This window comes from Equus przewalskii, chromosome 5, assembly GCF_037783145.1.
Source record: "Equus przewalskii isolate Varuska chromosome 5, EquPr2, whole genome shotgun sequence".
NCBI classification, from domain to species: Eukaryota; Metazoa; Chordata; class Mammalia; order Perissodactyla; family Equidae; genus Equus; species Equus przewalskii.
The window spans coordinates 70,311,177-70,447,401 of NC_091835.1; the positions used below are offsets into that span (position 1 = coordinate 70,311,177).

At 54.5% G+C, this 136,225-nt stretch overlaps 8 protein-coding genes, 3 long non-coding RNA genes and 1 pseudogene across 16 annotated transcripts in view; 7 read left to right on the plus strand and 5 right to left on the minus strand.

The window, feature by feature from the left end:
- The first annotated feature begins 4,469 nt into the window (after positions 1 to 4,469).
- LOC139083594 (uncharacterized) lies at positions 4,470 to 7,427 on the plus strand. The gene is made up of 3 exons (XR_011540449.1): positions 4,470 to 4,981; positions 5,087 to 5,191; positions 6,732 to 7,427. It is a non-coding gene; the product is annotated as an uncharacterized lncRNA (long non-coding RNA).
- Positions 7,428 to 22,815: 15,388 nt separating this feature from the next.
- Positions 22,816 to 23,400, minus strand: LOC103558888 (thiol S-methyltransferase TMT1A pseudogene; annotated as a pseudogene).
- Positions 23,401 to 27,879: 4,479 nt separating this feature from the next.
- Positions 27,880 to 43,937, plus strand: KRT7 (keratin 7). Of its 2 annotated transcripts, none has more exons than XM_070621386.1 (10): positions 27,880 to 28,759; positions 29,744 to 30,488; positions 31,770 to 31,981; positions 34,022 to 34,082; positions 35,247 to 35,342; positions 36,803 to 36,967; positions 38,091 to 38,216; positions 40,474 to 40,694; positions 43,247 to 43,281; positions 43,642 to 43,937. In XM_070621386.1, the coding sequence occupies exons 2-10, from the start codon at positions 30,165 to 30,167 to the stop codon at positions 43,797 to 43,799; spliced, it is 1,398 nt and encodes a 465-aa protein (XP_070477487.1). In that variant the 5' UTR covers positions 27,880 to 28,759; positions 29,744 to 30,164; the 3' UTR covers positions 43,800 to 43,937. The 2 variants fall into 2 exon arrangements, with proteins under 2 accessions (XP_070477487.1, XP_070477488.1); XM_070621387.1 differs by lacking the exon at positions 27,880 to 28,759 and adding an exon at positions 29,565 to 29,658.
- A 1,302-nt stretch (positions 43,938 to 45,239) lies between these two features.
- Positions 45,240 to 53,006, minus strand: LOC103558890 (keratin, type II microfibrillar, component 7C-like). Its single transcript, XM_070619707.1, is given in 9 exon segments — positions 45,240 to 45,900; positions 46,642 to 46,863; positions 47,389 to 47,522; positions 47,688 to 47,852; positions 48,358 to 48,453; positions 49,330 to 49,411; positions 50,017 to 50,174; positions 51,777 to 52,395; positions 52,978 to 53,006. Coding segments are annotated over 9 exon segments (1,695 nt in total). The 3' UTR covers positions 45,240 to 45,710.
- Positions 53,007 to 56,292: 3,286 nt separating this feature from the next.
- Positions 56,293 to 62,195, plus strand: LOC103558873 (keratin, type II cuticular Hb6-like). Its single transcript, XM_008532105.2, has 9 exons — positions 56,293 to 56,828; positions 57,583 to 57,791; positions 58,473 to 58,533; positions 58,936 to 59,031; positions 59,246 to 59,410; positions 59,676 to 59,801; positions 60,050 to 60,270; positions 61,111 to 61,142; positions 61,696 to 62,195. Exons 1-9 carry the CDS (start codon positions 56,400 to 56,402, stop codon positions 61,806 to 61,808), a joined length of 1,452 nt encoding a protein of 483 aa, XP_008530327.2. The 5' UTR covers positions 56,293 to 56,399; the 3' UTR covers positions 61,809 to 62,195.
- Positions 61,264 to 68,471, minus strand: LOC103558872 (uncharacterized). The gene is made up of 4 exons (XR_546856.2): positions 68,381 to 68,471; positions 61,893 to 62,017; positions 61,751 to 61,792; positions 61,264 to 61,431 (listed from the first exon to the last, which is right to left on the minus strand). It is a non-coding gene; the product is annotated as an uncharacterized lncRNA (long non-coding RNA).
- A 36-nt stretch (positions 68,472 to 68,507) lies between these two features.
- On the plus strand, positions 68,508 to 73,733 carry LOC103558871 (keratin, type II cuticular Hb6-like). Of its 5 annotated transcripts, none has more exons than XM_070621389.1 (5): positions 68,508 to 68,619; positions 69,833 to 69,958; positions 71,454 to 71,674; positions 72,598 to 72,629; positions 73,193 to 73,733. In XM_070621389.1, the coding sequence occupies exons 1-5, from the start codon at positions 68,617 to 68,619 to the stop codon at positions 73,405 to 73,407; spliced, it is 597 nt and encodes a 198-aa protein (XP_070477490.1). In that variant the 5' UTR covers positions 68,508 to 68,616; the 3' UTR covers positions 73,408 to 73,733. The 5 variants fall into 5 exon arrangements, with proteins under 5 accessions (XP_070477490.1, XP_070477491.1, XP_070477492.1 ...); XM_070621390.1 differs by having other exon boundaries at positions 73,208 to 73,733; XM_070621391.1 differs by having other exon boundaries at positions 68,509 to 68,619; positions 71,496 to 71,674.
- Positions 73,734 to 77,368: 3,635 nt separating this feature from the next.
- On the plus strand, positions 77,369 to 81,051 carry LOC139083596 (uncharacterized). The gene is made up of 3 exons (XR_011540451.1): positions 77,369 to 77,505; positions 77,733 to 77,786; positions 80,935 to 81,051. It is a non-coding gene; the product is annotated as an uncharacterized lncRNA (long non-coding RNA).
- LOC103546069 (keratin, type II cuticular Hb1) lies at positions 78,556 to 85,721 on the minus strand. The gene is made up of 9 exons (XM_070621383.1): positions 83,613 to 85,721; positions 82,695 to 82,903; positions 81,841 to 81,901; positions 80,974 to 81,069; positions 80,587 to 80,751; positions 80,267 to 80,392; positions 79,797 to 80,017; positions 79,478 to 79,509; positions 78,556 to 79,173 (listed from the first exon to the last, which is right to left on the minus strand). Exons 1-9 carry the CDS (start codon positions 83,979 to 83,981, stop codon positions 78,929 to 78,931), a joined length of 1,524 nt encoding a protein of 507 aa, XP_070477484.1. The 5' UTR covers positions 83,982 to 85,721; the 3' UTR covers positions 78,556 to 78,928.
- Positions 85,722 to 92,527: 6,806 nt separating this feature from the next.
- Positions 92,528 to 99,708, plus strand: LOC103558870 (keratin, type II cuticular Hb6-like). Its single transcript, XM_070621385.1, is given in 10 exon segments — positions 92,528 to 92,746; positions 92,749 to 92,985; positions 93,712 to 93,920; positions 94,703 to 94,763; positions 95,538 to 95,633; positions 95,856 to 96,020; positions 96,298 to 96,423; positions 96,673 to 96,893; positions 98,784 to 98,815; positions 98,955 to 99,708. Coding segments are annotated over 10 exon segments (1,461 nt in total). The 5' UTR covers positions 92,528 to 92,614; the 3' UTR covers positions 99,137 to 99,708.
- Positions 99,709 to 106,059: 6,351 nt separating this feature from the next.
- LOC103558869 (keratin, type II microfibrillar, component 7C) lies at positions 106,060 to 112,750 on the minus strand. The gene is made up of 9 exons (XM_008532102.2): positions 112,197 to 112,750; positions 110,240 to 110,448; positions 109,180 to 109,240; positions 108,950 to 109,045; positions 108,184 to 108,348; positions 107,866 to 107,991; positions 107,396 to 107,616; positions 107,049 to 107,080; positions 106,060 to 106,565 (listed from the first exon to the last, which is right to left on the minus strand). The coding sequence occupies exons 1-9, from the start codon at positions 112,578 to 112,580 to the stop codon at positions 106,384 to 106,386; spliced, it is 1,476 nt and encodes a 491-aa protein (XP_008530324.2). The 5' UTR covers positions 112,581 to 112,750; the 3' UTR covers positions 106,060 to 106,383.
- Positions 112,751 to 128,838: 16,088 nt separating this feature from the next.
- Positions 128,839 to 136,225, plus strand: part of LOC103558868 (keratin, type II cuticular Hb5-like) — a 14,648-nt gene continuing 7,261 nt past the window's right edge. Inside the window, exons 1-5 of the mRNA XM_008532101.2 lie at positions 128,839 to 129,458; positions 132,195 to 132,403; positions 133,790 to 133,850; positions 134,898 to 134,993; positions 135,957 to 136,121. Coding sequence (XP_008530323.2) covers positions 129,036 to 129,458; positions 132,195 to 132,403; positions 133,790 to 133,850; positions 134,898 to 134,993; positions 135,957 to 136,121 — 954 coding nt within the window. The 5' untranslated portion in view covers positions 128,839 to 129,035. The remainder of the gene's footprint in view (positions 129,459 to 132,194; positions 132,404 to 133,789; positions 133,851 to 134,897; positions 134,994 to 135,956; positions 136,122 to 136,225) is intronic.

The window sequence follows — 136,225 nt, forward strand, 5'->3', positions numbered from 1 at the left end:
CCAGTGACATCACAAGGGTCCTTTAAACGTGGCAGAGGAAGCAGAAGAGTGACGCTGTGAGAAAGACTGGACTAGTTGAAGATGGGAGGGGAGCCACGGAAGACGGGTGGTCTCTAGAAGCTGGAAAAGGTGAGGATGTGGATCTTTGTCTAGCACCCTCAGAAAGAGTGCAGCCCTGGTGGCATCTGGAGTCTAGCTCCTTGAGACCCATTTTGGACTTCTGACCTCCAAACTGTAAGAGAATGAAATTGTGTTATTCGAAGGCCCTAAGTTCATGGTAATTTGTTACAGCAGTGTCAGGGAAGGGACACAGCCAGCTAGCAGCAGAGCTGGGATCTGAACCCAGGTCTCAGCCCCACTCTGCCCCCTTCCACCTTACTGTCTGAGGACTGAGCTCTGCCCTCGCTCCAGCTCCAGGCTGCCCGTCTGTCTGCCCTCACTCACACTGACTGAGCTGAGAGTTGGCCCCACAGTGGGGGCAGGAAAGCCCCTTGGAGTGGAGGGTGGGAGGGAAGAGGCTGGATCTCAGGCGCTCTCCTCCTCCTCCAACCCCAGCTTCCCTTCCTGTCTCTCCCCTACTGGGGGCTCATGAGTTCTTAGACACAGGCCTACAGTAGCCCATTTCTTGGGGGTTCAAGTAAGGCAGGGCAGGCACTAGCCCTTAGGGCTGGGGGTGAGGAGGGGTCTCTAGTGTGAAGGCCCATGTGGTCCCTGCCCTTAGGGCTCGCACGGCCGCCTGCTTCTGCACTTTGCGGGTGTCTCCATCCTGGTCTGTCCTTCGAAGCAGAGAGTGAAGGGGCTGGAAGGGGGTGTCTGGGAGTCTCTCCTCTGGGACCCCAGCGGTCTGTATGTCCATCTCGGGTGAAGGGAGAGATCTGTGTGTCCTGGTCCCTGGATGTGGGAGGATCTGGGGGCCCTGCCCCTCTGGGATGTGTGTGGGGCATCTCAGATCCTGTGAGCTCTCTGGGCAGATTGTCTGTAGCTCCTGGGTGTGTGTGTGAATATGTGAGGGTGCAGGTGTGAGAATTTGTGTCTACTCACATCCCTGTGTGTGTGCCTACTCATGCCCCTTGTGTGTGTGCATGTCTACTCACACCTCATGTGTATCAGTGAATGTGTTGCTGTGTAAGTGTGTGAACGTGTGTGTGCCGACACCCACCTGTGTGAACATGTGAGTGTGCAAGTGTGTAAGTGTGTCTACCCATGTTCCTATATATGAGTGTGAACATGTCTACTCGTGCCCCCGTGTGTGAACAAGTAAGTGTGTAAATATGCAATCATGCCCACTCATGTCCCCATATGTGAATGTGCAAGTGTGCCTACCCAACCCCTGCGTGTGAATGTGTGAGTGTGCAAGTGTGTCTATTTATGTCTCAGTATGAGTGTGTGACTATGCAAGTGTGTGGATGTGTCTACTCACACCCCTGGATGTGAGTGTGCGAGTGTATCTACTCACAGTTCTGTTTGTGAGTGCGTGAGTGTGTGCTTCCCCCAGCGCTCCGCCGGCATTGCCTCACCCCTGTGACACAGCCACTAATGACTGTTTGCCATTGTCTGTGCGGTGGTGGCATCACCTGTGCTAATGACAGTCTCCCGGCCTAATGACCTAGCTGCTGCCCCATCATTTAGGAGCCACAGGAGCACTCGGCCATGGGCCAGAGAGATGTTGACGAGCTCGACACATTTCCCACTGTGGTGTCAGTGGGGGTGGGGAGAGGCAAAAATCCCACCCTCCCCCGCAGCTGTGGGGTGCCGTGTGGGCTGGGCATTTCAGCTGGCTGATGGCATTCCTGGGTGGCGAGCCCCAGGTCTGGGCCCTGCCCTCTGCGTCTGGCAGGACTGGGTGGCTGCTGCCTTGCTCCCTGCTGCCCCTTCCCACAAGGTGCCCTGGACCCCCAGCAGCTAGCCCACATCAGCTCCCACAGATGGGGGTCTGCCTTCCCCACACCAAACCCCCCAGGCCCTCCTCACCTCTGCAGATGAAACAGACCCCTGAGTGGGCCTATCTGTGCCCCAGAGGTTCTGGTCTGGGGCGGCCCCTGGGGTTTGTGGGGGTCTGGGGCAGCCCGGGAGTTTACAGGGTCTCAGGCAAGCCGCCCTGCATGGAGTCCCACTGCTGAAGCCTCGTTTGCTGACCCCACCAACATGTTTTTTACGATTGAAACTGAGTTAACACAGCCTTCTGGACACAAAGCAGGAGCTGGGGAGGGGCTGCAGCTGCCCACCCCACCTCCCCCCCGTCATGAGCCCACAGCACTGTGTTCATGCTTTGCTTCAGCTTTGAACCCACTCCGCCCTGCGGATGTCTCCCACTGCCGGGTCGGCCTCCTCCTACGTAAGTCTACCTAGATAAGCAGGTAAGCTTAGCACTCTTCCTGGCTCAGCAGGGACTCACTGAAAGCTTTCTGGGTTAGTGAGTGCACCCCTGGAACCAGCTGTGTGACCTTGAAGTGACTTGCAGTGTCCTCTGAAGAAGGGGGATGCAACAGCGCCCGCTGCAGGCTGGTTTACTTATACCCGCTCCAGTCTCTGCCACCCACTTCAGGTGTTCTTATTGTGCCCCTTTTACAGATGGGGGATCAAGGTGCAGAGCACTTCCATCAGTCCACACGATCAGCAGGTGCTGGAGCTGAGATCCCCCCCAGGGTCAGTCTCCCCGTACATCCTGCTGGAGCGTTGAGGGAAAGGCCTGGGTGTGTGGTTGGCGACACAGCATTAGCACTCAGTCTGGTGCCAGAGGCCGGGAAGAGGGGACCTGCTCTCGGAAGGGTTTGCTGTGCTCCAGAGGGAGAAGCGTCGCTTGAGGAGAAGCTGACCTCTTCCAGGTTCTCCCCAGAGATTCCTGGCCTGATACCACCCTATTGGGGCCTCCCTCACAATCAAGGCAAGGACTGGAACACGGGGAGAAGCTGCTCAGTGTTTCATTAGTGAGTTTGCTTGGTTATCAAGAGGAAGAAATTGCAGGAAGAGAGATGACTTAGATTCCAGAGTCTTCCGTGGCACTCGTTAAGGGCAGGGACTGATTCTTAGCAAAATGGGCTTAATGAACACAGGGACTCGCAGCTAGAGATGGTCAAGGAATATGTCACTTTATGAGGACATTTGTAAGGGACACATATACAGGGCCCCTGAAGACAGGGAGAACTCTGGGTTTGAGTGCCAAGGGGACGCGGTCTAAGCAGTGGTCAGAGGTGGGTGGGGTTGGCCCGGGGAGGTTTCCTGGAGCAGGGGGTGTGGACTGGGTTGGGGAGGGACAAGGCTTTCCTTGGGGTGGGGGCAGTGGGGAGAGCAGCAGGCACCTTGTGTCCCAGTGGCATCGTCATTCTGGAAGCAGCCACTGGCTCAGTGACCTGGTACCCTGGGAATTTGCCCTGCCTCCTGGGTGGGGATGGTCTAGCCACATGCCTGCCCAGCCCACTTGGAAATGGCATGGAAATGTGGTGTGGCCTTGAGCCAGGTCCTCTTCTCCAGGGAATTTGGCCCCATTTTGGCCTGAGGTCCCTGGGGTGTCTTTTCTCGGCTGTCTGGGGAAAGATGAGGGAGGAGTGTGGGGCCTGTGGGGATTCTGAGAAGTGAAGGGGGTGCTGCTGTGGCCTGCTGCCACCCCCTCAGGGGTCAGGGTGCCAGTGGGGAAGAGGACAGGCCCGCAGTCACCCCGTCCCCACGCTTGGCTGCTTTGGGGTTGGCCTGGGGTAGTGGAGAGCAACTTCAGATTCACAGGGCTCCTGAGTGGGACAGGCCCTTAGTCTACCCCCTTCCTTTGCAGAGAGGGGCCTGCAGGGCCAGGAGTTGGGAGGGAAGGAGAGACTGTGGGGGTCAGGGTAGGGTAGACCCAGGATTCAAGGAAGAGGCATTGCTGTGGTTTTCCAGGCGTTCCCCGGAGGGTGGCCAGTGCATCCCAAGCCTGGGCCAAGGTCCGAGGTGGGGACAGCAGACACACCTTGGGCACTGGGGCTAGGGTGGTGGTTGAAGAGGGAGAGGGGAGGACCCCGGGTGGCTTCCTGTAGGAGGGGTGGGCCATGAAGCAGGGTGGAGCAGCTGGAATGGGTGGGGGCTCCCTGGTGAGGAGGGGGAGGCGTGTGTAGGGAGCCTGGCTGAGACGACAGTGAGGTGGGGTGCAGGAAGAATGCCCTGAGGCACAGAGCTCTGGGCGCCAGCTGAATCAAGAGGTGAAGGGAGCCCCTGACAGTCCAACAGGGCTTCTGGCGCAGGTGACTTCACTCCTGGGACCACGAGGGCCGAGGCCCGGGGTTACCACTGGGTCTCACCGTGCTGTGTTCCAGGAGCTGCAGTCTGTCCACCCCGGGCTGGGTGGAGGGTCTCTTGAGCCCAGCAGTGGATTTTGCGGTGGGTGGAGGGGAGCTCCTGGGAGGCGCGTCCTGGGGTGGGCTGGGGAAGGAGGGGTTGGGGATCAAGCTACGGGAGAACTTCGGCACTGGGGTTGCCTCCTGCTCTGTCCTCACCTCTAGAGATGCCCTGAGATGAGGGCGGAGGCGTCGACTTGGGGATTCAGAGTCACTGTATAACTGGCAGTTAGAGCGTGCCTGCAGCGGTCTCAGGAACGACTGTGTTTGGCCATCGTCTCCAGCCCAGGAAACTCTCCACGCTTCCAACAGCAGCATCCTGTTTAGGGCCAGCAGTTTGGAGCAGAGAGAAGCCAAAAGAGATGCGAAAGGAGAGACTGACCCTTGGGGAAGAAGAGAGAGTCCCCCCTCCCCTCATCCACTGTCCTCTGGGGACCGGGGGGCAGCATGACGGGGCCTGGGAGGGGGAGCTGAGACAGGGGTGCTGGGTCACTAACCAAAACCCTCACATGGAGGCCGGGGGGACTTCGTGTCTGAGCCTTGTGGGGATGGCTCTGCTGTTGGCCCTCACAGTTTTCCCGCCTTCTGGTCCTTGGGCTCTGTGCCCAGGCCCTGCTGTCATCACCTGCTCCCTGAGCCAGCGCCTGGCAAAAGCAGCCATGAGGTCATGGGGCGGGGTAAGTTGGCATGCCCCCCATCTCTGCTGGAGCCTCGGCAGGTGCATGGCGGAGCTCTGGGCCTGGCGCCTCGGTAATCTCCCTCCTGGCCCCGTCCCCTTCCAGGGAGGTGGCTCCTTCAACCAGCCAGTTTGAAGCCTCATCCACCTTGGTCCCCAGACTCCAACAAAAGGTGCAACACTGGCTCGTGCCATGGCATGAAGGCTTGAGGTTAGGCTTCAAGAAGGACTTCCTGCTCGGAGGCTGGAATGGTGGGATGAGGGAAGGGCGAGTTAAGATGAAGGACCATGTCAATAATAAGTGTGGCGCTCCTCCTTGCGGGTTTGTTCTGTGTCCTGCTCCGAGAGAGGTTCCTAGTTCTCATGTCATCTTCACCACAACCTTGCAGAACATGGAAATGCAGGCCAAGTTTTCTCAGCCAGTAAGCGGGGGAGCTCCAGCTCTGGGATCCATCTTGAGGGTCCAGGGAGGCAGGGCCCCCGAGGACCATGTGGGCCCCCAGTGCTCACTTATTCCTTCATTTAGCGTCAGTGGTGAATAAGGAGAGGGGCAGGAGTTGGAGGTCAAACAGGCAGGAAAGAGAAGAGGTGAGTTCCCCTACCAGAGGGTGGAGGTCAGCTATGCAGGGGTGGGGGCACTGATTCTGTCTGGCGCCTCTTGAGTCAGAAAGGAAGGCGCGCGCGTCAGCACAGCAGCAAGAAGGAGTGAGGTGAGACCGCAGGACCTTCTGACTTCGGGGCTGCACGTCATCGGCATGTGAAGGGCGTGTTCTCTGGCGAGGGAGAGAGTTGTGAAGGGCTCAGTATGGAGGTGGGGAGATGGATGGCCTGATTTGGGGGTCTTTCTGCAGGCATTTGTGTGTGTGCGTGTGTGCACGTGAGTGTGCATGCGTGTGCACACATACAGGTGTCCACAGTCTCTAGTGATACAATTTCTGCCCCTCCAGTGGCATCTGTATTGGTGTATCACAGGCGCTTAAGAGAGAATGTCCTCTTTGCTAATGGTCCGGAATGTACTCTATATTTGGGTGCAGTCCTGTCTTGACTGCGGCCCATTCTTGTTCCCCAAATGTCCTCCAATTTGGTACACCTCTCATTCTAATCCCAACACCCTACACTTACTCCCAGGAAGCTTTCTCTGCCCCTTCTCTAAGGACCCCCGTTCCCTTCCCCTGCCCGAGGATCAGCTGGGGTCTCAGCTTTGACCTGTGGTGGGCATAGCCTATTGCTCCCCCGTGAGCCCACTGTTCCGTCTTGACCACTCACCGCTGCATTCCAGCTCCCACAGCACTGGACCCACCGTAGCGAGCCCACACATGCTCACAGCACGGGTGAATGGAGACAGGGATGTGGGGCAACTCCTGGCATGTAACTGGGGCCAGCCCTCGGGTGTGCCCTGCCAGGGGACGTGTTGCCAGTTGGCACGTCTGCTCTTGGTGTCCAAGCCTGTGCCCTAGGTCAGTGGATCTGGGGTCAGATCCTGTGTTTTAGGTCCTAGTGGCCACATACACAGTCAGAATCCTAGGATGTCAGGATGGGTGGGACCCCAGGGACTGTCAAGGCATGAATCATCTATCCTTCATGTACAGAAAAGACATGTCCCAGAGAGGGAAGGGCCCTGCTCAAGATCACACAGTAATTTGGGGGACATTGCAGGTCTCCTGCCCCCCAGCCCAAGCCCTTTCCACCGTATCACGCTGCCTCCCTAATTTTTCCCTCTCTTTTTTCTCTTGTTTCTGTACTTTTCTTAGGCTTCCCCTCTCCAGGTCGCCCATCCAGACCCCACCATCCCTGGAGGCCAGGCTGGCCCTCCTCCACTCTGGGCCCCGCCCACCTCTCTCCGCGGCGGTCTGCATCATTAGCAGCCAGTCCTGCTCATTCCCATTCTCTAATTGTCTGGAACACAAATTAGTGCTTTATTGCTTGATGCTCTAATGACCTGGGTTCTAACCGGGCTCGATTGCTTCCCGGCTGCATGACCTTGGGCTAGTTACTTAACGTTCCTAATCCTCTGTTTTCTCATCTGTAAAATGGGGCAGGCGTGTGAGCCCCAGGGAAGAGCAGAAGCGAAGCTCAGAGGGCTCCCCTTGGAAAATGTGAGACTGAAATCTGCGGTGCTATGGGTGTGGGCGGGGTGGCCGTGGAAAGGTAGGCAGGCATATCCTGGGGAGCTTCTGCTCCTGGCAGTGGGGAGCCCTTGAGGCTTTTTTGGAAGGGAAGTAGCAACCCCCCACCCAGAGTTTGGGGTGGTCGTGAAACGGGTTGGAAGGGGTGCGGCCTTTGGAATCGGTGGCTCTGGATTTGCATGTCAGCTCCACCACTGGCTAGCTGTGTGATGCTGCACAAATTGCTAGGTCTCTCTGAGCTTCCTTTTTCAATCTGTAAAATAAGGATTCTATCTACCCCATAGATTTATGGGGAGGATTAAACAGGAAAACATCTACCAATTGCTTGGCTTGGAGTCTGGTCCTTAGTAAGTGCTTAACGAGGAGTAGCCATGATTACTGTGTTGCTGTCATCATCCGACAGCACGTGTCAGCCCGCACCCTGGCCTGGCTTGTCCCTGTGTCTGTCTGGGCTGCGGTGACAGGCTCGTTCCTCGCTTTCCAGTCAGAAGCTTCCTAAGGGCAGGGCCCTTATGCATCAACTCCTTGCTCCAGCTGCTCCAGGAAGTGAAGGAGCTGGGAAAGCTGTTGGGAAGAGGGTGATGTCATCTTTGTGGCCTCTGGGTGGCTCCGCAGAGGCAGGCGGTGGGAGGGGGTCTCAGGCCCTCTTGGAGCCTGAGGGGATTAAGGGAGCTTAGTGGGACAAGGTGTGCCTCCAACTTCCTTGCTGGGCTGCAAAGCCCACTCTCCTGGGGACAGTCCTCGGGGGCCTAGGCCGTGCAGGGGCCTGCCACCGCTGGTGAAGCCTGCGAAGAGGGGCCGGTGCAGCTCCCAGAGAGGGAGCATGGGGGTGGGGCGGAGGGGAAACCGACTGCCAGCTGCCCTGCTCCGCCTGAGCGCCTCTGTGGCCTGCACTGTGCAGAGGAGAGGGGAGCAGACGCCCCATCCCTGAAATGGTTAGAGTCCCATCATTATTGACAATACTTATAAAACACCTACTAGGTGCTGAGGATGGTCACTGGGCCGAGAGTCACCGGGTCCTGCACACACAGAGGGGGATTCAGATGGGCCTTCAAGGGGGGAGCCCTGGGGGCTCTGGGAGCTCTGAGGGCTGCGCGTGCCCCTCCCGATGGGGGTGGGAGGCTGTGCCGGGCAGGCGAGCCACGGCCTGGAAGCACTCGTGTGGTTGGTTGTGGTTGGAGGTCCCTGGGTGTGTTACAGGCAGGGACGGTGGGTAGAGATGAGTCCAGAAAAGTCGGCAGTGTGGTAGATGTGACGTTAGGAGTATGCACTGAATCTCCAGGGGAGTGGGGAGCCACTGAAGGGTTTTTAGGCAGGGGAGAGGGGTGGTCTGATGCAGGGGCCATGCTGTGGGAGCGAGGAGGGATGGGGTGGTCTGACTTCAGGTTTCAGGGAGGAGGGAGTGATGAGGGGGCCGTGTGCTCCTGGGGAGGGGCGGGGATGGGCTGCATGTGTGGGAGGGGCAAGGCATTTGGAGCCCAGGCGGGTGTGTGAGTGGGATAGAGGGCAGACACTGTCAGGGCTCTGCTGGCGGGGGAAGGCTGAGGCAGAGGACCGGAGCTGGAGGAAGAGCTGGCCAGGGGCCTGACCATGGCCTTGGCTGTGCCACATCCTCCCTTTAGGCCTCTAAGGCTGGTCTGCTCCACAGGCCCTCAGACACGAGCTGCCACCTCTTGGAAGCTCCGCGCTCTTATCTGAACAGTGGAGGGCACAACGCCTTTCCCTCTGCCCCTTGGACTATCTGATTGATGAACAGTCACTTCCTCCATCTGGGCCTGAGTTCCAGGGCGCAGAAACCTGGAGAAGCTCAACAGGACCTGCTGGCTACCACATGGCCCGAGGTGGGCTCTGGGAGTGATGACAAAGCTCTTAGAGTGCGTTGGAAGGGGCTGGACGGATGGAGGTTCTGGAAGTGTGTTGGGGTGAAGAGCTGCTGGGTGAGGTCTTCCCAACGCCTCCTTTGCTCCCCTGAAATCTGAGCTGCTCTCTCAGAACCTTCCAGCTGGCCACCCAGTCCTGTGAGAGTGGGACCAGGTGCCCCAGGTCTGGGAGGACGGGGAAGGTGGGGTGACAGCTTAGGCACAAAGGGGTGAGAACCCTGGACTCGCCCAGCTCTGGACGTCTCCGAGTCTTTGCTTTTTACGGCTCGTCTCCTGACTCCGCAGAGCCCTGAACAGGAAGAAGTAGGCCGACCAACCCCGGGCATGAGGGATTCGGGCCCCTTCCAGCTCTGTCTCAGGGTTCCCAGCTTTTGCCACACCCCGGGGGAGCAGAGGAGTGAGTGGGGTCCAGACACGCTCACACGCCAGTGTCGCCAGCCGCCCTCCCGGGGCACCTGCCGCCGGGGTCTTGTTGGAAGTTGTCCTCATGTGGGTGTTGGGCAGGTGGCAGGTTGGGGCCAGCCAAGGTGTTGAGGCAGAGTACGTCCCCAGGGGATTGCTCCCAGCAGGGCCAGGGTAGTGGGTGGTGCAGTCAGCCCAGGAGCAGGGGAAGTGAGCCCCCCACCTCATGGTTCCTGGTCCTGGAAAAGACGCCCGTGGCCCTGTCTCCGTGCATCCTCTTTTCCTTTCTCTTCTTCCTTCTTCTCTCTCTCCCTCTCCCCCTGCCTTAACTCCTGCCTCCAGCTTCCCTTCCGTCTCTGGCACTATCCTTTCCGACTCCTTCCATTTCTTTCTTCCCCAGCCCTTCCCATCTCCTCTTCCCCCTCACTACCTCCTCAGCTTCCCTCTCCCGTCTCCTCCTTGTTCCCTCTGCTTCTCTTCCACTCACTCGCCCCCACTCAGACTCTCCCCTCCCTGAGTTCAAGCTGCCCGTGCTCCCCTCCTGGGGTCCCCTCGGCAGGAGGTCATCCAATGCACCACGGGCTGTCTTGTCCCCATGATGTCCCCCTCCTCCTGAAGGCTGGCCAGGCCCAGCCCACTGTCTGCCTCAGGCCGGCGGGAAGACCGTGCCTGAGGCCAGCTCTCGCCCTTTGGAGCCCAGGGCTGGGGCTGTAGACGGAGAGCAGCGGCTCCTGGAGGTGAGGCTGGGACTCCCGGCTGCCTGCCAGCTTCAGCTCTCTCCCGCTCGTATTCTCACCCCGGCATCCTGAAGGTCCCACCTTTTGTCTGGGGGTGTGCGTGAGTGTGTGAACAGGGTGTGGACAATTGGGCATTCATGCATGCATGCGTGTGTCTGGTGCAGGCGTGTGATTTGAGTGTGTACATCCTGCTGGGTGTCTGTGTCTGTGCAAGTGTAGAGTGCACACACGAGCGTGTGAATGGAATGTGGGCCCTGGGGCGTTTTGCCCATTAGCCCTTTGTGTACCTGAGTGTGCGTACCCCAGAGAGCACGTAGGGTAGGGGAAGGGCACACGTTTTCCGGGTATGTGGAGGAGCTTGAGGGCCCCCAAGTAGGGGCTCCTCTGTGCCCGGGGGCACCCATGAGTGTGGGGATGGCATGAAGACACGTGAGGTGTGTGTGAGGGAGAGAGGGGGCTGCGAGTGTGTGCACGGGGCTCTCACAGCGTGCCCCTGTGTCCGAGAGGGCCTGACTGCCTGTGTGTGTAGACACACGTTTTCACCGCAGTGTGGGGGACAGGAGACCCTCAGGAGGGTGCCCCTTTGGGTCTGTGGTGCCAAAGACACATGTGAGCAGCGCGGAGGGCCTGGGGGCAGCTGCCTTCGCGTACAGGTGGGGACTAGTCCTCCTGGGCCAGGGCGGGGCCAGGCTGAAAGGGGAAGTAGTTAGTGGTTTATAAGCTTTTAAAGGGATGCCTCAGCCCCCCATCAGGCCCAGACTCAGTGAGTCCCACGCGTCCTCAGGCCTGACGTCAGCCAGGTACCTGAAACCACAGGCACGAGAGGAGGCTGCCTCCCCCGCCTGCACCCACCTCGGGCTGAGGCTAGGGGAGAGCAAGCTCGCCTCCTGCCCTGGACCACCTGCTGGTGCAGGGACGCAGTGCCCAATGGATGCTGGGTCCCAGCCAGAGACCCCTCCCCCGAGGCAGCCTGCCAGCAGGAAGTGGGGAACCTGTCTCTACCTTGGTGGACCTAGGGTCCAGGTGTCTCCTTTCCCAGCCAAGCCTGGCTCCTCCAGGAGAGCTGGGTGGGCTTCCCGCAGGCTGCCCTCCGGGACTGCGCAGCCAAGAAACAGAGGGCAGGAGGCCTGTGATAAATGCTGGCTGGAGGAATGAATGAGCTGATGGTGGTCCCTGGGACAGTGCTGGCTGGCCCCAGGGAGTCTCCTGAGGGTAAGTGGGTGCCTCTGCTTATTGCTGGGAGGTTGGTCTTTGAATTCACTTCTGCATGATCTTCCCTGAACCTCACTTTCCTTCTTTCTAGAAAAGGGCAGAAATCCCCCACAGAGTGACTATACCAATGACATGTGGCGATGTGCCTGTGCCTGGCACATGGTAAGTGCTCCAGAAAAGACAGGTGTTTCCTCCCTGAGAACTGACAGCTGCCCCGAGCCCCTTTCACAGCTACCCCTGGACCAGCTATGAGTCACCCACCGCTGGGCAGCAAGAATCCTCCAGTTTCCATTCTGGAAGCATGAGTCAGGCCCAGGTCTAGGAGGAGGCGGTCACACTGGGGTCAGATGCTGGACCCAGGCAGGACCAGACACGTGCCTGGCTGCCACCTTATTACCTTGCCAGTGGCTGGATCTCAGGAGCTGGGAAGGCGAGGCCCTGGGGCTGGACTGAGCACCCCCAGGTCTGTGGCTGAATGTGGTGTTGACACAGGCTCTGTGATATGCAGATGCTTTCATCAGGGCTGCAGAATGCATCTTGCCACGCCCAGGGCCCTGTCTTGGTTCCCAAGAGCCTCTCTTCTTTTCTAGGTCCCAGCAGTCTCCAATCAGGACCTGGATGAGATTTCCTCAGGTTTTGGTGAACATTTAAGAAGTAGAAATTCCTACGTTTTTTTGGTGAGGAAGATTGGCTCTGAGCTAACATTGGTGCCCATCTTCCTCTATTTTATATATGGGATGCTGCCACAGTGTGGCTTGATAAGCAGTGCGTAGGTCCATGCCTGGGATCTGAACCTGCTAACCCTGGGCCACAGAAGCAGAGTGCGCAAACTTAACCGCTACACCACTGGACTGGACCTAGAAATTCCTGCTTTGAACTCTCTCTGCACACCCCTGACTCTGGGGAGCGGGTCTGTCCTGCTCCATCGCTTCAGTGGACAGCGCCCGTGCATTGGGTGGGCCGAGGCAGAGATGAGGGTCTCTGAGCTTTGCAATAGTCAATGTTTTAGCCACACTGCGCATATCCTCAACGCCCAGCTTCTTATCTCTAGGAGCCACTGCTTCTCTGGAGACAGGAACGTACCGGTTTCTTAGAGCAGATACCTATGGCTTCTATGAAGATGCCTCCATCTCTCAGGAACTAAACACACCTTCTAGACAGTTACATAGACCATACGACTTAGGATGAGATGCTTCAGAGAGCCTCCAGAGGTGCAAAGATGGAGGGAAGTGGTGTGGTGTTGGGGCTTATCTGTGCCACCTAGACATGCAGAAAAAGTCAATTAAAACACACACGTGTGCACATACACGCACAGAAACACATCGGCCATGAGCACCTGTTGTGGACCAGCCCTTATAGGGACTGGGAGGGAGTGGATAAAAAGGGCAATGGAAGGGGCTGGCCTCGTGGCATAGCAGTTAAGTTCAGCATGCTCCGCTTTGGTGGCCCAGGGTTTGTGGGTTTAGATCCTGGGTGTAGACCTACACCACTTGTCAGCCATGCTGTGGCAGCATCCCACGTACAAAATAGAGGAAGATTGGCATGGATGTTAGCTCAGGGCGAATCTTCCTCAGCAAAAAAAAAAAAAAAAAAAGAAAAAAGAAAGAAAGAAAGAAAAAAAAAGTGACGTGAGGTTGACCTTGCACAGCTCTTGCCCAATGGTGGCCCATGGTTGCACAGAGGAGATGTACACCAACAAACATTTCTTTCCTCTCCATCCTTGACATTTCAAGAACCTCAGGGAAAACATCAAATCTGTTAAAATATGCAAAAAGTGAAGCAGCATCTTTGCTGTGTGGATCAAACAAGCCTCATAAACCCACAGTGACCGGCTGCAGGAGCATTTGCATCCAGGGCAGCCCTCTCCTGGTTCCCTGGCTCCTGCACCAGCAGGGCCCCTGCCCGTGTCTGCTGCGGGCACAATGCTGGGGCAGTGGCGCAGAGGTCCAAGGACAACAGAGTTTGGGGACTTTCTATGGATTAAATAGATATTTATGAATCAACAATGACAATACCAGACCTCGAAGGCTGTGCTCTCTTCCCTCTCCCCCCCCCTTCTCTTCTCTGGGCTCCTCCTTCTCTGAGCCTTCAGGGCCTAACAGGACCGGCTTGGTCCTGGGGGGTTGTAGAGAGACTCCTGGTTTGCTTCTCCTCTGACCCCAACCCGCAGAGGCCATAAGCTTCCGACCCCCAAGTGCTCAGTGCTGGGGTTCCACGTGTAAGGCCGGAAGCCGCCCTCCGCCCCTCCCACCTGCTCCCCTGGACAGAGAGCTGTTTGCCAGCCCACGCCTGGCAGTCTGTCCCCGACTGTCAGGACAAACAGGTTTGGCCAAACCAACTGGCTGCAGCCTTTGTTTTTAGTGAGATAAAGAAAGAGTCAGAGCTTTGAGCCGCAGCTGAAATAAACTTTTGGACTTTGTTTTCTTTCGAATCATTTCTAACTTATGGAAAAATGGCAAGAATAGTACAAAGAATTCTTTCTGAACTATTTGAGAGTAAGTTGCTGCCCTGATGTCCCCTTATCCCCAAATACTTTATGGGTATTTCCTCAAACAAGGACATTCTTCCTCACCTAACCACAGGACAGCTGTCAAAATCAGGAGCTTGATGCTGATACATCACAGCCCTCGAGTTCTCGGGCTCCATTCAAGTTTTACCAGTTGTCTCAATAATGTCCTTTGTAGCAAAGGATCCAGTTCGGAGTCACGTGTCACCGCATTCGGTTGTCACGTCATCTTAGTCTCCTTTCATCTGGAACAGTTCCCCAGTCTTGATTTTCATGACCTTGATGCTTTCGAGGAGGATGAGCCAGTTATCTTGTAGAATGTCCCTCAAGTTGGGTTTCTCTGATGTTTCCTCATGATTAGATTCAGGCAATGCATTATTGGCAGAAATGCCACAGAGGTGATGCTCCGTTCTTCCTGCTGGATGCCGTCAGGCCGTGCACCATTTCAATATGTCCCATCACTGGTGATGTTAACTTTGGTGACTTGATGAGATGGTGTCTTCTGGGTTTCTCCACCGTAAATTACTTTTTTCCTCTTTGTAACTAAAATGCAGTTTGTGGAGAGATCCCTTGAGACCACGTAAACATCCTGATCCTCATCAAACTTCCTCCCACTAGTTCTAGCATCACTGACATTTCTTGGCTTAATTATTACTATGGTGGCTGCCAAATCCATTATTCCCTCTACACTTATTAGTTGGCATCTTCTGTATGAAAAAAAAAACCACCTTTCTCTTCTCCACATTTATTTATTTATTTATGTTATATAGACTTAAGGATTCCTGTTTTATTCTTTATTTGTTTTTTTCTTTTGAGGAAGATTAGCCCTGAGCTAACATCTGCTGCCAATCCTCCCCTTTTTGCTGAGGAAGACTGGCCCTGAGCTAACATCCGTGCCCATCTTCCTCTACTTTATACGTGGGATGGCTGCCACAGTATGGTGTGCCAAGTGGTGCCATGTCCTCACCCGGGATCCGAACTGGCAAACTCGGGGTCACCGAAGTGGAATGTATGGGCTTAACTGCCGCGCCACTGGGCTGGCCACTTCCTAACTTTCTGGAATAAGATAGTCCTGACCCATCTTGTGACGTCTCTGTCCCAGCCCTGGAATTAGCCATTTCTCAAAGGAGCCTTAGTTTCTTTAGTGGAGAAGGGTATTTAGAAACTAAGATCTGGCCACTAAGGATGCTCACAGCTTTTGAAATCTTGTCAGCGATTTTTGGACTTTTAAGCCAGGAACAGAATGTGGCCTTCAAGCTTTAACATTCTAGACTAGTGATTCTAAAACTTGCTCAGGTGGTGGACAACATGGAAATGAAGAGACTTGTAATTGAAATAAATGATCTAGTGAGTAAACATAATGTTTCACAGAATCTAAGGCATCATCAATGGAGAGAGTTAGGGAATATATGTATATATGTATACACACATACGCGATTTCAATCTATGTGTTTTTATCTATCTGTCTGTCTATCTTGAAGGCCGTGAGTCCACACTGGTAACTTCAGTACCAACCCCAGCACCACATGGTTCATTCCAGTGCCCCTCCCGTCATCCCTGTGTGTGTAACCTATCTCTGCTCATGGCCACTGCCCCCGGCACAGAGCCCTCTTCTGTGTTGGGACAAGCAACCCCCCCCCCCACCCCGGCATGGCTGTCTGCTTTCCTTGGCCCCATCAATGGTTTTGGGAATGAATTACACTGAAAGGCAGACAGGTAGGCAACATTTTGGACTTTTCACTGACTAAAGAATCAGTCCTTTTCCTGATCTTTGGGAGGTTTTGTTCAAAACTTGTCCTTAAAAATAATATATATTTTGCCATTTTTAAAGTACCATATTTGGAAAACAGAGGAAGGGAAAAGTCATCCAGAATTTTACCACTCGAATACAACCATCACTTAGTATTTTAGCCTATTTCCTTTCAATCCTCCCTCCCTGGGCATCTATTATATATATAATTATATATAAATATGATTACGGCTATGATGTTGTCACACCTTTCCATCCTGCATGTTTACTTGAGGCGATGATAAAAACATTCACTACTTATGAAATTCTTGGTATGGGCCAGCCTCTGTATAGGCTGTTTTCTCTTTCTTACTTAATCTTTAATGTAATCTTGCAAAATAGGTATTTTCCTGATATTAGAGGTAAAGAAATCAAGGCTCAGGGAGACTGTCCAAAGTTATGCTTCTTGTGAGGTGGAGCTCGGACTGGAACTCAGGTAGCTCTGATTCCAAAGTCTGGTTTGCTGTCCACCTACAAGTATTTTTTCCACAGTACAACACTATTTCCATGACTCTGATTTTAAATGCAGGCATGTTATCCTAGCGAGGGGCTGTCTCATAAGTACTCCTCTATTGGAGGACATGCAGGCCGCTCTCTCTCTCACGCTGTGTAAACAATGCCATGATGAACAGCTTTATGAATATAGTTTTTCACTAATTGTTTTCTTTTTCTTTTTGTAAAGATTGGCACCTGAGCTAGCGTCTACTACCAATCTTCTTCTTTTTTTTTCTTCTTCTCCCCATAGTCCCCCCCAGCACATGGTTGTATGTTCTAGTTGTGGATCCTTCTAGTTCTGCTATGTGGGACGCCGCCTCAACACGGCTTAATGAGCAGTGCTAGGTCGGCGCCCAGGATCTGAACTGGCTAAACCCTGGGCTGCAGAAGCAGAGCGCATGAACTTAGCCACTGGGCCACGGAGCCGGCCCCCTAATTGTTTTCTAAAGAGTTGATCTAATTTGAATGCCACATTCTACCAACATCGGCATTGGCATATTATTGTTTTAAAAAATAGCTGACACTGCAGTAGGCAAAAACATATCTTGATTCAATCAGCATATATTTGAAGACGTTTGGTTTTATTCAAGAAACATTTACGGGGTACCTGCTGTACACGAGGAGTGATGGCAGGGATGGAAGATACAAAGATATTTTTATTGTATGACTCAGGCAGAAATCCAACGCCAAGGCATCTCGATTAATTCAGCCCGGGACGTGCGGGTTGTTTCAGGGGCTGCTGAGGCCCTCACTCAGCCGCCGAGGGGTGATATGGGGGCAAGTGCCAAAACAACGGCTTGCTTTAGCCAGCTCAGGAAAAAGGTGATGTGGGGCAGCTGGAGTCCCAGCTGATGGGTGTGACAGTTAAGCCACAGTGTCCTAGCTCCAAACCCTCACAAGCTTGGCTTGGTGGTGGGGAGTTGCCAGCTGGGTCCTTTAGGATCTGCCCATAGGGGGCGCCAGAGGGAGCCCGAGAGGTGTCTCCTTCCGGGGTGGGGTGGTGGGGGGGCGGTTCCCGGCCGCTGGCTGTTCAGGAGCTTCGCCCCGGTGAGGTCTTCACCCTGCAGCATCAGCGCCTGCCTGGAGTGGAAGCTGAATCCAGGGGGCAGGTTTCCCAACACTTGGAGAATCCGCTTCATGCTGCCCTCCCACTGCAGACACCAGTGTCCGCTGGGCAGCGCCCCTCCTCTGAGTTTCTCCGTTTTAACGGCGCTAACCTCTCCCCCTTGTTCCCTCAGCCCTGGTGATGACGCCCCTTCCACCAGTGCCAGTTCCGTGACATCTCGGAGTTCTCTTTTTACCCTTTCAATTCCCCAGCTAACAACTCTGTATCTGGGTGATAATTCTTGACGTTGACTTCTCTCTGTTCACATAACTGGCATGGCTGGTGTCTCCTTCCTGGAACCCAGCTAAGGGCCGGCCTTGAGCCCCCGGATGCAGGGTCCCTTGCAGGGCCCACGAGCTTTCTTTTCAGTCCAGTGTCCACAGAGATATGAGGAGGAGATAGCTCCCCAGCCAGCAATGTTGGCCCAGAGAAAGCAGCCTCTTCCGGAGCATTCTGGCTCTCTCTTGTCAGGTCTCAGGTAGGAAGTGTCTAACCGGCTGAGGAATTGCTGACTAGAGAAATTCCAGCTAGAACGTTTGGGAGCTGTAGGTTCCACCAAGTCAGGGGCACCTCCCAGAGATGGGAATCTATTTAAAATAGTCATGTTATAAATTAACACAAATATTTTGTCCGTTTGATGCATTCACTAGATTTTCATTTCACCTCTATTTAACAAACATTAGTGAGGACCTAATGAGGGTCAGAGGCTGAGCTAGACAGTGGGGAAATGGACAGAGTCACCAGTCCTTGCCCCGGGAGGTCCCACTGTCTATGTGGGGAGACTCCCAGGGAAAGAAAGAAATGATGGCTTCCAGTTAAATATGGCGGATTGAACACACATATTTAACTGCTCCCGTCTGAAGCCCACTAAAGCTGCACCGAAGTTTGTTTATTTACTTAGATACAAATACAGTTAGTTGGTTGGTTTGAAAATGAGAATTGGTTTCAACATGATTGACATATTATGGGACAAGGTGAGCATAATGTGAATTTCACCTTTGCTTATGCACAATTGTGTCTGTGAGGAACATGGGTGAACACAGAAAACTGTCCCCAGCCTAACCGAGCTGTGTAAGGATACCCAAAACACACACAACTCCGACATCCCCCAGCTGCCTCGGGTTCCTCCCCACACCCATCCACACAGGTGTGACAGCTCTCCATCAGATTCCAGGTAACCCTCCTCCCGCCAGGAACTCACAGCAGCTTCAGCGTCACTCACAAGCTGCACCCCTGCCAGTCTTCATGTCCGCAAGCAAACTTCAAGTCTTTTTCCAGGTAAAACATCTTATTTATTGTAGTCATTAAGTATTTCTTAACCATTTAGTACGTGTAAACAACATGGATGGATCTCAAAAAAAATCTATGTTGAGCAAAAGAAGCCAGACACTAACGAGTACTTACTGTATAATTCTATTTCTATGAAATTGTAGAAAAGACGAGTCTTTTCTATAGTGACAGAAAATAGAGGAGTGTTTGCTGGGGGCCGAGGGTTGTGGGGATTGACTGTAGGGGCACAAGGGAGTCCTCTGGGGTAACGGGTATGTTCTGTATCTTTATTTTGGGGGTGGCTGCCTAAGCATATAAGTTTATCAAAACAGATCCAACTGCACACATAAAATGGATGCTTTTGATTGTATGCCAATTGTATCTCAATAAAGTTGATATTAAAAAATCCGGAAGATTGGTCGAAGTCTATTTAATAAGCCATTGGACCTTGGAATCCCCCCCCCGCACTCAGAACAGCCAGGCAGTGTCCCTCCCCACCTCAGCAGAGGACCCCAGGTTTGCTCTCTGGAGATGGTTAAGTTGGTCTTCGTAACAAGGCACAGTAGGGCATAGACGCCTTGCTGAAAAGATGGGGAGGAAGAGAAGGTTTGCGACTGAATGCTGAGACCCCCCCCCCCGCGCCCCGCCCCAGCCCTCTTCTCTCATTCGGTTTCTGGAATGCTAGATGCTGGGCTTATAGATTCCAGGCAGAAACTTGGAAGAGTCTTTCGAGCAGCTGCAAATGAAAGACCCAAAATACAGACATTGGGATCTCTCCATGTGAACAGCTCAGCTAGTTCACCCTATGGTGAGTCCAGTGTTGACATCCTCATCCATGCTCATGGGGCTCCCAACCGGCTGTTAGCACTACCCCTGGAAATGTGAGCAGTCTGCCATGGACCAACAGTCATCTGAGAAGAGCCTCCAACTCAACAACTGGGGCTCAGGCAACAATGGGAAAGAAATCTGGAAGAAGCAGAGACTAAGCAGGGAGATGGAAATGTTAAAAGAGGGGGCTGGCCTGGTGGCTGAGAGGTTAAGTTTGTGCGCTCTGCTTCAGTGGCCCAGACTTTTGCCAGTTCGGATCCTGGGTGTGGACATGGCACTACTCATCAGGCCATGCTGACGTGGTGTCCCACATGCCACAACTACAAGGACTCACAACTAAAATATGCAACTATGTCCTGGGGGGGATTTGGGGAGAAAAAGCAGAAAAAAATAAAGATTGGCAACAGTTGTTAGCTCAGGTGCCAATCTTAAAAAAAAAAAAATTAAAAGAAAAAACCCTCCCTTTTATTAGTCTTTTCAAAGAGAAAGAGAAGATATTTCATCCTTGAAACAAGAATAGAATGTAATAAAAAAGGCATAGTCAGAAAACAAAATCAGCCCTGGGAAATTAAATTATGACAGCAGAAATGAAAAATTTAGTAAAAGGCTTTGAAGAGAATATGAAGGAAGACTAGAAAATGTAGAAAAAGGACAAACATATGGGAAATAGGAGAGCAAAGATAAGAAAATTTGAGAACCAGTTTAGAAGGCTCAGCATTTAAATAAGAAGAGGCCCAGAAGGAGAGAACAGAGTGAAATATAAGAAAAAAAAATCAAAGAAATAATCCAAGAAAAATTTCCAGAACTGAAAGACATGAGTTTGCAGATTAAAATGGACCACTAAACCCCCAACAGATATCATCAAGTCATTTCACTGGGGGCAGACAAGATTCTACAAACTTATAGAGAGGAGTAAAAAGGTTTCTTATAAAGAATCCAGAAGCAGGATGGCTTCAGAATTCTCAAAAGTAACATGGCAGTTACTAGACAATGGATACCTTCAAAATTTTGAGGGGAAACATTTTCCAACTCAGAATTCTATGCATGTCCAAACTATGAACTGGTTTTGAGAATAAAAAGTATTCAGACATGCACTCTCTCAACACTTTTACCTCACCTTTCTCAGAAAGCTACTGGAGGATGTGCTCTACCCAAACGAGGGAGTAAACTAAGAAAGAGGAAGAGAGAGAATGTGGGAAACAGGGGGTCCAGTGCAAGAGAGCATGTAGATCCACTCCCTCAGGACAAGGGAAAGACTAGCCCTGGCCACTTTGCAAAAGACCTGAAGAGAAGCCCCCTAAACCTATTGAGGATGGCTGCCCTAGAGGGGACCCACTCTGTTTGCCTGAGCTGGGAGAAAATTGCCCTTATCTATTCACACCTGGAACAGCCAAAGAACCTAGAGGTTCTCCCCATTCTTCAGACAAGAGAGTCCTGCCTACCGGCCCATTCGCTGTCAACCAGAAGGGAGGACACTGATTTGAACCATCAGAACAAGTGCCTCCTACTGAGGAAAATTTAATGGAACAAATAAGATAGAACTTAAAAACAATGCAGAACAATGAAAATACTTGTATGGGGCTTCAACAAAAAGGAATGATCAGGGAATAGAAAAAGGTTTTGGCAATTAAAAAAAATGCTGAATTTAAAATTCAATAGAGAAAATGAAAAGTAGAAGGAATACTGCTGAATGATAGAGGAAGTCATCTAGAAGATCAAATGGAGGAACTATGTTATAACATAGAACAAAAACATAAAGAAATGGAAATTATGAGAGAAAAGATAAGAGCAAGGATGCCACAGCTATGAGATCTTATATCTGAATAACAGTTGTTCCAGAAGAAGAAAAAAGAACAAATGGAGGAGAACCAATATAGAAAGAAGCCATAGAGGAAAACTTCTCTGAGCTAAAGGAAGACTTGTGTATATAAGAACATAAAAAGGGTTCTTTGAACGCCTAGCAAGATGGATGAAAACAAGATACACACCTAGTCATATCCTGGTGAAATTTCAGAACTTAAAAAAAAAAGTGAAAATCCTAAAAACTTCCAGACATAAAAACTATCAACAACAAAAACAAGTTACCTGAAGAGGAATGAGAATCAGACTGGCACTGAAGGCATCATCTGTAACTTGGAAAGGTCCAGGACCGTGGACCAATGCTCACAACTTCTGAGGGCAAGGACTCATCCAAGAATCTTGGCCAAAATATTATTAAGGGGGAGTGGAGAAGATGTGCCAGGTATCTCCATGTACCATTTCTCAGGAAACTATTCAAGAAGGGAGTTGAGACAAATGAAAATTAAATCTGAAAACCAAGAACAAAAACACCTCAAGACAGGGAAACAAAGAGCATAGGAAACAGTGGAGAACAGTAAATCTAGTAAAATCTTTAGTAAATAAAAAGGATGATGATTAACTGATTTTAAGCTTTGTTATAAGTTAGAAAAGATCTTCGAAATAGAAAACAAGAGAGAAAATCCTTAGTAACAGGTGGAAACTAAAATTACAGATGATTTTAACCAAAGCCAGGATATGGGATGGAGAAACTGATGGGGTTGAGAGGAAAGAGGGGCTGAGGATGGAGAAATAAAAAGTGTTATAGGTCTCTTCTAAGCTGCAGGGGGGGCATATAAACACATAATTTTGGTATGTTGATGTTAAAGTACAGGTTCAATACAACTTGAAAGGTGAAAGTAACTATTAGTAAACTCGAGATAGATAGAAAAACTTCCAAATCCCAGGGAAGTATTTAAAAAAGAAAGTTTTAAAAAAGAGAAAAAATGGCGGGATACCCGCTAACCGTAGCGACCTACTGGGATACGTAGGGGATTTAGGGAAATGAAGGAAGAATTTTCATTTTTTCCTCTATGTTCTCCTTTAATTTTCGAATTCTTTGAATCATTTGTAATTTTCTTTATAATTAAAGACAATGAAGTAAGAAACACTGCAAGTTAACAGTGTTGCAGACGTGAGGCGATGCCGTTGGCGATGTCTTTGGAGAGACTGCTCTCTCTGATTCTCTGTCTGTCCCAGCAGACCTTTTCATTTTTCTACTAGAGAAAAGCCCTAGAGAATGGTGTGTAGCTAACTCCTGAGGCGCCCATGTGAAAACTGAAGAACATATGCATAAATAAAGATGGCTGTCCCCGTACTCACAAGTTCTCATTTGTTGGAGAAGGGAGATGTTCTGGCATGCCCCGTGGGGGCTCACTGTTCTCATCTTTAGAGAACTGGACTCTGGGATGGGACTTAGAGACACCAGGTTGGAAGCGGCCAGAGCTGGATAATGGTGAGCTCCCTGGATCTTCTTAACCCAGAGGTTCAGGCGTCTGAATTTTAGGTGTGTCTCTGCCATTTCTGTGAGCTATGTGCTTTTGTGCAAAGGCATTTAACCTCTCTGAGACTAATTTCTCTCCCCAGGAATACTGTGTAGCTGCACGTAGTCAACATTCTCTAAATGTTTGTTGAATAATGAAATGAACAAAGGAATGAGTGGAGTCACCTGCCCAAGGTCACCCTTAGTGAGCGCTGTGTCTGAAGCCCACAGGTGTCCAGCTTAGTGCGCAGTGAAGATGGGTCTCTTCCCCCTCCCCCCTCACTCACCGGCCTCAGCAGCCTGCGCACTTCCTGGAGGATGTGCTCCTGGTTCTCCACAGAGCACAGGACCAGGGTGCAGACCACCGCGTCCGCGGAGCCATCGGCCACCTGGTGCACGTTCTCCCCGGCAGCCACCACAAAGCGCTCGAACTGCACATGTCGGTTCTCGGCAACGCTCTTGATCAAGAACTTCTCAAAGTTGGGGTTGGGGTCAATACAGGTCACCCTGCGCCCAGGCGGGTAGTACTTGAAGTTGGCCCCGGTGCCACAGCCCACTTCCAGCAGGGAGAGCTTCCCGGAGGATCCCACAAACTCCTGCAGGTTGCTGAAGAGCTCCCGCTTCTTGCTGGCCATCTGTTCGTTGTACGTCACCGTGAACCTCTCCAAGAAGCGGGGGAACCATATTTTACATATCCTATTCCACAAGCCCAGAAAGTTCACAGGTATATGGGAAATGCCGGGATGCATATGGCCAGAAAGAGAAGGTGGGTGAGGACTGGTAGTGTGCAGGAAAGAAGGCAGAAGCATGGGGATGGGGGGTTGGGAGTGGGGTGGGGGGTGGCAGCACCACCGCGGGTAATGTAAGACCCTGTAGACTTCCCCGGGAGCACAGAGTCACCAAATGAGGGACAAATCAAGGGAGGTGGTGTCTCAAGTTCCAGTCTCCTTGGGCTCCCACCAGAAAAGAGAAGATAGGAATCGCCAAGAGCAGAGCTGACGTTCCAATGACGGTCCGCCACAGTAACTTCAACAACGTCGTCTATTGAGTCTTCAAGCACATTCTATACATTATCTTCCTCAGTACTTAAAAAAGCCCACGGGATAGACACTGTTGATTCCCCATTTTACAGAAGAAGAAACTGAGTCTCACAGAGGTTAGCTACAGGGCCGTGTGGCTAGGAAGCGGCAGTCTGAGTCCAGCAGACCCCTTTCACCCTGGAGCTCTACGGTTTCCCTGAGGCTGCTGGTCTCTGCTAGTCTGAGACCAGAGAATGTGCGTGCGCAGGAGGACCAGCGGCAGAGACTTTGGTCAGAACAGCCCCACAAAATGTTGTTTTTATCACCCCTGGAAGCAGAAATGGCCATTCTCATAGAGTCTGTAGAAACTTCTCTGAACTGGCTTCCTCTGCCCACCTTTGAAGGTGTGTCTCCTCGTCCACCCTTGGCTCCTTCCTGCCACAGATGTGGGGCGTTTCTCCTCTGCACCCGGGCTGGCCCCTCCTGGGTTCTTAACCCCCACCCTCAACCTTGCTCCATTAATTAGCTCCCCTTTCTCTTTCTCTCATATTTAACACCTCTCCTTAGGGTCTATCTCCTTTGCCTCCACCAACCCGCATGCTCAAGTCTCTTTATCCTGCAGTAATCCTTTCCTTTATCTTGTTTTCCATTCCAGCTAACTGCCCATCTCGCTTTCTCTGCCTGCGAAAGTTCATGAGAAATTGCAGTTGGCTCTCACTCTTTCCACTTCCTCACTCCATTCAAGCCTCGCCCGCTGACGTCTGGCGTCTACCTCCACAGCTCCAGTGAAAGTGCGTGCAGGCAGACGGGAAGGCAGTCAGGGGGAGGGGAGACAGACAGGGTGACAGTATCAGGCAGTGGTGACCAATGAATGGATACGATATCTGAGGAGGGGGCAGAGGCTGGCGTCCGGGGCACAGGTGGAGAGGAGGTCTGGCCTCAGAGCCTGGAGGGAGACAGGGTTGGGGGGAGGTGAGTTTGGGCGGGGGAAGGAATCAAGATACCCTTGACTTTCTCACTGAAGAAGAGAGTAGAGAAGCCTTGCAAGACCGGGAGAGCTGGGGGCCGGCCCAGTGGCGCAGCGGTTAAGTTCGCACATTGCGCTTCTCGGTGGCCCGGGGTTCGCTGGTTCGGATCCTGGGTGCGGACATGGCACCGCTTGGCACGCCATGCTGTGGTAGACATCCCACATATAAAGTAGAGGAAGATGGGCACGGATGTTAGCTCAGGGCCAGGCTTCCTCAGCAAAAAGAGGAGGACTGGCCAGTAGTTAGCGGAGGGCTAATCTTCCTCAAAAAACAAACAAACAAACAACACCAACAACAAAAAGACCAGGAGAGCTTTCAAACCAAGGGCAGAGAGAAGTGTCCAGTAGCAAAGAGGATGCAGCTGAGCCTGGGGACTGGGACGGGGTGGCGACACCAGATCTTGAGGGTATGGTTTTCTTCCCTGGGGCTCTGCTGTTTAGAGCTCAAGCAGAGAAGTTCAGTGTGTAGGCTGAACAGGGCTGCGGGTTTACCCAGGTGGAGGAGACTGAAGGGTAAGGGGTCAGAGAGCGAGCGGTCTAAGCTGGGAAGAAAGCGTGAAGGAGGGTGGTGGGTGGGGAGAAACAGAAGAGTCGGGTTCCGGGCTGAGGATGCTGGTGTGGCTGAGGACCCCATCTGCTGAGAGACAGGGAGTCATGAACGGTCTTGTAGTGTGAGAGCAGAGTTGAAGACTCCAGAGACAAGCAGTTTAGGGTCTAGAGTGTGGCCACGGGCAGAGACAAGAGAAAAAGGTGGGAGGTGAAAGTCACTGGGCTTGAGGAGCTAAGAAAGGATCAGGCAAAGATGCGGGACGGGTCCTCTCCAGGGAGAATGAGGCTGCCAGGGGGGAGATGGGCACCAGGAACCAGGGCCAGAGTCCTTGGTGAGCCAAAGGGTGTGGCCAGGAGGTGACCATGGGCCAGCAGGGACCAGCCACAGGGAGCAGGTAGACATGGTATAGCTGGACGGCAGGAGCCTCACAGGCTTTTCAAAACGATAGTGATTTGTGCAATCAATATATAAAGGTAAAAACTCAATCAGTAAATAAAAGATCTTATTCTCTTCAATAAGTACCATTCCTCTGAATGTATGTAGCTTAATTCATCTAATCACTTCCCATTGACGGGCATATATGTTGCTTTCTGTTTTTCACAAATATAAAATAATGGCAGCAGGGACCACACGTACATGTGCACTTTTGGTGAGAGCATCTTTAGGATGAGTTCCTGGCAGTGGAAGTACTTGGACAAGGACAAGTGGATTCATTTAATTTGCTTTGTTTACTGAGGTAAGGACACGTGTCTTCAATTCTGATAGCCATTGTGGGGGCCCAGGGCAGGCCACCCCCAAATATCCCACAATGGCATATTGATTATTTTGAATTAAAGTTACCAGAGAAGCAAAAAGGGCACTCTGACCCTCCTGTCACAGGAAATACATCTCCCGTGTGACAGGTGCTCTCCCGGCATCCTTATCCCCAGGGCTTGGGGATTCAGGGCCGAGAAGCTGCATAAGCAAACCCTGCTCATTCACTGCCTCCAGCCTAAACTCTGCTTAAGGTCCTCATTAACCACGTACCTCAAATCTAAGATTCTTTGTCCTGTCGATTCTTCACAAATTTATTCTTATTTTGTATAAAAGAGATATATACTGCCTGCTTCCTTTACTCTCTGAGCATCATTTCACTATGGTCCCCAATACGTACATATTAAACTGGGTTTTTCTCCTGTTAAGCTGGTCTTGTGTCAGTTTCATTATTAGTCCAGCCATAAGAACACAAGAAGGGAAGTAAGGTGATTTTCCCCGGCCCCGACAGTACCGCCGACTTGCCCTCTAAAGAGGACGCGCCAATCGATGACCCCATGAACAAGGGACAAAACTTTCCTTTACCCACACACCAGCCAATACTGCCACCAAACTCATTAGTCTTTGACTACCTGACAGGTGAAAATGGCTTTTCATTGCTATTCTTGTTGCATTTCTTTGAGCGAGGCTGAGCACCTTTTTCATATTTGCTATTTAATTTCCTTTCTTTCTTTTCTTTTTCTGTAAGCAATCTAGTGGTTCAAACTACGAAGGTCCAAATCCTGGCTTTTCTGCAGACTAGCTGTGTGACCCTGGGCCACTTACTTGAATTCGTTGTGCCTCAGTCTCCTCTCTTAAAATGGGAGTAACCACCCACACTATGCCGCAGGGTTATCCTGAGAACTGAACAGCCTGACAGCAGCAAAGTGCTTAGAACGGAGCCCGGCCCAGGGAAAGCGGGCACGACGGAGCCGTAGCTCACGTTACCCATGTCCGTCGCCCATGTTTCTGTCGCGTGGTTCATCTTTCTTATGGATTCCTCTGCTCAGGAGAGTAGCCTGTTGGTTGTCATACATGTTGCTTCCTTGTCTTTCATCATTTGACTTTTTTTTAAAGTATTACATTCCACGCAGAAATGTAAAATGGCTTTTGTTGCAATTATAAGCATTCAAATTCCAAGATCATGAAAATACATCACGCCTTTTTTCTTCTTTAGGAATTGGAGGACGTGTTTTCGGGGACGGACACTGAGTGATGGTTGTGCAAGTGTAGCAGGGAGCCAGAAAGAGTGTCATCCCCCTCTCAGGAGAGCAGCAACCTGTTCTGTCCATGAGGCCTGCAGGACGCGGGGTCCAGCAGGGTTAGGGAGGCCTTGCCGGGCTGAGGACCCGGCTGCTCGTTTATTCAGAGCTGGGTCAGAGGGCGCAGGGGAAGGGAGTGGGAGGAGGAGTGAGTGTGTACTTGGTGTGTGTGTGTGTGTCACAGAACGCTGTGGGGATGGGAGTGAGACCTTGGGCTAGGCAAGGGCTTTGTGGGATTAACTCATCTCAAGATTCTGCCCAGAATCTCCCAGGGGATCTCTGTAAGGCCAGCAGAGCACGGGCTGGGGGGTGGGAGACTGAGTTTAAAGACCCACTGGACTGTGCACGCTTGCGGGGCAGGAACTTGACCCTGGGCCTCTTGCTGCTGACAGCTCCTCGTGAAGACTTCCAGGGGGTGTTTCTGTGCGCGGCCTGGCACCGAGTGGGCTCAGGGCGCTGGCCTGTGAATGGAGAGACAGGAGGAGGCTGGCAAGGGCTAGAGCGGCCAGGAATGCTTCCGGGAGGGGATGAAAGAGCGAGGGGCGGATACTGGACAGGCCCTGGAATGGGGAAATGTTGCTCACAGAGAGGCTGAGGCCTGGGCCTGGAAAGCCAAAGACTTTCTCTCCTTTGAAATGTCCTCCCAGCTCCCTCCAACCAAGAAACCCGGGATTTCATGTCTGGTGAAGAAACCACGGTCCAGGGAAGGACAATGACCTGTCCAGGGCCATAAGACAGGTCACCTGCACCCTGCCAAAGATTTCTCAGGCCAGGCTCTAGAGGAGAAGGGGAGGGGTAGGAGGAACTCCTGCTGTGGGTGCAGCATAGCAGACCCTGTGGGGGGCTGCAGGTGGGAGGGGCCAGCAGCAAAACGTGGAGTTGGGGGTGGAGGAGCAGGGGGCTGGGGTGGGAGGTTCTGTAGTGGGAAAGAGTTGAGGATGAGCCCTAAGGGGTAGAGAGAGAGTGTGTGTGAGATGTGGTGTGCATGTGTGTGTGTATCCGTGCATGTGAGCGAGATGGTGTGTGTGTCTATGTAACGTAGTGTGTGTGCATGTATGTGAGTGATGTGGTTGTATGTGTGTGTGTATAAACGTGTACATGTGTGTGAAAATTAAACAGTGGGTCTCTTTGGCTTGCTTAGGGCTAGGGGTGGGGGAGGAGTGGGACCCCCATGACTGTGAATATCACAGGGCCAGGCAATCTTTATGCTCGTCAAGCTACAACTGAGAATTCCAGGTTAACTCTCCCCATCCCCTTCTCTCTCACACCTGCACCCGCGTGCCCCCCCACCCCCTGGCAGCAGACACCACTGAAGGTCTCCTCGGGCATCCTTCCGCCTCTGGCCTGAGATGTCCTGACACCCCCATGGAGGAGAGGGCCAGGAGGGCCCGAGCCTCCACGGAGAGCATGAGAAGGGGCCGCTGCACGTAGCAGCCTCCCAGCTCCGGAAAGCCTTCTGAGGTGAAGTCCAGGAAGGGCATTCCATTCGCACCCTGCTCCACCTGGGCCCCCAACAACCTGGCCAACTCATTGGGCGGGGCTGGAGGTGGGCTAAAGGTGACAACAGGCCTGTCAGCTCTCTTTTCCAAAGCCTCCTCAGGCTGCCCCTCTATCAAGCTGGGTCTGGGGAGCTGGGGCAGGGCCGTGCAGAGGGTGTGGCACGTGTGGCTGGAGGCTCCTAGGAAGTGAGGCCGGCACTTAGCTGTCTCCATCACGTGTTCCTGTCCCAGCACAATGTTGATCCCCCTCTTAGGCTGGGCTTGAATCCAGTGGGGACTGATGGTGGTGGCTTCAGGTGGGGGAGGTGGTGAGAGCCGGGAACCTTTCAAGAGGAAACAGCAGGGGTTGGGGGATGGGAGCAGCGTTTGCGTGCAAATGCAAGCACACGCACAGACAAGCACACAAAGAGTGCATCCACAGACTTCTCCCCTGAACACAAGCACGTTCACAGCCACGCACACAGTGTATGTCTAGGGTGTGCACACGGTGAAGCCCAGTGGCTTGCAAGTGTGTGCACACAGAAGTGTACAGACATCCACAAAGTTTCCCAAATACACACAGGTGTCCTCTTCCTCTACAGGGACAAAGAATAAGAGGAAAAGAATGTGATAAGGGGGTGGGGGAAGTGCAGGCCCAGGGTAACCATTCCTATGGGGCCTCTGGGCCTCAGATGCCTATTGGAGCAGGCAGGAAAGTGGCGACAAGTGGGGTCATGCGTCATGCAGCCTAGTTTCTATATGGGAATTAGGTGCAGGGGCATGTGGCCAGGGAAACCAGCTAGGCCAGGCCCACCCTAGGGTCAGATTTCTCAAGAACTGAGCGGAACTCTCAAGGAGGAGCTGTACTTGAGGGGAGGCAGAGTATGCCTTTCTAACTTTCAGTAGCCCGGGGAGGGAGGCTGGGCTGACTCCTGGACTAGAACTTTTTGTCCACCTCTTCCCCCAGGCTTTTACCGCTTGATCTCTGCTCCGGCCTCGGGAATCTGGATATTCTTCACCCCTTCCCCAAGCCCCTCCAGGAAGCCTTCCCTGACAGCCCATTTCCCATCGCCCGGGACCGCTGTCTCCCACCGCGCCCTGTGTCCGCCTGCATCAGCTCGTCTGGGGGACTACGTTCTCCTCCTAACTCTGGACGGTTCCGGCTTGGACCGCAAGCATGGGCCTCGGCGGGGTGGGCGGTGTGGAGGGCGGAAGCGCGGCCTCGGGGGGAGGGGCGGGCGGGCAGAGAAAGGTGGCCGGCGGCCAGCCCCGCCCCTACCTGTGCAAGCCGATCCGCCCGCGCCTAGCGGATAAAAGCGGCGGAGTCTCCCGGGGTCAGCGAGTTCCGTCCCTCTCGCCCGCCGCCAGGTGCAGCTGATCCGGCCAGCATGTCCGTCCACTTCAGCTCCCAAGTCTTCAGCTCGCGCTCCGCCGCCTTCCCGGGGCGCGGCGCTCAGATGCGCCCGAGCTCCGTGCGCCCCGGCGCCTTCGGCAGCAGCAGCCTCTACGGCCTGGGCACCTCGCGGCCGCGCGTGGCCGTGCGCTCCGCCTACCCGGGCCCAGCGGGCGCCGGCATCCGCGAGGTCACCATCAATCAGAACCTGCTGGCCCCGCTGCACGTGGACATCGACCCCTCCATCCAGCAGGTGCGCCAGGAGGAGCGTGAGCAGATCAAGACCCTCAACGACAAGTTCGCCTCCTTCATCGACAAGGTGAGCCGGCCAGCGCCCTGCCCCGAGCCCCGCTCCAGGCCACAGCAGCCGCCCCAGACCTGGCTGCACGCGGGCGGGCGCTGGGAGCACCCGTGCGTTCTCTCTTCCTGGGAACCTTCCCCCTCTCCATGAACCCTGTGGCTCTTTTGTCCCCCTCAGTCTCCGAGCCCTGTCTTCCAACAAGCTGCCCAGATTGCCCCGCTTTTTCCTCCCAGAATGTGTGCCTGGGTCTGTCCGGCTGCCCCTGCTGGCTGAGTCTGTGAGGCGGCTTCACGGGTATTTGGCTGGGAGCTCCAGAGCTGAAGGAGGCCCCTTTCTCTGAGAGGGGGCTGTTGGAGTCAGAGAAGGGGGAGCAGCGACCTGCCCTTCCCAGCTGAGGCGCCCCGCCCTCCCCGCTCAGATTCTACCTACATTTAGGCAAATACTGGAAATAAAAGGCTGGAGGGAGGGTGGAGGGGGGCTCCCTGCCACACTACCCCCCAACCTGGTCCTCTTTGGTGACAGGGGGAGGTTATGCCTGGAACTAAGGGCTAGCCCATCCGGCCCGGCTGGCCAGGGCCTCCTCCTGCCAGTATAGACCAGGCCTCCCCTCTCCTGCCGTTGTGTCCCTCTCTGCTTCCTGGCCCACATCCTCCTCTCCACTGTTCAGACCGGGCGGGGCGTCCTTCCCAGGCCCATGCCCCCCCCCTGCTGTGGAGCTGCTCTCTCCTGCTGCCCCCACGGCCTGCTGCCCTGAGTTGCTGGTTTTGAGGAGGCTGGCTTCCCACCCCCATCATCCTGGGTGCTCCCTGGGGTCCCTTCGGGGCACAGGGCTGAGCACAGAATAGGTGCTCATTTTACGTGGACTTGGTTGTCGCACCCTGTCCAGAGGCCCGTTGGAGAAAGGGGAGAGAAGATACTGAAAGAGGATGAGAGGAGGTCCCAACCTGAAGGGAGAGGCTGAGTCAGGCCCAGGACACAGACCTGGGGGGGGGGGGCAGCCCTTCAGAGAGGGAGGTGGGGCAGTCACCTGCGATGGATGGAAAACACAGGAGGGAGGAGGTCCTAGCACAAGCACTGCATAGTCGGCTCACACTCTAAACACTTGAGATAGAGAGTCGTGGAGGAAAGGCTTGTTCATGGTGGGCTTCCTGGAGGAGAGGGCCATGGGTTGGAGGCCCAGGTTGGGAGAACAGCCAGTGGGAGCATGGGCTCCGCTGGGTGCCTGGAGACCCTCCCAACCCTGCTGTGACTGGCATGGTCTGTACCTTGTGACTTTCCTCCTCCATTTTTCCCTTCCAGGTGCGGTTCCTGGAGCAGCAGAACAAGCTGCTGGAGACCAAGTGGGCGCTGCTGCAGGAGCAGAAGTCGGCCAAGAGCAGCTGTGTCCCGGGCATCTTTGAGGCCCAGATTGCTGGCCTGCGGAAGCAGCTTGAGGGGCTTCAGATGGACGGGGGCCGCCTGGAGGTGGAGCTGCGGGGTGTGCAGGACCTGGTGGAAGACTTCAAGAATAAGTACTGTCCCCAGTGCGCCCTGCGGGCCCCTCGCCCTGGGCCAGCGTGCCCCTCTGCAGCCCCCTCTCTGCAAGTGCCCCTTAGGGTCACAACATTGACTCCGTGAAGGGAAGGTCTCGACCAGCACATTCCCTGTCTCTCCTCCTCTTTTGTACCCGGGGGCTGTTTTTAAGTCATTCTGGTCTTTTCTCCTGGCTTCCTCCCCGTGAAATATCTCCGCCCGGCCCTGACCTGCACTGTTCCCTTTGGGTGCCTGATCAAGGCCCCAAGAGAGCGTAGGGCAGAAGGTGTCCTATGAGAGATGTGCTTCAGAACTTGCACGACCCTCACAGATTATTCTAGAACAACTCCGTTTTGTTCAGAGGAGGAATTATTCAGAGAGGTTCAGGGACTTGGTGGAGATCACGCAGCAGATCCCTGGGAGAGCTGGCACTTGAATTTTGGGCCCTGACATCCGGGAGGCGACGTGGAGCTGACTTAGGTCGGGGGAAGCAAGGAAGGAGAAGGATCCTTGTGAGCCATGGGAGCGGTGGCCGAGGCTGAGGGGGGTCTGGTCAGGGCAGGAGCCAGAAAGGAGGCTGTGAGGGAGAGCAGGGGGTGCAGGGGCCGGGAGGACTTTGAGGTGCCTGCTGAGCTCTTTTCTCATTGAATAGAAACCAAAGCCTGAGGCTTGGGCCGGCCCCAGCCTGGCGTCCCTGCTTGCTCGGTGGACACGGGGCCAGCGAGTGAATTCTGTGCTCTGCCTGGGGCTGCATGACTCAGCCGGAGCAGGGACACTGGCTCTCACTGGAGGAGGAGCAAAGGTGTCTGTGGAGGGTGCCCACCCCCTCCTTCCCTAGGGCAGCAGCAAATGGGATGAACCCCAGCAGGTGGAAGCAGGCAGGTGCAGGGCGGGGAAGGCCTGGGCCAGCCGGCGAATCCCTGTTGTCACGTTCACTTGCCTGTATGTGAGCACATGCTCCCCCACCGCAGAGCCCACAGAGTACTTTCCCTTGGAGCCAGGCTGAGCTCTGGGCTGGAAGGGGCATGGGGAGGAGCCCTGGGTGCAGCTGCCCAGAGAGCTCCCACCTGTGCTCTCTCTGAGCCCAGCGGCACCGCCCGGGCAGGGTGGAATGATGAAGGTATTTCCACACTATTCCGTAGGACCTGGGGGAGTGGGACTTTGGGAGTCTGGGCTCCGGCAGGGGCTCTGCCTGGAGCATCCTGCTCCCCACTGTAGTCGCCCCATGTGGCCCCTGCTGGTCTCCAGCAGCTTTTGGGCACTGCTGAGTTCCTGTTTCCAATACCTTTTTTAAAAAAGTCCTCAAATAAATACTGGGTGAGGCCCAGGTGCTCTCTTGCTCCGTGTCCTGCGTCCTCCTCTGGGTGGGACTGGCTCCTTGGGAGAAAGAGCGATGAGGGGCACTGTGGGATAGGGAAGGGGCTAGACCACCTAGTTGGGGCCTGGTTCTTCCAGGACTTTGGGGATCCCCCTTCCCGACTCCACGAGGGTCCTCCCTTCAGGCCCCGTCTTCACCCTCAGGGCGTGGGATTAGGTCTCGGTTAAGACACAGGCCTGAGTCAGACGGCCAGGGTTCACGTCTGGGCTTTGCCACTTAGCAGCTTAGTGGCTGCACAGATCTCCCTGCCTCTCTGCCTCCGTTCCCTCCCCTGGGAATCCCAGTGCCATTGTGTGGTGACGGGCTTGTTGTGAGGATGAAATGACCAGCTCACCGGAAGCGCGTGCAGGGCAGGCCCCACGCGAAGCGGTCCATGAACATGGTCACTATTATTTGCTTTCTTGCTCCCAGTATATGCAGTCTTTGTCCTTTAATTCACACGGTCCCTGCTCCCCCACCCCCACCCAACGCCAAGACTCAAAAGCCTTGGGAAGAGCCACATGGAGAAGTCGGGGCTAGTTGCTTTCCCAGCTGACACCTGTTTTTTCAGGTGTGTCGTTAAGGAGGGGGTGAAGGCGATGCAGGGCAGATTTTCACACCTGCACAGGAGGGGGGCTGGAGGCCAAGTTGCCTGAGCACCACGCCCCCTCCTCTGCTGCAGGTATGAAGATGAAATTAACCGTCGCACGGCTGCTGAGAATGAGTTCGTGGTGCTGAAAAAGGTGAGGGGGCCTGACAGGCGGGGTGAGGACGTTGTCTGAAAACTCATGGGATGGGACCACGTGGCTCTCCAGCCTGAGCAGCCAGTAGGGGCCTGTGGCCAAGGTCTGACCTGGGGACTACAAGAAGGGAGCAATGGGCTTGGAGAGGAGCGGTCTGGAGGCCAGGCCCGTATAGCACTGCCTGTCTTGTGTGTGTATGTGTGTGCATGTGTGAGTGTGCATTTGTGTGTGTGTCTGGTGAGTCACTGGACTTGTTTCTGGGCCTGGAGGGGTTAGAATTAAGACCAAAGGATGGAGGTTAGAAAAGGAGATTTCAACCCTGAATAACGAAATGCTCTATCACAATCAGAACATGTCATTACAAACAAAGGTGGCAAATCGCAGACCTGAAATATGTACTGAGTGAAGGGGACAGGTGGCCTTGAGGCAGAGTGAGCTCCCGGTCCCTGGAGATGTGCAAGCCGAGGTTGGAAGGCCTTAGGAAGATCTTAGAGGGGCTTGACTTAAGATTCTGATTCAGCGCACACTCACTGAGCAGCTCAGTGTTCTGGGCCCATCGCATGAACACAACACGGCCCGAGGGCTGGGAGGAGGAAAGAGGCCCTGTGTACAGGAGTTTATCCACAGGAAAGCGTGGCCAGAAGGGGCCCGAGCATCTTCCGGACCTGCGGGGTCAGCCGCGGCCCGCCTGTCGCAGAGTCACCCATGCTGCAAGTTGAACATTTAGGCTTGAGGTGTCCCATCTCTGGGAGCGGCGTCCTGGAGTCTGATGGTTCTGTGCTCTCCTGATTGAGGCTCACTGAGTTGATTTGTTCAAGGTCACATAGCTAGTAGGTGGCAGAGTGAGGGGTGTGTCCAAAACACCAAAGCCTTTAGGAACTGGTAAAGTGCTAGGTTTGGGGCTTCAGGCTGCTCCGGGCTCTGGTCCTGAGGATGCAGGGAGACGGTGTCCACCACGCAGCCTGGGAGGGTCCAGTGGAGGGAACTTCCTGCCTTCAGCATGCCAGGCAGCCTGGAGAAACTGTGTGCTTCTTGGTAGGGCAGTGGTGTTTGGCTCTGTGGGTCTGACAGTGCTGGCTTGCTCTCACCCCTGCTAAATGTTCCATGTACTGAGGGCATGGTGTCCCTCTCTTCTTTCTCACCATCCCCCCCCCCCCCCACCAGGACGTGGACGCCGCCTACATGAACAAGGTGGAGCTGGAGGCCAAGGTGGACGCCCTGAATGATGAGATCAACTTCTTCAAGACTCTCAGTGAGATGGTGAGGACTTGGGGGGTGGGAGACACGTCACGTCCTACGTGTCCTAACCAGGGGGCCACCTGGTCCAGCCCCTGCATTGGGCCGGTCTGGGTGTGTGTTGGGTATGTGTGTGTGGGCATTTTTCCAGCTCTTTATCCTTCCTGGACTCTGCAATCCATGATGGGCAAGGAATTCAGGAGGAGCTGGGGGCAGCAGAGCAGGGTGGGGTTGGTCAGGATCGCCTTCCAGAGACGTGGGATGACCATTTGTCAGGAAGGAGGACGGAGAGGGGCTGAAAGGAACCAGGAGGAGGTTGAGGGGTCCTTGGCCGTGACAGAGTTCAAAGGCGAGCTGGATGAGGCGGGCAAGGGCAGCCCAAGGTGGGAGAGACTGGAGTGCCCAAGAGTTTACACCCAGAGGGACTGGCTGGGTGGCTGCCCCTCCCATCCCCTTCTGTCTGCCCCTCTCCTCTGGCCCTGCCCTGGGCTTCCAGCTCTTTTCTCTCATGGCGATTTAAAAACCTCTTTGCTCCCATCAGTGTGAGTCTCTGGCTGTAGGAAAAGATCTGGTGGCCAGTCCTCTGGCGGGGCTGGTCTGGGATATAAGCACATGTGAGGCTAATGACAGGACAGGTCTCAGATCTCTCCAGTCCAGTCTTTGCCTGAATATCCAGCCTCTGTGAGCCCCTGGAGTGAACTTCCACGTGTGTGAACTTCAGGGGCTGGATCCTTGAGGCTGACTTCTGGCTCTTCTAATCTCACTGCAGGTCTCCATAGGTCTCTCACATGGTGTATATACATGTATGTATATGTACATATGTGTATGTGTATATATAAAATTATTTTCCTCTCATTATGAAAGCAATACCTACTCATTGCAAAAAATCCGGAAAATTAAGTAAAGCATAAAATTGAAACAGACCACCTATACCTGCTCTTACCATCTTAGCATCTACTTTTTCGGACTTCTTCTGTGCATATATACACATGGAGATATAGAAATGTATATTTTAATAAAAATAGAATCATACCTTTTTTCATGTAGCATATGCCGTGGATATATTTCCCTGTGTGTAAATACAGCCGTATCACCACTTTCCAAGGCTCCAGAGTTTTCCGCTTGAGGGTGGAGTATGGCTTACTTTGCCCACTCCCTGTTGACCCCCTTCACAACAGAGCTCATGCTTCAAGAGCCCCTCGCAGCTAGGAGCCTTCATAGTTCCCCACATTCTGTCACTTCTTCATCTGCTGTGACCCCACCAGGCTCTTTTATATGGGAAGTTACTGATGGGCTCCTGGGGGACCGGGGGGGCAGAGCTGTTCAGCAGGTGTGGGGTCTGTGCCCCTCTCTCCCAGGAGACTTAGGCCCACCCCGGCCTCTTCCCCAGTTTTCTTTCCCCCGCGTGTGGGGGATCCCAGGGTGGGCGTGGGAACGGGGGTGGGTCAGGCCCCAAGTCCTGACGTTCTTCCTGGTCGCTGTAGGAGTTGACAGAGCTGCAGTCCCAGATCTCGGACACGTCCGTGGTCCTCTCCATGGACAACAACCGCTCTCTGGACCTGGACGGCATCATCGCCGAGGTGCGCGCCCAGTACGAGGACATCGCCAACCGCAGCCGGGCCGAGGCTGAGGCCTGGTACCAGACCAAGGTGCGTGGCCTCTGGGGCACATTTTCTCTTCCTGGCAGGGTCCTGGGTGGCAGCTTCCCTTCCTCCTTCCCCTGTCTCAAGCCTTGAGGCCTGGGCCCCACTCTCCCGGCAGGTACCCGTGGTTAAGTCTGTGGTGCTCTCCAGCGTCCTGGGAAGAAGAGGATGTGAAGGCTAGGTCTCTGCCCAGATGGAGGGACAGGGCGGAGGAAATGGACGTGGACTAAAAATTATAATAGCTAAAGTTTGACAACTCCTCCGTTCCAAGCAAAATGTCTCATGTTTTACCTGCGTTGACTCGTTTACCCCATAGAACAACGCCATTACGTAGGCACTATTATTATCCCCATTTTATAGATGTGGAAACTGAGGCACAGAGAAGTTCATTTGCCTAACTCCACACAGCTAGGAGATGGAAGAGCAGGGACTAGATCCTGGGTCCTGGGTCTCCAGACCAGGTGGGTTTCGTCACGGCACGTGCTGTGTGGAGGCAGGAGAGCTGACCGTGCAAGTGCTGAGGGAATGGGCGGGGGGTGCTGCGGTAAGCCAGTGTTCTCGGGGAGGGAGCCTGAGGCAGGGTTTAAAAGCAGCTAGAGCAGATATCCACAGAGATGGCGAGTCATCCACAGTGCCTGGGTGAGGGCACAGCTATGCCAGCAAGGAGACCTGGCTCAGACTTGCTGTGTGATCCTCGGGCAGTGCCTTCCATCCTCGGGACTCACTCTCCTCATCTGTGAAATGGTGGTGCTGACGTTTTTAACAGGTGTATTTTTAACATGGGGTGGGGGGCGTGGTTTAACAGGTGAGGATCTCAGACATCTGGTGATTGTCCGTGTGGTTGGACATGAGGGGAATGGGAAGAGCCCCAGGAACAATGGAGCTGGGCCCCGGGAAGCCCGCCTTGTCCTCCCTGTTCTGGATGGGAGGAAAGGGAACCCCTGCGGAATCCCCCTGCCCAGCAGTCGGGCCTCCTGGCACAGGATGAAGATTGCTGGGAGTCAGACGGTCGCTCCCGGGGAAGATAAGCCAGGAGGGCTTATCACGCGGAACCTGGGGCCTCCCTTGGATGGGGAGAGGGACGAGTCACCTATCCTCATTGCCCGCCCCCGCTGTATGGCCCCTCCAGTTTGAGACCCTCCAGGCCCAGGCTGGGAAGCACGGGGACGACCTCCGGAACACCCGGAACGAGATCGCCGAGATGAGCCGGGCCGTCCAGAGGCTGCAGGCAGAGATCGACAACACCAAGAACCAGGTGGGGACAAGCCCTCCTTGTTCCTCTCTGTGTCTTGGGACGTGTGAAGGGCAGCCAGCTGAGGATGAGGAGCAGGAGGCTGGGGCGAGGGTATACGTTCTGCGGGTGCAGAAGGCTGGTGCCGCTCAAGTCTCTCGGGCCCACTCGTGAGATCTCCAAGATAGAATGTTCTTGGCCAGGTCCTGGCTCAGGCCCAAGGGAGGACAGGAGTCCTAGCTGGGCACAGAGCCTGTGGAGGGAGCCTCGGGCTGGCTGGCCAGAGAAGAACCGCCATTTATTATCAGATGGGTACTGAGCACTCTCCTGTACCTAGCTCGGGGCGCAGTGTGCTGTACCTGGGGGCTCACACTCCGTGGGGAGCTGGGGGGCAGAGGCCAGCAGAAACCCTCACTGTGGCTCACAAGGCCCCGTCCCATGCTCTGACCTCACTTCCCACCCCTCCCTCTGTCGCTGTCTCCAGCCGCACCAGACTGCTTCGTGGGACTTGCATTTGCTGAGCGTGTTCATGCTTCAGGGCCTTTGCACGCGCGTGGTATTCCCTCTGCCTGGAATGTGGTTCTCCCAGCTCTGCATATGGCTACCCCTTTCGCATACATGGGCTTTGGGACAAAAGACCCCTTCCCAGAGATGGCTTCTTCAACCACCCAGCCACTCTCTCAGCAGTCTGTCTGAAGTTCCCTGAAGCACCGATCACTGTTTGAAATTTTCTGCTGTATTAACTGAGTTGTTGGCTGTACTCCACCTGCACTTGGAATAGAAAAAAATGCCTTGAGAGCAGGGACCCTGTCTGGTCTGTCTGGTTCGCTGCTCCTCCCTTTCCAGCACCTGGCACGTGCTAGGGACACAGGTCTCAGATGAGACATTGAGGGGAGGATGTGCTGTGAAGCTGGTGTGGGGGGTGTTGATGAGGGAAGGGTCCCTTGGCCAAGGCATGGGGGTGGACGGGGCAGCTGAGCCTGGGCAGGTGTCTGCAGTGGGGAGGGAGAGGAGGTGACCAGTGTGGCAGGTTCACAGAGCTGATTACCAGATGAGCTGCGGGGAGAGGATGTGGAGGTGATTTACCAGAAATGTCCTCCCCTTGGAGCCCTGCAGGCCTGTTTACCTGAGGTCGGAGGCGGCCTCCTGGCCCAGATGCAGGGCCATGAATCACCGGCGAAGCGAGCCAGCTTCCAGGCCGGGAGGGGAGGCACAGAATAATGAATGGCGGCTTCCCAAATCCTGCAGCTTCTGCCACATCTGGTTCTCCTTTCACCCAGCAGCGCAGAGCCAGGCCCCAGAGTTAGGGTGTCTACCACCGTTGAGGGGCCCAGAAGCAGTGGGATGGCCCTGGCCAAGGGGGCACCAGTGTGACCGGGAAGGGTACAGGCAGGGAAGGGGCAGAGAGCATGACAGGGCCTCCTGGCATGACTGGAAGGACTGGGCAGAGGGGCAGAGTGGGAGAGGATCGAGGGCAGAGGAGGGTGGGTGAGAAGGAAGGAGGGGAAGCAGTGGGCCATGGGATGGGGATGGCAGCCCTCTGAGCTGAACAAGGGGAGTCCCGGGCTCCTGGTGGTGGGGGATGAACAGAGGGATGCTGCAGCTGGGCAGGAAGTGGCAGCTGCTGTTCAGGTCCATTGTGAATCGACCGCTCTGGCCCAAACCGGGGCGCCGTTGATTGTGCATTTTGGGTTTGGATGTTCCAAGCAGCGTCTCTCCTCTGAGTCCCCCTGTTCTGGGCTCGTTCCAAACTGCTCCCTGTTTTGAAGGTGGCTTTTGGTTCTTGTCAGCTGCCTGAGATTTGGGGACTCAACTAGGATCTTTTGGCCCTGGAGCTCCTGCGGCTGGGGAGTGGGGGGCTGCGCATTTGTAAATCATAAAAGCATTTATTAATAAGAGTGATCATGATGGCGTTTAAGCACTTCCTGTATGCTGGACACTGTGCCAAGGACTTGCATATTTCCTCATTTAATCCTTGCAGTATCCCTGTGAGGTAGACACTGATTATTGCTGTTTCAGAAAAGAGGACGTTTTGACTTAGAAGGGTTAGATCGGTCCAAGGTCACATAGCTAGTAAGTGGTAGAGACTGAACTGGAACCTAGGCATCAAGGAGCAAACCCATGTTTTTAACCCTTGGGCTTCCTGGAGCTTGGGGAGTAGGCTGTTGCCACTGAAGCCACTGTAAACAGGTTGCCCAGGTGCTCCCTGCAGGATGGGGAGGCAGGAAGGCAGTGACTGGTGAGGCCTGCCCCTGGCTCACAGCTCCACCGCTGCCCACAGCGTGCCAAGCTGGAGGCTGCCATTGCCGAGGCTGAGGAGCGTGGAGAGCTGGCCCTCAAGGATGCACACACCAAGCAGGAGGAGCTGGAGGCCGCCCTGCAGCGCGCCAAGCAGGACATGGCCGGGCAGCTCCGGAAGTACCAGGAGCTCCTGAACGTCAAGCTGGCCCTGGACGTCGAGATCGCCACCTACCGCAAGCTGCTGGAGGGCGAGGAGAGCCGGTGAGGACACGGAGGCCGGGAAGGAGATCCTTCTGGGGCTCAGGGGGGTCTGGGGCTTGACATTCACCCACCCACAGCCTTTCCTGTGTACCCTCTTCTGCAGGGACCGGAGGGTGGGAAATGCAGGGAGGGTACCACTGATGCTTGCTTCCTTGCCCTTGACGAGATGACGTTTTGGAGGGAAAGACCATGTGGCATAAAGCTCAGTGGGAAAGTTGAAGTAATAACAGCCCCTTCATGTGTGTGGCCATTAGCAGGGTCATCATTTGATCCTCAGAACACATTCAGGTAAGCAGGTCAGGTGCTGTCTATTCCCTAGTTTACAGAGGGGACACCGTGGTTCATTTTATTAAGTGAGGAGACAGGGCCAGTGTGCAGTCATGCCCTGCTGCTCCTGGTCCAAGCATCTTCCACGAGCCGGGCTGCTTCTTGCTACGTAGCTGAGTGCTAAGTCGAGTGGTATTGCCAGAATGTGGTAGAGGAGGTTAATTTCCCCCTGTCCCCACAGATATTCGCATACTCACCTGCAGTTGGAGAGGAGGCTGGGCAGGGTCCTTACAGGGAATTCTTCCTGAGAGACTGGCACTCTGTCTGTGGGGGCAGGCCTTCAGTCTTACCTTGATGGGTGATTGGTTCATTCAGTCAACAGACAAGGCTTCTGAGTTGAGCCTTGGGAGAAGGTTAGGATTTGAGGAGGGCAAGCGGGAACAGCGTGGACGCAGGCTTGGAAGTAGGCCTCCTCATGGCTTGGCCTGTTAGAACCCAACACGGAGATGGATGATGTGTAAGACACGATTCTGCCCTCAGGGAGCTTGCAGAGGGGTTGAGATGTGCAGATCTGCAGAGGAGGCACTGGAGATCAGTCACCTGCCTTCGGGAAATGCTGAGCTTACGGAGGGAGTCCTCAAAGGAAGCGGGGAACGAGGGAGTGCTGGAAGCAGAGTGCCTGGACGCTGGGGGCAAGGAGGGAAGAAGCGCAGCAGCAGGATCTGAGAGGGGGAAGGAGGAGGAAGGGTCTCTGCCCCTGCAGTTGACCTGTCCCCTACCTGGGTGGCACCCAGTCTTTGTGGGAAGAGGAATTGAACATCAGAGGCCTCTGGGAAGAGAGAGCAGCTGAGCTGGGGCACGGGGCCGCCCCAGAACCCAACTGTCGCAGCCAGTTGGAGGAGGGCTTTTCCCTCCACCACAGGTGCACGGGGCCCACTTTCTTGGAAATGTGTGCCCTCTCTTCCTCATAGAATCAGAGCCGAGGGACCCTTAGAGTGGGGCCTGATCCACTTCCTCCCATGGGCAGATGAGGGGGCTGAAGGTCAGGGATGCCAAGTGGCGTGCCCACGGTTACACCGCAATCGAGACATTCCCTCTGAAAGTCTAATCTCGGTCCAGGTTGCTGTCGTTGGGGCTCAGATCCTGGTTCTCTGAGAGGAGACCATCCTATCCACCCCTCTGGGGGACACGGGGAGGGACACCTTGTTTATATCCCTTAACCCCTCAGCCTGTCCCAGGGGCAGGTCTAGGATCTGTGGTCTTAGAAACTCACGCAACTGGGGGACCTTCTGTTAAGAATGCAAAGTTACGAATAGGAAATTAGGCACAAAGCAAATATTTATTTAGGATGAGAAAAGAAAAATCACACAAATCACTAGGGCCTTAGACATGTCAGATCTCTTCCTGCTGAGTTCTTTAGTCATTGTCACAGAAATTCTCATATGGAATTGCTGTCTGATTGCAACCTGACTTCCCTTCCCCACCCACAACTGCCAGCACCTCCCAGCACTTGCCGGGGTCATTTGAACAAGGGGCCGCCAAGCTTCCTAGCATACTCATCTCCTGCCCTTGGCCTTTGCTCCCCCCCTGTCCTGGACTTGGGGCTGCTGAGGCCAGCTGGGCTCCCCTCCCTCCCTCCACCAAAGTGAGGTCTCCCCTCCCCCCCGCAGAGTAAACTCTTCCCCAAGGCCAAGGGCTCGGTGACAATGGGTCTGTGAGTCACAAAACAAATACACCCAGCTGTCTCAGATGGATTTTTAATTTCTAGTGCAAGACCTGTTTCAGCCCCACAGGCGGCTTAAAGCCACCCGCTTCCTCCCCCTCCCTCCTCAGTCCCGGAGCTGCATTCACTCAGTCAACAATGCATTAATTATTTCAACGCACATTAAGTAATTACTACCTGCCAGACCTCATGCTAGGGGCTGGGGATACAGGAACCCGTAAGCTACAGCCCACTTTGAGGATTTTATGATCTGGTTTAGGGAGGCAGCCGTCTACAGAAATAATAAGAGTGGCTACCGTTTATCGAATCCTGTGTGCCCAGGGCTTCAGGCAAATCATGTGATTGAACCCTCACAAACGCCCCTGTGAGGTTGGTGCTGAGTTAGTCCCATTTGTAGGGGAGGAAATGGAGGCCCTGGGACGTTGCCCAAGGTCATGTAACCTGTAGGTGGGAGGGCCTAAGTGCCCCCCCCCCCCCGAAGTGTGGGGACGGAGGGAGGAACACCAATCCTGCTTGGCACCGAGGGAAGAGCTGCTCTCACAGGTCTTTCCTCTGCCTCCAGGTTGGCCGGAGATGGAGTGGGAGCCGTGAACATCTGTAAGTCCTTGGCTGCGGCCCAGCCCCTGTGCTGTCCAGACTGGGCTGGGTCCATAGGATGCCGCATTGGCTGGAGGGCCCACCTTGTGGGGACCAGGAGCCTCTTTCCCTTTCAGCAGCTGCCCTGGAGCTCCCATCCAGCCAGGCTCAATGGCCCAGGAAAGCTGTGCAAGAGGGCAGGGTGGGGCAGGGGGCATGCGTGGAGCAGGGGCTTCTGGGCTGGCCCATGGCGGGGTGGTGGGAAGGGGAGGTGGGGGTGGGTAGGGAGAGGGGCAGCTATGGCAGGAGGGTGGGGTGGAGTGAAGGGATGGGGCCTTGGGTGGGGCCTCGTGCTGACGGAGCCCCCCCCTTCTCTTCTAGCTGTGGTGAATTCTTCTGGCGGCGCTGGCAGCGGGCTGGCCTTCGGGGGAACCATGGGCAGCAATGCCCTGAGCTTCTACAGCGGTGGGGGACCGGGGGTCCTCAAAGCCTATTCCATTGGGACCACATCTGCCAACCGCAGGAGCACCCGCAACTGAGCCCTGGGTGTGAGGAGACACATACCCCCGTCTGCGCACAGGAGGACTCCCATCCCTGGTCCCAAGGCTGCAAAGCAGTCCGCAAAATGATGTCAGAGTAACTTCCAATAAAGCAGCCTCTTTCTGAGGCCTAGTCGAGCCCCGCGCCTGGCACCTGGGCTCCTGGCTCCATCAGGTTGGGGGAAGGGGGTGGTGGGGGAAGGGCCCTGGAGCACACAGGGTCTGCTCTGATAGCTAGGAAGCCTTTGTGCAGAGGACTGGGAAGGCACGTTGGTGACAGTGGGGTGCTGCTCTCTAGAACTTGGCTCTGATCCAGCGTGAGACCTTGGCCCCCTCCCAGGGCTGGGGCCAATCCCAACTCATGTCCTGAAGAAATGCCCCAGGGAAGTTTTCCGTCTGCCAGAAAGTGAGCACTGGAGTCCTCTCCCACTCAGGGGGGTGGGAGGGCTGTTTGTCTCCCCCTTCCCCCCCATGCCTGTGCTGCCAGAGGACATTCCTGGGTGGTGAGAAGGCCACAAACATTCAGCTGCCCAGGTCTGGGTTTCGGGTGGACCAGCCAACTCTCAGACCAGCTGCCCTGAGCTCTTCCTGGTGCTGGATCTGCCGGGGCCTGGGGCCCTGGAGGGAGCTCTCTGGGTCTGGGATTCTGGGGGGTGATGGCGGTGGGAGGGGGTATGTGTGTGTGTTTGGGAGGGAGTAGGGGGAGGGGGTTCCCAGAGTCTATATCTCTGGTAGGGAGCTCTGTGCCTGGGTCGCTGGGCTGAGGGCCGGGCTGTGTATCTGGATCCCTGGTGGGGGACACTCCTACGTGTTAAGTCTGTGCTTGGTGGGGGCATCTATGTGTCAGGGTCTGTGTGTCTGTGAGTGTGGGGCGTGTTTTTGTGGTCTGTGCTTGGGAATATCCATCCCGAATGGACAGCAGCACTATGATGGGTCCTGGGGAGGAGGTGGGAAGTCTCTGTGTCTGGGAACCCTCGCCCCTCCCCCCCCAGGGGTGATGGTGGTGGGGTGTGTGTGGAGTGGGGGGGCCACCTAGGGGGTGTTGGTTTCTGTATATTTGATCTCATGGCCAGGAATTTTCATATGTTGAGGTGGGGATGGAGGGGGGAGTGGAGGAAGTGGACCACGGGTGCCCCAGCAGCCATAAGTGATGAAGTCTTCATTCAGGTGTCTGGAGGCCAGGCCCTTCCCCTCCTGACTAAGGCTCCTCCCTCTTGCCCTTCTCTCGTCACTTCTAGCTGCTCCTCACTCTTCCGTGTCTGGGTTTTTGGGACTGGCGCCCATCCTTCAGGATGTATATAGCGTCGGGCTAGGGGTAGGGTGCCTCAGACAGCCCTCTCTCCCTCTTTGGCTGAGAACAGCTCCTCTGTTGCCTCTGACCGGGGTGAAAACTGGGCCGGAAGGCCACATGTGTAAGCACAAACGTGTGACGGCAGCGACTTATATATGACCCATGACCTTTATTAGAAAGTGGAGACCCAGCACGAGGGGAGCGCAGGCAGCAGCGGAAGGTCGTCCGTACTTGGCAACGCAACCTCAGAGGGTTCAGAAGGCAGAGGAGGCACCGCGCCGCAGCGTCCACCACGAGGGTCCCTGGGGTCAGGCTGTCCCTTAGAAGCCACACGCGTCTGAGTCCCCAGGGCAGCCCGAGGTTGGATCTTTGCCCAGGGCTGCGAGGAAACCAGTCGTTTAGACTCTTAGGGGTGGGGGGAGCTGCTAGACATGCGGCCGAGGAGCCCGGCCTCCCCGGAAGAAACGAAGAGACGAAGCGGGGAGAGGCAAGGAGAGAAGCCGCAGTTTGGTCAGGTCGGGCCGGCCGGTTCCCGCAGCCCTTCGGCCTCAAGTCAGGGCCTCTGGGAGGTCCGGGGCCGCCGCCGCAGGCGGGGACAGTTCGCTCGCGGAGCCGGGTATTTACGAAGCCGGAGGCGCTACGCAAACCGCACCAGGCGGCTGCGGCCGCAGCTGTGTTCCGGGGGCGCGCACCGGGCGGGCGCGCAGGGGGCGCACAGGCCGGCGCTCACCGCCACGTTCCCGGTGCAGGGCCGGGAGCCCGATACGCAGAGGTCCCCGCAGACGACCCCGGCCTGGGAGCTGCTGACACCTGCAGGTGGAAGACAGGGCTTAGTTCTCGTGTGAGGTCGTGGCATGCGGCCCCTGCTTGCTGGCCCAGAGCCCTCTTCTCTCGCTCAGAGCTCCACCCCTCCATTTCTATTTCCCAGCTCCCCCAAAATCCTCACACCTGAGCACTCCTTCCTGCAGTTTAACTTCAAGCATCTTTGATAAACTCTTAGCCCAGACCCTCCCTATAGGCAGAAATAGCAATTTTAAGTTACAATCATTCACTGCCACACCCCCTCCTTCCTTTTAGGGTCTTCCAACTATGGCCGCACACGCCGGCCTCCTGTTTTTGTAAATACAGTTTTGTTGGAACCCAGTGATACCTATTTGTTAAGTATTGCTTATGGCTGTGGCTGCTTTCACATCACATGGACCAAGCTGAAGAGTTGAGACAGAGGCTGCATGGCCCACAAGCCTAAAATATTTGCTATCTGCCCTTTAAGAAAAAGTTTGCCCATCTCAAGCCCTTATTTCAGAACCCACAGTACGGGTCACTGGTCACTTTATAGCACCAACGCCCTCACACAACCTTGTGGGGAGAGCAAAGAGACAAAAATTAGTTGAGGGGGAGCAAAGCTGATGAAATCTACTGTTAACCTGCAAATTCCCTCCTCCAAGTAATCTTGATGCAAATCAGATGCAAATAATATGCAAACATGCTCCTGGCTCTAAGCACAGTTTGGGGGGATGGAAGAGACATCCTCCCCACCGCTGAGGGCCTCACCTCTGCCCCTCACCCTCCAGCAGGCGCCTGTAGGTGGTGATCTCCGAGTCCAGGCCCAGCTTGGCGTTCATCACCTCCTGGTACTCCCTGAGCAGGCAGGCCATGTCCTGCTTGGCCTTCTGCAGGGCCTCCTCCAGCCCAGCCAGCCTGCAGCCGGCGTCAGTGAGGGCCGCCTCGCTCTGCTGCTCAGCCTGGCTTATGGCCCCCTCCAGCTTCGAGTTCCTGGGGGTCAGGAGAGAGTTATTAAGGCTCCCTGCTCTGGATTCAGGGTCAGAGGCCAGGCATCCACTGACCATCGACTGTCAGAAGAAGAAGGGACTTTACCCATTTGTTGGGTCATGGGTTGCAAATTAGTGCTCCCAGGGAATGTTGGCACAGAGTCTTTAGTTTTTGAAATTTAACATAAAAATCCAGAATCTGGCTTCTGTTGAAAAATGAGAGGATACGGCCCCACTGGGCCTGCATTTCCATAGGGCTGGCCTCAGTTGGATTGGACCAGCCTACTTCACTCATTACCACCCCCTGTGGATAGCTGAGTGTGTGATCACTGACCTAGAACAGTGGGCCAGAGAGGTGAAATGGGTGACCCCGAATCACGTCATGAGCTAGTGGCAGGGCTGATTTGAGAGCCCAATTTTCTCACATTTGATGTTTGTTCTTTTCCCCACACACTGGCAGGTGGTCCAACTTAGATCCCCCTGCTGCAGGCTAACCCATTCTCCTCCTGCACTGAGGGGTGGGCCAGGCTCTCGTACCTGGCACTCGGCATTCTCGACCTCGGCGGTCAGCCTCTGGATCACGCGGTTCAGCTCGTTGATCTCCTCCTTGGTGCGGCGCAGGGTCTCCCCGTGCCAGACCACCGTGGCCTTTATCTCCTCGCACTGGGGGGAGGCAGAGAGGCTCCTGAGGCTCAGGATGGGACATCCCACTGAACCCCATAGCTTGCACATCCGCTGCCCCATCCTGAGAGCGGCCTGCCCATCCCACCTGGAAAAAGGCCGAAGCCCTTTTAGCATCCTCCCTGCTGGGGCACTGGGCCCGCTCACCTTGCTGCGGTACAAGGACTCGGCCTCGGCCTGGCTGCCGCTGGCGATGTCATCGTACTGGGCCTTGATCTTGGCCAGGATGTTGTCCATGTTCAGTTCCCGGCTGTTGTCCATCTTGACGATGCCCGAGGTGTCTGAGATGTGGGCGTGGAGGATCTGGAGCTCCTGAGTGGGGAGTGGCTGGAGGGTAGGAGTTTCTTTGACCAGAGCCCCGCCTGGCAGCCCTCTCCTGGTCCTTCCTGTCCTGCCCTGCTTCCTCCATAGCCTCACTGTCTGAAGCCCGACCCTCCAAGGTGAAGTCTCCCCCAGCCCCGGGACCTCTCAGTGCTCCTCAGGCCCCGCGTCGCGAGGCTGAGAGGAGCTCAAGCTGGAGGTGCACTGCCTGATTTCAGTCGGGGCCTCCTGTCTCCATCCTTTGGGTCTGGGACCAGAATTTACCAATTTGTGATAATGGTCACCATAGTAATGAGAAACACCAGCCCATCTGGGGCATGGCAGTGAGACATCAAGCTACAGTTTTTCACCTTCTGACATAAACTGCCTCAGGTCTCTGAACTCTGCTCTGCACTGCCCCCACCCAAGGGTCAGAAGCCGAAATGGGGGCAAGTCCTTTCCGGTGTCTGACTCACACCCTCCTTGCTGCCCCACGGCCCTGCGGCCCGGCCCCTACCTCCTCATACAGTCGCCGCAGGAAGTCGATCTCCTGGACCGGGGCCTCCGCGTTGGTCTCCAGGTCTGATTTGTGCAGGTAGGCGCAGTCCACGTCCTAAAGGGGAGAAGGCGGCCCAGGGGTCTCACTGGAGTGACAACTTAGAGCTCTCCCCACCAGCGAGGGACACCTCACTGGGCTGGGCACACTCCCCAGACACCCTTCTTAGCTGCTCAGCCCAGTGCCTGGTACCATGGCATTGGTGAGGTCCTTTATGCCGTGAGGAGCAGGTTTGGGCAACAGAGGGGGATCCTGAGGGTTCCAGGCACTTCCTCTGGTTCCCACTGGAATGACTCCTCTGGAATCCACATCTAGAACTATCACTGAAACTTAGGATCTCCTGTAAAATGGGTCTATTCCAGTGATGCCCCACCCTCTCTGCTCTGGAATCTCATGGAAAGAAATCTAGATCTGTGGTCAGAAGAGGTCTCAGTGCAATTCAGGGCAAGACCCTGGACCTCTGTGCCTCAGTTTCTCCATGGTAACCCCTGCCTTCCTCATATGGAGGTGGCTGGAAGGACCTGGTGAGCGTCCCCATGCTGGCGCCTGTGCAGACGGAAGTCCGAGAGGTGAGGAACAACGGCCTCGTTCACGCCAGCACTTCCCACCTGTTGCCGGCCCGAGGATGCAGCCAGCCTCTGGCAGTCACGTACTGTCATCCACCCACATTCACGGAGTGCCTTCTCTCTGCCACACACAGGGCAGGAGGCAGGAGGCCCATGGCCAGATGGGAGTTACCCTGGATGGGGAGAAGACTGCCCTGCTTGAAGCGGGAGAGTACTCTGAGGTCTGGGGCAGCTCAGGGAGCACTGCGGCATTTGGGGAAAGGAATAGGGAAGAGGTGGTGCTGTGTGACTCTGGGGGAGTCCCTCAGCCTCTCTGAATTACAGAGAGCTCCCTCCTGCTTCTGCCCTCAGTTCTGAGGTGTGGGACAAGGATTCTGGGGTCACTTATCTTCTTCAGAGCCACAAATTCATTCTCAGTGGTGGCCTTTAGTGCCACCTCCTCTTCATACCTGGGGACAAAGGGCACAAGGGTCGGTGGCTAGAACTTCCATAGGCTGGCCATGAAGCCCAGACAAACACATTCCAGGAACCGCGTGTTCTGGAGGTGGTTACAGAATCCAGACGTGGAGGGACCTTGTCCATCTATTTCCTCCGGGCGCTCAAACCCAGCCACGTCACCCACTGCTCAGCCTGTTTCGGGGACTCTCATTCCTGATGGGGGCTGGGTGGGTACCCTGCATATTTTTGTAGGCCTCCTCTCTGCTTCTGGATCGTAAGTCCCTGGGGACAGGAACACTTCCCCCCTTTCCCCTCCTCCGTTCTTTCTCACCCCTGCCCCACCTCAGGGCCCAACACGGCACTTGGAACATAGAGTAGAAGTTCAGGAAGTGTTTGATGGATTAATGAAATAAACGCATGGTGATGAGGGAGCTGGAGCAGCTCAGACTCTCTCCGATGTTTAAGCTCCCATCCCAGAAAGGAAAAGTTCTCCCACAGGTTTCTTGTCGTTGTCTGCTTTTTGTTGGAAAGTTCTTCTTGTGGGCTAATCCAAAGCTCTCCTGCTTTAACTGAATCCCATCTCCTTTCTCCAGACGCTCCTCCCTGATGTGCTCACCTCTTCTTGTAGTTCCCCAGCACCTCCTGCACGTGGTTGAGCTCCAAGGTCAGCCTCCCGCTGTCGGCCTCCACGCACTTGGCATCCGGCCACAGCGGCTTCTGGTAGAACCTCCACTTGGCCTCCAGCAGCTTGTTCTGCTGCTCCAGGAAGCGCACCTGCTGTGGTAGCGGGAGAACAGTCGGTGGGAGGAGCTGCTCCCCCCAGCCCTGCTTAGGGCACAGGCAGACTCAGGACAGGACCTGTGGTGGTGCAGCGTACAGGACAGGGGGTGGCGGCACAGCCCCTGCCGAGCTCTCCTGGTCTGAGGAGCCATTGGCGGAATCCTTGTGTCGTGATTGCTTGTTCTGGCCTGAGTGAGGGTCTGTCCTGGTGGGCCTGGATGGGATGAGGAAAAGCTGAGGGGCATAGGCTGCGCTGGGTTCCTGTTGGGCTGGGGTGGGGGTGGCAGGTATGGGTGGAGGGTGGCGGCAATCAGGGAAGGCTTCTTGGAGGAAAGGAAGTTAGAGGAGGATTGGGAGGGATAGAGTAGGATGAAAGCCTTTCACTGTGAGCTCCCCAGGGGCAGGGCCCAGGGCTTCATTATCTCTGTCCTCACGGGCCAGCCTGGGGCTTGGATGGATGGTCAAGGTGGGAAGGCTACCTGGCTGGAGAGGGCAGAGAGGGCAGGCTCTCACTGAGCAGGATGGCTGGGGCCTGAGGAGGCACAGGGAGAGGGGTGTGGTCCCAGGTGGCCCAAAGTCCTATGTTGGACACTCACGTGTCCCTGCAGGCCAGGCAGGGAATGTGGATGGGGGAAGGTTTTGGAAAATAGGGAGGGTGAGGGCTGCGGGGGAGTGCGGCGTGCAAGCCCTCACTGGAAGTCATTCACCCTGGAGGGGCCCAGGGGGCTGCAGAGATGGACAGAGCCTGGGCTCGCTGTCCCGCTGCCGCCCACTCTCGGTGGGCCCTTGGGCGGCCCTGGGTCTCTATCCCTGACTCCTCTCTCTGCTGTGTACACTCAGAGGGCTGGGCTGCTGGCAGCGACCTCAAATATGAACCCTTCCTGGGCAGACTTCAGGACCGTGCCATCTCCTGGTGCCACTGTGCTCCTAATTAACCTGTAAATGGATTCGCTTGACATTTACACTTGAATGGAGTTGAAGGGGTAACTTTATATGACCACCACGGTTGTAAAACCAGTATCACAGGCAGACGTAAAAGGAAAGCATACGACATGAAATTCTGGCTGAAACTGTGGCCCCAGACAGCTCTGAACCTCAGGCTTGCTCTCTTTATTCAAAGTGGGAGCATAGCAAGCATCAGAGGGATGGTAAAGACATATTAGCACCCAATGAGATTTTCTCCATTGAATCTTAACTGTCTTATCAGGTGTTATGATGTTATTTAATGCTTTGATGTACCACCTAAAATTGTCACATCAAATATCAGCCGTCCCTAGTTCCCACTTCTGGAGACTGAGCTGAGAATTCTTAGGTCCTTCCAAGACTTACAGGTTCAGGAAGGGTGTGGTCAAGGACACTCATCTTGTCTGTAGGGACCCTGCCTGTCTGGACAGAGGTTGCATATAACAACAGTGCTATCAGACCAGGAGCCCCTGCCCTATACTCATTTCTGTGTCTGTCTGTGCCTTGGATGTGTGTCCATCTCTCCATCAGACTGGGAGCTCACCTGGACCACATCCCTCCAGCCCCTGACTACCTCTTCAGTGCATAGCCCAGGAGGGAAGGTTCAGGAAAGGCGTGATCAAGGACACCCACCTTGTCGATGAAGGCAGCGAACCCGTTGTTGAGGCACTTGACCTACTCCTTCTCCTCGTGCTTCACGCTCTGCGCGTTGGGGTCGATCTCCAGGTTGAGGGGCGCCAGGAGGCTCTCGTTGACCGACACGGTGGTGATGCAGGGAGAGCTGGGTGCGCGCACTTCGCCGGAGCGGTATCCGAAGCTGCGGCCGCAGGAGCCGGCCCGGAAGCCCCCGCAGACGCAGCGGGGCCGCGGTAGCAGGAGATGCCGCGGTAGGGGGCGGCCCTGATGCAGCCGCTGCCAGGCCGGGGCGCGCAGGGGGCGCCGAGGCGGGCTGAGCGGCAGGACAAGGCGCGGCGGCGGGACCGGACGGGCGCTGGACCCCGAGCCCGCGCGGCGCCTTATATCGCGGCCCGCGGGCCGGGCAGGGAGCGCGCGGCCGGCGGCTTTACGAGCGTGGGGTCGGCCCTCGCGCCTCGGGCAGCCGGGAATCCAAGCGGCCCGGCCGCCTCCATAAAACGGCGTTGCCTCCCGCCCGCGCTTTATGGGCCGGGAAGCGCTGGTCAGCTCCGCGGGCTGTGCGCTGCGACACCCTGCGCTCCCCCGACGCCGCTCCGCGGCCTCGGCCAGGGTGGCGCTGCATCGTGGGCCCCGACCCCAGGCTGCGCAGCCGGGCACCCCGCGCCCCCCATCGGTGCCAGCGCGGCAGCCTTGGTCTTGGTTATCTGGGCATCTCCGCCCGGTGCGGGGGTCCAGTGTGTGTGTGTGTAGCCGAGGGGTCTCTGAAGTCACTCCTGCAGATTGTTCTCGTGACCTTGGACAGGGGAACCACCTCTCTGAGCCTCAGTTTCCTCATGTGGAAAATAGGTATAGGAACAGTGCCCGTCTGAGAGTTGTTAAGCACCTAATGAGATAATGCACGGAAAGCGTTTAGGGCCCCACCTAGCACTTAATAGGAACCGTAAATGTTTGTTTATTTGTTTGCTTGTTCTATTTATTCTATTATTAATTTGCCATTCATCCTGTCTCCCTTTGGGCAAAAACTTTCTCTTCCCTCTTTCTCAGAACTCGGCTCAGAGCTCCTCTCCTAGGGAGTGTGGTGTCCTCTCTGCTCCGGCAGTGATTGATTGCGTCCCATACCCCTCTCCACTCTGCTTGGGGGGAGGGGAAGGGAGCTGCATTTATGGAGTGCCTACGGTGTGCAGGGCTTTATAACTACCGTATGGTCTCATCTAACGCCGAGGGCATCCTCTAAGGTCAGCATTATTGTGCCCATTTGCCTGATTAGGAAGGGGCAACTCAGAGTGGTCCAGGGACTTGTTTTAGGTCAAGCAGAGAAGGCTCCACCCAGGGGGCAGAGTCAGAATCTGAAGGGAAGCTCCCAGCCCTCCCCCATGGTACTCCTCGCTCCCCGCCAGGGTCTGAGTCTTGGGGGTGGGCTGAGTGAGGGTGGAGTTCTTCTCCCAGGCAGGAGCCCAGACTGCCAGGCTTTGGGTTCTTAGAGAAATTGGCCTGATCCAAAGTCTTATCCTCAGTTGTTGCTTGGTCATGACCACTGGCTCTGGAAGGCCATATCGCATCATCAGAAAAGTTAATTATGCATCCGGTTCTTGGGCGGAGGAAACCAGAGTGTGAACTCAGCAGCCAGCATTAAAGAGAAACCTGCAAATCACCCTCAGCTTCCTTTGCTTTTAAATATGAGTTGTTGTCCTGCAGAGGGTAATTAAATCCTGGAGCCCCAGCGGTCACCACGGCCAACTGTGCCTGGCTGGCATCCCCTTTCCAGGGAGCGCCCCACTGCCCCCTTTGCCATCTTTCCCACACTCTCGTGGGCCGGAGTCCCTGGGGTCCAGCCTTGCTTTTGCAGGAGACTCAGCCCATCCTTCGTGTCGGCCTCTGTGGAAGTCGGAGCCCAGCTCTACAGTGTCTCGTGCGTCCACTTCCAGCTCCAACTGGGGTTGCCAGCTGTGTGACTAATGGCTTTGGGGCTATGCAATTTTCTCCAGGAATATAGTATTGGAGAAGTCTTTCCTTGGTGTCTCCCTCACAGAGGAAATGGACTTACCGTGAAGTGTGGAGACCTTAAATTAGACTCATGGAGGCACTTACATGATGCTTGCTTGGACCTGTCTGGATTTTGGTGGGCGGGTGGAGCAGACTTTCTGTGCTATCACACTCAGTGAGGAGGTTAATAATCAGCCTTTGTTTACACAGATAATTAAGTGCATTTAAAATCCAGAGACTGGAAGGCTGCAGGCTGAGTTGTGCCTGCTAAGGTCACAGCCTGAAGGGGATGAAATTGAAAGGTTTGGCAGCTAGAGCAAGGTGGTCCTCCAGATTGTCAGTACTAAGCGCTGGCCCAGCCCCAGGGGACTATGTGCCCTGGGTCCCCTTCATTATTCTTGGGACCCAGTGGGGATTAACGGGCTGAAGCGTGAGGGAGTTCAGACACAGTCACGCACAGCCTTCCCCGTGGAGAGGGTTGGTAGGCGTGAGTGCTGGGGAGGAGGGGGGCTGCTCCATTCTCCACCAGATCTTCTAGAACTCACTCCCTTGCCCTTTTAATCCCCAATCCACCGGTCTATTGATGAAAAGCTAATGCTCTGTCTTGGTTGTCATGTCTTTAATCCCTCTGTGGGCCCCAGGAGTCAGTTCAAGGCAGGGAGCAGACACGTGCTGAGCGCCGAGCTGGAACCGGGCTCAGAGTGTGAAGGAGGAGCCTGCAGCCCAGGCCGGGCAGGCTCCACACTGAGGGCCTTGCTACAGAGCCGCAGGGGGCCTGGCGCCAGGGAGGAATGCCGCGTGCCATGGGCAGTTGGCAGGAGAGTGAGCCGCCACTCCAGGGGCTTGGGGCCAGAGGTCAGGGCAGGGTCCTTGGAGGAGATGGCAGGTTGGCTGGGCCTGAAGAAAGGTGGAGAATTAGCTGTGCTGAGATGGGAGAGGGGAGGAGGATTCAGACAAAGACACAAAGGAAGGGAGGTCGCAGGATGCGAGAGGAAAAGTGGGCGGTCCAGTTTGGCTGAAAAATAGGGGATAGATGAGGGCAGGGGAAAGGAGGCAGGCTGAGGGTGGGTGGTGGATCTGGTGGATGGGCGGAGTGGCTTAGAATGTCAAGCTGAGCCTGGAGGAGCTTGATGTGGAGACGGCCATGCTCAGAGGCGTGTGAGCAAATGGGACATGGGCATAGTACATAGGGTGTGTGTGTGAAAGTGTGTCTGTGTGTGTGTCTCCTTTGGTAACCCAAGGCATCATTATGAAACGTCTTGAACATCAACGTGCCCATTTCAATGTGCTTCCTTCTCCATTGGATAGTGGTCAAAAGTGCTTCTGGGATCAGACACCGCTGGGGTTCAAGCCTGGGCTCCACCACTTACCATCTGGGCAAAAATTACATAACATGTCTGAGCCTCAGTTTCCTTTGTATCTAGAATGAAGATACCACACTTTTCCAGGGACGAGGTGAGGGTAGTGAGGTGTGTGTGTAAAGCACTAGTACAAGGCCTGGTGCATAGTCGGTGCTCAATAAATACCAGCTGCTATTATTACTGTTGTCGTTGTTATTTCCCCTCTGTTGCTCACTGGGCACCCCAGGTACCTGCTCTGGTAACCATCCCCCGGCTCCCCCCTTCCACCTCCCATCCTGGGCCAGCCCGCTGTTCCTGGCCTGGGAGCTGTGGTCTCCTCACACGGATGCTCTCTGGCTGGGAACCCCAGTCCCACTGCTCACTCCAGGGTCAGACCTTGTGGGAGAAGACCCTCTGAAAGGGTCCCAGGCGACAGGGAGCCTTTTGATAGAGGCTGTGTGGAGAGTGTGGCCCTGTGCTGATGGTCTCGCTGAGAGAGACTCTGTGTTGGGTGGGGCTGAGGGATCGTCAAGGCTCATGGGAAGGGATGGAGGTGGATGGGCTGGCTGGGGGTTTTAGGAATCCGGATGTTTGGAACCCTCCCCCAACACTGGTGACACACAGCCACCAAGCTCCTGGGTCCTGCTGCATGAAGTGGGTGAACAAATAATGTGTCGGTGGTGTGGGAGCCATTTCCGTGCTTTAGTGAGTGTAGATGCACTTTCCCTCGGCCCGTGCCCAGGGCCAAGGGTTCTAGGTTGCCCTGAAGTGTGGGTCCCTGCGGCCTTGCCTGCGGGGCCCCTGGAAGGCTCTTCCTCTCAAAGCTGCCCCCTCCCTCACCCCTAAGATGGCCCGTCCTTTGTCCCTGCTCTCAGCGCATCTTGTGGCCCAAACTGAAAGACGGAGGTTATGATTCTAGCTCACCACCTGAACGAACTTGTCCCAACCCGGCTTCCCGTCCCCACCTTCATCATCTCAGCAAGTGCAGAGTGCACGGGCCTCGCTTGACTCACCCTCGGGCGCCCTCGGGCCCTCCGCTGTGGAAGAAATGCTGCTGAGGCTTCAGTGTTGCCTGAGTGTAGGATTTTCCAAAACTCCATCTTGCTGATGTTACCCAAGGAGAGAGGAGAAATGACTGGGAAGTTCCCCAAGCCCATAAAGGTGACAACGCGGCCACTCCACACGGGGAGGCGGGCAGACCCAGGTGTCCGGGTGTATAAAAGGGGCAGGCAGCGGGGGAGAGGACAGCATCCTCTGCTTCTTCCTCTGCCTTCGTCTCCTCCAGCCTACAGCCACCATGACCTGTGGATCAGCTCGCTTTAGCTCCTGCAGTGGAGTCCGCACGTCCAGCTCCTGTGTGGCCACTCAAGGATACAGCTCTGGCCGCACCTTCAGCTGCTCCTCGGCCTGTGGGCCCCAGCCTGGCCGCTGCTGCATCACCGCCGCCCCCTACCGCGGCATCTCCTGCTACCGCGGCCTTGCCAGCGGCTTTGGCAGCCGCAGCGTCTGTGGGGGCGTCCGGGCTGGCTCCAGCGGCCGCAGCTTCGGATACCGCTCTGGTGGCCTGTGTGGACTTAGCGCACCCAGCATCACCACTGTGTCGGTCAATGAGAGCCTCCTGGTGCCCCTCAACCTGGAGATGGACCCCAACGCGCAGGGTGTGAAGCAAAAGGAGAAGGAGCAGATCAAGATCCTCAACAACAAGTTTGCTGCCTTCATCGACAAGGTGGGTGTCCTTGATCACACGCTTCCTGAGTCCCACCCATGCTCAGGACTCAGGCTGAGGCAGGAGGATGGGGTCCAGGTGAGCTCCCAGTCTGATGGAGAGATGGACACACATCCAGGCCACAGACACGGAGAGATAACAGGGCAGGGATTCCTGGTTCGATACAACTGTTATTAAACACAACCTCTGTCCAGATTGACAGGGTCCCCAAAGAGAGACAAGGACAAGACTTAGAACTGCCTGTCAGAGAGAGGAGGCCATACATGCACACAAGATGCATAAGAAATACACATAAGAGATAGGAGCAGGACCACAGGGTCATCCTTTGGGATGATCCTGCTGCCTGGAACTCCCAGCCCGATCTCACACACAGACACACACACATAGACACACACTCATAGTGAACATGGGACCAGCTGAGGCCTCCTGGGCAATGCTCCCTCCCAACAGGTGTGGGTCAACAGGAGAGTTAGCCAGAGAAGGTGTCCTAGGGGAAATCTCTGTGATTTGGGAGGGGATTTTGATCCCTGGCATGGTGACCCCGGGTATGAGAAAGGATGTCTCCGCTTGGACATCTCCAAGATCATGGGAAACTTGGACTAATACTTGCAACCATTTCAAATGATAGAGAGAGGCCCTGGTGTGTGGGGGGGGCGGGAGGGGAGGGAAAGGCTGACGTGGAAGCTGGGGGGGGATGGGTCCTCCAGGATGCCAGAATTATGGGCAACTGGATGGCTGTTCTTTGGGGCCTCAGGTGCGCTTCCTGGAGCAGCAGAACAAGCTGCTGCAGACCAAGTGGCAGTTCTACCAGAACCGCAAGTGCTGCGACAGCAACCTGGAGCCGCTGTTCAGTGGCTACATCGAGACGCTGCGGCGGGAGGCCGAGCGCGTGGAGGCCGACAGCGGGAGGTTGGCCTCGGAGCTCAACCACGTGCAGGAGGTGCTGGAGGGCTACAAGAAGAAGTGAGTGTGGTGGGGCCGGGCGTCTTCTCTTGGAAGGGGATACACGATACGACAACGGGGGGGGGGGGGGGGGCCACTGACCGCGCTTGCTTTAGAAACTTCTTTCTTCATGAACCGGCTCTGTGCTTTTATCAGCTTCAAAGGCAGTGATGGGAAGACACATGAAGAGAAGAGAAGCTAAAACAGCAGCTATGAGCCCTTCCCCATGGCATTATGAACTTTTCAGGATGACCATCCCTATTCATCCATCCATCCATGCATCCATCCTTCCATCCATCCCATAAACCTGGTCTGAGCACTTACTCTATTCCATTATTGTGCTAGGTACCAGGGGTACAAAGAAATGACACCACCTCTGCCCCACTGTTCCCACCCGCTGGTTCCTGTTGCCAATTCCACCTGCCTTCCCAGATCTAAGCCCGGGCAGTCAGCTTATTATATTAGATGAATAGCAAAACCCAGATCTTTAAAATGAGCAATGTTTATATAAGTTAGAGAAATGTACTACTGAGGATATGGGTGAGCCAGGTGTTTCAGAGCTGGGGGGAGGGACATGGATGACAGGGGTATTTCAGACATCCCGGGGGAGGGACATGACAGGTCAGGTTGGGGTGGTCTTTCCTCCCTTCCATTACTAGCCAGACCTCCGAATAATTTCCCAAATCCCTTTCTTTTGTGGAGGTATGAAGAGGAGGTCACCCTGAGGACCACGGCAGAGAATGAGTTTGTCAGAATCAAGCAGGTGAGTCGGTCTGCCCGTGGGCCAGCAGCCTGGGACTCTGGCAGCCCCAGGGGCATGCGGTCCTCCCTCCGTCAGTTCATCAGCTCATACTTGATTCCCCCGATGGAAGGGCATTTTCCTCCTCACACCCTGGGAGGTCCATAGGGCAGGAATTCTCTGGATCTGCCTTTACAGAGAGTCCCAGAGAGGTGGAGGAACTTTCCAAAGTCACATGCTGCATTTTGCTACTGTGGGAGGGAGAGCTTAGCTTCCCGACCCTCAACTTCTGGGTCTGTGCCCGTGACTGGCTTTGCCGGGCTGGCAGTGGGATTGGGGATTCCTCCAGGGTGGGACTGGGGGAGGTGGAGTCCCCTGGAAAACCTCTACAGCATCTGGGGACTGCCTGTGTGTCTGTGTCTCCAGGAGGTGAACGGTGTCTACGTGCGCAAGGGAGACCTAGAGGCCAATGCCCACAGCCTGGTGGAGGAGATCAGCTTCCTGAAGTCCCTGTATGAGGAGGTGAGCATCGGCCGGGAGGGCGTTGGTCACCCTCCTCTCTCTGTCCCAGGCCAGCCTGTGTCCAGAGCAAACAGACAGAGGGGTCTGCAGGCCTGAGGGCTTTGGAAATGGTGGCTCCACATGTGTGTGTGCATGTGTGTAAAGGAAGGATGTGAGCTCTGTTCTCCTTGGCTCGGGATGATATATGTGATGTGAATGGCTGTTGGTCCCCCAGGAGATCCGCGTCCTCCAAGCCCACATCTCAGACACCTCGGTCATCGTCAAGATGGACAACAGCCGGGAACTGAACATGGACAGCATCCTGGCTGAGATCAAGGCTCACTATGATGACATTGCCAGCCGTAGCCGGGCTGAGGCTGAGTCCTGGTACCGCGGCAAGGTAAGTGGCACAGGACAACTGCCTCCACACATGGCAGTGGGAGGAATGTGAGGTGTATATTAGAAAAGGCTTCTTTTGTCTGGGGATTCTGATCTTTGGGATGATAGTAAAAGCGCAGAGAGGGCTGAGGTTGTGGGGGTAGGGCAGGGCTGCCATGTTTGGTTGCACAGGTTGAGCACTGTACAACCTGCACTATCATCTCTGCTGTCCTGAATGGTGGGATGTCCCATCCTAAGCCTCAAGGAGTCTCTCTGCCTCCCCCCAGTACGAGGAGATAAAGGCCACGGTGGTCCGGCACGGGGAGACCCTGCGCCGCACCAAGGAGGAGATCAACGAGCTGAACCGCATGATCCAGAGGCTGACCACCGAGATCAATAATGCCAAGAGCCAGGTAATGGTTGTTTGGGGCTACCCGGGTCCCACAGGCAGTGTGTGCCCCGTGTGGATCTCACCATTCATCCCCCAGCCCATGTGCATGAGTAGGGTCCCTGGTTGTAGTCACTCAGGGAGACCCAGTGGATAGGGCAGGAGGACTGTTCCTGGGGTGTTCCCAGCTGGGTGGGAGGCCTGGACACATGCAGGAGATGGACGGAGAGACCCAGGGACCACAACCCACCCTGTTCTCTTCTGGGTCCCCAGAACTCCAAGCTGGAGGCGGCTGTGAGCCAGGCTGAGCAGCAGGGCGAGGTGGCCCTCACTGACGCCCGCCGCAAGCTGGCTGGGCTGGAGGAAGCCCTGCAGAAGGCCAAGCAGGACATGGCCCGCCTGCTCAGGGAGTACCAGGAGGTGTTGAGCTCTAAGCTGGGCCTGGACATCGAGATCGCCACCTATAGGCGCCTGCTGGAGGGCGAGGAGCAGAGGTGGGTGCAGCCAGCACGATTGGGCTCAGAGCCTCACCTGCAGACCTGACCCGTTTATTTGCCCCATTACTTTCCCAGCCCCCATTTCTTCTGCTCCCATCTTGGAACCCTTTCGGGGTTCCTCCTTGCCATGGGGAGAGGCTAAAAAGAATAGTCTTCATTGAGGTCCACTGCTTGATTTCCAATAGTCTTCTTGTATGATTTAATTAGGGACAATGGTTTGCTGGATGTCTGAGGGGGAAAAAAATCCCTCTGATTCATAGTATTTGCTGATTCCAGTGGTGTAAATACTTCCATCATGGCTGATTTCAAGCTACCAGTCTGACTTCATGAAGAATTGGCCAGACATGTGCAAAAGAGGCTCTGTGAGCTGGTTGCAGAACACCACTTGTTAGGGGCGAGGATAGAAGGGGACCTCAAGCAGAAGGGGAAGATAGAAAGAAAGACATATTTCTATTAGGGAGATGGACAACCTGAGGCCCAGGGAGACTGCATTGTTCCAGGTCATGTAGCCAGTCTATGGGGCGGGGGAGGTGGGCTGGAGTTGAATTCCTGGGGGCAGATGAAGAGATCTCTGCGTCCCGCTGCGTTTTGGCAGGTCCCACTTCCCAGACAGATTCTGGGAGAGCCCGCCCCTTGTGCTCTTTTGGGATAGAGTTGGGGAGATGCTGAGCTACGGGGGATGCTAGACCTCAGACCTTCTCCTCGGACCTTCTGGGGGGGGGGACTTGGGTGATTCCTTGGGTGACCGGGTTCAGAGCTGGTGACCACATGACTCCTGGGATCATTGCCAGGAACTCCTGCCCGGTCCTAATGCTGACCTTTTCTCTCCCTCATCAGGCTGTGTGATGGCATCAGCTCTGTGAATATCTGTGAGTAATTCTGGCCCGTAAGGGAGACACCGAGGTTAGACAGCGGGAAGAACATCTTAGCTCTGAGGGTGGACAGACCCAGGGCGTGGGGGTCCCATTCATTTCCAGCCACACAGTTACAGAGGGTTGACAGGTCCTGAGTGGAACAATTCCTCACTCCAGGCCTGTCAGGGTGCCGGTCTTATTTTCTCCCTATTCAAACACGCTGGTCCATGTTCCAGAAAAGTGTCCAACACTTTTCTGGATTAAACAGGTATTTTATCAGCTCGGTGTCCCCAGGGAGGTCTTCCTGAAATCAGTTACAAAAGAGTAGATTAAGAAGGGGTTGAGATGGACTACAAGATGGACTCCCTTCCAGTGAGAATGGAAGTCCCGAGGACAGACCACAGGGAAGCTCCCATTGTCTGTCCTCGGAGATGTGGCTGAGCAGGAGCTGTCCACCTGGGTGCTCTAGGCTGGTAGGGAGGGAGTTCTGATTGGAGGTGCGGGCTGTTTGGGACCAGCTCCCCACCCCCACCGAGGGTTCTGACTTCTCATTATTGTCCCTGTGCAGGTGTGAGCAACTCCCAGGGCGGAGTCGTATGTGGGGACCTCTCAACCACCCGTACCTGCACCATCAAGTCCCGCGGAGTGGGAATCTGTGGCAGCAGCTATAAGAAGTGTTAAGTTGGCAGGGCTTGGAGGAGCACCCGAGCCCCCAGCCCTCTCACCTTCCCGAGGATCCCAACTGGCCCTTCTGCCCAACCTGACCATGTGCAGCCTGGTGGCGGGTGCGATAGCTTGATCTCATGTGGACCCATCTTCCCTGCTGTCCGCTTCTTGTTTCTCGTTGCGTGGGAGTCCCCTCGACTCCTGCCTTCTCTGGCTGAGAAAGGCTGTTGGGAGGAGTGACACGTGGATCTGTTCTGTCTGAGGATTCTGGGCTGCCTGAGCCCATGAGGAGGACAGCCCCTCCGCCCCCCACCCTCCCTTTCTCTTGCTCGTCCCTTCCTTTCCCAAATCTTCTTTTCCTCCTTGCTGTCTGTGCTTAAAATAAAGTCATATAGTTCCTGCCATGGTTGTCAATCTTTCTGTCCATTATTTCAGGCCTGGAGGGGTGGGTGGGATCTCCAGGAGGGCATTCGACACGGTGGGGGCTGCTAGGGCCATGCCAGCGATCCATTCAATCGTGTGTTCAGGGCTTGGGGTGTAGAGCAGGGGGCTCTGAGGGCTCAGGGCTCCCCGAGGTAATTCTCCAGTGCTGGGAAGCGTCTGGCAGAGGCTTGTAGCAGGTGCTGGGCAGTGTTACGAGAATGAATGAATTCGTCTCCAAGGTTCCCAGCTGCCCAAAGGGCATCTCCATTTGAATGTTGCCCTGATATTTGGAATTCAACATGCCTTCAAAACATCTCATCATTTTCCCCTCTACTGATGCTCATTTGTGAGCTTTCCCTCTTTCTATCAGTTCTTCCTGAAATCTCCAGCTTAAAACCTATTTTCCCCACCCAATGAGTCATCAAACCTTGTCAATTTTTTCTTTGAAAAATGCCACCAGGAACTTCTTTTCTTGCAATATGTTGGACTAGGAACTCTGAAAAACCCTTTGTCATAAGTCACTTAAAATTCTGCATTATATACTTAAAAACTATGTTTTAATTCATCAACTATAGCAAGAAGGTATGGGAGATCATCAGAGGCAAAAACAACAAGAAAGCATGACTCCAGGGAGGGATGGGAAGGGATGCAGCAGGTTGGCATGTCAGGGGCACCTGTCGGTCACTGGTGGAGTGGGAGGGAAGCCCACCGTGCTCACGGATGGGGCACAAGAGTAGGCCCCTGAAAGGGAGAGTGGACGCCATGTCCCTAACAGACAACTGAGGCCGTCTCCAGCACCGGGGGAAGCAGGAAAAGACTCTGCAAGGGGAGAGGAAGGAAACGGGCCTTCTTGACCCTGGCTTTGGGTAAAGGGAAAAATGTTTTCCCTGATAATTCTGAACTACAAGTTTGCCCTCACATAGGTTTGGCTTGGAGTTCATATTTTTTTCTGTGGTAAAAACCTACAACACCCAAGGTGAGAACATAGTTTCAAATGAGCCCAGATTGATGTTTCCCCCCTAAATCTGGCAAAAGCAAATGCAAATCCTCTCTAGAGGAATGCCATGAAAACTCAGGCTTCTGGGAATTCTCCGAGAGAGTCCCAACAAATGCAAGCTCACAATTAAACAAAGGTCGCGAAACGTGAGCAAAGATGCCATCATAAGCGGGAGTCAGCAGAAGCACCCCACTCCAGAACCCTCCCTGTGAAGACTGAGGATACTGGAATTAATCAGAGGCAGAAAAAACTGGGTGTGTTTCATATGTTAAAAAAAAAAATAAAAGAATACTAATACATAAGCTAGGAATAAGAGCTTTTTAAAAATAATAGACTGACTCGAAAAAGAATCAAATAGAATTTCCAGAAATGTAAACTATAACAATTATATGAAAACCCCAACAGATGGTGAAACAACACATTAGGCCCAATTAAAGAGAGAGTAAGTTGACAGATAAATCTGAAGAGATTTCCTGGGATGTAGCACAGAGAAACAAATAAAGGGAACATATGAAAGAGAAATCAAGAAGAATGGACCCCAAGATGGCCCAGATGTTGGAATGAGCAGAAGAAGACTTCACAGAAACTGTTATATGTTTGGAGAACTAAAAGGGTATATAATCTTAGTGAGTGAAAACAGAGAAATGGAAGCTATAAAAAGAACACAATGAAAATTCCAGACTTGAAAAGTGCCGTAACTGAGATGAACAATTCAATGAATGGGGTGAACGGCAGATTGAAGGTATCAGAAGATGGTGACAGTGAACTTGAAGACAGAAGAATAGAAATTTTCCAATTGAAACCATAGAGAAAAAATATTGAAGAAAAAAATAACAGAGCCTCAGAGACCTGTAGGACGTTATCAAGGAATCTAACTTCTCTATAATAAGCATCCCAGAAGAAAGAGAGAGTGAGAATGAGGTGGAAGAATAGTTGAAAGAACAATTTCCTACATTTGATGAAAAACATCAGCTTATAGTCTAAGATGTCAGAGAGCCCCAAGCACGATAAATACAAAGGTATCACAGGCATATCATAGTGAAAATCCTGAAAACTGAAGATAAATAAGCTAGAAAGAAACCAGAAAAAAAAGGTACATTACATATAGGGGAGCAATAATAATTACTGCTTACCAGTTATCAGAAGCAAGAGGGGCCAGACAACAGTAAACCCAGAATTTTATAATCAGCAAAAATACTCTTCAAAACAAGGGTGAAGGAAAGACATTTCAGAAACACAAAAGTGGACTGAATGTGTCACCACCAGACCCGCGGGACAAAGAAAGGATGACGGAGATTCTGCAGGCTGAAACGAAACGACATCAGACTGAATCTCAGATCTCGAACAGACACTTTACAAAAGGAGATGTATTAAGGGCCAATAAGCTCACGAGAAGTAGCTCGTCGTTCTTAGTCATCAGGGAAATCCAAATTAAAACCACAATGGGAAAAAAAATCTAACACCCACGAGGCTAAAATGTGAAAGACTGACAATACCATGTGTGGGGCAGCTGGAATTTTCATGGGGTGTAAAGTGGCATAGTCACCTTGGAAAATAGTTTGGCAGTTTCTTATAAAGTGAAACATACACTTAACAAATGACACAGCAATTCCATTCCTGGATGTTTGTCCAAAAGTAATGAAAATAGATTCACACAGAGACGTGTATATGAATTTCATAGGAGCTTTATTCATAATAGCCGCAAAGTGGAAACAATCCAGCTATTTATCAACTGGTGAATGGGTACGTAAACTGAGATGTATTCATGCATTGGAATATTACTCAGCAATAAAAAAGAATGAACTAATGACTCATGAAACAATGTGGATGAATGTTAAAAACATTATGCTAAGTAAAAAATGTCAGACACAAAAGAGTTTACTGTATACTCCTAGTCACATGAAGCTCTAGAACTGGCAATACTAATCTACAGTGACGGAAATTAGGACGGTGGTTGCCTGGGATGGGGTGAGGTGATTGACTGCAAAGGGGCATGAGGGGTCTTTCTGAGATGATGGAAAGGTTCATATCTTCATTTAGCAGTGGTTAAATGGGGACATACATCTGTTAGAACTTGTTGATTTGTGCGTTTAAAATGTGTGCATTTTATTGTATGTAAATTATATCTCAAGAAAGTTGGTAAACTAATGATTTAAAAATTTATAAGACATCTAGAAATAAATCTAACACATGTGAAAGATCTATACCTAGAGAAATATAACCTTTATGTAAAATGTTAGAGGAAATGAAAGATAACAAAGCAGATTTAACTAAATGAAGAGATGTATCATGTTCATAGATAAGAAGCTTTACTTTCATAAAGATATCAATTCTCCTTAAACTGAGTTACACAATCAATGCAACTACCATCAAATTCCAAACAAGGATTTACATAACTCTTAACAAGTTGATTCTAAAATTTATGGTGAGGAACAAAGATCAAGAATAGTCAAGGCCCTGATGAAAAAGAATGAGTCAGTATTTGCCCTTTCAGAGATTATGACTTGTTATAAAGCTATAGTAATTCAGTGTAGTATCCACACAAGAACAGATAAATTGACCAATGGAACAAAATGGAAAACCCCTCAAGTGACATATATATTGTCTATTCTTGTGTGTGTGTGTCTATATATATAATATAAGTATATTAAATATATAAATGAATTATATATAATACATAAAGTTTTATATATATATACTTTATAAATCTATATCTATATCTCTTTGATACATAAAGCTGTGGTATGGCAGATCAATCAGTAGCAACAGAGGGACTATGTACCGGTTTTCCCTATGGAAAAAAATGAAATTGAATTCCTGCCTTTTATTATTCACAAAGTCAGTTACAAGCAAATTAAAATGATAAATGTCAAGTGCAAAACTTTAAATTTTTTAGAAGAAAAAATTAGAGAATGTCTTCCTGACCTTGATGTATGGAAGGATTTTTAAACAAGGTACATAGAACGCTTAATATAAAAGAAAAGATTAAATTAGTCTACATTAAATTTCAGAACTTTTATTTATCAAAATATTCCATAAAGTGAAAAGACAAGCCATAAATTTGAAGATGAAATTTGTGATACATATAAATGACAAAGTAGTAATATCTGGAAATATAAAGAATACTTATAATCCAATAAGAATAAGGCAAACAACTCAAGAGAAAAAATGGGCAGAAGAAAAGGAAATACATACGAATAATAAACATTTAAAGAGATAATTCAGCCTCAATACTAATCATGAAAATGCAAAGCAAGACCAAAAATGAGATTGATTACACCAATAATTATTGAAAATTCAGATGCATTGGAGAGGATATGAATCTTTTCTACTCTGTCGATCAAAGTGTAAGTTGTTATTATAATGACTTTGGCCAGTAATTCTTGTCTTGTAACCTTGAACATTTGACCATCCTATGGCCCGGAAATTCAACTCCTGGATGTCTATCAAAGAGAAATTCTCATATAAGAGCATCAGGGGACATTTAGAAAAATGTTCATAGCACCAACTTTGTAAGAAGAAAAAACAAAACAAAACAATAACAGAATTACATAAAATCTGGAATATTCACTCAATAGAATACTATGAATCTTAGTGGAGGAATCCTAATTACATAATACTTTTTTAAAAACCAAGTCTCTGTGTACCATCTTTTTTATAAAAAAAGAAAACGAAACAAGAAAAGCTAAATATATCTTTAGGCATATGCACTTATGTGATAAAAGTAACAAGCAAGAGAATGATGACACACATTCAAGGAAGTGGTGACCCCTAAGGTGAGAAATAGGGGACAGGGTGGGGAAGGAGTGCGCAGGTGGATAAAAATTAATAGTAATCTTTTGGTTCTCGTGTCAATAAGTGGGCTCACAGGTATTTCATTTTCATTATATTATTAAATAAATAATAAAAGCAATGTGCTATTTATACGAAATGAACCCAAAACATAAGATCATAAATTGACAGTGAGAGAATGTGTCAAAGTGATGGGCTCGTGTATTGCACACAGCAGGAGTAATTGTTCATTAAACTTATTTCAGTTCATCTGTATGAATATGTATGTAGGTACCAATTCATGACATAAAATATATTTCTTTTGTGAGTTGTGGTTAAAAACGTTCGACAGCCCATATCCTGAAGAACCTCTTGCCAAACTACACCAGCAGTTATGTACAAAAAAGTTCAAAGCAGCATTACTTGTGATAACAGACATAAAAACACACATATGTATGGGCCAGCCCCAGTGGGCAGTCTAGTTGTTAAGTTCAGCGTGCTCTACTTTGGTGGCCCGGGATTGATTCCCAGGCACAGACCTACACCACTCGTCTGTCAGTGGCCATGCTGTGGTGGCAGCTCACATAGAAAAAGAGGAAGATTGCCAGTGGATGTCAGCTCAGGGTGAATCTTCCTCAGCAAAAAACCCCAAAAAACAAAAATCAAAAACCACGCATATACCTACCCATAGGAAAATGGAGAAGTATTCATAGATTGGAATACTACACAGCACTGAAGATAAAGAATGCTACATGCACCAGAAAGAATGAATCTCACAAACAGAATGTTGAGGAAAGAGTACATCATTGAAGCACACAGTCTAATTCTATTTATACAGAGCTTAAAGGTAGGCAAAACCAAAGAGTTTCTTAGGGATTCACACACACATGATAAAATGATAAAGAAAAGCAAGAAACGATTAACGCAAAAACCAGCATAGAGGTTACTTTGGAGATTGGAAAGGGTCAGGGGTGGAGGATGCTGTGATCAGGAAAGCCCACAGGGGGCTTCAAAGGTACTGGTGGGTACACAAGGATTTGTTTCATTACTGTTGCTATTTGAGTCGTCAAATGTATGTTTTACATGCTCTTTGCACGTCTGAGAAATGTAAAAAAGGAAAAGAAAATGCCGACAGCAGCTTGAGCTCTCTGTCCCTGGATACTCCCTCAGTTCAGAGTCATCATCCCAGATTTCCCACCTAGTCTTGGAACTGGAGTCCCCAGGCCCAGGTTCTCTCCCTCCACATTGCTACCAGACAGGCCTTCCTAAATTCCATTTCACACCAGGCCACTGACCTCCTCAAGCACCTTCTGTGGCTCCCCACTGCCCATTCCACAAGCCCAAGTTCCTCTGTTCCACACATTTCCCCTACCTGAAGTACCTGTCTTCCCCCTACCTTCTCCTTCCTTCAAGGCCCATTCCAGCCCAGGGACCTCCACTTTCTCTTCTGGGTTCACAGAAGGGCCCCTTCCACCCACGGTCAGAACTCTGCAATTGTAACAAGGTGAGGTCACAAAGCCCCCAGGAAGGAGAGGCCTGGTCCTCAGAGGTGAGGATTCTGGGAGCTCCTCGGGCTGCAGCTGGGCTTAGGTGCTCAAGGAAGGCGTCGAGCAGACCACAGCTCCCTTCATCATGGTGAGACTCGTCCACGTGGCTGACGGGCTCACAGCAGGGGAGGCGTCTTGGACTCCACCTAGATCTGTTGGCCCCAGCCAGGCACAAGCTTGTCTGCTGTGTCTACAGCCTCTGGGAATGGGAGCAGGAGAGGGTGGGCGGTGGGAATAGGGCAGAGAGTGGCGGGAGATGACGTTTTGCAGTCTGTTCATATCCGTTGCCCCACACGCTGTCTGCCTTGGAAAGAAACTTGCACTGGGCTGACATGAGCAGTTCCTATTCTCTGCATTGAAGTGTGTGTGTGACATTATGTCTCTCAGGGTGTAGAGCAAAAAGCGTGGGCTTAAGATGCAGTCCGGCTCAGCTGTTGAACAGCAGGGCCACTCACGTCCCTCTGGGTCCTTAGTTCTTTGCACGGCAGATGCCATGAGCATCAGCTTGCCCAGGGAAACATAAGGGAGGCAGCAACACCTACCTGGCCTATTTCACAGGTGGTCGTGGGGCCCCAGGAGATGGTGGAGGTAAATGACAGGACAGCATGAGGCTGTGCCAGTGTCAGTTATTGTGCCCAGGCTGGTCATGTGCTGGCATGTGGGGACAAGACGCAGGGAGGGAAAAGGCCCTCTGATTTTGTCCCTGTGGACAGCACTTCCCATAGTGGCCTTTGGTTTGGGGAAGAATCCAGAATTTGGATCCCCGTCACTGATTAAGAGCATTCATCAAGTTAAGGAAGTTTCTTCATACTCTTAGATTTTTAAAAGTATTTTAAAATTAGGAATTGTTGAATTTTATTAAATGCTTTTTGTGTTAATTTAGATGATCCTGTGTGATGAAGGGAGGATAAGTGATTTCCTAGAGTTTAACTAACCCTGTTACTGGGATAAACCCTGTGCGATCTGAGTCCGAAGCCTCGATTAAACAGATTGCTGCTCTGCCTTGTTGCCTTTGTGCCGGACTCCACGCTCCCTCTGGCGTCCCCAGGCCTGGTGGAGCACCCACCACTGGCACAACACAAGCGCATTTCATTCTCTCAACCACCCTTGGGGATGGGGAAGATTACCATCCCCATTTTACAGATGGAGAAAAGAGAGGCCCAGAGGAGTTAGATGACCTGCCCGTGATGGAAGGCGGATGGGTGGGCACTGGAACTGTCTAGCTGCCTCATTCGAGCACCCTTGTCTGCTCCCCTCATCTCCCTGAGCCTCCCCCCTACTCTGCTCCCCCCACCCCACAGTGTGAGGAGATAAAGGCGACCGTGCAGAAACACACGCAGAGCCTGAGGCACAGCAAGGAGGAGCTGAACAGACTCAACCAGGCTATCCAGCGGCTGACTGTGGAGGTGGACGGCGCCAAGAGTCAGGTGAGGGTGGGAGCAGGGGCGGCAGAGGGCTGATGGTGGGGGGTGTGTCCATTGTTCGTGACAACTAGACTGGACGTCTCCCCCTTCCTTCGGAATCGATGGACAGAGTTTCTCGTTGTGAGTGTCTGGGCAAACAGGAGTGTGGCTGCAGGTGCCTGGCAGGCTTACATTGCCTAGGACTCTGTATTTCACGTGGGTAAGTAATTGCCATGTGGGTAAATAGGGATGAATATGTATGCTTGTTTCTATATCGTTTTTTATGTGTATGTACATTTTTATGCCTGTGTGTTTTGTTTATCTTACACAGCATTAAATTTGAGCCCATCTTCAGAACTTAAAAGATTTTACCTAGAACTCCAGTTTTTTGGGTTCTCTTGAAAAATGTGCAGATCTGGCACTATTAAACTATGATCCCACATGGTAGTATTTGGCTGGAGAAGAGAGGACTCTACCTTCTCTGTCGTCTTCACAGGAGGATATGCTCCTGTGTATGCCACAGTCCCCACCAGTCCGTATTGCCTCTTTTGACACCGAGGCAGAGGGTTCTGGGCCGTTTACTATCCCCTTGAAAGAGAAAAGGTGCTGAACCTCTGTCTCTATCTAAAGCAAAGAAATGAAAGACCGAAAACATGAAAGAGGTTCCAGCAGTCTCAGGAAAATGGGAGTGTGTATCTCTCCTTGTGGAACTGGACACTGTTGATTATATTTAACATTTGGCGCCCACAGCCAGGCATCTGCAGATGTTTGTGTTCACGACTCAGGCTTTAGGTCTTCGGAGGGAGCTTCCCACAGGAATGCTTCCCTCCTCAGCCGCCCTCTCCGTCCAGTCCCTGGCCACGCTCCAGCCCGCAGAAGGAAAGGGTTCTGTTCCCTGTCGGTCTGTCTTGCTTTCTGCAGTTACAAGTGTCTCAGGCACTGAGGGATATTTGGGGGCCTCTCGCTTCTCCAGAAGTAATGACTTCGAGAAGGGACAAGCTGTTCAGGTTCTGGGGCGGAAGTGTGAGTGGGTGGGCCCATCGTGGTTCAGTCTCCCACCAGCCACAGCTGCGCTCATTCCCCCCCGGGTCCCTAAGCAGCAAGCACTCCTCACCAAGGCAAGCACTTATTATTATCATTTTCCCCAGAGACTACACATTAGAGCTTCCTGCGAGGAAAGGATATTCCTCCTGTTAGTTTCTCTGATGAAACCGTAATCCCAGTGCATTACGTGCTAAGGGGAATTTGATGCTTCCTGATCCGAGCTCACATTAGAAGTGTCGCCACACTGGATGTAAAAAGCTTTCTCTCAGCTGTCCCAGATGTCCGGCCCCAAATCTTCACCCTGGGAGCGGGGTACACATTTAAACCCACGTTTCCGAACAGGCGTGCTCGCTCCTCACAATGCTCTCTAATGCCTCCTTGGCCCTCCAGCCTCTGAGAAAGGTCTGGATCCTTGAGGGGAGGGGCATGGGGGCCAAGGATGTCCTTCTGTCCATGGTCTTCCCTTCGCCCCCAGCCCTGCGAACTCGAGACAGCCAAGGACTCGCCTGCTCTGCAGGAGGAAGGTGCCTCCGGCAGCGCCAAGGGCAAGCTGGCCTGGCTGGAGGCCGCCCTGCAGCGGGCCAAGCAGGACATGGTGCGGCAGCTGCGCGAGTACCAGGAGCTGATGATCGTCAAGCTGGGCCTGGACTTCGAGATCGACACCTACCGCAAGCTGCTGGAGGGCGAGGAGAGCCGGTGAGGGCTGGGCAGTGCCCGGGACAGCGAGGAAGGCAGGGACACAGGGAGGTCCCCACCTGGGTCCTCACCAGCTGGGGAGGGGTGGGGAGAGGGAGACCCGGGCATCCAGGGATTCATTCTCCCGGAGCCTGTTTTTTCCTACCCTCTTACAGCCCTCTGGAAAGGTCCCAGCTAGTGAGCACCCTTGGCCCCTGGGATGGGGCGACTCATAAAGTCATTCACTCCCAGGATCAGAGAGCAGGGGCCAGTGTGTCCATCAGGACAGCTGCAGGGACCAAGACCCAGCCAGTGGAGTAAGGTCCCCAGGGTAGAGTGCCTTCCTCTCAACTCTGCCCCTCTCCCCGCAGCCTCCAGCTGCTTACACCAGGCGGAGGGGAGGGAGAGGGAGCCCACCACGCAACAGGCATGCTGCATTCATTACCTCCCACGTTTACTCACCCCCACAAAAACCCTGGGAGGGCTACTATCCCCATTTTACAGATGAGGAAACTGAGTCTCAGAGGGTAAAGGACCACCTCAAGGACACGCAGGTAGAAAGTGATTGGCTGAGGCTTGAACGATATTCTTCAGATAATTGAGCTCTCTTCTCTGTGGTATCCTTTAAAATGCCCCTCCCTCCCCCCACCATGGTCTCTCCTTTCAAGATGTTGAGGCCAAAGAAAGTGTAGATGCGTTGCCTTCTCCCTCTTCCAAGAAGTCATCAATAGAGGGGAGAGTTATTGAATTGAAAGCAGGAAGGACTGAGTTTAAAGGTCCAGAAGGAGTCTTTACTTCAAAGAGGTGTGGGGATCCGAGAGCAGTAAGGAGGTGCAGGATGGAGAGCTCTGCGGGTCTGCCGAGGGCCGGGAGGGTTCTGTCGTGGAGGAGGATATTCTGCCTAGCAGTCAGAGGCACTCACTGCTTCCTCCTTCTCCCCGAAGGCTTGGTCTGGGATTTGGGACCGGGAGTGTCAGTAAGTAAATAAGAGGTGTGACTTGGTTAGAGGTGTCAAATCTCGACGCCCCCCGCCCCCGCTCCCCCCCGCCCCCCCCCCGCCCCTCCGCGTGCATCTTCTTGGGAAGGGCTTGTGGCTTCCCTGGACCCACCACCCAGCACTTCTTGGGGCTGCTTCCTCTGGGTGTCTCCCTTTGGTGGGGGGCCATTTCTTCTCTTGGGGATGATTCTTTGTTTTCACAGGTGTTGGGGGGAGGGGTCCTGTGGTCTGTTCTTCGTCGGGGGAGGTTCTGTCTGTTTGTCCTGGGGTGTAGGAGGAAGTTCTGTGGCTTTATCCTGTAAAAGAGACTGTTTTATTCTCGGATGGGGAGAATCTGCGTGTTTGACTTCAAGGAGGGGGGATTCTTGAGTCTGTTTCTTGGGGGAAGGGGTCTGTGTGTCTATTCCTTTAGCGAGTTTGCAGGTCTGTCTCCTGGCGGGGAGGAGGGTCAGTGCATCTGCCCCCGGGGGAGGAGTCTGTCTGTCTTCTGGGACTGAATGGGGGCGGGGCGAGGGGAAGAGGGCGTTTCCTCTCTCCAACAGCCGCTCTTCGCTCAGCCCTGGGCAGCGCCCCCACCTGCGGGCCTGGCTCTGCCGCGGGCGCGGCCCCCCCGCCGCCGCCGCCGCCGCCGCCGCCGCCGCCGCCGCCGCCTGCCGCGGGCTCCCTGGAGACGAGCGCCCCTGGCGGCGGCTGCGCGCTCTGCGGCTCCCCCGGCTGTGTCGGGGCCTTCAGCTGCACCGGCCCCCGCGGATGCTGAGCCCTCTTACCCCGCCCCGGAGAAGTCAAGGAACCCTCGCTTCTGCTCCCGAAGACTTGGCCCTGTGTCTCAGACGCCCCCTCCCACGGATCTGGCCCTCCCCTCACCTCTCCCTTTTGTCCCCCATCCTGGAGCGCAAGGTCTTGGAATGTAGATTCCTGGTCGGTGACAGACCCGTCCCCAGGGCGGAGAGCGCCTGGATGCTGTGATCCTCGGGAGGCCTGGCTTGTGGCTTATCTGCGCCCAGCCCTCTGCCCCTCTGAACTGCCCCATCCCTCTTTTCCTGGGACTCCTCCTTTGCAATAAAAAGTTCTGCAGTGGACTGAGCCGCCAGCCTGCTTGTGCCTGGTTCCTTATGCTATTGGGAAGCAAAGACAAAGCTGGCCAGACTTGGGGCGGCGACAACACTACCAAGAAGCCGCCCTCCCCTTATGGTGTGTGGGTCCGCATGACTTCAGTTTATGGTGATATTACAGAACTAGGATCCAAGGTGGGGAGGGGATGTGATCAGAGGGCCCTCGTGAAAGCCACAGAAGGGTTAATTCATGCAGAGGGTCTGCTTGTCCCCTAGTCTGGGGTCTGCAGTCAGCTCTTCCCGGCAGAGGAGCTGAGAACTGCATTCATTCATTCACTTACTCCCTCTACAAATACTTATTGAAAGCCCTCTGAGGGTCAGAGCGCTTGGTGAGTGAGACCACACTCTAATCCTGGCCATCTGGGGCAGACGTTCCTGGCGGGAGGCAGGCCCTACACAAGGAGACAGACCAGGAGAAGAGAGTGGGATGCGGAGGAGGACGAGCCTTGGACGGCTGGCCAGGGGCACTTGGGGACAGGCCCTGAGGGAGATGGCCCTGGCAGGATTGGGGCTGGGGGAGATGAACACGGTCAGGTGGCTAAGGCCCGAGTTCTAGTTTAAAGGTGATCTGATGGTTTGCTGGGAACAACCTACTAACCAGCTATGGTGGAGGAAAATGTGGGCTTTGGAGTCAGACGGCGATTCTGGCTCTGCCTCTGCTATCAGGGCTATTGCGTAGTTTGGTCTGAGTTTTCACGTGGCCACTGGACTTTCGGGGGCAGAAGACAGGCCAGTTTGGGGAGTGGGATGGCCAGCGAAGGGCTGGGTTTCCGGGCTCTTTCCTTGCCACATAGGCCCTGGAGAAGCCTCGGTTCAGAGAGCTCACATTCTTTTCTCTTGCACAAAGGATTACATCATCCACACATCCGGGGAACAATGGCTACTGCTTTCCATGTCCCTGGGTGGGGCTAAGGTACATCATTGGCCAGACGCCCTGGGTTTACCTTTTAAGGTATGCTAGAGCCAGGGTGTCTGCTGTGTTCTCCTGGGTCCCTGCCCAGAGAACAGGTATCCCAAAGGCCCCCTTCCTGGTAAACAGAGCAGTCTCATGCAAGAGGAATGTGACCCAAACTTGGCTGGCAGGCTGCCACCCACCTTGAAGGGTCGGGGACACGGCCCCACAGGACTCACGCATCAGCCCTGTTTGATCAATCCTGGGTGACAGCAACTGTGTAAACATTCTTACCAACCCTCCCAATGCTAGCACTGCCTGAAAGCAGGGCCACCCTCTGTAGGACTTGTCGGTCGGGCTCCAGTTCCCACATTTTGCTGGGAGGTAACGACATTCTCTGATTTTCAAGGTCAGGTTTTTCCTGCTCCTGCTGTGCTGGTCATGTCAGAGAAGGAACTTTGTGGGAAGCACAGGGAGAATACCACTAGGAGTTGTCGGGAGGGTTATGGTGAGCCTTCCGCAGCAGCTCTCACCCAGGGCTGGCCGCCTACGTTTTCCTTTTCCCAATCCCGAGCCTGAGGTCGGTCCGGGAGATCCCAAGGGCTGTGGGATTTGAGACTCTTGCTGGGCCAGGGCCACGTGGGCCACCAGCAATGTTTGTGGTTTGGGGACAGATTCTCTGAGTGGCTCCCCTGGCCCTGGGCCACATTCCAGCCCGGGGAGGGAGAGAACTGCTATTTACGGTGCATTTATGGAGAGTCAGTCACCAGCCCATTTACAAACTTTGTGAGTGGGTGACTTCTGAAGGGAAAGGGTCGTCACGGTTCGGTCGTGGCTTCTCAGCAGGAGGAGGACCAGAAGGGGTGAACCTTCTGTCGGCTCCCCATGCCTGCCTCACACTTAATACACTTAAACGTGATGGAGGCAACTTCGAGTCCATTGATGGACGCCCGTCGAGGCCAGTGACCGCTCATCCGTCCATCTCCAGGCCTAGAGGTGAACGGGGCTGGGCCCTGCGGTCCTGTTGGCCTGTCCTCGGATGTCTTGGGCCCTCTTCTTTCACCATTAACGTGTCTCGCCCTATGGAAACCCCATGGGAGTCTCTTGATGGGTCTAATTGTCATCCTCCTGTTGCAGTTTCAGCTGCGATGTATTAACCAGGCCCGCCTGGACTGAGAAGGAAGGTCGGATTCTGTTCCCCATTTGCTGTTACCTTGGCCCAACTCTTCCCCTGTTTCCGGGCCCCAGTCCCGCCCTCCCGCAGCTCTTACTGGTGAAGATTCATTTATCCTTTTTCCTTTTCCTCCTGGCTTAACCTCTCTGCACCACAGTTGATCTGTAAAGTAAGAATGGGACCCGTCACAGGGCAGTTTGAGAATTAAATATATTACTGTAGGCAGAGTGCTTAAACATAATAAGAGCTATCTAAATGTAATTAACGTTTCACTCACTGGAGTTCTGGGCAAGGGTTTTGACTACCTTCGAAGAAGGCGTTACAAAGTCCAAGGCCAACTGGCCTTCCTCTGGCCCCACTGGAGCCGGAGTGCCCATAAAGCAGTGGGGGTGGGTAGGTGAGCCCGGGGCTAGAGCTCGGGCCCCTAGCCAGAGGGCACCTCCCCAGTGTGACAGCCAGCAGCACCCGCCCATCACCAGTCTCACCTCAGCCCAGTTCTCCATCCGTGAGCCCACCTCAGCAGCACATGAGTCCACTTGTGCACCCACATTGCACTCATGTCCACATGTACCCACAAAACTCCTCTCTTTAGCATGTCTACCCAGCAGACACACATTCACACATGTAATCACATGTCGAGAAACCCTCCGGCACCCACACATATGTGTTTCCACACAGATGCCCGGAGATGTGCGCACACCTGGGTGCAATCCTGCTGTTCCACTCACAGACAGCTGCCCGTAGACGGAGCTGTGCAGAATGAAGATGCTGACAGTGTGCACCCAGCGCAGCTGCATGGTGCCCAAGCTCCCTGCTTCCCTCCAGCTCCTAGTCCTGTCCTCCGTCTCCAGCAGAAGAAGAGAGCTTTCAATTGGTAAGGGACCTTAGCAGCCATCCGGTCCAAACATTTTTTCTCACTTGTGAATACACTAAGGCTCAGAGAGGGGAAGGGCTTGCTAAAGGACACACAGCAAGGTGTTCATTTCCTCCCTGTTCTGCATCGTGGGCATTGTGTGTTAAATCACTCCCCCTGTCCCTCACCTGAGCCTGTCCAGGAGAGGGAGCCTAGAGGGAGGCGAGGATTGTGGCTCTGGAGCAGGAAAGAGGAGAAGGTTCAGAGCTGGAGGGAGGGTGAGAGAGTGGAGGAGGCAGGTCATCAAGGTCCGGATGGGCTGATGAGACCAGCGAGAGGGGAAGGGAGGGGTCAGTTGGCAGAGCTGAGAAGTCCCTCGAGCTGGTGCCTTCTGAGCTGGGGAGGGATGGAGGGATGGAGCGGGTGCCCGGGCCTCAGGTCCAGACTCCTGATGGGGCTGCTTCTGAGCTGTGTGGCGTCACAGCACAGAGGGCTGGCTAGAACAGTGGCACACTCTGGAACTCTCCCAGGGCTCTGTCCTGCTCAGAATTCCATCACAGGGGTGGAGGGCCGGGTTGGTGGCCAGGAGAACAGGGATTGGTCCTGTCCCTTCAAAGAGCCCTTGTCTTTTCAAACCACTGGCTTCTGGTCTCTAAATATTCTTAATTATTTCCATTGCCCTGAGGGCTCACATTTCTGCTCCAGTTTTCTGGGCCTGGGACTGGAAGTGTGGAGATTCACCCCGCTGTCCAGATGTATGTTGGGGGACTCGCCTTGGCCCATAGTGAAGCTGAGGGACCATCTCCCTACTCCCACCGCCACTTGTAAGGGCCTTTTCAATATGTGTGTGCATGTGGGGGGCTGGGGGGGACAACAGTTCCCTGCATGGAGGAGCTCCATGGCCCTGGAAGACGTGGAGAGTTCTCTCTGATCACAGATATAAGTGTAAAGAGAGGCAGGCCACAGCCGTGTCCCTGGAGGGATTGCTACTTTATATTCTGAAGAAGAATACAACTAACGAGAAACACATATTGTGGTTATTTTGTGGCAGGCAAGAAGCATGTTATGATGTGAAATTCCTTAACCCTCCCATCAGCGCTATGAGGTAAGTGCTCTTATCATTCTCAATTTAGACATGCGGAAACTGAGGCACAGAGAGGGTAAGTAAATGCTCAAGGTCACTCAGCTAGGAAGAAACAGAGCCCAGTTTGGACCCCAGCAGTCTGGCTCCAGAGCCCGGGTGCTCACCTCTACGCCACATCATCTTCTTGCTGCATGCTGTTTTCTATCTTTGGGGGTAATGTATCAGCTATGGCAGGCCCCCAAACCCCCAAAGGACTCCATTAAAAAAAAAGGTAGCCGCATCAAAGGCTTTCTGAAAGTTTAAGTCATGTTCACGTATTTACCCCTTAAAGAATTCTCATAAATTACTCAGGCGTGAGTCTCCCCCACGAAGCAGTGAGTGATGTTTCCTTAAGCTTGGAGTGACTGGTGAATCAAATTTTTGTTATCCATCAGTTGGCAGTTGGGCACAGGGATGTTTTCTGGGAGGCAGCTGTGGTTTAGTGAAGTGAGCACTGGAGTGGCATTCAGGGTTCATCCCCCAGCTGCACCACTGACCTCAGTGCCAGTCAGGCCCAGCAGCCACCTGTGTCTGAGCTCCATCTGAGAGATGTATCATGAAGGTGGGGTGGATAAAATCACATCTTGTGGGGGCCCAGCGCAACTCTTGGCTAAATCTGAGACTGCTGTGACCCCAGGGACGGAGGACCGTCCTGGAGACCCCAGACTAGGCCTTTTTCTGCTTCTTGTGACTTTGGGGACCCTCCTAAACCGCGACCCTTGAGGAAGATAACAGAGGTGCAGACAAGGCGCAGGGTTGGCTACATTGATTTATTGGAAACACAGAGACAGAGACGGACACGGCAGACGAGGAAAGGAAAAGGCTGGGGGTTTCTGGCTATTGGCCCCACGGCAGCCTGGTCCTCTCTGCGCCGCAGCTCCCTTCCTGCGTGCGCCAAAGGGACTTCTTTCTGGGGTAGCCCTTCCCAGCAGAAAGAGGCAGACGGAGGAAAAGGGGATCGCAAGTAGACGTGAGAGGCCAGGAGTGGGGCGGGCCTTTCAAAGCGCCAGGGAAGTAGCGGAGTGCCTGCTCCGCCCAGGCATGGGCGGGGCTGGACCAGGCGGGGCGGGCCGGGCCAGGCTGCGTAGGGGAGATGCCTGGGCCGGGGGTTTGAGCTGGGGCGCCTAACATTTGCGGCAGCTGCTGGCGTAGGAGCCCACGCCGCAGGAGCTGATGCCGCAGGAGCCCACGCCGCCGGTGCCCAGGCCACAGGACGTGATGGAGTTGCAGGGCGCGCAGGGGGCGCACAGGCCGGTGCTCACCGCCAGGTTCCCGGTGCAGGGGGCGCTGCAGACGCTGCCCGTCACAGGCCGGGAGCCCGACACGCAGAGGTCCCCGCAGACGACCCCGCCCCGGGAGCTGCTGACAGCTGCGAACGCCAGAGACCCCGCTGAGTCAAAATTCTAGGGGGCGAGTCATCCCGCTTCCCTGACGATGCCCCTCCCCAGGCCCTGAGTGCTGGGTTTTAAAAGTCAGGAGCATCTTTACTTGACCACTCTAGGTCCATTTAGCCTCAAAGCTGTGGGTTTTCCTGCTCGCTGACCCCAAATCCCTCCTGCTGGGAGGTCAACCCACTCTTTCATAGTTAGGTTTCAGGGAAACCCCTCCTCCCGGACTCCGCCATCCCTTCCGGGAAGGGAGTAATCCGTCCACATAGGGCCCGTGCTACTCACAGACATTCACAGCCCCAACGCCTTCACACAGCCTGACAGGGAAGGAGAAAAAGGCAACGTTAGTGGCTCCCCAGAGCTGCAGACAGAGCACCACAAACCCCGGGGGGGGGTCGCCCACAGGAGGTCAATACTGCAGGAGCAGAGGGTCTGAGGGAGGGGAGGGAGGGGAGGGAGGGGCCCTCCCAAACTGCGCTCTCCCCAAGAGTGATCTGTAATACGTTTGTCCCAGACCGCTGGCACTGTTGAGCCAGGAGAAAGGGTGGCCTTAGTTCAAGGGGCAGGAAGGGGCAGCTCAGGGCCAGGGTGGGTTGGGCCCCACCTCTGCTCCTCGCCCTCCAGCAGGCGCCTGTAGGTGGCGATCTCGATGTCCAGGCCCAGCTTGGCGTTCATCACCTCCTGGTACTCCCTGAGCAGGCAGGCCATGTCCTGCTTGGCCTTCTGCAGGGCCTCCTCCAGCCCGGCCAGCTTGCGGCGGGCGTCAGTGAGGGCCACCTCGCCCTGCTGCTCAGCCTGGCTCACAGCCACCTCCAGCTTGGAGTTCTGGGGACCCAGAAGAGAACAGGGTGGGTTGTGGTCCCTGGGTCTCTCTGTCCATTTCCTGCATGTGTCCAGGCCTCCCACCCAGCTGGGAACACCCCAGAACAGGCCTTTTGCCCTCATCCCCTGGGTCTCCCTGAGTGACCGCAACCAGGGACCCTACTCATGCACATGGGCTGGGGGATGAATGGTGAGATCCACATGGGGCACACACTGTCGGAGGGACCCAGGTAGGCCCCAAACGAGCATTACCTGGCTCTTGGCATTCTCGATCTCGGCGGTCAGCCTCTGGATCATGCGGTTCAGCTCGTTGATCTCCTCCTTGGTGCGGCGCAGGGTCTCCCCGTGCCGGACCACCGTGGCCTTTATCTCCTCGCACTGGGGGGAGGCAGAGAGGCTCCTGAGGCTCAGGATGGGACATCCCATCCATTCAGGACACCAGCGATGATAGTGCAGGTTGTACAGTGCTCAACCTGTGCAACCATACGTGGCAGCCCTGCCCTGCCTTGCTAACATACACCTCACATCCCTCCCACGGCCATGTCAGGAGGCAGGTGCTCTGTGCCACTCACCTTGCTGCGGTACCAGGACTCCGCCTCAGCCCGGCTGCGGTTGGCGATGTCGTCGTACTGAGCCTTGATCTCAGCCAGGATGTTGTCCATGTTCAATTCCCGGCTGTTGTCCATCTTGACGATGACCGAGGTGTCTGAGATGTGGGCTTGAAGGACACGGATCTCCTGCAGATGGTGGGGGCAGTGGGTGGAAGGAATTGCTCACACAGCCTCCCCTACCAGCCTATATGCAGTCTTCTCAGCCCTTCCCGGGGCTCCAGCCCCTGTGCCCTCTGACAGCCTCATGGATGGCCACCCCTGCCCAGATGCCGTCCACCTCCAGTCCCAGACCAAAGGCCTCTCTTCCAGGCCGGCTGCCTGATTTCTACCTGGACCACAAGCCCTCACCTCCTCATACAGTCGCCGTAGGAAGTCGATCTCCTGGGTCAGCGCCTCCACATTGGCCTCCAGGTCCGACTTGCGGAGGTAGGCGCAGTCCACGTCCTGGGAAGGTGGGGGGCCCTTTGAGCTCAGTGGAGCCCTGGTGATCGTCACCCCAAACTCCTCTCTTCCCACCCATTCCGTGGAGGCCAGGGGGAAAGGATTCCCCAGTGTTCCCATTCCCATCCCATCTCCACACCTTCCCACCTCCAGGACGGGCCTCACCACCTCCTCCTCTTCTAAGAACAGACCCTGGTGCCTTGGAGATGGGCCACCAGCCTTTCCCCCCTCCCACCTGAGACATCTTGTCCCCCCACCTCTCCTTTTTACCCTCCCCTCTTCCAGGAAGCCTGTCAGACTGACTCCCCATCTCGGCCACCTTGACCCTTGCCTGTCCCCCACAGTCCTCCAAGACTGCCCCTTGCCCCATGGCTCTGCTCCATCCGCCCCAAACCCTGGCACTGTGGCCCTGCTCTTGGTCAGACTTGCCACAGTGCTAGACAGGACCCTGTCCCTCCACAGAGAGACTGAAGCTGCCGTGCCCGTGTGTGGACCCCAGCCACAGACCACAAACTCGGAGGCAGAGCAGGACATCCAGGGGGTGACCCAGCCGTGTCCCTGCCCCAGGGCCGGGTGCTAGCGGATATTCCAAGGTTACAGCCCTTTGTCAAAGCCCTGGACGTGCCTTCCGGGACCTGATCTCTGGGGATTTGCCATCCTGAGGTGGCGAGGGCACTGTGCCCCACACTGAGGTGGCGGCCCTGGGTCTCCCCTAGCAGAGCCTGTCACTCCGAGAGCCCTCGTGTCTGTGCCCACCCATCCCACGTTACCCACCTTCTTCAGAGCCACAAACTCATTCTCGGCTGTTGCTCTCAGAGAAACTTCCTCCTCATACCTGAAGCACAAGAGGGCAGAGACGGGGGTCACAGCAGAGCAGGTCTCCCCGACCCCCTCCACTCATCCCAGGGAAGGGGGAAGTGTCAGGACCCCCCGCCCCTCAACACAGCTGGCTCCTGGCAGCCCTGCCGGGTCCTTCCTGCTTGGACTGGGGTGTGTCTGTCACTCTTTCTCCACCGAAAAGGCTGGAGTGGCTAATCTTCTGGGACCTCACAGCCCTGTTCCCAAAGCTGCTCTGAGTTCCTCTCAGGAGGCGGATAAGCCTCAGCACCCAGCCCCACGCAGGAGTGGACAGCACCAGCTCTGGGGCGCTGAGGCCCCACCTCCCCTCCTCTGGAGTCCATCTTGGCTCAGGTGTGGGGGCCTATGAGACCCATCGGCCGTCAGCACTCAGCACCCTTGGCAGTGGGATCCCCCAGAGCTCCAGGACCCGGGAGCCCTGAGGGACCAGATGCTCACATTGGGTCCAGGGGCTATGGTTGGAACCTGGTGGTCAGGAGAAGAAGGCCTGGGAGATGGCAGAAGGCCCTCCCACAGAGCACAGGGGGCAGCTGCCAGGTGAGCAGGCTCAGAGGAGAGAAGGCTGAAGTCGGGGAGAGCTGCAGGGGAACCCGGCCTGCTACTCGCACAGGTAGCTGGGCCACAACTGCACCGATGAGGAGACCCTGCCTCACACTCCTACCCCGGCCTGCACGGCCATGTGCCCTGCTTGGAAATCCTTCTTGTGTCTAATCCGCTGGGCTTTAGCCTGAGTCATTTCCTGGGCCCAGCATCCCTCCTGGCTGCCTCACCTCTTCTTGTAGCCCTCCAGCACCTCCTGCACGTGGTTGAGCTCTGAGGCCAACCTCCCGCTGTCGGCCTCCACGCACTCGGCCTCCCGCCGCAGCGTCTCGATGTAGCCACTGAACAGAGGCTCCAGGTTGCTGTCGCAGCACTTGCGGTTCTGGTAGAACTGCCACTTGGTCTCCAGCAGCTTGTTCTGCTGCTCCAGGAAGCGCACCTGCCATTTGGGGTGGGGAGGAGGGGTCAGATGGCTCCTGGTGCCTCAAATGCATTTTTGGGGGGAGAGAGGTGATTGCTTTAAGGTAAACTGCCAGCCCAGAGCTCCGCAGAGATGACAGAGCTGGGCAGTGAGAGACAGGGCCACTGCTGGATTTCTTGACTGGGTCTATGTCTTCATTTTCCAGCTTAGAGATGGGAGCAAGAGGCTGGGGAAGGTCAGTCCCACTCCAGGTAAATTGAGTTATCCCGACCTGATGAGTCCAGGTGGGTGTGGTCAGGACTCAGTAGAGGTCTCTTCCTCTGCCCTGAGTGCCTATCCTGAGTGGTGGGTATGTTTCAGGTAGGACGTGATCAAGGATACCCAAGCAAAAGGTGACCCTGTTATCCTGTTCCTATTTCTTATGTGCATTTCTTGTGTCTTGTGTGCATGTACGTCCTCCTCCTCTGACAGGCAGTGCCAAGCCTTGTCCTTGTCTCTCTGTGGGGACCCTGCCTGTCTGGATAGAGATTGTATTTAATAACAGTGCTATTAAATCAGGAGCCCCTGCCCTATACTCATCTCTGTGTCTGTCTGTCCTGGATGTGTGTCCATCTCTTCCATCAGACTGGGAGCTCACCTGGACCACATCCCTCCTGCCCCTGACTACCTCTTCAGTGCACAGCCCAGGAAGGGAAGGTTCAGGAAAGGCGTGATCAAGGACACCCACCTTGTCGATGAAGGCAGCAAACCTGTTGTTGAGGATCTTGATCTGCTCCTTCTCCTCGTGCTTCACGCACTGCGCGTTGGGGTCGATCTCCAGGTTGAGGGGCGCCAGGAGGCTCTCGTTGACCGACACGGTGGTGATGCAGGGCGGGCTGGGTCCGCACACGCCGCCAGAGCGGTATCCGAAGCTGCGGCCGCAGGAGCCAGCGCGGAAGCCCCCACAAACGCTGCGGCTGCCGAAGCCGCCGGCGAGTCCGCGGTAGCAGGAGATGCCGCGGTAGGGGGCGGCCGTGATGCAGCAGCGGCCGGGCCGGGGCCCGCAGGCCGACACGCAGCTGAAGGCCCGGCTGCTGAATCCTGATCCGCAGGCCATGGTGCTTCTGGAGGTTTGGGTTGCAGAGTACAAGGTGTGAGGTCTGGAGTCTTGCTGGAAACTCCAATACGCTCCTCTCGGCGCCCCGGTCCTATTTATGCTGGGATCTGAGCAGGCTGGGCTCTGCGATGGGGTTGGGGCAATTTGTGCTTTATAGGCTTGGGCGGTTAGGCGGGCTGTGCCTCTCTAGAATGTGGTTTAATGGTGGAGTGGCCCGCACCCTCCTCTGTGTAAAGGATGCCAACCCCTGGGCCATCGGGGACTCAGCATGTTTCATCTTCAAAGTGCCTCGCCAACAGGACTTTCACGCATCTGAGGGTTTGCTGGGAGAAGGGCAGGGCAAGTGGGGGGGGGGGGGAGGAGTGGGGCCAGGAGAAGGGGAAGAGAAGGGAGGAGGAGGGGACCTGTGTGCGTGTAGGGGATGAGTGGGGAGGGGACCCAGGAAAGATTGAGATATTAGCAAAACGTCTAGAAGTTTCCATTCCAGTAGTGGCCGAGAGGCTACTAAACCACGAATCTGGATTTTCCTCATCCCCAAATGGTCCAGTGGGCTGATCAAAACATCTGAACTTTCCTACTGTGGCAGCAGCCAGCAGATTATTAAATATTTGTGTTTTATGGCTTTTTCAACTTTTATTATGAGAGTTTTCAAACATATAGAACAATTGAAAGAACGGTATAAAGACATCTGGTGATGTTCCCCCTCGATACCTGGAGTCAACAGATGTTCACACGCGGCCACCTTTGCGTTCACATGTGCCCGCTCATCTGGCAGTCACAGAAAGTGTGGCGCGTAACCCTCAAACACCTCGGCGTGTGTTTCCTAACATAAGGACAGCACCATTTTCACATGCGAGAAAATGAACAATTCCAAAGAGTCATTTACTACCCACTCCATATTCCATTTTCCCAATTGTCCCGAGAATTTTAAAAAATAGGTTTTATGCGAGTTAACCTGTGGCTCTATTCCTCGTGTTTTCCATAAACTGGGAGTGAATTCCAGAGCTGAGCTGTTCAATATGAAGCCCATAGGCACAAGTGGCTATTTAAATTTAAATTAATTGAAATTAAATTAAAAATCGAATCCTGCAGGTGCACTAGCCGCATTTTAAATCCTCACTAGTCACACGTGACTGGTGGCCTCCTGATCGGATAGCACAGATCTAGAATGTTTCCACCACAGCATAAGTTTCTGTTGGATGGACCAGAGTGGTCCAGAGGCTGGGTGATGTTTAGCTTAAACATTGTGGGGCAGAATACTTCGTAATAATGCTATATTACCCCTTATTGTATCACAAAGTGTCAGGTTGTCCTGTTGGTGGTGCCACACTGATTCGCTTGAATACATATTTCTCTTTACAATGGGACAGGCCTCTGTAGGGAGATGTGGGTCCTATTTTAATAAGAGGATATTTGCTTTTCACTGGACACCTACTATGTGATCATCGCTATATGCCATATACGATCTCCAGTTCTTGCATCAACCATATGAAGTATGTACCACTATTCTCATTTTACCGATGAGGAAACTGAGGCTCCAAGAGGTTAAATAACTCAGCTACAGTCTCCCAGGTGGTAAGGAGTGGAGCCCAGGAGATGCAATGCCTTCTTGCCTACAAGCTATGGCAACCCCTGGATTTCCTAATCCTTGGAAAATTTCAAGAGGGTAAATTTCAAGAGGGTAGAGAACGTTGTTTAGGAGGGGATATCTGTGGATTCAGGATTGGGGAGAGTCAGTCTAAGGAAGATGGGCAGGGTCAGAGGGGGCTGGGACGGTTAGAACTGGGAGGGGCCAATGGGGCGTGATTTGGTACAAGGGCAATGCGAGGCTGGGGCTGAGGGGCATGGGTTGGATCACAGGACACTGCGGCTGAGATCTGAAGGGAGGGGATGGGAAACGGCAGTTTAGTTATCTGTATACCTCTGCTGACTGTAAGCAGCTTGATCAGTCGTACTGTGTTCTGCTGACCCACAAAGCACCCCCTCTCCAATGGAGCAGGTCCGGAAAAAAGATCCCGTAAAGTAAGGGGTTTGCATTAAATGGAAGAGAAGACAAGAGGAGTGAAATGAGTGGTTGGCAGCCCCCTTTAGCTGCTGTGCCTTAGGGGGAGGGCAGGCAGAGCAGCTTAGGGATGGAGGAAGCAGGCGGGGTTGGTGGGGAAGGAGAAGAAAGGAGAAGAGAAGAAGAGAGGGCTCAGGGCAGGGCTGTGTCTCTGTGCAAAACGTTCTGGAGCGAAGCCTGGTGACAGGACAGACGGGGTCATGGACTGTGTCAGCTACCTGGTCATCCCAGAGGAGGGAGTGGCACCTGCTGTCACTTTATGTGTTTGGGGAACTGGGCGAGCACTTCCGAGGCCCTTTGTACCTTCCCTGCAATTCCGGGCCCTGGCCTCAGTTGAGCCCTGGGCTCCCAGCTGGCTGGTGTCCTGAGAAGCGCTGAGTCAAGGTGATCTCGCACGCGCGGTGCCGTCTCTCCCAGCCTAACTCCTTGTAAAAACGCCCCGCACACACACGCGCTAATTACCCACGGCTGGCCCTTACTAAGCAGTTTTAAGGAAGCGAGAAGCAATTTAAAACAAGGTGCAAAAAAATTCAAATGTGACCCATGTCGTTAAACTTCAGGTGTTAATTGCTGCTAATTGTTGAAGACTGGAAAGGACATTCAGCCTGTGTGGTTTCTTTGAATGAAAAAGCTTGTGGTGGGGGAGGTGGGGGCTGGCCAGAACTGCCCCTTTACCGTCTTGGCTCTGGCAATGCGAGCTTTATGGAGGTTAACATTGTTTTTATTGTGAAATACGTCACACACACACCCTCAAGAATGGATAGGTGGTGTGCCTACCACCTATAGGAAGAAATAGGACATCCGTGGAACTTGGAGCTTCCTCTGAGCCTCATTCTGATCGCAGCCCCTTCCCTCCTGGCCAAGGGACGGCCCCCCTCTGGGATTTTGTGTTGAATCGTTCCTTTGCTTTTCCTTACAGTTTTAGTAAGCACATGTCTGCATGATGGTGCACAAACCAATGTATGCATAAACCTAAACCACGCATTGTTTAGTGTCCCAGTTTTTGAACTTCACGTAAATGGAACCTTATTGTGTGTGTTCTTTCCTGTCTGGTTTCTTTGGTTTGGTGTTGTTTCCTGTAGCTGTGTTGTGTTCATTGTCACTGTGGGTTGTACTCATTGTTCGGCTACGCCGCAGTATATTCCTCTTTCCGCTCCACTGGCCTCATGCTTGTTCCCAGGGTTTGTATTACGGACAGAGCTGACATGAACATTCTTTTCCATGTCTTCTGATGCATTTATGCAAGAGTTGTTCTAGGGTATATGGTTATTTTTTAAAATTATGCAAGTCATATATGTTTAGTGTAGAAAGCTATTTTATGAATATTCTTCCAAACTTACAAAATAATGTCTCCTGATGTTCATCTTACTTTTACTAGATACTACACTGAGAGCTCCAAATGCGTTAATACATTTAATTTTTACAATTGCCCTCTGAGGCAGGTGTTATTATTCTTGTTTTACCGGTGGGGACCCCAAGGCCTAGGGAGGTTTAGAGACTTGCTCAGGTCATGTAGTTAGTGGCAGAGCTGGCACTTAGAGCTTGGTGTGTTTGACCCCCGTGCAAGGGATGAATTGATTCCATTGCACTCTCATCCATCACCACTCGCCCTCATTACAGATATCACACAGCAGGCAATGTCTGCATATGACGTGATGCCCTTCATGGTGCTTTCAGGGTTCAGAGGATGGAGGAGAGCTCACCCATGTTCGTGCCGAGCTTCCAGTGCTACAAGACAAGCTGGACACATAACCAGATCATGAACAAAAATGCAAACCCTACAACACATCAATGGGTATAGACGCTTGGTTCATGGGTCTATTCCAAGGGCCTGGCACATAGTAGGTACTCAACAAATTTTTGTTGAATGAGTGAAATGAATACAAGCTGCATATTAAGTGCTGAGTAATGGAGCCATCAAAGCTTGGTGGTTAATTGTGCAAAGCTTTCTGGTAGGATGGGGTGGGGACCAGATGAAGCAGACCAGAGGACAACCATTCCTGGGGGTGGGGTGGGGTGGGGTGGGGTGACATTCCTGGCTGGGGACTGAAGGAAGGATGAAGTGAGCAGATGCATCTTTGACCAAAGCAAAGTCTTTGACCTGAATGATGACAAGGTAGTAGGCAAAGCCAGCCAATGAGGGCAAGAATCCTGGAGGGCTTGGGGCAGTAGAGACTGGGAGGAGGGTTGGGGAAGGAAAGAGAGAAGTGGCTGGGAGGTAGGTCTGAAGGAAAATGGAAGAAGAAGATGCTTGGTCTTAGACTATTACCCTCTAGGGCCACTTGGAAGAAGGATGGAGACTGGCTAAGGGGTGAGGAGAATGGGAGGAAGGAGAGATTGGAGGAGACAGAGGGAGGAGGAAGGAAGTGGGAGAGAGTCAATGAAACATGGGGAGAAGACTCAGGGGAGAATGGTGGGGGACACTCCAGGGGTGGAAGAGCAGAGCAGGAGGAGGTTGAAGGGGGAAGGGGCATAGCACTGAGGACAAGGTGTAGACCTACCTGAAGAAGTGGGCAACCTTAAATGCAGCTTTATAACAATGGACCCTCACGGGGCAGCACATGGACATGGGCTGGGGAAGGTGCAGGGGCTTAGCCTGTTTAGTGGGATGGACCTCACCAGGGGTGGAGCTCTTGAGTCAGGCTTCATCCCCACCCAGGCTCTCCACGAGTCCTCTGGAGAGTTCTGATGGATAATTGGCTAGTGTCCTGGGCTGTCTTGGCTGAGGAGGCAGGGTTCTGACTTGGGCCTTTCCTCAACTCACTAACCCAACTTCCCTGCCTGGTGGCTGGACCTGAGGTCAACTCCCTCATCACCAGTCCAAGTGTTGTATAAACAGCTACTCCCTCACCCCTCAGTTTCCCTCACTGGAACCTGGCGTGCACCTGCTATCTATGAACAGAAAGCATAAGCTGCAAAGTTACAAAGGGCACAGCCCCTGGGATACCTGAAGCCTGGGGTGTGGATGCTTTGGTACCCTCCAGATGCAGAACCCACAGACTGCCTCCTAGCCCACAGCCATGGAACAGAATCCCAGAGATGACACTGGCCCTGCTTCTGATGTCTCTGCCTCAACTGACTTCCTTTCTCCCTCTCCACCATCACAGCATCTCATGATCCATTTCCTCCCCTACAGTAAGGGCCTTCAGATGCCCTTAATGTCCACTTTCTGAAATATCTCCATGCACTCTTTTGCACCAACACTGTCCCACCTGCCTCCTTACTGAAGCCAGTCCTCACTATTTCCAGGGAGCCTTTCTTGCCTTTCCCATCAGACTAGCTGCATTTCACATTGCCCCAGAATGGGCACTGTCAGTAGGCATTGCATTCCTGAGCATCCGATGGCACATCTGAAAAGCGGTCCTGTTCAGACTTCTGGCTTTTCTCATGAACTTGGGTTTGTCTTCCTGGTCAGATCAGAAGCCCCAGGATCCATGTCTTCTTCCTCCTTTTGTGTTTCCCTCCCTTCAAAAATAAGACAGGGTTCTGCATAAGGCAGGGTCTCATCAGTCACAGAATCCCTGAATCCCCCAAGAAGATGTTATCTCATCTAACCCATCATCCATCTTGGAGAATCTGCCTATAATATCCTCTACAGGAACAAGATGGACTAAGGGAGACTTGAAGAAGAATTTCCTAATGTTAAACTTCCTAATGTTCTTTCCAGGCATCCTTTGAAACAAGACCCACTTGGGCTAAAAGAAGAAGCTCTGATCTCTAGTTCTGAAGGTCTTTTGGTTCATCCTGTCTCCACATCCATGGTGGCCACTCCAGAATAGTGTTTCTCTTTTGTTTAAAGCTTCCCTAAGTGGGAGACATAATGCAAGCTCCTTTAGGAAACCATGACTACATGCCCTCCTTCTGGGAAGTTCTTCCTCGAATCCAACTTCCATCTGTTTAGCGGCAGTGAAAGCCTGCCTTCTCTTGATGTCTTTGGAGTTCCATTTTACTTGGGTGGATTATCAATGGCATATCCTCCACCCTCAACCTCATGGTATCCCCTGGCTACCGATAAATCAGGAGGTTTTTGGATCAGGCAAAAAGCAAGATGAGTGAGCATACCATTGATTTATGACTGAAGATTTCTGATGGCCTGTTAAGGCCAAATAAAAAATATAAATTTATGAGTAACTTATGACAGGCTTTTTGGATTGTCCAAGTTTCTCTTTTCATCCACTAGTGTGTCTGCCCAAGGACTGGTGACACTTTCTCTTTGTCTAAGAGGAGAGATTCTCCCTGGGCCTTTCCTGGGACAGCTGGGCTAGAGAGGGAACATCAGGAGGGCGATTTGTTTTTGGGTTCTTTTCCAGGATAAAGGGAATAACTATGGCCAAAGGTCTCAGTTACTCCCTACCCTTCGGACTGAGCCCCATGGTAAAGAATAGTAGATGACATTTATTGAGGAGGTGCTGTGTGCCAGGTACCGTGTTAAGCATTGTCTATGCATTATTTAGCTTAATCTTTTGACTAGTCCTTTAAGATAGGTAGCATTAGTGGGAATGGTACATGGGGGGTTTAAGAATGTGGGTAGGTATATTCCACCAAAGCTGCAGATATACCCACAGCGGCAACAACAACAGCGGTAACAACAACCATAATAGTAACACGTATCTCCCCATCAAGCCTGTCACTGTAACTATCGCAGCGGCAACAACTACTACTGATATGGCTACACACTTACAGCGTGTCAGCCTCTGTTCCAAATGCTTCACGTGGATTAAGTCTTTTAATCCTTACAACAACTTTATGAGTTGTCCCCATTTTATAAATCATGAAATGAGGTACAGAGATGTTAAGTAATTGCCCGAATTTACAGAGCTAGAAAGTGGCAGAGGTAGGCAGTCTGGAATCTAAGTCTGTGTTCTTAACTGATAGGCCATGCATTAAAATTTTTAGTTTCAATCATATTAAGAAAAATTTTTCATAGTGACTAAGTACACACGTACGTGCACATCGCATTTTGAATTGAAACAAAAGGTCATGAAACAACATCCTTACTATGTATTATGCACTCTGATATTTTCTTCTCTGTTCTACTCTACTTGATTTTGTTCTAATCTATTTCATTAAAATAAAATTCTGGTTTCTCCCATTAGTGGGTCACAGTGTGAACCCTGAAAAAAGTGTTGCCACAGAGCCTCCTGCTTCTTAACGATTACCGTACAGCGCATCTGCACCGTGCTCTGGAGTTTACAGAGCATGTGCACATCTCTGTACTTCTCCAAGGTGGCACTGGGAGGGAAGGCTGAATCCATCTTCCAGAGGAGTGAAGTGCCTCCCCCCATATCACACCGAGCTAGTCATGGCACAGCCTTGGTTCCTACCCAGCCCTTTTGGGTTCAAGGCCCATGCTATCCACACTGGATGGATGGTATGCACCAAAGGGATCTGTTCTAATGCCTGCCAAGGTTACTGACAAACCACTGTAAGGGAAGAGGCTGAAGGGTGAGTACAGCATGGAAAGCAGCACAGACTCAGGGGGGTGATGCTCTCCTCATATGGCTCTATCCAGATTGATTCTATTATATTCTGAGCCAAATGCTATAGAGACTTGTAACAGTGGTGTCCACCCCAGGCCTTCTGGGCCCTAGAGAAAATGCGGAGGCTTGGGGTGAAATCAAGACATGCTGTCTTTGCTTGGGGCATTGATGGAAATGGTTGGGCATTCCTAAGGCCAGTGAGCTGGTGTGTGCCCCCTTAGGCCTCATGGAAGACTCTGAGGAGGGGAACACCTCCTCTCAGCAGAGGCTGGCCAAGGAGGTCTAGTAGGTTGGCCCAGGGACTGGTCTGTGTGCACTAGGGGGCAGGTAAGTGTGCACGTGAGCTTGTGTGAGCATGTGTGTGTGTGTGTGTGTATGAGAGAGAGAGACAGACAGACAGAGAGACACAGAGAGAGACAGAGAGAGACACAGACAGAATATGTTGATAGGAGTAGGTGAGTAATTTGGGAGCAGACGTGGGGATGTTGGGTTCGTGTGTGGGTGATTGACAGATTGTGAAAGTGTGGGGCTTTGGCGATGCAGAAAGAGGCCGTCCGTGTTCGGGAAATCACCAAGCACACCCCAACTTCCACATCACCTTCTGTTGATCCCACCCTCTCTCAGCGCTCGGGGCTGGTCCGATCAGCACCGCGGACAGCGGCGCAGGCCTCAGCTCGCGGGGCGGTACCCGAGGAGCCACAGCCCCGCCTCTGCCCCGCCTTCCATTCCAACCTGAGTCACCGCCCCGCCATCCTCCAATCCCAGAGTTTCGCCAACTGTCACTGGGGTGGTTGGGGTGGGTATGGGGGAGGTGAGCTGGCCCTTTGAAGATAAAAATTGTGCTGTTTAGGGTAAAAGGCCATAAACAGCTGGCCGCATCTGGCCCCCAATTAAGTACATTAAGGGAGGAGCGACAGCAGCTAAACAAACCAAGCCTATAAAGGCGTCTAATTGCTCCTAACCTTGTGGACGCAGCAGGCTCCCCACATATATAAAAGGCCCAAAGAAGTCCAAGACACAAACACCTCGTCCACTGTGCCTCCGTTAGGACGTCTCCCTTCTCAGAGTCTCCCCTGCCCCAAAGGAACACCATGACTTGTGGATCTTACTGTGCTGGCCGTGCCTTCAGCTGCTCCTCGGCCTGCGGGCCCCGGCCCGGCCGCTGCTGCATCACCGCCGCCCCCTACCGCGGCATCTCCTGCTACCGCGGACTCGCCGGCGGCTCTTCGGCAGCCGCAGCATCTGCGGGGGCTTCCGGGCCGGTTCCTGCGGCCGCAGCTTCGGATACCGCTCTGGCGGCGTGTGCGGACCCAGCCCGCCCTGCATCACCACCGTGTCGGTCAACGAGAGCCTCCTGGCGCCCCTCAACCTGGAGATCGACCCCAACGCGCAGAGCGTGAAGCACGAGGAGAAGGAGCAGATCAAGATCCTCAACAACAGGTTTGCTGCCTTCATCGACAAGGTGGGTGTCCTTGATCACACCCTTCCTGAACCTCATCCATGCTCAGGACTCAGGCTGGGCACTGAGGGAGAGTGGAGGCAGAAAGATCTCTGCCTGCAGGAGCATTCAGTCTGATGGGAGTGGCAGACAGACAGACAGACACAAATAGGCACTCACATAAGACCCAGAAAGACTCAGCTGAGAGTTCAGATAAGCAGAACTTATGGAAGAAAAGTGTGACCTGGCTGTTCTGGGGCACAAACTGGACTTCAGGAAGTTAGGGAGGAATATGACTGCTGCTTCTGAGACCACAGACGTTTGGACTGTCTCAGGCTGCAGACTGCATTCTCTCCCAGGGGGTGAGGTGAATTGGCTGTCAGATGAAGTGAGGAGGAGCCAGGATGCCTAAGCTCTCCTCTAGATGGCCTGTGACATCTCCCTGGCCCCAGACACCTTCTGCTGTGAACTGAATCTGGGGGCTTCCTTAAGAGGGCTCCACCTCTGGCTTCAAGGTGAGGGGCTGAGCTTTCCGCCTGGCTCCTGACCACAGGACCTGGACTCATCAGACAGACTCATAGAACCCAATGAGGAAATCCAGCAGTGGCTCTGTCTCTCACTGCCCAGCTCTGTCATCTCTGCGGAGCTCTGGGCTGGCAGTTTACCTTAAAGCAATCACCTCTCTGCCCCCAAAAATGCATTTGGGGCACCAGGAGCCATCTGACCCCTCCTCCCCACCCCAAATGGCAGGTGCGCTTCCTGGAGCAGCAGAACAAGCTGCTGGAGACCAAGTGGCAGCTCTACCAGAACCGCAAGTGCTGCGACAGCAACCTGGAGCCTCTGTTCAGTGGCTACATCGAGACGCTGCGGCGGGAGGCCGAGTGCGTGGAGGCCGACAGCGGGAGGTTGGCCTCAGAGCTCAACCACGTGCAGGAGGTGCTGGAGGGCTACAAGAAGAGGTGAGGCAGCCAGGAGGGATGCTGGGCCCAGGAAATGACTCAGGCTAAAGCCCAGCGGATTAGACACAAGAAGGATTTCCGAGCAGGGCACATGGCCATGCAGGCCGGGGTAGGAGTGTGAGGCAGGGTCTCCTCATTGGTGCAGTTGTGGCCCAGCTGCCTGTGCGAGTGGTGGGCTGGGTTCCCCTGCAGCTCTCCCCGACTTCAGCCTTCTCTCCTCTGAGCCTGCTCACCTGGCAGCTGCCCCCTGTGCTCTGTGGGAGGACCTTCTGCCATCTCCCTGACCTTCTTGTCCTGACCACCAGGTTCCCACCATAGCCCCTGGACCCGATGTGAGCGTCTGGTCCCTCAGAGCTGCTGGGTCCTGGGTCCCACTGCCGAGGGTGCTGAGTGCTGATGGCCGATGGATCTCATAGGCCCCCACACCTGAGTCAAGATGGACCCCAGAGGAGGGGAGGCGGGGCCTCAGCGCCCCAGAGCTGGTGCTGTCCACTCCTGCGTGGGGCTGGGTGCTGAGGCTTATTCACCTCCTGAGAGGAACTCAGAGCAGCTTTGGGAACAGGGCTGTGAGGTCCCAGAAGATTAGCCACTCAAGCCTTCTCGGTGGAGAAAGAGTGACAGACACACCCCAGTCCAAGCAGGAAGGACCCGGCAGGGCTGCCAGGAGCCAGCTGTGTTGAGGGGCAGGGGGTCCTGACACTTCCCCCTTCCCTGGGATGAGTGGAGGGGGTCGGGGAGACCCGCTCTGCTGTGACCCCCGTCTCTGCCCTCTTGTGCCTCAGGTATGAGGAGGAAGTTTCTCTGAGAGCAACAGCCGAGAATGAGTTTGTGGCTCTGAAGAAGGTGGGTAACGTGGGATGGGTGGGCACAGACACGAGGGCTCTCGGAGTGACAGGCTCTACTAGGGGAGACCCAGGGCCGCCACCTCAGTGTGGGGCGCAGGGCCCTCGCCACCTCAGGATGGCAAATCCCCAGAGATCAGGTCCCGGAAGGCACGTCCAGGGCTTTGACAAAGGGCTGTAACCTTGGAATATCCGCTAGCACCCGGCCCTGGGGCAGGGACACAGCTGGGTCACCCCCTGGATGTCCTGCTCTGCCTCCGAGTTTGTGGTCTGTGGCTGGGGTCCACACACGGGCACGGCAGCTTCAGTCTCTCTGCGGAGGGACAGGGTCCTGTCTAGCACTGTGGCAAGTCTGACCAAGAGCAGGGCCACAGTGCCAGGGTTTGGGGCAAATGGAGCAGAGCCATGGGGCAAGCGGCAGTCTTGGAGGACTGTGGGGGACAGGCAAGGGTTAAGGTGGCCGAGATGGGGAGTCAGTCTGGCAGGCTTCCTGGAAGAGGGGAGGGTAAAAAGGAGAGGTGGTGGGGCAAGATGTCTCAGGTGGGGGGGGGGGGGAAAGGCTGGTGGCCCATCTCCAAGGCACCAGGGTCTGTTCTTAGAAGGGGAGGCGGCGGTGAGGCCCGTCCTGGAGGTGGGAAGGTGTGGAGATGGGATGGGAATGGGAACACTGGGGAATCCTTTCCCCCTGGCCTCCACGGAATGGGTGGGAAGAGAGGAGTTTGGGGTGACGATCACCAGGGCTCCACTGAGCTCAAAGGGCCCCCCACCTTCCCAGGACGTGGACTGCGCCTACCTCCGCAAGTCGGACCTGGAGGCCAATGTGGAGGCGCTGACCCAGGAGATCGACTTCCTGCGGCGACTGTATGAGGAGGTGAGGGCTTGTGGTCCAGGTAGAAATCAGGCAGCCGGCCTGGAAGAGAGGCCTTTGGTCTGGGACTGGAGGTGGACGGCATCTGGGCAGGGGTGGCCATCCATGAGGCTGTCAGAGGGCACAGGGGCTGGAGCCCCGGGAAGGGCTGAGAAGACTGCATATAGGCTGGTAGGGGAGGCTGTGTGAGCAATTCCTTCCACCCACTGCCCCCACCATCTGCAGGAGATCCGTGTCCTTCAAGCCCACATCTCAGACACATCGGTCATCGTCAAGATGGACAACAGCCGGGAACTGAACATGGACAACATCCTGGTCGAGATCAAGGCTCAGTACGATGACATCGCCAACCGCAGCCGGGCTGAGGCGGAGTCCTGGTACCGCAGCAAGGTGAGTGGCACAGAGCACCTGCCTGAGACATGGCAGTGGCTGGGATGTGAGGTGTATATTAGCAAGGTGGATGCTGATCCTTACAACAATTGTGGTGTGTTCTTCCCTAGAGATGGTAAGAGAAAGGCAGACAGCTCTCCGGTTGGGGTGGCAGGGGAGGGCTGTCATGCATGGTTGTACAGTCTGAGCATCGTACAACCTGCACTATCATTGCCGGTGTCCTGAATGGGTGGGATGTCCCATCCTGAGCCTCAGGCTCCTCTCTGCCTCCCCCCAGTGTGAGGAGATAAAGGCCACGGTGGTCCGGCACGGGGAGACCCTGCGCCGCACCAAGGAGGAGATCAACGAGCTGAACCGCATGATCCAGAGGCTTACCGCCGAGATCGAGAATGCCAAGAGCCAGGTAATGCTCGTTTGGGGCCTATCTGGGTCCCTCCGACAGTGTGTGCCCCATGTGGATCTCACCATTCATCCCCCAGCCCATGTGCATGAGTAGGGTCCCTGGTTGCGGTCACTCAGGGAGACCCAGGGGATGAGGGCAAGAGGCCTGTTCTGGGGTGTTCCCAGCTGGGTGGGAGGCCTGGACACATGCAGGAAATGGACAGAGAGACCCAGGGACCACAACCCACCCTGTTCTCTTCTGGGTCCCCAGAACTCCAAGCTGGAGGTGGCCGTGAGCCAGGCTGAGCAGCAGGGTGAGGCGGCCCTCAGCGACGCCAAGTGCAAGCTGGCCGGGCTGGAGGAGGCCCTGCAGAAGGCCAAGCAGGACATGGCCTGCCTGCTCAGGGAGTACCAGGAGGTGATGAACGCCAAGCTGGGCCTGGACATCGAGATCGCCACCTACAGGCGCCTGCTGGAGGGCGAGGAGCAGAGGTGGGTACCACAGCCTGTTTCTCTCCCAGCCGTGCCTGGGTTTTCAGTGTGCCCTTTCCTTCATACTCCGGGCATCGCTCGACTTCCGTTTCCTAACCTCCCCTTCCTGCAACTGGACAGGTAATTTGAGTGCGTCCTTGGAGTGTGTTTCCACCCCGTTTGAGTCTCTCGTGCCCACTACATGCTGATCTGGGATTGGTGGCATTTGCAGATCTGGTCCTCAGACCAGGTGTCAGGCTGTAGCAATCACCGTTCTGAGCAGCCAGCCTGGCTTGGGGTCCCCTTCTCTCACTAATGCTCCTTCTGTCGTGGGACCTTGTTGCACACGCCCCTCAAGATCTCAGCTCGCTTCTCAAGCCCAGCCCAGCCCAGCCCAGCCCAGCCCTGGGAGTTAAGATTTATCCCATGAGGACAGGTTCGATAGAGGGTTTTCTCAACTCATACTTGCCTATTCTAACTATAGTGAGTTCCCCTCGGTGGTCTTCCATTGCAGCAGGTAGGACTGAGGGCAGACAGACAGCAGGGACTTGTCCTTCGAGGCACCTATGCTCCACTCTGGGCATTTTGGCTTATTTCTTGCTTTGAGGGCAGGGGGACACTCATAGGGCATTGAGCCTTCCTATGGCTGGAGGGCAGCAGAACAGCTCCTATGAGGACAACACGCCCAGAATGTTGCCCTTAGGTTCTTTCCCCAGGTTGGTCAGGCGCTCACACCCTGAACCTTCCTCTTCTGGTGGACAGCCAGGCCCCTGGCCCTGGGCAGAGGAGAGTGGAGGGTGAGGATGCAGAGGGAGCATCCTGTGTATTGGGGAGATGGGGATGCAGGTTTGGTACCAGAATCAAAGTGGTTGCATGGTGAGATCTGCAACAAGCTCCAGCAATTGCGCTGGTGAGCTCAGAGGCAGGGGGCTCCCCGGGCCCGGGGAGATCCTGAAGAGTCCCAGCAGGAGTTCTTCAAGACTGAGTTTGGAAGGTGGGGAGACACGTGCGGAATGCCCTGGAAATGGAGTGTGTCCCTGCTCTGCCATACCGGCTCTCGGAGTGAACTCAGAAGCTTTAGCGTGGGTCCCTAGGAAGCCTGGGCATGGAATGATCAGAGGGTGGGCTGCAGAGGGTCCTCAGATCTGAAGCTGATTTTGACGCTTTGCCACGGTCCTTTGCCGCTCACGTTTGTTTCCCTAAGGAGACGGTGTTGCAGAGGAAGGAGAGGCAGGCTGGGTGGAGTTAGGTGGCCCGAGTTACAGCCCTGCCTCTGTCACTGGTTGTTTCCTTTCTCTGGGCCTCAGTTTCTCCATCAGTCAAATGAGGGAATAGGCATGGATAGACCTGAGCCCATTCTAAATGGGTTCTAGAACCCCATTCCTTCATGCAACAGTCCTTTATGGAGCCGGGCACCATCTTAGCCACTGTCGATTCTGCCATGGGGAAAAGAACCAAGAAAATCTCTGTCCTCCTGAAGCCATGTTCTTGTGACACCAGTTAGACCAGATTTAGGAAGTTAAGTCTGCAGCCCCTCAAATGCATTTACGGGTCAATCAGAAGCTACAGAAGCAGTAGCAGCTAAGGTTTCTGGAGTGCTCCCCATGTGGCGGTGCTAGGCGCTGACATGTACTGTTCAAAGTCAGCCTATAACAGAGATCCGGGTGTAGCTTTTCCCCTGAGGAAGTGGGCTGAGGGAGGACGAATCTGCTGAGGTTGCTCAGCTACTAAGGGGTGGAGAGCCTGGTGTCCTGTCTGCAGAATCCACACGGTGCCCGGGGTTCCTTGGCTTCTGGATTGGTCTGTTTATTGCCCTTCTCCTGGCAAATGCCCGGAAGGAGGGCCACCCATCTCACCTTCCACCTTGGCTGTTCCCGCAGCACTGACCTTTCTCTTTTCCTTTCCCAACAGGCTGTGTGAGGGCGTTGGCTCCGTGAATGTCTGTAAGTAGCTGTCCTCCTCCCCCCATCTCCAGCTGGGGTGGTCCCAGTGCCTTTAGGGAGGAGCCATTTTCGCTCACCCCAAAGCCGCCTGGCTGTGGCCATGCCTGACCCTTGCCTCTCCTGTTCTCCCCCCATTCAGGCGTCAGCAGCTCCCGCGGTGGCGTCGTCTGTGGCGATCTCTGCGCCTCTGGTGCTGCCCCTGCTGTCACCACCAGCGTCTGCAGCGCCCCCTGCAGCGGCAACGTGGTGGTGGGCACCGTCAACGCCTGCGCCCCCTGCTCCGGGGTCAGCGCCTGCAGCGTGGGCTCTAAGAGATGCTAGGAGGCTGCAGCCTCCACCAGTGTGTGTCACCGCCACCCTCCGCCCGGCTAGGACCCTGCGCAACGGGAACTCCCCTCCCGCTGCCCCATGCACCAGCCGCTGGCTCCCTGGAACCCGTCGCCAGAGATGTACCCTCTGCACGTCCTCCCCACCCGCACCTGCTCCTTCTGTGCACCATGTCCCAGGCGCCCTGAGCCCTGGGGTGGCGGGGGCGGCACCCTGGCCTCTTTCTGCAGCCTCTGCTGGTAGTCCATTTGTTGTCCTGAGGATTCATCCTTTCTTCCGCCTTCTGTTTTCTGCTGGATTCATTGGTCCTACCTGACCCCTTCACCCAAGCGTGGAGGCACCGGACAGGCCCCAGAATCTTCCTGTCTGCTTGTGTCTGTGGAATGGAGATGGGGAACGCGATGGTGGTTTTCCTGTGACTCTGAGGGATATGGCCCATGGGAGGGGAGAGCATCTCGTGCCAGGGCTGCCTGCGGAAGCTTCTAAAAAGCCAGTGACTCCACTACCTGCCCTTCCTTTGCCTTTGTGTCACTCTCTTTCCAATAAACTCATTGTAGCTGATCAAACCTGGTGCCTTGGAGTCTTGAGAATGCCAGGGCCCTCCTGCATGGGTGCTCCCGCCGGAGACCTCCTCAGGACATCTCCACCCACGTGGTTATTTTTCAGTAGATGAAAAGGACTGTAGGAGGCGCTGCCTGTTTGGCCCGGAGCAGCCCAAGCCTCGGGGAAACGAGAGAAGACTCCTGGAAGTGGGGATCTTGTGTGGTCATGGGTCTCTCTAGAGCAAGGTTTCTCAGCTTCAGCACCATTGGCATTTGGGCTGGAGAATTCTTTGTTGTGGTGTAACTGAGCAAAAAGGGGCTCATTCTGTTCACCACAATCTGGTGCCCATCAATTGCAAACAAGCCGGTGGTGGAGAAAGGAAAATTTATACGATTAGCTGGCGTCATCGGAAGATGGTGGAATAGTGTCCTGAAGACCCATCTTAGAATCACACAGTATCTTGAGCAGTTCTCTAGGGGAAATGGGCAGGGAAGGAGAGGGTTAGGGATGTCCACTATCCGCTTTGATGGACTTCAAGGCGCCATATTATCTCTCTCTTCTGTCATTTGTGATGGGTACCAACGTAGAATTTTTCTTCCTGGAGGTCGTCATGCTCCTGGGGAACTTGGAGAACAAAGTTGTCTCATCACAGCTGGGACATACGCATAAGCAAGAGCCATAGAACTAGCAGATCGTATATTTTGTAAAAGTGAGAGGTGCTTAATCATCTAGGCTCCGGGCAGGCTAGAATGTATTCACCGAGACTGGTGAGTCAGGGTCATGGTTACAACGTTCCTTCTTTTCCCTAAGTGGCTTCCCTCCTGCTAACTTAAGATCTAGCTGTCACAATGGGGCTGTTTAGCAGTATTGCTGGTCTCTACCGACTGGAGGTCCAGCCATATGCCACCCCCCCCCCCCCCGCCCCAATTGTGACAACCAAGATGCCTCTAGACCTGGCCGGATGGGCCCTAGGGGTTCTCAACCAGGTGATTCGCCCCCAGGGGCATTCCTGGAGGGGTAGTGCCTGAGGAGGTGTGTGAGGGTGGGAGGCAGACATGAGAGTCGTGCAGGGCGGGGAAGAGGAGGAGCCCTGGACGGAGAGTCAGAAGGACTGGGCTTCTGACTCCGAGTCCTGACTCTGCCGTTGCCCGTGTGTGTGTGACTTTGGGCAAGTGGCTTCCACCTTCTGAGCTTCGGTTTCCTCGCCTGTAGAATGAGGGCGGTTGGACAGCATTCCTGGGGTCTCCTCTGGCTCCCTAAATGAGATTATGTATTTAAAAGGGTTTCCTTAATGTGAACCCGTGTTAGGATGCTGGCTCAGCTGTGGACCAGTTCTGGGGTGGTGGACGAGTCACCAGTTCTCGCCGAGCTTTGGCTTCTCCGGCTGTAAAATGGAACAACGACACCTGTGGGCTTGTAGGGAGGTGTTGCAGATATCCATTGCACATAACAGATCATTCCAAAATTTAGAGGCTTAAAACAATAATACTGTCTTACTTCTCATGATTCTGTGGGCTTGCGGGGTGGTTCTACTTTGTGAGACGTTGTTGGGGGCGCTAAGGTGTCTGGAAGGTCCAAAATGGCCTCATTTCACACGGCTGGGTTTGGTGTTGGCCACCAGCTGGGAGTTTAGCAGGAGCTGCTGGCCAGGTTGTTATCAGTCAGGGTCTAAGCCAGGCGTAATAATTTAGACAGATAAAATTTAACGTAAAGAATTAGTAACTCTAACTGGGGATTGGAGTAACCAGGGATGGGCTAGTAAAAAGCAAGAAATCTAAAGAATACAGGCGTTGCAGAGGTAAGGAGCAGCCCCTTCCCCTGTTCTGAGACAGGGCACCCAAGGAGGAGGACCCCTGTGGCCGAGGTCCAGGTCTTGCTGGAGAAGGCTCATGGCATATGGCAGTGGGGTACTGGCAGAACCTGCTGGAAACCCAGCCTTTTGAACTTGCTAGAATTCTGCCTTCCATGCTGCCAGGGAAAGCTGTTCATGAAGACACGTCTTCACCTCAAAACCACCTGAGAGGGATCCTGGGGGCTGCTGGCCACTGTGCACCACAGGGGCTGAGCTGTGGAGAAGCTGTGGGCGCTGCAGGAATCTGCCGAGAGGAGCACCCGGAACCAGGGGGGAACCCCCTTCTTCCTGCAGTCTCTCTCTAGCACCCTCTGCTGACAGAGCTCAAGATCATGCCAGGGGACAATGGCAAAATACTTAAAGGGCCCCTCTCCGTTTTCACAGAGCAGGCGATGAGGGGTGAATCCGGAGCTGAGAGACAGTAAATTCCTAACTGGCATACAGAGACCCAGCTCTCCTCCACATGAGCCTTTCCCATGTGGCTTCCTCACAGACTGGTGGCTGGGTTCCGGGAAGAAGGAGGGAAGGAAGCAGAGGCTGCCAGTCCTCTTGAGGCCTGAGCTCAGGTCACTTCCACCACGTTCTGCTGGTCAAAGCCGTCACAAGACCAGCCCAGATTCAAGTGCAGGGGAAATAGGCTCCATCTTTGGGATGAGGAGCGGCATGCACAGAGAGGGGAGGGAAAGCTGGGGGCCACTTCTGAAGATGGCTATCACTGGAGGATTCAGTGAGACAAGACAAATAAAAGCTTAGAGGATTGTGTGGCACATCATTGGTACTCAAAAGTTGCTACTTGTTAATATTGTTGTTGTTGTTACTATTACTGTCATACTGTAGCAGCACAGCATTCCTGACCTCTGAATCGCAGGGGGCAGAGTGGGGTGGTAGAGAAAGACGGAGGCCGGAAGTCTGGAATCTTAGGCTCTTGTCCTGGTTTGGTCACCAGGGGTGTGTGGTCACGGCTCTTCAGCTTTTGGAACCTCAGTTTACCCACGTTTTGGGGCGACAACTGGCCTACTGAGTGAGCAAGAGCTTCTGCTGCTGTGCAGAGCGGGGCAGAGCCTGAGGGGCGGCTGGCTGGGTGTTGTTACTACCCCGGCTGGCCCTATCTCAGGCCTGTCAGCACAGGGGACCTGCCACCCAGACAACTTGTATCCCTCAGCAGTCAGCAGGAACCTTCCGGAGAGGAGGCAGCGGGCTGTCTGTGAAATGTGGGAGACCTTGTTCATCGGCCCATACCATCTTCCTCTCAAGATGGTGGGGACGGGCCTGGAAGGAAGCAGGGACGAGAAGTGACCTTGGATGAAGAAGCTTTTCTGGGCAGAGTTGGGGTTGGGGTAGGAGAGGGCAGTTGAGGAGAGTGTAGAAGTGAAGGGCTTTGTTTTAAGCGTTTAGGGGGCACTGGAGAGCAGTCCCCCCAGCCTCCCCCACCAGCCTTAGGAACTTGTCAGAGTTTCTGGATGTTTCCAGGCTCTTTTTCCATCCCCATCTCCTCATATGCTATCCCCACGTCTGGAACCCATCTCTCCCTCCTGGTTGACTCCTTTCTTACATTTACCGTTTGCTCTAACATGTAAGCTTCATGGAGGATAAGCATCTTCAACTATTTTCTTCACTTCTATGAACCCAAGCTTGTATAACACTACTTGGTATACTAAGTGCTCGATAATTATTTGTTGATTGAATAAATGAACTGCTGGTCTTCCTTCTGGTCTCAGCTTCGATGTTACTTCCTTCAGGAGACGAGCTTTCCCTGGTTAACAACCCTCCAGCTGTGCTTCTCCTTCCCTCCCAGCGCCAAGGCCCAGGCCTCCTTGGGGCCGCACCCGTCCTCCATGAGAGGGGCAGAGTGGAGTTCACGGACTCAGGACAGCAGGCTCTAACGGATGGAGGGGATGCAGCACCAGTCCTGCCTGGCCCCTCGAGCTGGTCGGGTAGAATGAAGGTGCCTCAGCTCCAGAGGCAGGCAGCCTCCCTGGGCTCCCCCGGGTGGCACCTGGATGACCCCGCAAGGCTGGCAGCCCTTACATACCCTCCCTAAGTCCCTGGGAAGGACGTGTCCCAATCCCAGAACAGAGCAGAGCCCAGAGTCACTTCCCAGGAGGTCAGAACTGCGAAGGCCCTTGCAGAGCCTCTGGTCCAGCCCTCCTCTGACAGGTGTTCAGGGCACCTTGAGCCAGAGCAGAGCAGGAAGGTGGCGGGCGATGGGGCATGTAAGAGGCTCTGAGAGACCATCAGAGCCGAGTGTGTTGGCTGCACGGCCTGCGGGCAGTGGAGACCCCCCTGCAAGGTCAGACTCGTGTTTGATAAAGATCCTGGCTGCTGTATAGCATGAGTTGGAGGGGAGAAGTACAAGCCTCCAACCAAGATAGTGGGGCTGGAGTGTGGGTGGTAGCAGCAGGAGAGGGAAGAGAAGGATCAGAGGGGCCCTTAGGAGGCAGAGAAGGAGAGCACCAGGGTTGACCTATTCACAGGGCTAGCGTGTGGGCAGCTCAAGGTTCAGGTCTGGGCAGCTGCATTGATGATCCTGATGGGGAGAGAGGAGGAGATGCCGGTGGAGAGGGTAGGACATAGTGAGTTCAGCTTGAAGGTCTGTTGGGTTGGGAGGATCTCTGGGACTGCAGTGGAGATGTCTTGTAGGGGCTGGGGCAGTGGGTCTGAAGCTGAGGGGCCAGGCAGGGCAGCAGGAGAGTCCTCAGGACTCTGAGGCACAGTTAGAGGATTCTAACCAGGGAGGACACCAACCACGGTGGCCACTGAGGGCAGGAGACTGATGTGATTGCCCAGGGGGCTGTGCAGAGGGGAGAGAAGGGTGCTGAGGCACTTTAAGGTTTCAGGGTAGGCTGTCTGGGTGAGGGACTGCCTGGGAGGAGCTGAGAGCCTGGCCTGCCCAGCAGGGAAGTGAAAGGCCCAAGACTCAAGGCTCAGAAAGCAGGAGGGAGAGCCGGAGGCAGGGAGCAGAGGGGGCTCGAGTGAGACTCCAGGAGAGAGTGAGGGAGGGGGTGGACCTGAGACCGAGAATGAATGTGTTAACATCTTCCCTGGTTAGTGTGCAACTGTGCCTGGCATCCCCAAGGTTGGCGTGGGAGACAGAGTAACCAAAGTTTCTGAGCTTATTTTGTAGGACAGCAGGAGGACCACTGATGAGACGGCAGCTTGCTGACAGTCCCCCACTGGACTCAATGTAGTGCGGGAGTGTTGAGAAGCTAGAACGACCAATTGTAACCTTTAAGTGTCACAGGCTAAAAATCCACCATGTGCAACACATAACCCCCCTGAATTTGCACGTGTGATCTATGAAGAAATATGAAAGACAGTCGTGCCTGTGCAGAGCACTTTTCAAACTTTAACCTCCAACGCCCTCCTACTCACTGTCCTACCCAAAACCCTAGACAAAACCCCCAACTTTTTTCCTTAGGGTGGGTGGGTTTGAGTTTTAGCTCCTGTCTCCTTATCTGGCTGCCTTTCGATAATAAACCTCTTTCCTTGCTACCAGCCTGACCTTTTCCATGGTTGGCTCTGCTGTGTTTCAGGTAAATGAACCAGTGTTTGTGTTCTGTGTCAGGCCCTCCTAGGCGGTGTGGTGAGATGGTGGGAAAGGTCAGGGCCTGGAGGGAGGGTGTCCACTGGGGCTGGGGTTGGCCTGGGGCAAAGGGAGGAAAGAAGACAGGACTGTGCAGAAGGTGGCTGGGGCCCGAGGAGGGGAGGCTCCAGGCCTGGTTCTTCCAGAATGGGGTTCAGGGTTTCTCAAGGACTCCCTCCCAGGAGCTCCCAGACTCTTCCTGAACAGAGGACAGGAGAGGTCAGTCCATGCAGGGGACAGAGGGGCCATCCTGGCCTTGGGATTGAAGCTCTGAGGTGTCTGGGGATGAGGCAGGGTGTGAGGAGTCATCGATGGCATCCTCTTATTAGCCCCACGGCTTTCGAGGGGGCTGTCCGGGGTGCTGAAGAGGTGTGTGTAGGGGAGAGAAGGATGGACAAGGGGTGGGTGCCAAGGGCCCCTTGCTTGATGGGCAGCAGTGGTGGTGGTGGGGTGGGGTCCAGATGGACACACGGTGGCCACCCAAGGTGGCTGTTGGCACTTGTGGCAGTTGCTGCTGTGGCACGTGTGTGTGTGTGTGGGGGGGGGCGGGCAGAGTGAAGGTGTGACAAGAAAGCTGGGCTTGTGTGGGGGAAGGAGGCTAAAGCCACACATACACACACACACACACACACACACACACACTCATCCTGCCTTCCAGCAGATCCCGTGGCCTCCTCTGGTTCCCTTCAGAACCAGCCAGAGGAACAAGCCCAAAACCACCCAGACTGACACAGGTGACCCAGGCGGAAGGTGCTGTGAGCAGAGTCAACACTGCCTGGCTGGGGGAGGATGGTGCTCTTTGGGGACAGGCCCTGCAGGGGTTCAGGTTGAGGACATCCCAGAACGACCCCTGTCCTCAGGCCATCTAGCTGGGCTGGGGTGCTCCCCAGTGGGCGGACATGGGCTCACTCCAAGAAAGCAAGACATCACAGCACAGAAGTGAGTCCCGCAGTTTATTGAACAAATGGGAGACCAGAGGCCAGAGAGTCGGGGGGCAGTCCAGCAGCGCTCCTCCAGGTACGGAGAGCCCTTCTCCGTAGGGCGGCCCAGAGGCCACAACGGTGGAAGCGAGGGTCCATTCCCAGGCAGCAGCCCCATCCAGGAGGACACGATGAGCAGAGGAACAGCTGATGGGAGGGAGCTGCGTGGTGTATTCTCAGAACACGGGGAAAGGCTGCTGAGGTGCCACTGTTCTCAGCTGGGGGGTGGTGGCAGTGGCACATCTGGCAGGCAAGAGGGTCTCTCTGGCTCTCTTGGGGCCACCTAAAACCTCCCCAGGCCACAGGATCCGGCAGTGGTGTTGAGTGGGCCGCAGGGGGCACACAGGCCGGTGCTCACCGCCAGGTTCCCAGTGCAGGGGGCGCTGCAGACGCTGCCCGTCACGGGCCGGGAGCCCGATACGCAGAGGTCCCCGCAGACGACCCCGCCCCGGGAGCTGCTGACACCTGTGGGAGCAAGGGCAGGGTCAGGAGGCCTGGCTGGTGGTGGTCACCCCATTTGGCCACCTTCCTTTGGCTTCTCTGATCTGTCCAGCCCTCTAGGCAAGGACACAAAGGGCCTTCAGTTCTAGTTCTGAAGGCGTGGAAGGATCCTCAGCCTGGGAGCCAGGGGCCCTGGGTTCTGGCCTGGTTCTGCTCTGTGACCTTGGGTAAGTCCCTTCCTCTCTCTGGGCCTCAGCTTCCTCACCTACACAAGGTGGGGGTCGTGCTGATGTTGGGGTTCCTTCCTGCAGTGACATGGTATTCTGTCCCTTGTCCAACCCCGTTCACGCTGTGAAGTTCTCCCGCAAGCTAACCTCATCCTCTCCTGCTGCATGACTGACCTCCTCCCATTTCCTGGAGGAATTCTTGAAAACATTATACACTCAGAGCCGGGAGATTCTTGTTGCCCAACTTAAAATGTTCCTTTTCAGGGCTCAGGATACTTACAGACATTCACAGATCCAACACCTTCACAGAGCCTGAGTGGAGAAGGGGCGAGAAAAGGGAAGAGAAAAGAGGTCAGCATGAGATCCTTGCATTTCCCCTAGGTGCTGGAATGGGTCATCTCAGGGCTATTTCTGGCCTATGTTTGTGCCCTTGTGTAACTTAGAAAGTGCCTTTCTGGCAATTGCTGCCACGCCAGGGCATACGATTTGGCAAGCAGAGCCTGGGCTGGATTTCAGCTCTCATTTGCCCCTCAGCTGGCTGCTGAAACTGTGGCTAGAGTATGCAGGAATCGAAGGTGGGCGGATCTGTGCGAATGGAATCCTTGGGGCAGCTGGGTTGGGCCTCACCTCTGCTCCTCGCCCTCCAGCAGGCGCCTGTAGGTGGCGATCTCGATGTCCAGGCCCAGCTTGGCGTTCATCACCTCCTGGTACTCCCTGAGCAGGCAGGCCATGTCCTGCTTGGCCTTCTGCAGGGCCTCCTCCAGCCCGGCCAGCTTGCACTTGGCGTCGCTGAGGGCCGCCTCGCCCTGCTGCTCAGCCTGGCTCACGGCCGCCTCCAGCTTGGAGTTCTGGGGACCCAGAAGAGAACAGGGTGGGTTGTGGTCCCTGGGTCTCTCTGTCCATTTCCTGTATGTGTCCAGGACTCCCGCCCGCCTGGGAACACCCCAGAACAGGCCTCTCGCCCTTATCCCCTGGGTCTCCCTGAGTGACCACAACCACGTACCCTAGTCGTGCACATGGGCTGGGGGATGAATGGTGAGATCCACATGGGGCACACACTGCCTGTGGGACCCGGGTAGGCCCCAAATGAGCATTACCTGGCACTTGGCATTCTCGACCTCGGCGGTCAGCCTTTGGATCATGCGGTTCAGCTCGTTGATCTCCTCCTTGGTGCGGCGCAGGGTCTCTCCGTGCCGGACCACCGTGGCCTTTATCTCCTCACACTGGGGGGAGGCAGAGAGGCGCCTGAGGCTCAGGATGGGACATCCCGCCCATTCAGGACACCAGTGATGATATGCACGTTGTACAGTGCTCAACCTGTGCAACTATACGTGGCAGCCCTGCCCTGCCTTGCTAATATACACCTCACATCCCAGCCACTGCCATGTCTCAGGCAGGTGCTCTGTGCCACTCACCTTGCTGCGGTACCAGGACTCTGCCTCAGCCCGGCTGCGGTTGGCGATGTCATCATACTGAGCCTTGATCTCGGCCAGGATGCAGTCCATGTTCAGTTCCCGGCTGTTGTCCATCTTGACGATGACTGAGGTGTCTGAGATGTGGGATTGGAGAACACGGATCTCCTGGAGGGGCAGGGATTGGGGAAGAGGCAGAACAGCCAAGTTATCTGGACTTTTCCTCACCTGCCAGTGCCGATGCCTATCATCTCTTTGGCTCATCTAGAGCCTGAGTCTCATGTCTGGAGCAGAAAATCCTCTGATGGAATTGCATAACTTTCTGTACAGACAAGAATTCCCTTTTAGGGGAAAATACAACCACTTCTCAAATGCTGGCTTCTGGGACGGTTCAGGTCCGTGTGAACCTGGCCTCAGCCAGGATGTGGTGACGCTTCCTCAGGGCCCAGGCCCCGTGTCCAGTCATTGTCCATTCTCTGAGACCAAGCCCATAAAGGAAGGCCATTGGCGGCCAGAGAGAAGGGGCTGAGGCTGTGTGGGCTGCGTGTGGCCCAGGCTTGGCTTCCCGAGGTGCAGCTGTCCTAGGGGCCGCCCTCTCTTGCCCCCTGCTAATTCTGTCTGTTTTTGCCTCTCCATTCCTCTGCCTCCCTTTTTCCCGTCCTTGCTCCCCTCTGCCCCCCAGCCGCAAGCCTGGGTTCTCATGTCCGCAGGTCTGCGGGGGTCTGGGCAGGGGTCGAGGATGCCCACCACGGCCGAGAGCCCCCCTCACCTCCTCGTACAGTCGCCGCAGGAAGTCGATCTCCTGGGTCAGTGCCTCCGCGTTGGCCTCCAGGTCCGACTTGCGGAGGTAGGCGCAGTCCACGTCCTGTGTGGGGTTCAAGGGTCGTGAGGCCGGCTCCCCTCAGGGCGCTCCGAGGGCCTGGCTGCCCCGCACCAGGGCAGAAAGGCCAGGAGGACGGTGGCCGGGGGCTCAGGGCGGGGCTTGGCTCAGGCACTCACCTGCTTTAGAGACACGAACTCATTCTCTGCTGTGGCCCGAAGCGTGACTTCCTCTTCATACCTGAGGGGCACGAGAACAGGACTGTCCGAGCAGCTCTAACTGCGCCGTGAAGCACACACGCAAACAAGCTGATTCCTGGACCTCCCCCTGCTTGTCCCGCCGCCTCCAAAAGAAATGGGGCAGAACCAGGAAGAAGCCCCGTTCTCCATCAGCTCAGCTTTTCAGTGGGGCCGGAGGGCAGAATCTGGAAACTGTGTGCGTGGTTGGGACACAGGCGGTGGCTGTTTTTCTCACCTAGGTCTCCGTTCTCCTTTCCATTGACCCCTCTGCCTGGCCCTGGCTTGGCTACAGGTAGTGGGACCCTTCTCTGTCATTCCCCTCCTGGGCTTAGCCAAGAGGAGGCCAGCCCGGCCCTTCCCCTTGCTCTGTGGGCTGGCCTGCTCAGAGCCCGAGGAAAGTGGCCTGGGAAGGCCTCGGCTGAGCTCGCTCCTGAAGGCAGCAGCCCCCTCGGGACCAGAGTCCCTTATGGGTCCCAGCGTAACCCAGTGCGCACCCTCGTGTCACGTGTCACACTTCGTAGCTGAAGGTTTCTGTCTATGACAATGCCACGCCAGCCTCCCTGCAGCCTAGCAGCCCCACGTGGACAGGGACTGTGTCTACCACTTGCCCCTGCCCATGGCACCCAGCCAGGGTCTGGCTGGCACCTGGCAGGCGCTCAGAAAGTGTTAGTTGAGAAAAGGAGTAAACTTCAGAAGAACGGTCAGGGCATCGAGGGCTAGACTCAAGGACCAGGGAATATTAATTTTTCTGGGGTCCTAAGAGAAGGGTCTTGGGGATGGCAAAAGGGAGAGAACAGCCATTCCCTGACCTGCTGGTGGGAAGACCAGGTGAGCTCCATCCCCCAGGGGCCACGGTGCTCCCCCAGGACCCAGGGGCCTGGAGGCGGGGCAGGAGTGCAGGTCCGTCCTCAGGCAGACACCCTGCCACAGAGCGGGACACTGTCCTGTGCTGGGAGCTGCCTTCGAGCCCTTTCTTGGGCTGGCGGCTTCCCGTGCTCACCTCTTCTTGTAGCCCTCCAGCACCTCCTGCACGTGGTTGAGCTCCGAGGCCAACCTCCCGCTGTCGGCCTCCACGCACTCGGCCTCCCGCCGCAGCGTCTCGATGTAGCCACTGAACAGCGGCTCCAGGTTGCTGTCGCAGCACTTGCGGTTCTGGTAGAACTGCCACTTGGTCTCCAGCAGCTTGTTCTGCTGCTCCAGGAAGCGCACCTGCCACCCAGAGGCGGAGCCTGAGAATCCCTTGTTGCAGGATCAAGAGGGGGGTCCCCGCACCAGGACCTGCAGGCCCCCGGGTGTCTGACCCAGAGTCCCCCCCACGACTCCCCCCGGCAGGGGTTATGTCATCTCTCTCAAAACCACATGGGGGTTTAGTCAGCTCACCCCCTGGCAGTCCTTCCTGAGAGCTAACTTCAGTCTCTTCAAAGGCAATTTAGCTGGTGACATGGAAAGCTAAACCATGCCGAGCCCAGGCTCTGCTGCCGCGGGTTAGTGACGTGTCCTTGCACAGCACTTAAATCCCCGGCAGAGCGCCCACCCCGCTGTGAGTTTAGTGAGCCCTGCTATGCAGGGGCTGCGGCACGTTGAAGAGCTGTGATGCCGTCAGGTGTGACTGTCAGTGCGCAAATGCTCAGGTGGGCCCTTTCAGAAAGGCGGACTGTAGAAGTCAAAAACTAATATGTGCCAATCATTGAAATCCTACAATGTGCTTAGAATAATGGTCAGCTGGGACATCAGTGCAAGATGTGCTGTGCTCTGACCCCTCATGCTACGGATGAGCAATCGAAGGCCCAGGGAGGCTCCTGCCAAGGGAGAGGAAGAAACTGACCTTCTGCCCTGCAGGGGCTCCTTCTTTCACTGTGGTAATTACGGACTGCTGGGTCCAAGGAAAACCTCACATCCACCTTCCTGTCACAAGGGTGGCCCTTCCCCACTGCGATCCCTTTGTCTGAAACCTTTGCCGCACCCCTGGTAAGTCCTTTCTTGTGCTATCCTCGGTCTCTCATGCTGTGAGGAGTTCCGGATTTTCTTGGTCCTTCCTGGTGGATCTCTCTCTAGCGTGACTTCTCTCAAGGCTGGCTCTGGAGAGCCCTCCCCGGGCTCAGGACTGCTTCCCAGGGGAGCCTTCTTCCCCCGGCTTCTCGAACCACCACCACCTCGTGCTCGCTTGGATTCAGTGGAGAAGATGCTGCGGACTTGAGCTGGACACTGACATCTGTGGATGGTTCCAACCATGTCCAGGAATGCGTCCTGCCTGCCTCCCCATGAGACCCAGGAGAATGGGGCCTGTGTCTGTTGCTCACCCCTGGACCCTGAGCCCCAGGCACAGGGGCTTAAACAAACCATTCTGGCCCCTGCTCAGATCCACGAGGTTCCCTCCAGGCCATCTTCCAGTATCACACCCACTAGCCCTGCCCCTGACGTGGGGAGGATCTCCGTGCCGTCTAAGCAGCTCTTTGGCTTCAGATGCACTGAACACCCACACAGCGGCCCTTTGCTCATGAGGAGATGCTATCCCTCAGCACTCAAGTCTTGGGCCCTAGTTCTGCTTCTGTGTTTTCGGTTTATCTCCCTTATCAGGCTGAAGCTTCTGGTCCTTTTCATGTCTTTCTGTGTCCTAGAGGTAGGACCGTCCCTCCCTTTGGACTGGGATGCTCTATGGGCAAGTGCCCACCTTTGACTCCCCTCTTGGTACTCAGCCTGAGTGCTGAGCATGGGTGGGGTTCAGGAAGGGTGTGTTCAAGGACACCTGCCTTGTCGAGGTTGTATATAATAACAGTGCTATCAGACCAGGAACCCCTGCCCTATGTCTCTGTGTCTGTCTGTGCCCTGGGTGTGTGTCCATCTCCTCCATCGGACTCGAAGCTCACCTGGACCACATCCCTCCTGGCCCTGACTACCCCTTCAGTGAGTAGCCCAGGAAGGGAAGGTTCAGGAAAGGCATGATCAAGGACACCCACCTTGTCGATGAAGGCAGCAAACCTGTTGTTGAGGCACTTGATCTGCTCCTTCTCCTCGTGCTTCACGCACTGCGCGTTGGGGTCGATCTCCAGGTTGAGGGGCGCCAGGAGGCTCTCGTTGACCGACACGGTGGTGATGCAGGGCGGGCTGGGTCCACACACGCCGCCAGAGCGGTATCCGAAGCTGCGGCCGCAGGAGCCGGCGCGGAAGCCCCCGCAGACGCTGTGGCTGCCGAAGCCGCCGGCGAGTCCGCGGTAGCAGGAGATGCCGCGGTAGGGGGCGGCCGTGATGCAGCAGCGGCCGGGCCGGGGCCCGCAGGCCGAGGCGCAGCTGAAGGTCCTGGGACCGAATCCACAGCCCACGGAGCTGAAGCCACAGGTCATGCTGGAGGAAGGGAAGTGTCTGAAGAGTGGAGAAGCTGGCAGAGAACTGTGCCCAAACCCTGTGCTCCCTGGGCTGTGGCAGGCGCTTTTATGCACCAGGGACAGCTGGCGTTAAAAGGGGTGGCAAAGAGACAATAACCGCATTTTATTGGCTTGGCATCACCCCGGCCTCTTAGGAGCTGACCCGCTTGCCTTTTCAGTGTGGCTGTGTCAACAATCTGTGGCCACAGGCCTGTTTCATCTTCAAAGACCTTTACGGGCTTCCTCTCGCCTCTCCCCGTCCCATTGCTGCTGGAAGTGGGGAAGGAGAAGGGCTCCTGGGAGCACTGGTTGGACTCCAGGCTCTGAGTGCAGGCAGCGGGTGCAGTGACTGGGGATGGCGCCTGCCCGCCGCATCCCAGGGGCACAGCTGGGCTATGCGCCCTGGACCTGTGACCTGACCTCGGGGTGGAGTGGCCGGCCTGTCCCAAGGAGGGGGCTGTGTCCCAAATGACGCAGGCCTTCTAGGCTTCTTTGCCTTCCTCTTCTCTCTAGAGCATGTCCCTTTCTTCACTGTCAATATCAGCCTCTCCTAACCTGCTCCTACCCAGAGCCTAGTCAGGGATGGGGTGGGGGTAGGGACTGGGAGGGAGCATGGAAGACCGAAGCCATGGGACACCAACGGGGACATGGGAGGAACTGAGTCAGAGAGCTCAGGAGGGAATCAGGGTTGTTCTTTAGAGTTCTGGGCCTCATTGCTGGTGGAATAGGGGGCAGGAGTGCGAGTGTGGAACAGCCTAGAGCTACAGGGGTTAATCAGGGAAGGCTTCTTGGAGGGGGGTTTAAGGAGGACTGAGGTGGGGTGGGGATAGGGTTAGGAGGAGACGAGAAAGGAGTCCAGCTCTGATTCGGAGACTAGACGGTGGAGTACCTCATTCTCTCATTCACTCATTAAATGCTTATTGAGTTCCAACTATGCACTAGACACTTGCGAGGTTCTGGGAATCCAGCAGAGACCCGAGGTGTTTGGAGGCGGGAGAGGGTGGTGTGCACATGGGGGTGCCAACGTTTGGCCAGTGGGGAAGAGGGAGAAGCCACAGGCGGAGGGAGGGCCCGGCGAGGTCCCGGCTTAGATGGGGTCTGATGTGGGGTGTGGGAGTTTTTTGGGTTCCCAGCAGAGAAACTGGACAGTGAGTATCAGTGTGTATACCAGGAAGGATGAAAGGTGCTGGAGATGTGGGGTGGCCACCAGGGTCCAGAAATGGCATCCCTTCCTCCTCTGAGAGGACCCACAGGGCGAGAGGAGGTGGGGGTCCTGTGGCTGTCCTGAAAGCCAAGCTCCCTTACTTTGCCCCCTCTTCCCTTCGGGCTAGGGCTGGTGATGACTTGGATGGGTGGACAGTGGGACCGAGCCGGGAGGCTCCCCTAACTGAGGATCTGAGCCCATAAACTCTTCCAGGCACGTGTCTCTTGACCGCCTTTGTACTTGGGGATGACTCCTCTGACGGACCTGTTTCCTGTCCAGCCACAACCAAATGCTGACCCAGTCTGGGCTAAAAATAGCCCTCCACACCTCCTGTGAGGGCCTGGCCTTTTGCCCTCCCTGCTCCCTCTCAGGCTGCGTGGGCCAGTTACAGCCCAGAGTGAGGGGAGGCCTGTCCTTCCCGTGAGGGTAGGTGATGATGCCATGGAAATCGGTCAGGGGGCTGAGCAGCATCTGCCTGGGTCCTAAAAACAGGACCCTCCCAGCCCCACCTCTTGGGTCCCGTGGGTAGATTTCCACACTCTCTTGTGTCTGGGGTGGGAATTCCGGGGTGTGGGCTGTGGTTTAAGGGCTTCTGTGTGCGAGACACTAGGAGGCAAGGCCTGGGGTCTGGGGTCTCGTTCCAGCTCAACGGCCGGTGGTATTTTGGGGGCACTTGTGTGGCAGACGCGGCTAGTTGGTAATTTCACGCTAAGCATTTGTGGGGTCAGACATCTGCCAGACAATTGAGAAAGAACCAGACTGTTGTCTCCTCTCATCTTGGCTGGAACTGGTGAGCACCCAGAAGGTCCTCAATGATGTCCAGTGATCATGTGAGATTTATTTCTTGATAAAATGCTGAGGATTGCAAGGTGATGTGTCTTCCGTGAGGCATCTCTGTCACTGTGCTGGTAATTGCAGCTCCGTCCTCTGACTCTGCTCATCTGTCTCCACCCAGCGGGCACGGGATCGAGTCGGATGCTTCACTTGGGGTCTCGGTGTAGACACACTGGCCTCATTGGGTTGGGGGAGTCAGGAGTGTGCCCTGGCCCCTGTCCTGATTGGAGATGATGGCAGAGCGGACTCTGGGGATAAAAAGGCCCGGTTTGAAGCCCAGGGCTGCCACATCCCAGCGTACCCAAACAAGCTGCCTTAGTCCAGTGTCCTTTCCTGTGGACTGTGAACGTGATCTGTGCCTTGTGGTGCACATGCTGGGAGGTGCCACCATTGCGTGAGCAGAAACAGCCCAGCGGCTTTACAAGGCGATCCTGGCCACCTCTGAAAGCCTTACTCAGAGCAGTTGTTTGTAAATGGCCCAGAACAAAGAGAATTGCAGACCGGGTGAACCCCTTGAAAACAGACTTAGCCAGAAAGGAAGCTGACAAAGGGACAGTGGCAGCTGACAGCTGCTTCCTTCCACCCGGGCTCCAGGCTGAAGGTTCCTGCCCTCATTGAGGGCTATAAAAGCTCTGGCCGAGGTCCAGGCTGGGTCAGTGGCCAAGGCCTGTGCCCTGTGCCTGTCCTGCACACAGCTGGCCTGTGTGGGCTTGAGGGTTGACTCCTTCCTGCATGACTGCTTGCCCTGTCTGTGGTCCTGTGCTTTCTGCCTGCCTCCCGGGGATTGGACCACCACCTGGCCTCAGTCCTCCTTGCGTGGTTTTCAGGTGTCCAACTGCCTGTCTGCCTGGCTTCTGACCCACCAATGCTCTGACTTTCGTCATTTCTTCTTGCCTTGATATTCATGGGCCTTCTAATTTTTTTGTCCCCTCTTAATGGTTTTTTTGATAAACGACTCTGCGATGCACATGCCAGGCGAGGACGCCCACTCTCAACGCCACGCTCAGTATACTGGAATTCCTGACCGAGAAGGGAAACGTGTAAGGATTAGAAGAGAGAGAACTGGTGTTATCTGCAGACAATGGGATCAGCCACATGGAAAACCCCACAAAATCAACTGATAAGCTGTAGAGATAATAAGACGATCTGGGCTTTGCTGCTAGTTGCAAGGTCCACTTACAAAAATCAAACGCATTTTTCTGTCTTAGTGACAACTAATTAGAAAGTAACTAGAAAAAGAAAGATACCATTCCTCAGAGTGATAAAAACAGTGAAGTGGCCGAGTGGTTAAGTTCACGTGCTCCTCTTCAGTGGCCCAGGGTTTCACAAGTTCGGATCCTGGGCATGGACATGGCACCGCTCATCAGGCCACACTAAGGCAGCATCCCACATGCCACAACTAGAGGCACTCACAACTAGAATATACAACTATGTACTGGGGGGGCTTTGGGGAGAAGAAGAAAGAATAAAAAGTATAATAACAGCAAAGTATTTGCAAGATCATTATGGAGAACAATGTAAGACTCTATTACGAAAAACACATAAGAAAATCTGGTATCAGTGGAATGATGTCATATTCAGGAATAATTTGACCTAATATTCTAAAGATGTAAATTCCCTCCAAATTAATTTATAAGTACAATGCAAACCCAGTAAAAATTCCAGCTGGATTTCTTTTGAGGGACTTGACAAAATGAATCTAAAATTTATATGAAAAAATAAAAAGTCCATTTATAGTAAAGTCAGTTATGAAAAAGGAAAACAGAGGATGTCTGAGGATTAGAGAGCCATAGTCATCAAAAAGTATAGTATGTGTGCAGGGACAGGTAACAGGGACACTGGAACATAATAGAGAGCTCAAAACAGGCCCCTTCGTATAAGGCAAGCTTGGTATTTGATGAAGGAGATATCAAGCAAAGGGCCATTTATTTGGTTGGTGAGATTTGTACAAACAGACTCGCGGTATGGAAAGCATACAGCTGGGGTCCAGCTTATACCGTGTAGCGTGGACGACCTCAGATGAAAGGAAGCCCTGGACATGAAAGATAAAACTAGGAAGCAAAGGGAAGAATATGTAAGAGAATACCCTTGTAATTTAGGGATGGGAAACACTTACACCTTAAAAATCAAAACCACAAGGTGAAAAAATTGAGACGACCACATCCAAATTAAGAATTCCAGTTCACTGAAAGACTACATAGAAAAAATCAACAGACAGTTGATAGCCTGGGAAAGCTTAACATCTACAATATGTAAGGAACTCCTACAGAATAACAGGTGAAAGCAGGACACCCAGTGGAAAGCCGGCCAAAGTCTTCACAGACAGTTCCCAAGGGGAGAGACCCACGGCTAACAAGTGCATGAAGAGAGGCTGACGCTCGCCAGTCCTCAGAAAGATGCAGGCGGAGCCAGTAGGTGTCTTTCTATCCTCCTGAAGGCAAGGATTAGAAAGGGGGGTGCTACCAACTACGGGGGAATCATGGGAGGATGGGAGCCCTTGTGCACGGGTGTGGGAGTGTGGGCTGATGCAGGCAATCTGGAAAGCACCATAGCGTTATGCAGTGAATTTAGGTGTGTGTAAAACCTATGGCCCAGCAAGCCCACCCCTGAGAGAAGCCCAGCCCACATCTGAGAGCAGTTCTTATGCAAGGACAAGACAACTCACTGTGAAATGATTTATGGCAGAAGGAAGTTGCAGGCAACCTAGGTGACCATCCGCTGGACAGAGATAAGCGAAGGGTGATCAGTGCTTTGGAATGTAATATACCATGGAACAGAAGGCAGAGGTTAGAAGCAACAAAGTTAGTGTGCTTGCAAGCAACATAGTGTTGAGTTACAAAAAAGGTCAAAACCATTAATGTGAATAAAAGTAACACGCTCGGAAAGCACTGCTACCTACTTTACAGCCACGTGGACATATTTGGGGACAACATCACACGCATTACGGAGGGTGCCTTGGGGAGGAGAGTGAGAGCAGGGATGAGAAACGAAGCAGACAGATGAATACAACAGAGAGGGGGCTTCTGTGGGCTGATGAGACACTGGGCCAAGAACTGGAGAGCGTGGTGGGCTCAACTCTCTGCCCGGGAGAAAAGCCAAATAAAATAAGGAAGTGAGAGGAAGCTACGACATGAGCTAGAGAGCTTCTCTGGGGCAGCCTGACGACTGGGCTGAGGAGCCCTTGGGTGTCTTCCACAGAGCCTTTGGTGCCTGGGGAAATGCGCCTCAGAAGCAGATTTTTGGGGAGCTAAGGCTCTCAAGACAGGTTGGACCAACCAGAGGAGGGAAGCCTTGTACACAACATCTGTTAGGGACTTCACATGTCGGGGTGGCGGCTGCAGGCTCCCCAGGAAGGTCCACCTCTGGGCCAGTCAAAAATCCAGACAGGCAAGAGCCAGGGGAGCCATATTTTGTGTCCATCAACCTAAGAAGGCTTCCTGGAGGAAAAGGGCTTTTCCAGATGATGGCGTTGGGTGCCCTCTGCAGCCGGGAGAGGGTGCCCTCTAGTGGGAATAGCGCGGCAGTCTGGGCGGTCCAGGAGCATCTTTTCTACAGCACCCCCGCAGCAGAGCTGTGACTCAGGGTTTTGGTCTGTGAAATGGGTTGCACGTCATGCAGGTGTGATGCTGCTGGATGGGCTCCTGGAAGAAGACAGGAGAGGGGTAATTATGAGCATTTCTGGGCCAAATTTTCCTCCAGTTTGTCTCCTGAAATTCTTCCTCTCTGGCAAGGCTTCCAAGCCATAGAGGTTGGGGCGTTCTGGGGGTCACTGTGTCCCACCGCGCCCTGCTGTTGGCTAGCTGCCTCCAGTCTCATGGGCCAGGCTGGGCACCCCTGGGAGTAGTCCTTAAGTAGAGTCCCAAGCTCACTCCCCTGTCACGTCAGCCCACAGGCAGTTGTCCATCTCTTTGGGCACCCCATGGTGTCCGCCTTGTCCCCCAGCAGCCTCACTCAGTGCCTGTGGGTACAGCTGCCTCACACGTCCCCTCCACCCTTCCCCCACCCCAGGACAGACACAGCCCTCTCTTCCTCAGGGTCCCTCACAGGGCTGGGTCTCAGAGCCCTGGATGCCCTTGATGGCTGCTGGGTGCTGCCTCGCCAGCAGTGTCCCACGGGAAGCAGCGAGGGGACTCAGACTGGTCACTCTCCCTCCTGTGTGGTCTGAGCAGAAGAGGGTAAGGGTGGCCACCCCTCTGGACCCCGTGTGTCTGTGAGTGCTTCGAAGCAGGAGCTTCGATGATGTTTTCGAGCTTAGTGAGACACACTGGGCTGGGGAGAGGACAGAGAGCCCAGGGCAGAACGAGAGGCTGGAACCAGGACACGAAGGGCAGGGACGCAGTTATACCCTAGGCAGCGGGAGGCAGGAGCAGGGGCTCTGGGACGTGGGGTTGTCAGAAGAGCATGTACATCACCGGGGAAGAAGGACGGGCTCAGGAGGAGCAGTTCCGAGTCTCCTGCCTCTGGTGGGGGAGGGACACCCGGCCTTTTCTGATTTCTAGGCTGAAGTAGCTGCTAAACAGCCTCATAAACTGAGGTGTTCATTGTGGTGTCACGTGAGGATTGGGAGACCCAGTGGATTTTTCCTGTGGTCCCAGACTGTCAGCCAAGTCCCAAAGCTGAGCACAAAAGGATGTCAGTCTCCCCAGGTTCAGAGAGCTACACATCGGGCCTGACCACCACCCCTCACAGGCCCAGGCCGCACACACGGTCTAATCCACAGGCAGGAACCTTTCGCTGACCTGGAAGTGCGAGGGAAGGAGGTGTTAAACTTCGTAAAATTTAAATACTTGAAGTTTGGCCCAAAACTTCTGCATGTGTGGAAATATTTCTAAAGTCCATTGCTGGATTTTATGCTGTGTTCAAGTGCGTGGAACGTGACGTGAAGTTGACTCAGTGGCTCAGGGTCGTGCAGCCCCTCCTTCTGCAGACTGGGAAACAGCTCAGAGAGGGTGAGTGACTGTGTCACGCCCCGCAGCCAGCTCACAGCCGAGGTGGATGCAGAAACCCAAGCTCCTGGCTGTGCAGCGGGCGCTCTCTCCTTGATGTGTCGCAGTCTCATTTTCACATCAGCCAGCAGAAGAGCGACCGCGTTCCCTGGTGCAGCTTCACTGAGTGTGATGGGGTTTCACATCCAAATGTGATATGACCTGCCCAGTGGCCCCCCGGTGTGTGCTGCTCATCAGCCATGGTGCCACGTGGGGAATGACTGGTACCTGTACCTGAGGACCCCATTGTCTGTGCTATTTTCTAGGACACATTGGCTTGAGATGCCCGAGGGACCCCAAGGGGGAAAGAACAGAGGAGATGACTGTGTATTGAGCATGCAGGGTGTGTCAGTCACTGTGCCGAGTGCCTCGCACGCCTGTCTCATTGGATTTCCCCAACAAGTTTGGGCGCCCTGTCACTGCGTCCTGAGGCAGGGCCGATAGTGGCTGTACCGCTCAGGGAAGGGCAGTTGGCTTGCTCTTGGCCACCCTGTCGTCTTCTTCCTTATTCCTGATGCAGCACTGAGCCCTGCCCGGCCAGACGGCCTCGGGGGAGGCGGAGTTCCCCTTATATCAGGTGTTAAGTTGGAAAGCTTTCCGCAGAGGTGTCATGTGGGGGATGTGTTGAATGCTTGTCATTAAATGGAGAAGAGTGCCAACTGTGGACTCCTTGTCTCTGCCCGGGGCCCTTGCTCTCAAGTCTTGATTCCTCTGGACAGTCAGCTACCATGGTGTGGGGCTTCGGAGACTGGCGCTGGGCAGCAGACAGACCCAGCTCTTCTAGTGTCTGCTGTTTGACCTTAGCCAGCCCGCTTAGCTGAGCCCCCCTCTCCCGGGAGAACAACGCATCTGCAGGGCGCTGTCCTCTGGGTCCCTCCCCTTCCGGGGCAGGTGGCAGCATGGCCTCTCCTTGGCCCTCGGAGCGACTGGTTCCAGCCAGCAAGCTGTGAGCGAAGGGGAAGTGGCCGCTTCCAGTCCAGACACAGCGTCGTCCGTGTGATGCCCTCCAGACCTCCCTGTCCTTCTGCCACAGCAACTGGACGTGTTCCAGGTGGTGGTTACCCGGCCAGTGTCCTGGAGTAAGTTTATTAAGAAGCAGAGTCTTCCGGCAACGGTGGTGGACGTGTAGAATGAGTCAGAAGTAAAACGCTGTTGTGCTAAGCCACTGAGATTTGGAGGCTGTTTGTTGCCATCAGGTAGCCTGGCTTGTCCTGGCTGACACCTTCCCACATGAGGATTCGGGGGAGATTACAGGAGCGGACACTCGGAGAGCCCTGAGCACGTTCTACCCATCGCGAGTGCACGACGCAGGGTGGCGTTTTCTACTTCTCTCCATCTTGATGTCCCCTGGGCATCCCAACCACAGCGTATCCACAACTGAGCTCAGGCCCTCCCTCTGAGGCCAGACCTGTGCTTCCTCCTGCCCCCTCTGCTGTGAGATGGGCACCACCTTCCATCCTCCGGCACAAGCGCCAACCTGAGAATCATCATCTCATCTCCTTTTCTCCCCCCACATCCAGTAAACCGATAAGCCCTTTAATACTGAACTGTTCGTTCCATCTCCTTTCCTCCATTTCCTCCAACCCTATCTTAGCTCAGGCCAATGCTATTTTTCATTTCATTTCATGTGACAGCTACTAACTGGATTTTCTGCCTTTTATTATATTCCCACAATCTATTCTTCCCCCTACCACTTAGTTGATCTGATCATACATCCAGTCACCTTGCTCCCATCTACCCATCCATCCATTCATCACCATCCATCCCAACCCAGCCACCCCTGTACGTCACTATCAGATGACAATTCTCCACTGCTGACGGGACAAAGTCTACACTCCTGGGCATGGCACTCAGGTCTTGATGTCTTCGCCCTGCCTCTCTCTCCAACCTCGCTTCTCATCGCCCTGCAGGGAACACCCTGCGCTCTAGCCATGCTCGGCCGGCTGCTCTCCCAGAGTGGATCACTCTCTCTTGTACCTCCATGCCCTTGTACACACTGTCCCCTCGGTCTGGGAACTCGAGTCTTGGTTCAGGGATCATTTCCTTGTAATAGAGCCAGGCATCTCTGCTCGTCTCTGTCATCACAGTGTACTGTAGATGTCTGATTTCCATCGTCATCATCAGATTGTCAGCCACCTGAGGACAGGGTCTGGCTCTTGCCCATCTTGGTGTCACCAGTGTCTGGTGCTGTGTATGACACCCAGATGCTTGATGAGTAACTGTTGAATGAATGGTGAGTGGATGAAGCCAAGCCAAGGATGCCCAGACTGGGGAGGATGATGGGTGTTCAGGAGCCATGATGCTGCCCCGAGTCACAGAGCATCAGCTTGCGTGGCCATGAAACCCTTGCCAGACATGTTCATGTGCCAGGGAGGGCCTTGCTGCCAAAGACGAATGCCAGGCAGGGTGCCCGGGCGGGCTCTGCTGACAGGGACCTCCCAGACTCCAGCCCCAGTGGTTTAGCTGAAGAACCTGGCCAAGAATTGCCAACTTTCCTTCAGGAGCTGAGCATAGCAGAAGGTTTAAGCTGAGGTCCTTCCTTACAGATTTTTTGGACACCCTCGTAACGTTGGTGGTGTCACTAAGGAATCCAAGTATCCTTAAGTTGGAGACCAAACAGAATGACCAAGTGGTACATGCCCTCCTCTCCTAGGTCCTAGGATAGAAGATCCAGCATCCTACACCCACAGGCTTGCTCTGTCTCTGCCAGGTGGGTGGAGAATCGCAACATTTATCAGAACCCGGGGCCCTGAATAACTGTGTGGACAGCTGCCCTACTTAGTAATCCTGGCTGCCTCACACTAAGGTCCTTCTGGTGAAAGAGGTCCCCGATGCTCGTCTCTGTGCCCTGTGACCGGCTGCAAGGTTAGACCAGAAGTTTGGAGTTGGGATTGTAGGGGAAGAAGGAGAATTCAAACCCCTGACCGCCGTCCCCGTAAGGTTCTTACGGCTGGTCAAACAATTAAAAAGACAGGTTAGCAGGGGAAAATCAAAGTTCAATGACATGCATACGTGGGAGAAACTCAGGCAAAACTGAGCAACTCGCCACAGTGGCCAAAGTTGCCCCTTTAAATATCATCTCAACTAAGGGCAAAGGAGGATGTTGGGGCAGTGCTTTGGGACTTCAAAGGGGAGGAAGGCCATTCACATGGAGATGGAAAAGCAAATGTCTGTTAGACAACTGTTTACTGGGCCACCTCTAGAGAACGTGGCCCCAGAGACGGGATTTTGATAAGATGGGCTTGTTGTGCCTTTCCTATCACACCTAATTCACATGGTAGTATAGTTATCTAGTGGTATGAGCTCCCTCCTGGATCAGGCCTTCTATCTTAAATTATTTTGGGGGAAGGCCAAATGTTCTTCCTGAGTGTTCTGAGCCTCTATTGTCTTCAGCTTGAAATAATCCTCATACCAGAGTGGTGCATCTTGGGGCAGCCCGCCCTGAACCCCATTGGGCCAGAGGTGGCCAGGTCCAGCCTGGATATTGGGGAGCAAGCCAGGCTTGATGAGAGACTGCCCAACAGGGGTGCTCCGCATGGGATGCTGATGGGCTAGCCTAACCCCGTTCTCTGTCTTTGGGAATAGACACAGGAGGACCCCCTCAGGGGAGGCAGCAGGAGCTGCTCCTCAGACGACGCCATGCCTGGGTCACAGAGATGCTGCTGGTCCTGAACAGGAGAAGCCTTCTTCCACGAGTCCTTGCACATCCTGCAGCGACTTGCTGCTGCTGCTGAGATGGTGTCTGCCTCCCTGAGGTCCTCGGTTAGCCTCCTAGGCATCCCCATCACCTAAACTGCCTGGACGTGCATCTTTCTTGGATCGTGGACAAGCACGATGGATGTAGGGACTTAACCAAGTAAACATGGAATATTAACAAAAGGAGATAATGATAAATTCCCCGATTGTTGGGATGGAACTCATGACTTCAAGGACAGTTGACTTTATACAGGAGAAACAGCTGTAATGTATGGGGAAGGGGCTGGCCTGGTGGCACAGTGGTTGAGTTCGCACATTCCACAGCTGGGGGTTTGTGGGTTCGGGTCCTGGGTGTGGACCTACACATTGCTTGTCAAGCCATGCTGTGGCAGGTGTCCCACATATAAAGTAGAGGAAGATGGGCACGGATGTTAGCTCAGGGCCAGTCTTCCTCAGCAGAAAGAGGAGGATTGGTGGCAGATGTTAGCTCAGGGATAAACTTCCTCAGAAAAAAAAGTACAGGGAAGTAAGTCCCACTGCGAAGAAGACATTTGGAGTCAAGGAAGGAAGTATTTAAGTGAGGAGAAAAGGAAAGAGGAAAAGAAGCAAAACTGGTTGGAGCCAAACACCTTGTGGAGGGTGGAGAGGAAGCTTAAAAAGGCGACTGTAAGACTTGAATGTTGTCGGGTGAAGAATTTCATGTATTGGACACCTGCCAGATGCCTGAACACAGATGCGACGAGCAGAGCGTCTGTGATTCTTGGGGTCCCTCCTCGACAATTCTGTCTCCTGGGGGGCAGAGGAAACCAGGAGGCCCGAGGTTCAGGTCCAGGAAGCCCTTATTGGTGGTGTGACAGTAAACAAACCTAGGAGAATGGGACCTTGTCCCTTGCCGTTCCTTAATAGCAGCAGAACATGTTTGAACGCAATCACCATTTCCCAAGACTCTGGAAAAAATGTCAAGAAATTATTGGTACGCACATGTACTCAGAGACCCTAAGAAGGAATATAAAATGAAATTTCAATAATATTGTCACAGATAATTTTTTTATTGACTTCCTAATAGTTTACATCAATGTGAGATTTCAGTTGTACATTATTTCTTGACTGTCACCATGTCACAAATAATTTTAATGAAAAGAGACAGAGGTGGGCATTCAGAGAAATCAAGGTTGCTAAAGAGAGAGGTATTTCAGTCCAGATTTTTAAAAGCTACTTTCACAGCAACTTGAAGGCGAGTCGCATAATTTCAATTCCAAAGACAAAAAAAGTAAGTTTGCTTTTATTTTCCTGGAGGAGTGCTTGGGACCAGAGGCAGCTCAGGGGCACACGGTAAGGAATGGGGAGCCGCGAGGAACAGGCCCATCGGCCGGGGAAGAGAGTGCAGCTTTGACAGAGAGAAGTGAACACAGCCTTCAGGGCCGGGCTTGCTTCTGTCCTCCCCACCAGGGTGTCACTCTTCTCCCTGGACAAGCAGAAGACAGTCGTAAAGTGACAGCTGAAGGTCAGGGCTGTGATGGCAGGGTGGCATCTCAACTCTTTAAAGGCCTTCGGCTCGGGTAATATCACTTTCCAGGAGACTCAAAGCCCTTGTAGAAAAGATGGGGGACAGTTGTCAGAAATCTTGGAGCTTGGGGAACAACTGGGGGCCCTGAGGTTGGAGAGATGGTCTCCTGATCGTGGTACCCGGGAAGACGGCACTTTTGGAAATGGCGGACTTGCTGTACGAAGGGCAATTCTGGAGCTGGCTGCTTTAGGCAGGGTAGTCAGTGTAGACAAGGGAAAGTGCAGTCAGAGCTTGGCCATCTACCCCTGCGTCTGCCTCGGGACTGAGACTGTGTAGACAGAAACGTGGGACAAGGCGGCTAACTGAGTGGATTTGACAAGGATGGCAAGAAATCGACACCTGGCTAACTCACCTGCAGATCAAAGTCGACCCTCATCGACTTTGTTTTCCCATCACTCCCCAGCTCTCCCTGTCCTGCTTCAGACCCTACCCCACCCAGTCGTTTCATTTCACTTTCCCCGGAGAGGCTTCCAAGAATGCTGCCAACTCTTCATGGTGTTCTGTGCCATGGAGATTTGCACCGGGGGCTGCAAACAAAACAAAACAAACAAAAATGTCCTTACACAGTCATACCTCCCTGCCAGACTGCCACATCTGAGTTGGCTGGTGGGGACAATGACTACACCAAGATTCCCAGAAAAGAGGGCATGGAAAGAGGTGTTATAGACCCAAGTGTGGTGCTAAGACTTGATGAAGTGATGTATCTCGATGTATCTCTATGTCTCTCTGTCTAGGTATCTATCTGTTGTTAGTGCCATTCAGTTGATTCTGACTCCCAGCGCCCCTGTGCACAGCAGAGCGGAACCCTGTCCAGTCTTTTTGCACCATGCTCTCACCCCCCTGCACTGTATCAGACCATGCTCCACTGCTGTTCACAGAGTTTTCACAGCCAAGTTTTTTGGAAGTGAGCGGCCAGGTCCTTCTTCCTAGTCTGTCTTAATCTGGAAGCTCCACTGAAACCTGCCCACCATGGGTGACCCCGCTGGTATTTGAAATACCGGTGGCAAAGTTTTCAACATCACAGCAACGCACAGCTGCCACAGTGTGACAACCGACAGGTGGTAATGTGGTTCCATGACCGGGAAATGAACCCGGGTCGTGCAAGGGAGCACCCAATCTTAACTACTAGACCACCAGGGCTATCTGTCTGTCTGTCTATCTGTCTATCTATCTATCTATCTATCTACCTATCTATCTGTCATCTATCAATCATCTATGTAGTGTACTTAGCATGGGCCAGTGAAATGACAGACTCTAAAGAATTTCCTGAAGAAAGGAGACCGCATGGCTTCCCTAGGAAATGTCGGAAGTCATCTGGTCCGACCCTCGCGTGTTCCATTGAGAACACCGGGGACCAGAGAGGGCCAGTGACTTATACCAGGCCGTGCACCAGCAGAGCCAGGACAAGCAATTGGGGTGCTCGCCTGGGCGTTCTCCCTGCACGGCTGCCTCTCTTTGTTTCGGAGACAAGTTTAACCCACAAGAAGGTGTGGAGGCGTCCTTGACTCCTCTCCTCCTCTCACATCCCAAACCCAATCTGTCAAGAAGTCTAGTTGGCCCTTTCTTGAAATTCCATCCAAAGCGGCCACTTTCCCTGCCCTCCAGGGCTTCTCCCTGGCCTGAGCCTCCGGCCGGCTCCCAGGATGCCTGAGAGACTGAGCCTTCTCCCTCCTTTCTCCGCTGCCCGCCCTACGGTCTGGTTTCCTGGCAGCTGTCACATCCCGGTGATCATGTAACACGTCCACTCATGTCCGTCTTCTGCACAAAGGCCCCCGAAGCTCCATGCTGCACTCAGTGGGAGCTGAAGTCCTCATGGTGGCCCCTCCCTCCCTGTGTCCCCTGGACACGCCCACGCTCAGACCTCTCTGTCTGTCTCTCTGTCTCTCTGTCTCTGTCTCTCTCTCTCTCTCGCTGCTCAAACCACACTGGCCTCTGTGCTCCTGGTGGGCGCACACCAGGTGTGTTCCCCCCTGAGGCCTTTGCACTGGCTCTTTCCTCAGCCCACATGGCTCACCCCCTTACCTCCTCAAAATCTGCTCAATGTCACCTTCTCAGTGCAGCCACTCAGGCCACCCTGTTGAAGCTGGACCCCATCTTCCTCCCAGCTCTCCTGAGTCCCCTTATCCTCTTCTATTTCTTCTTTCCATAACACTTATGCCCATTAATATATAATTTATTCATTTATTAAGTTTACTGTTGATCTCTCCCACTGGAATGGAAACCCATGGAAGTGTATATCTTTGCGTGTTTTATTCATGGATGCATCCCAGGCTCATAGAGTGGAGCCTGGCAGCTGGTACCTGTTGAATGAAAGAAACAAACAGAGACCACCGTGAAACAGGTCCGGTCCAGAGCATCAGTTTTGAGTTCTGGTTTCTCTTGCTTCCCTGTTCCACGTGTCGGTGGAGGAGGCCCCTTGCCTCCCGTGCACTCAGCTCTTCTCCCCACCAGGGAGGGCTAGCGTGAGGGTTGTGCTTCTATAGTGCAAGGGGTGAGGCAGCCGTGTGGCCACAAGAGCAAAAGACTGGAGGCAGTCGTTTCTGCAGCAACTTGGTTTATAGGGTGTCTCCTCAGCACCCCCGGATGTGGTTCCTCCTTGGTGCTTAGTCCACCAGATGCAGAAACAGGGCCCTCATCTCAGACCTGCTCTCCTGGGCGGGGCCTGCTCCCTCTGGCCATCCCTGCACTCCCCACATAGCATGTGGTTCTGTCCTCGTGTCTTCCTGCTGTGAGGGGTGTGTGTGTGTGTGTGTGTGTGTGAATGAGAGCGAGACAGAGAGCAGAAAGATCCCCGTTCTCTCTTGTTCCATTTGGCTCTTTCCTTATGCCCCCTCTCCAAGCCTGTTTCCTGAAGAGGGAGCTCTGGAAGATTAGTTCTTGTTCTTGTCTTCGTGCACAGAGATGCTCCGTAATGAGAGCTTTCCTCGAGGGCCTGGGGAGCTGGGGGCTTTGGCGTCATCATGGTCGGGGCTGCCAATGGTTTTCTATCAAAAAGGCAGGTGCTTTCCCCATTGGGTCCCGTTTCCATCCTGCTCCTCCGGGTGTGACATGGAGGCACCCTGGAAGACGGGGTGGGAGGCGGGGGGTGAGCATCCCTGGCCGAGGGCCCCTGTCTTGCGAGGGATCTCATGAATTGGTCATTTCTATGATTGTCAGCCTTTTGTGGTGGCTCTGCCTGGCACCCCCGCCTCTGTTCTCTCTGCCAACTCTTACCACCCTCTAGGACCTGCCGCAGATCTCACCTTCATGACCTCCACCTGCTGTGAGTGGGTGGCCTCCGCGGAGGGCCAGCTCTGTCCACAGGCTTGATTTCCCTCAGCATCCAGATGAAGGCCTTGTTCTGGGTGGACCTAGCCCTTGCCTGTCAATGAAGGCGCCTCCTCCAGGACAGCTCCCTGAGGCCGGCTCCTGGGCCTGGCACGCAGGGGAGGGTCAACCAGAAGCTGTGGACTAGGTGAAGAAGCTCTCCACACACTGGCCATTGCCTCCTGTGTGCAGTCTATCCAAGCAATGCTGCCTGAGGACCTACTAGGTGCAGGTGGCCATGGGGGATGTAAGAGTAGATAAGGCATGGTTTCTGAATCCGGGGGCCTGGGCACCCCCAGTCACTCCTCTGTAAGCTGGGATGTGGTTAAGAGCAGTTACAGGCAAAGCTGGAAGAGGCTCGCTCCACGTGTGCTCACCCTGGAAGGATGGGCCTTCAGGGAAGCAGGAGATCTACCTGGAAGGAAGGGCCAGTGGGACCTCGGTGGGACATGGGACCCTTCAAGCCTCAGGAATGCTCTGGCCCGAGCATCCACTGGCCTACATAGGATAATGACCCCAGGTCTGCTCTCAGGGTGGGAGGGGAAGTGGGGGCTGAACAGATGTGTCCAGGCCTGCAGGGTCGGGAAGGCAGGGGACAGGTCCGTGTGGTGCAGGGTCTCCTCCATACGCCTATTAAAGGGGCAAGTTTCAGCTTTCCTCTCAGTCTGCCCAGCGGGAGATTCCCACGCTCGTAAAGGGCATTAATAACTTTCTCCTGCCTTTTATGTTGTCGGGAGGCCTGTGTCTACCCCATAAAAGGCAGGAGCACGACAGGTCTCCGGGTGAGACCCGGCGTCCTCCAGTCCTCTCCACTGCCCCAAGCTGCCCTGCAGAGCTGCGGCATGGCGAGCCGTTCCTACCGCACCAGCTCCAGCTACGGGGGCAGGAACTTCAGCTCCTGCTCGGCTGTTGTGCCCAAGCCTGGGGCTTGTGGCGGCACAAGCGCCCTGGCCTCCCGTGGGGGCAGCCCTGGGGGGCCGGGCTACCGGCGCCTTGGGGGCTTTGGCAGCCGGAGCCTGTGTGCAGTGGGGTCCCCGCGGGTTGCCGTGAGCTGTGGATGGCCCCTGCGAAGCGGGGGAAGCTTTGGCTACCGGGCAGGGGGCCTTTGTGGGCCCAGCCCGCCCTGTATCACGACCGTGACAGTCAACGAGAGCCTCCTGGCGCCCCTCAACCTGGAGATCGACCCCAACGCACAGTGCGTGAAGCACGAGGAGAAGGAGCAGATCAAGTGTCTTAACAACAAGTTCGCTGCCTTCATCGACAAGGTGGGCCTGTGGGCTTGTTCCCCAGGGCGGTGGATTAGGAAGGGGCAAGGGGTGTGGAACCCAGTAATGGGCTGGGTTCAAATTCTCTGAGTTCTAGCCCTGCTAACGATGAGGACGTGGCATTGAGAGCGTGGCTGAATCAGGGTCTTGGTTTTTAAATGCAATAATGGAAGTGAAAGCCCCAGAGAGAACAGCATGGGTTATCGCTGCTGTGTAACCTGCCCAGCAAGAGCTCACTGTGTGTCTGTGGCCCCATCTTCTGGATCTCAGCCACCACACAGTGAGAGGGGCTGGGTAGGCATCTCTGCATAGGCTGGCGTCTGATCCCCTCCTAGGAGATGCCACCAACCCCAGTGTGAGAGAGGAGCCAGGACGAAGAGGGGCCAGAAGCCCCTTTCCTGCTCCCTCCTGGTGGGGACATGGTAGGAAGGCTGTGAATTGCCAGGACCCCTGCCCCAGATGCCCGCCCCACCCAACACTTACAGGGATTAAAGACCTCAGTTGAGAGACTGGAGGGGAGGTCCACGAGGGGCTGTTGAGTTGCACTTCTCTGATGCTGCCGTCTCCCCGCGCCTTCTGGTTGGATACACAGCTCTGTTTTCCTCTGACCCAGTGACACCCTCTCTGAGAGCCCACAGTCTGATCTCTGGGGGAGGCCGGCCACTGAGGTCCAGGGAGGAAAGGCTCCTCTTCCAGGCCTGACTGGCCTGCACATCTCCACCCTGGGCCTTTGTGAGAGGCGCGCGCCAGGGTGACGGTGGTGCGAGCTTTGCTCTCAGACAAACACCGCCACCAGCAGTGGGCCTAGCTGTGAGCGAAGGCGCTGTGCATGCTTTCTTACTGCGCTGCTGCTGTCCAAGCCTCTCTTCCCTTCCATTGGCACAGAGAAGCTGACTGAGGCTCATGCGGTTATTCATTGCACAAGGACACCCCCCAGGGTGGGGGAGGTCGATGTCCAGCCCAGGCTCTGCTTGCTGGGCTGTGAGCCCTGGCAGGGGGCTGCGTCTGCCTGGAGGGGCGCCTTTTCCTAATTTGCTCAAAAGGGTGCAGACTTGGGCTCTTTGCACGTGGCCTTTTGGGCATCACCCAGATCTGCTGCCCTCTCTGTCATGAGGGGTCAGTTCTGGTCTGGGCAGGGAGACTCACACTGCTGCACCCGGCTGGCTTTCCCTCCCTTGGGGTTGCTGACAGCCACCCACCTCCTCCCAGCATCCTTCCTTGGAGATGAGCTCCAGGTGTGCAAACAGCATTGCAGTGCTGGGGCTAAGGCTGCAGGGCAGGCAAGTCAGAGCTGCCTCCACGGCCTGGGCCTGCACGTGAAAACCCAAGGCAGGTGCCTTTGGGATAATCAGAGTTTTGGTTGCTTCTCCCACAAGCATGGACAATTGAGAGTCGCTTTATGCCAGGCTCATACTCCCTAAGGTTAGGGCTTGAGAAGAGATCACCTAGTTTAGGGCTGGTAGCTGTGTGGGGCCTAGAGGATGCACGAACGAAGCCAGGCTGAGAGGCACGCCCGCCTAGAGGGGCAGCACAGCGACTCACCGCCAGATGCAGGCCGGTATCCCTCGAGATTCCTGTCTGTCAGGGTCAGGAAATCAGGAGTCTGGCCTGAAATCTCTCAATTACGAAATGTTGGCGATGAATCTGATTTTTATAAAACAGCATGCAGGCCAAATAAACCCTGCCTATGGGCCAGAGAGGGCCTGGGGGCTCAGTGTACACTTGCTGACGTCTTCCCACGGCCTCAGTTTGCAGTGAGGTCCACAGAGAAGGAGGCACAGTGGCTTGGATAGTGGCAGAGCTGGGTAGTGAGAGAGCTCCTAGCTCCTGGTCCAGGGTCCCCTCCGGGGCTCCTGTGCCCCAGGATCAGAGGGGGAGTCACGGTGGGTGCATTTCTTCATCACTGCCATAAACATGCTCACAAACTCAGCAGCTTTAAACCACACAAACTTATTATCTCCTGAGGCTGAAATCAAGGTGTTGGCAGGATGGCGCTTCTTTCTGGAGGCCCTGGGGGAGACCTGTTTTTGGGACATGCAGGCTTCTGGCAGAATTGAGTCCCATGTGATTGTAGGACCGAGGTCGCTGTCCCCTTGCTGGCTGGCTGCTGGAGGTGGTTCTGTTTCTAGAGGCCGCCAGCATTCCTTGGCTCACGACCCCTTCTCCTTCCATCTTCAAAGCCAATGAGAGTGGCTGAGTACTTCTCATGTTTCAAATCTCTCCTCTGCCTGCTTCTTCTGAGCATCTCTCTCACCCTCCTGTCGTCGTCTTCCACTTAAAGGCCCATGTGACTACTTTGAGGCCACCTGGACAGTTCAGGATAATCTCCTGATTTCTAGGTCCCTAACTTTAATTCCCCCTGCAAGGTCCCTTTTGCCATGGCATGCAATATATTCACAGGTTCCAGGGATGGGACATTTTTGAGGGGCCATTTTTGGTATACCACACCTGAGCTGGGGTATTTTTTCAGAATCAGATGTTATTTTGTTCTGTGCAGCATAAACAAATCACACATAAATTGTGTGCCCTTTCTGGGAGATGAGGATGTGGCGGGGGGAGTCACCTGGGGAACGGTTGTGACCCACACTTTCAGACTTTGCCAAATGATTTGGCCTTTGGGAGAAGGTCACAGGCTGCTGCAGGTCAGGGGCCACCCCCAGGGGCAGAGAGGGCTCTGGGGGGCCAGGCACCTCCCAGGGTTCCCCCTGAGTCTCCTTCCCCCATCCCGAATGGCAGGTGCGCTTCCTGGAGCAGCAGAACAAGCTGCTGGAGACCAAGTGGCGGTTCTACCAGGACCGCAAGTGCTGCAACAGCAACCTGGAGCCGCTGTTCAGTGGCTACATCGAGACGCTGCGGCGGGAGGCTGAGTGCGTGGAGGCCGACAGCGGGAGGTTGGCCTCGGAGCTCAACCACGTGCAGGAGGTGCTGGAGGGCTACAAGAAGAGGTGAGGCGGCCAGGCTGGGTGTGGTCATAGGCATGGGGTAGGTCTTGGCACAACTCTCGTGGAAGTGGAGACAGCTGAAGGTCAGGGTCCTTCCAGGCTGCCTATCTATCTGACGGCTCTGCTTTGTCCGTCTGCTCCATCTTGTCTTGGCTCCCAGCTCTTGCGGCCCCATCCTGGGAACTGGGGGAAGATTTGGAGAGAAAAGCTCCCAGCCTGGGAGGGGTGGGGCACACATCCGGGGCACAGACTGACCCAGAGATGGAGGGAAAGGAACAAATGAAACAGGCAGATGGAGATGGACAGGGCTGGAGAGTAGAATTTGGGAGCAGTCAGCGCTAGGATGGGTAGAAAAGGAAGGTCCCTGGAGGAATTCTTGAAGGTGATCTGGCCGATGCCATTCAAGGTGTCTGATGAACTTGTATAATTCTTTTATTTACAGATAAATCATCAGGCTCTTGTTGTGCAAGGCTCCACAATTCAAAGGCCCACATAAATCTTCCGTTGTAACGCAACTTCTTAATTTTGACCATTAGCTAGTTTAAACTCAGCAGGTCACTGTTAGCTTGTCCCTCTTTACCTGGTAGATACAGACAGAGTGAAGGGTGATTTTGACGTAACTGGTCCTGGTAATTCTAATTGGAAGTAATTAGAATTCTTGTCTTGGAAGATCAGGTTTTCCCAGCCAGAGGGACCCAGCAATGGGTTTTCACTTCCCTTGGGGGGATGCAAATTCAGACACGACTCTGTTCGCAGGTGTCAAAGTCTGCCTCGCAGTCTGGGGGTGTGAGGGCCGGTAATGACAGGGCTCACAGTTTACAGCAGCCCAAATTACCCTGTCATTAAAAAGCTGTGAAACCCCGCTCTGGGAACTCTGGCCCCCTTCTCACCTGGGGCAGGGCTGCCCTGGGGCGGAGACCTCATGGACAAGAGCAAGGGATGGGCCAGGCCAGTGGAGGAGGGTGGTGGGAATGCCCCCACAGTCTGGGCATGGTGGCTTGTTCCGGGATTTCCAGTCTTGGGGTGCTGGGGGAGGGGTGGCTCCATGGAGCTTTCTGTTTTGGACGGTTTTAGGGTTGTAAGGGCCCCCCAGGGTCTGTCTTTCAGTCATCCCACAAACATTTACTGAGGGCCTTACTACACCCCACCCAGGCCATTGGACTCAAGGCGCAGAGAGAGTAAACGCCTCACCTAAGGTTTTGCAGCACATTCAGTCCAAGCTTGGACCAGCAACCAGGGGCTTGGACTCCATGTCCAGGGCCCTTTTGATGAGTTCTTTGTGGCGGAGAAATAGAAGTCCCGAGGGGCCAAGCGTCTCCTCCAGGGTGCACAGAGAGTCGAGTCGAGGGCCCTCATCCCCGGGGCCTCACCTGTGCCCTCTCTCCTCAGGTATGAAGAAGAGGTGGCCCTCAAGGCCACGGCAGAGAATGAGTTTGTGGTGCTGAAGAAGGTGAGCGACTCTTCCCACGTGGCGGGAATTAAATCCCGTGCGCTGGGCGCTCGGAGGCTGAGCAGCTTGCCGAGTTTGCCTCAGTCTGGTTGTGGCGGCTGAGCACTCGAGTCCCCTGGCGGAGGGAGATGGTCAGCCGGTCAGGCTGTGGAAGTCCCCTTGGCCCCTGTGCAGGGACCCAGACCCTGCTGATGGAAGCTTCTTAGAAAGAAAACCTCATCATGCACTGTTTGCATTATTGTAAACTCCCTGATTAGCTGAAATGGTCACTTTTAAATCCTTTTCCCTCTCGCGTGGACATTGCCTCCTGCCATCATCCCCGATGGGGGAGTGCTGGTTCTCAGCTTGCTGGGACTCTTGTGAGCCGTGGATCTCACTCAGTGCAATTGCAGGTGATGAAAAAACCAGAGGGAAAACTGCTAATGATTTCTCTTTGGTTTCAAATTGGTGAGTTGCCAGGTATACTAACGCTCTTTAACAAATAATGTGCTTGCCGGACACCTTATTTGTGAGCAGTCACGGAATGGAGAAAGGGCTGGTAGAAAATCCACTTGGTCTCAGGCAGCGAAGTCAGCTATTTGGGTGTTGGGCGTTGCCTGACCTGGACACCAAGGACGACCTGTGGGAGAGGTTTGCCCGCGGCTCTGTGACGGCCACATGGTCACGCTCCGTGGGCCAGTTTGGCTCACAGCAGCGGCAGCCCGATGTTTCGGGCTGTGATATTAGGTCATCTGCTTTAGCAAGGTTCCCAATTCTGATGGAAGTGGAGAAAAGTCTGTGGGGTTCAGACTTCTCTCTACTTCCTATCCCAGGTGGTCCCACTGATGTTTATGTGATGGGAGGTAAGGTCGGTGGCAGACAACAAAGGCCTTGTGCCTCCTAGAGGGGCCCTGAAGGTGAAGACGAGAAGTCCAGCTTAGACTCAGAATTGCAGGGTAGATGGTCAGAGAGCTGGGCCAGAAGATGGCCTCAGGGCCCCTGGAGCACGCAGAGGTCCAGGGACACTGAATGACCCACGTCCCACCCTCTCCTGTCTGCCTCCATCAGGACATAGACGGTGCCTATCTGCGCAAGGCTGACCTGGAGGCCAATGTGGAGGCTCTGAAGGAGGAGATAGGCTTCCTGCAGGCCCTCCACGAGGAGGTGAGTCTCTCCCCATCTCTGGAGGAGCCAGTGAAGGAGCAGACGCAGGAGGGTGTTCTGTCCTGGTGCCCGGGTTCTGGGGAGAGCTGTCCCCTCCTTATTCTTCCAGGACCTCACATCTTTTCCTTTTGTGAGCAGGGGAATTTTCTCCTGTTCAGGCCTTTCTTCAAATGGAAATGGGTGATGCCTTTCCTTTAGAATGATTTGAAAGACTGTGGGGGGTGGGGGCTGGCCCCGTGGCCGAGTGGTTGAGTTCGTGCTCCACTTTGGCGGCCCAGGGTTTCGCTAGTTCGGATCCTGCAGGCAGACATGGCACCACTTGTCAGGCCATGCTGAGGCGGTGTCCCACATGCCACAACTAGAAGGACCTACAACTAAAAATACGCAACTATGTACTGGGGGGATTGGGGAGAAAAAGCAGAAAAAAATAAAATAAAATAAAAAGAAGATTGGCAACAGTTGTTAGCTCAGGTGCCAATCTTTGGAAAAAAAAGAAAGACTGTGGTTCTTTGCCTGTCTACACAGCACGACACGAAGTGGAGATTTGACAATATAGGTAAAGATGGTATATAGATATGGTAATATTTTATTAATTCAGGAAGTGTGAAAACCCAATTAGAAAACCCTGGACTCTAAATCCGATTGGTTGGGTTGATAGGAAAGCCACAGCTCATCTGGATGGTTCAGGCCCCAAGGGGAGGGATCGGTCTGTCCCTATGCATAGGCATCGGCCTCTGTTGATCCAGGTGTTAATGGAATGCCACCTTACTCGTGGCCTTGAGGCCATGGTCCAAGTTCTAGCTTTTTCCTCTGAAAGCTACACTAAAATTTTTCCTGACTTGCCAGTAGTTTTCTAATTTATTTCCTAAAGTTTGGGAGTTGGGACTGTTTTTGGGATTACCCAAGGAGATGGGAATGGGAGCAGGATTTGGAGATGAGCACACTGGCTGTTGTCTCCGACAGGAAATCTGCCTCCTTCAGTCACAAATCTCCGACACCTCGGTGGTGGTCAAGATGGACAACAGCCGGGAGCTTAACATGGACTCCATCGTGGCTGAGATCAAGGCTCAGTACGACGATGTCGCCAGCCGCAGCCGGGCCGAGGCCGAGTCCTGGTACCAAACCAAGGTGGGCTGGGCTGGGCAAGGAGGCTAGCCGGAACCTGGAGCTTCCCCGGGAAATGTACCCATGCATTCAGTGGGGCTGCAGCGGAGGTCGAGCAGTCCATGGGA

What these genes read in the sequence shown, in the direction of transcription:
- KRT7 (XM_070621386.1), top strand. Translation starts at nt 30,165, where the DNA reads ATGTCCGTCCACTTCAGCTCCCAAGTCTTCAGCTCGCGCTCCGCCGCC. An exon ending in AGTTCGTGGTGCTGAAAAAG is followed by an intron (nt 34,083 to 35,246) that starts GTGAGGGGGCCT and finishes CCCCCCCACCAG; the next exon opens with GACGTGGACGCCGCCTACAT. An exon ending in AGGCCTGGTACCAGACCAAG is followed by an intron (nt 36,968 to 38,090) that starts GTGCGTGGCCTC and finishes TGGCCCCTCCAG; the next exon opens with TTTGAGACCCTCCAGGCCCA.
- LOC103558873 (XM_008532105.2), top strand. Translation starts at nt 56,400, where the DNA reads ATGACCTGTGGATCAGCTCGCTTTAGCTCCTGCAGTGGAGTCCGCACG. An exon ending in AGTTTGTCAGAATCAAGCAG is followed by an intron (nt 58,534 to 58,935) that starts GTGAGTCGGTCT and finishes CTGTGTCTCCAG; the next exon opens with GAGGTGAACGGTGTCTACGT. An exon ending in CTGGAGGGCGAGGAGCAGAG is followed by an intron (nt 60,271 to 61,110) that starts GTGGGTGCAGCC and finishes CTCCCTCATCAG; the next exon opens with GCTGTGTGATGGCATCAGCT.
- LOC103558869 (XM_008532102.2), bottom strand. Translation starts at nt 112,580, where the DNA reads ATGACCTGTGGCTTCAGCTCCGTGGGCTGTGGATTCGGTCCCAGGACC. An exon ending in CTGGAGGGCTACAAGAAGAG is followed by an intron (nt 109,241 to 110,239) that starts GTGAGCACGGGA and finishes CGTGCCCCTCAG; the next exon opens with GTATGAAGAGGAAGTCACGC. An exon ending in CTGGAGGGCGAGGAGCAGAG is followed by an intron (nt 107,081 to 107,395) that starts GTGAGGCCCAAC and finishes TTCTCCACTCAG; the next exon opens with GCTCTGTGAAGGTGTTGGAT.
- LOC103546069 (XM_070621383.1), bottom strand. Translation starts at nt 83,981, where the DNA reads ATGGCCTGCGGATCAGGATTCAGCAGCCGGGCCTTCAGCTGCGTGTCG. An exon ending in TTGCTGCCTTCATCGACAAG is followed by an intron (nt 82,904 to 83,612) that starts GTGGGTGTCCTT and finishes CCCAAATGGCAG; the next exon opens with GTGCGCTTCCTGGAGCAGCA. An exon ending in AGTTTGTGGCTCTGAAGAAG is followed by an intron (nt 81,070 to 81,840) that starts GTGGGTAACGTG and finishes CCACCTTCCCAG; the next exon opens with GACGTGGACTGCGCCTACCT.
- LOC103558871 (XM_070621389.1), top strand. An exon ending in TGGACGGCGCCAAGAGTCAG is followed by an intron (nt 69,959 to 71,453) that starts GTGAGGGTGGGA and finishes CTTCGCCCCCAG; the next exon opens with CCCTGCGAACTCGAGACAGC. An exon ending in CTGGAGGGCGAGGAGAGCCG is followed by an intron (nt 71,675 to 72,597) that starts GTGAGGGCTGGG and finishes TTCTCCCCGAAG; the next exon opens with GCTTGGTCTGGGATTTGGGA.